Source organism: Thalia democratica, chromosome 4, assembly GCF_965202585.1.
Source record: "Thalia democratica chromosome 4, ktThaDemo2.hap1.1, whole genome shotgun sequence".
NCBI classification, from domain to species: domain Eukaryota; kingdom Metazoa; phylum Chordata; class Thaliacea; order Salpida; family Salpidae; genus Thalia; species Thalia democratica.
In genome coordinates, this window is record NC_139168.1 from 52,834,671 (window position 1) to 52,970,706 (window position 136,036).

General features: G+C 28.1%; 1 protein-coding gene across 6 annotated transcripts; it reads left to right on the forward strand.

Moving 5' to 3' along the window:
* The first annotated feature begins 12,381 nt into the window (after positions 1–12,381).
* Positions 12,382–98,725, forward strand: LOC145833885 (centrosome and spindle pole-associated protein 1-like). 6 transcript variants are annotated; one of them, XM_082941125.1, is made up of 28 exons: positions 12,382–12,613; positions 19,272–19,448; positions 22,111–22,206; positions 22,302–22,523; positions 22,936–23,333; positions 34,326–34,488; positions 41,521–41,704; positions 46,209–46,317; positions 46,420–46,474; positions 49,857–49,897; positions 55,022–55,117; positions 55,524–55,705; positions 56,990–57,047; positions 63,350–63,434; positions 64,112–64,259; positions 68,077–68,225; positions 69,078–69,191; positions 72,323–72,472; positions 76,665–76,808; positions 77,265–77,401; positions 86,662–86,807; positions 87,794–87,899; positions 90,132–90,413; positions 96,778–96,856; positions 97,422–97,504; positions 97,673–97,697; positions 97,884–97,995; positions 98,311–98,725. In XM_082941125.1, the coding sequence occupies exons 1-28, from the start codon at positions 12,482–12,484 to the stop codon at positions 98,511–98,513; spliced, it is 3,876 nt and encodes a 1,291-aa protein (XP_082797251.1). In that variant the 5' UTR covers positions 12,382–12,481; the 3' UTR covers positions 98,514–98,725. The 6 variants fall into 6 exon arrangements, with proteins under 6 accessions (XP_082797251.1, XP_082797253.1, XP_082797252.1 ...); XM_082941127.1 differs by having other exon boundaries at positions 97,902–97,995; XM_082941126.1 differs by having other exon boundaries at positions 55,025–55,117.
* Positions 98,726–136,036: the final 37,311 nt, after the last annotated feature.

A 136,036-nucleotide genomic window follows, 5' to 3' on the forward strand; every position in this document is an offset into this window, starting at 1 on the left:
ACATTTTTGGTTATCTTGTAACAAGAGTTATTATATTTAAAGTACTATTTTTACGGTTTTGGCTAAAGATTTTTATTAATACCTTCTTTATTTTTAAAATAAATTTTTGAATAACTATTAATTTAATGTATTTAGTTTCTGAACTATTTTTTTTTATTTCGTTAGTTAGAGTAGTACGGTAGCTCAGGGGCGTGTTTAGGCTATTTTTAGTGGCAGCAGATTTTTTTATTAAATAATAAAGTATTTTCTATAACACCTTTTAATTAAACCACTTTAAACAAACGTAAGCATCAAAAGTAAATTAGAATAATTATGCAGTATGTATAAAATAATTTTACAAAATAATGATAAAACTTTCTTAGTCGATATCAAGCAAGCTGTCAAATACGGCGTCAAAAACACTCCAATTTCGATATTTCTCACCTAATTTTACTTGGGAGGGCTATTTTTATTCAAAAAAGTTATAAGTTTCCAAACAAGCTCTAATAAGCTATAAATTTATAATGAAATCATAAAAAGAAATTAATTTAATTTTGTCTTAGCCATTTCTAAGTAGCATGCATACCACACAGTACAAAACAAAACTTCTTTAATTTTATTTTAAATGTTTACATGTTTTTTTAGCAGTTACAACATTATTTTTTATTTATTTATACATAAAAAGTTTAGTAAAAAGTTAAATGTACTAAAATAAGAGAAAATTATCATTTTAAAAGGTATTTTTTTTTTCTTTTCTAACGTTTTTCAATGGTCACAAACAGTGACCTACCAAGTCTAAAAATTTTTGACTTGGCCGAATCCGAATAATTTTATAATTGGAATCAGAAAAGTTTAATCTGCTTGTTATGTAAATACACTATTTGTTTATAAACAATAATTACGTATTATATCATTGCCTATTTCGTAAAAAAAATTAAACAATATTTTTAATGTGTTAATAAAAAAACACGTTTTTATTTTAGAATAATTTATTTTTAAAGCGAACAAAAAACGAATCTCTTGCTGGAAAAAAAATAATTTTTTAAAATCTCAATATTTTGATGGTCATGTAAGCACCATTAACAACTAAGTTGTACTTTTTTTATGCAGAATAATTAATTTTTAGACTTTACTAAATACTTAAAGCAGAAAACAAATCACAAAAAAAGTTAAAACATTTTACGTTTGACTTAAGAGTTAGTTCTTATTGTGACCATAAACGAATTAGAACATAAATTTTTGCAAGTGTTCATATTTATAAAACAAAGTGCTATTGAAAAAACATGGAGCCGTAATAAATTGAAATATAATACCAACTTTAGTAAAGGCCTAAAAAAGATAGATATTATATCTGTAATAAAACGTGTTTATATTCCACTTAGGATTACACTTTTACCATAACAAAAAAGAAATATAGATTAACTTAAGCAACTGTTTCAACGTATAAAACGAACTACAATCGCAAAAGATGTCTCTGTTATACTAAAAAGGACTATTCTTAATTTTTCAAGTTGTGGTTGAAAAATAAAAGTTTTTCGACGGTCTTTGGAAACAATCGATTGCGCTTTTTATCGTACAAATTCCCAGCTTCGGAAAAAAAATTTCAGGATACAAAGAAGATGATGGTGAAGCACGATATTTCTGGATAACTGGCAAGATGTGGATATTTTGAACTTGTTAAAGTTCCACTAGTTTAAGACTATATCCTCTTCAGTTTCTGCATTCAAATTTTCTGTAGTAAAAAAGCCCTTTATTTCTGCTTCAATTTGTTCATCAACAGAATCCTATTGCTCGTCCTCCTGTATAGCTGTGTTTGATTCTATTTTATACAAAGAATAGTAAGTTCAAAACTTCTTCGGATCAAAATTTACAGAGGGTTGTGGTTTTGGTTTCTCTGATGGCAATATAGGAGAACCACCACCTCGAATTAACCTCGAAACATTTATGCTTTTTAATATTTAATTTTAGCTGCTCTTTAACATCATTTTTGAGGTAAGAAGGGAAAGCGGAAAGTCGATATCGTGGATCAACAGTTGTTGTGACTAACAGTAGTTTTTTGATATTCAGGTTTAAGTTGTTGTTATTGGTATAGAACCTTCTTTCGCAAGCCTCTTCTATATTTTTTGGCTAAAGTTTTACAAATATTTGATACCTCTTCGGAATTTTCATAAAAGTTAACAAACTTTGTCAGTGATACTGCATGCGGGATCACGCTTGGGAGCAATACATTGTTTTTACTACACTCCTATGTTACAAAAAAAAGGTTTGATCAGTAGAATAATGTCATTAACCAGCTGCCATTCTTCAGGTGTAATATTCGAATCTTGTTCGTTTTTATAGTTAGCCACATAGTTACGGACACTTGATTTTAGTTTTTTTAGTCTCTCTAGCATAAGATATGTTGAGTTCCACCTTGCATCCACATCATGAACAAGAAGCAAGGCTTTTTCTTTTGTTTATGTGTGGTCAAATCTAGCTTACTCATAAATAAACTACCAACAACATTTACAGAATTCAGAATTGCTATTCTTTAAGTTAAAAAACCTGCCCTTAGTGACCTTAAGCTGTCCTGATCACTTCGAGATTTTTCAAATCCTTAAAAAAAATTAAAACCTCTTTGACATCAATAAAAATCAAGTTTTAACAATATTGGTTATAAAACGAAGTAAAAAAAACATTGAAAACCTACTATTAAGCTACTTTAAAAGTGTTATGTAATAAAAAAAATTTGTGATGATGACAAAAATATTTATCTATATGATAGATTTCATTGTGTCAAATCAAAGTTTTACTACTTAAGATGTAAAAATTGTTTAGAATTCCAGTTTTTTTAGTGATTTTTGTTCAAAATTCCAGGTTTTTTAAAATTTCTCATTTTCCAGATTCTTCCAGGTTTTTAGTCTAAATTGACAAATTTTATGGTTCCAGGTTTGGCAACCCTTTAAAGAGAATGGTATAAGTTCAACTATTTTAAGATTTTGTTTTCATAACAATCTTTTACTCAAAAAATGGAAAATATAATAAAATATAAACTTATAAAAAAATTTGTAAGCTATAAATGTTGGTGGGCCAACGTCCAAAGTCTCAGTTGGGTGTGGTTAACTGTCTGTGGGTAGATTGTCAACCTGACCTTTTTGCCCATACTTTTCCTGCAGACGATTTGACTTTCTAACACGTTTGTGCTTAGGACCCTTTGCGGGCAGCTTAGTATTTAAATTGGACATAATAAATTTAAAACGCGTTTATACTATCTTATCATAATGTATCAATGAGTTTTATCTATCCATACTAAAGACTATTCTAGACTATTTAATAAAAATTAGACAAAATAGTTTAGATGATAAATCTTTTATACAAAAGAACCAAAAAAATATTATAAAAGTTTCTTACTCAAAAAATATAAGCTGCTTTTTTAACTTTTATAAATTACTAGGGAAAATTTTTTTGATGAAATGTTGTAATATTGATTTAAGCCTTATTTCTCATAACAGCAAATAGCTCTAAACATTCTCTTGATATTCAGAGTTTAACAATGAATAATGAAAGTAGTTGCAGCAGTTTATTACAAATTAGTTAAGATTTTATTAATAAGAGATTTTATTTTCTATAGAACATCGTTTTTAAAATAAAATATTAAAGTGTTTGAAGTTATAACATACATGTCATAATTTAAAATTATCAATTAAAAATATGATAATATATTAACAAAAAGTATATAGCTAAAAGTATGCAAGCATCTGCTTTAATGTTACATATTTAAGCATTTTTTTCTTTCTTTCAGCAGTTCATTACATAGAGCAAACATAAAAAACGAGTGTGAAGTTAGCTTGGTAACGTTTTTCCAAACTTTATACCCAATCATTTTCCTTATCTTAATAGCGAAATAAAAACTTTTTTTTTCATTCTATAGAACGGTTCTTTTTCTTTAAATTAAAAGATCCATTGGATTGGGGTTTGACTTTTAGTGTGGGGCCCCTTAGAAAAAAATGAGTTTTGCTACCATTTTTTACTAAGCTCTAATTTGTTAAAAAGAATAAAGATTTTTTTTTAATCATATTGATTAGTGAATAAATGCTGTACAACAATTTTATTTTTCCAACTGTCAATATCTTGTACTATTTGGCCTTATTCTAGAATTCCTAATTACGGGATCAAATAGAACGACATATGAGTTTTGTTATCAATTTTTATTGAGCTCAAATTAAAAAAAAAAAGACGTTAAACTATTTTTTTTTTAAATCTATATGCGAATAAATGTCACACTGTTTTTTTTTTCAATTGTTAATATTTCGTTTTAATTAGCCTTATTCCGGAATTATGAATTCTAGAATAAGGCCAAATAGTACAAAATGTTGACAGTTGGAAAAATAAAATTGTTGTACAGCATTTATTCACTTACATATATGAACATTACAAAAAAAAAAGTTCTTTATTTTTTTATTAAATTCGAGCTTAGTAAAAATTGATAACAAAACTCATTTTTATCTAAGGGGCCCCACACTAAAAGTCAAACCCCAATCTCATGAGTTTTTTAAACTAAAGAAAAAGAACCGTTCATTAGAAAAAAAAATTATTTTGCTATTAAGATAAGGAAAATAATTAGGTCTAGAGTTTGGACATTTTTCAAAAATTCTTGAAAAACGTTACCAAGCTAACTTCACACTCGTACATAAAAAACTAAACATATGATGAATAAATAAGAGCGGTTATCCAAAAGGCTGAGATAAAACGCCTTAACTATGTACTTAGTTTTATTTGAGAGTCTAACAAAAACAATTTGTCATAGTTTTTATACTGTGTGCAAAACTCTAAATCAAAATTGATAAGACTTTTATAAAAGTGAAAAACCATTGTCTATCCACTCAAGTGTGAAATTATTAAATAGTTTTACATTTCATTTAATTTTTGACAAACAATTAAGTAAAATTAAAAAAGTTTAAAGCGTTCCACCGAACGAGCGTTACCTTGGCTGGAATAGAATTTGTAAAATATTTTTTTAAACCAAACTTTAAAATCAAATAATTCCAATTTATTTAATGCTAACTTGGAACTTTTTTTTATTCTAAAAAACGTTCTTTTGCTTTGCTTTTCACAATAATTTCCATCGAATTGGGGTTTTACTTTTGTAGTGGGGCCCCTTTAAAAATTTAACATTTTTCTGCATTTTTTTGCTTTACAACGTTTTTCCCGAAAAATAATTATTGTTTTTCAAAAGATTTTTTAATATACTTATTGAATTAAGTTTTAAAACGTCATTATATTATTTAATTTTTTTTCTTTTATAACAATTGCCTAAATAAATTTTTCAGAAAAATTCCAAATTTGCACGGTTTTCCTTTATCTCTTACATGGTTTTATAGCAAAAATGTAATATTTTTATGATAAATTTTATTTTTAACGGACTTATATATTTATGTTTTTTGACGTTAATACATTTATATTCAGTTTTTTTTTCTTTTAATATGACATATACAAGTTTTACCTAATTTTTTTGTTTACGTAATTTGAGGGATTTCTTGCTCAAGTGCCAAGAATTTAGGTAAAACTTTAATGGGTCATATATTAAAAAAAATAAGTTGGGAAAAAATTTTCTATTCAAGACAAAGTAACGCTTGTGTCTACCGAAACCAAAGTTTTGGGTTCGGCCGAATCCGAGTCTTATTTTTAAATTTGGCTTCCGCCGAATCCGAGTCCAAAAAGGCCAGATTTGTCTAAATCCGAGTCCGAATCTTGGATTCGGTAGATCATTAGTCATAAAGGCTCTAAGAAACCAGTCTAAATACGGCCTTACTGTACCCCATAGAAAAATCTGCTAAACTTTCCACAAATGTGTAGTTAATTTGATGTAAACTTTTTTACGTTACAGATTACAGAGCATAAAACTTTTAATATACTGTTTTTTGAACGATAAAATAAGCGCTCAAAATGTTTGGTCTAAGGACCTGTCACCTGGTGTATGAAGGAACGTTTCGGTTATCGAGTCTTAAACCTTAAATTTATCAAAATAGCAGTAAATAAAAATACATTTAAAGTAATTTTTTTTCAAAAATAATAATACTTTTTATTTATATTAACTTCTTCTGTGTCCTAAACAAGACGTTGAACTGTATCCCAGTGGTGTGCGACTCGATAACCGAAAGATTTTTTTATACACCAGGTCATAGGGGTAATTATTTTGAGCACTTTTTTTTTGTTGTTCAATAAACATTAGTTTAAAAAATGTTTTTGGAACTCAAAACAAAACTTTTCTAAAAAAGCTTCATTTAGTAACCAGTAAAACAGCACATTTTTCTACTACATATTAGGACTAAGGATTTTTTTCTCCTTTTACATCTAATTTACCTAAAGATAAAGTAGGAACAACAAAAATAACAAGTCAAAAATTAAATAATTTTAAATTATTGTATTATAAACTAAGTAAGATTTTGAAAATTTTACTGTTTGCTAGAAAAACGCTATTATAAGTTTGTATCAATTGACAAATCTTCATATATAAATATTTTTATGTTACAAAATAATTTAAAAAAAGAAGAAGAAGAATCTTTGAAGAATGTTTTAATTTAAGAAAAGCAAAACAAAAAGTTATAAAGTAGTCTGATTTGCCTTAGGAGTTGATTTTTTATTCTTCTCGTTGATACAATAACGCACAAACTATGTGAAATAAAGTATAAGTTAAAAAAGTTTAAAAATTTTTTAATTTCATTTAACATCAAAACTTGAATTCAGACATATTTAGTGGTGGGGATGTCATATCAGTCAAAATTTTATAGAAAATAAACAACATTATACCCCCGGTAATTAGTAAACTAATTAAACTAAGCACTTTTTAAGGTAAGTTTTCAAAAAGCATCAAACTAGAAAAGGTAATACCAATATTTAAATTAGGATCAAAAGCATTATCAGAAAACTATAAACCAATATCAGTCTTATATAATTGTCTTAAACACAACTATAGAAAAAATTATTTATAATCGTATACGTAAGTTTTTTACATAATACAATACCTTACACAATTCCTTATATTGTTTCAAAAAAAAGATATTCTACTGCCTTAGCTTTGTCTGTTATTGTTGAAGAAGTTCTATTTTCATTTGATAAGGGTGAAGCTTTGTGTGCCGTATTACTAGGTCTAAGTAAACTTTTGATCGTGTGGATAGAGAATTCTTGTTAAACAAATTACAATGTTGTAGTATTAGGGGAATGTAAATTTGTTACTAAGACCAGACCATAACTAACTGAAAGGAAACAGTTTGTGATTTTATGAGGATTTACTTCAATTTTTGAAAAAAAATGATGTTCGAGTGCTACAAAGACTACTATTGTTCTTATCACAAATTAATGACTTACGGGATAACACCAGCTCAAAATTTATAAATTTTACAGATGACACATTACTATATATGACTTTTAAACAAAAACACATAAGTACAAGACAGTGCCAAGCTTAATTAGTGCCAATTAGTATTAAACTTATAAGTATTTGTGATTGTATATGAAAATGTTGTGAAATAATTAAGTGCATAAGTAGACAGAGTTTTTTAAAGTAGAATCGAAGGTTGTGGGGACTACTTTTGATAACTCTGTCTACTTGTGCACTTATTTATTTCACAACATTTTCATATACAATCACAAACACTTATAAGTTTAATACTAATTGTTTTTAGGCTGCATAAATTATTGATTAATTTGTTAAATTTACTATGACGTAACATTTCTGTACAACTTAGTTTGATTTTCATTTTAAAAACTTGCCTATTTTTAGAGCTTTTTTGAGGTTAGTATATGCTTTTATTGAATTTGTAATTTTTGTGGACAATTTAATTTTTCTATGCTTTTCCAATTATCCAAACTTTGTTTTTAAACCATAAAGTTGGTTTATAGTTACTACTTACATAAACTTTATACATAAATATACATGCATTTTTTCTAATGTGTATTAATATTTTATAGAATAGACTCCGTAGATCTGTTCTTAAATTTATTTGAGAGCAGTGAAACGCCGTTAATCGGAATAAAGTTTTGACACAAAAACATATGTTTTGTGGTATATATTCCGATAAGCTTAGCTTATCAGGATCTCCAAGATTTAACGCCTTTTAACGTTACAACTTATCGTTTATATATATATATATAAAATTAAAATACACAAAATAAACTTTTGCTTGGGACAGCTGTTTCTGCGTTTAATACGCGTCTTCAGCCAAGTTTTATTCAATGAAAAGCAAACTTGTAAAGCAATAAAATTATACAAAATTAGGTATTACGTAATAATAGATAGTTAATTTTAGACAAAATTATTAACATAGTTTTTAGATAAATTGTTTACGATAATGTATGCAGCCAGTTTGTAATTCGTTTCTTTTGTTTAGAGATTCTGATTTATTAACTTTTAAAATTTCGATTTTTTCCGCATTACACAATTTAAATCCGTTTTTAAACTATATTTATTTTTCGTTCTTGTTAATATTTCCCACTGAATTTTAAAATCAATTTCGTTGTTTTTTAGTTTCCAAATGTACTGCGATAAAGTTGTCGTATTTTTATGTTTTTCGTGTTTGAAGCTGTAGCTGTGCTTTGTGTAGCGATTCTTGAACGATAGTCCAGTCGAGCCAACATAAAAATTGGTCTGGTTTTCAGTTATGACTGTAGCTTAAAATATAACATTTTCCATTAAGCAACTTCCATTTACCGGGCATTCTTGTTTTTTGCAGTCACACATTCGCCTCTCTTTGTCCTGCGTGTCTAACATCTTTCGATTGTGTGCCATTATAAATTGTTTCATGTTTGGCATGCAGGAGCCTATCATTATATATATATATATATATATATATATATATATATATGTATATATATATATTGATAGGCTTTTCTGAATAAACTTTCATACTGTGTTTAATTTTCTTAAACATGTTTTTTGCTCTTCTTAAATACTTTATTTTTGTAAATTAACAAACTCTTAACGCAAAAAGTATTTTGTTTTAAATATAAAATATTTTTATATCTAGTTTAAATGATAATCTATTGATATTGTGTACTTAATTTGTAGTATTTATAAATTTTTAGATGTATCCTATTTTGGTTATTATTTTATGACAATAAACGTTATAAAATAAGTTCAATTCAATCTAATGTTTTATGAAATGATATAAATCATAATTATGAGGTTTCAAACAGCTTGAAATAAGTAATAAAACTGTCAGTTGTTTCCCAAGCTATACAAAAGACAACAAGTATTTTTAAATAGTGTAGTAAAAATTAATTTCAGTTACAGTTAAGTAATAAGTTTTTTAGACAGTTAATAATTTATTATTATTCAATAATGTTTATAATCTACATTGCCAGGAACATAACATATCAATATAGTATGTTTAAGTTATTTAAATGTTTTATAATTTTATACATTAGTTACAATAGTTTATTGAACAACACAAAAAGTGCTCTAAAAGTTTTTTCAAGGACCTGGTGTAAAAAAAAACCTTTTGGGTTACCAAGTTGTACACCACAGACACTTTTGTCCAGGACTTATAATTACCTTTAAATTAAGTTTTTAAACACCTGATTCTAACTTAAAATAAATTTACTACTAAAAGTAGTCAAAAAAAGAAGTACTTTTCAAAAAATTTAAAGAGTTGATGCTGTCATTTTCAAAGATATACAGTGCTTATTCACTTATCCGGACATGTTGAGCAAGACTTTTCTGTAAACATGTCTGGATAACCAAAATTCTGGATAAGCATAAAAAATCAATTTTTCATATAATAGTATAACTGCTGCATTTAATGCAATGCATAATAAAAGTGTTATGGTAAAAACAAATACAAATTGATACGAGTAATATATAATGAAATTATAAATAATAAAAGCTTAATTTTAGGTTAATTAGTTTATTTTTTACGTAGAAAAACATCACATATACTAACCCTCTGCAACGATATACATTTTTTGAGGATCAAGCAAGTAAAACTCATCATTTGTAATTTCACCTGCTAAAACTATTAGTTTTAAAGAAAGATTAATTTTTGTTTAAGAGAAAATATAATTCAAATTTTTTATTAAAAAAAAAAATAATATAAACTTATCTCTCTAAAAAAAAAAAAACCTTTTAAACAAAGAAAAAAAACAAGAAAACAGACTTAAATAAAAACAAAAAACGTTGATTAAGTTTAAAGTCAGTTTAATGGAAACATATCACTCCTAAGAAGCTAGTTTTTATTGGAAGTTTTACTAAAATAAGAAACAGTAAGAATATTTTAGTTTTAAGTGTCTCAAATCTTCCCTTGGTTGTGTGTTGTTCTTCGTTATTTTTTGTCTTTATCAAAATTGTTTTAAATAAAAATTTTTTTTTTATTTAACAAAAAAATCTACAAATTTATTAATATTTGTTATATTGCCTAAAGTACTTTCAAATTCTTCTTCAGTAGGCAATTAGAACTGATTAAATCAAAATTTTCTTGCAAATAAAAGTTTTAAAAATAAATTATGACGTAACTATAAATCAAGTTTTAAGGTAAACATTGTTTTAAAAGCCTGTCTTTTCAAAGTTTTTCAAATAGTAAATCTTATTAGTATCTCTAGTTTAAACTTGCAAAAATTAATGAAATAAAACAAAAAATAAAAAATATGAAATAAAATCAAATCAAAGACAAAGGACTAAATGAAATTAAATTGTTAAACTTTGATGTGTTTCATAATACTTTAAAATTTAACATCAAAATAAAAATAGTAATAAAAATAGTAATCAAGCTTATTGTTGGTTGAAGTAAAAAAGTCAAAAATAAATAGAGTAAATAATCATAATAAATAAGTTGATAAAAGTAGTAGTGCGTATTACCTTAACTTGTTAAAATATTTAGAAATGTATAATCAAAAAAATTTATAAACATTAAAACATGTTAAATAATAGTAACCTAGTCAATTATCTGTAAAGTGGTAATATAGTTTTGTTTATATTTATTGTTGCTTCGAGTTTATTGATCCATTTACTTTCTAAAAAATTTAAGTCTGAATAATTATTAGTGGTGTCTACAAAGATAATTGAAAAAGCTTCTTTTAAATCTTTTTTGATTTTTTGTGTCTTTTGGCGCAATGTATTTAAAGTGCTGCTCTATCACTAACATCATCTGTGATTGTACTCTTCCAGATGTGTCTGTGAGAGCACCATCTTTGCAAAAAGGACGTGATTGTCTGGCCGACATAGAACTCTTTGCATTCACTACATTTTGCCGCATATATCCCAAAATTTTTGCAATTTAATTTTTTTTTCAATTTTATTGTTTTTCTGTTTTTTAACTTTACTAAGCTTGTTTTCTTTACCATTGTATCTTTGCAAAGCAAACATTTACCACATTGGGATGAAATTCCTTCTTCATTATTAACTTCATGAGCTAATTTCTTGTAGTTAGTTAGTAAAGTTTCAATAGTCTGCGGTCGTTTGTATGTTATCATCACATTTTGATTCAATTGTTTTCAGCAGAAAAATCACGGAATTTGTTAAGTTGTGATACTTTTTCTGGCGTGGTTTCTGGCTGACACCAATGATAAGCTTAAATATTTGTATCATACAAAAATGTTAGTTTTTAATATTGTAAATTTTTTGAATTTTCTTCTGACCAAAACTGTCTGGATAAGTGAGCGTCCAGATAAGTGAAGTCCGAATAAGTAAATAAGCACCGTATTAACAAATTTTTATCTTTAATATCAAAAACTGTCTGATCCTAATATAAAAAGGCAGACTACCTACATATCATTCATCCTTTCAAAAACTTGGAGAAAATTAAAAAAAAATTAGAAAAACTTAAAAAAACCTGGAAAAAAAAATGGTAATCCTGTATTATTTAAATTAATTAAACTTAATTTTGCTTTATTATTTCTACATTAAAGTAAATTTATTTTCAATAGTTTTAATACAGTTCATACTAACTTTGTATTTAATATTAGTTACTTATGTAATCTAAAAACACTCTGTTTTATCTATCTTAATTACCTAACAACATAGGCTCTGTTAATCAAGTGTCTTTTTCATTTATAGCCAAACATGGTAGCTGATAGTATCAGTGGGTTTAATTAAAAGTTGATACCATACTTTTATATGACTAAAGGCATTAAATTACTATTTTTACAACCTGATTTTATCTTGTAGAGTGTCAACTAAGCTACAAGTTTCTTTTTCTGGATTTAAAAAACTTAAAATAACTTTAAAGATAAAGCTGGTTAAAGTCAGATTACAATATGTTTCCTAAAGGAACTGCAGGAACCTAAGGAAAACTAAAACTGCAAATTAGTAGAAATCACTAAAAATCTGTAAAACTTAAACTTGTATGAGTTACTTAAAGTTTAAATCTTTATCTGTTCATTTTATTATACTTTGAATTTTTTCAATGACTATTTGTTTTTGCAGAAAAAGAAAAAACATTTGATAAACAAAATTACTTAACTTGTATGATCTTGCTTTAGTCAACCAAAACCATTTACCAGTAATAAATAAATTATAAATCTTAAGATAATGACTAATGATAATGTTGACATTTTTGTTGAGCAACAAAAAGCTATCATTGCTAAAGAAAAAGAAATATTCAATAATAAGGTTTCAGTTCCAAGAGAAAAAAATATTGAGAGAGACTTATACAAGCAGAAGGTATGTTTAATTTGTCTGACAAATTATATCACTTTTTTTAATGATTTTTTATTTACAATTTGTTTAAATGCAGACCAAGTTTAGTAAATGTCAATTTATGATTATAATTTTAAAATAAAAGTTAGCGTAAAGAATTACTGAAGAAAAAGTACATCTTGAAGTGTATTGTTTTTAAGTATTTTAGATGTATTCTTTCTGATTAAAATAGTATCAAATATTAAACAAATATAATAAGAATTGCTTTTGTATCATTATAATTATTATTCTTTATTGTGCAATTTTGGACTCAGGCATTAAAACCTGAGCAACTTAAACTGGACACACAATGAGAAAAATTAAAATAGAAACATTTATGTTCAACAAAAAATAGACATAAGCAAAACATCAAACATAGTTATAATTTTAAAAACTCATTGATACTTATTTGATTGATATAAAAGACATTAACTTAAGACTTACAAACCTATTTGTACAAAATTTATAAAATGAAATTAACATTCTGTCAAGGGGAGGCGTAGGGAAATAAAACTAATTAAAATTACAAGTAGAAAAATGAAGAAATTGGTAGCTAATTTAGATGAGATAAATATTATACAAACCTATATTTATTTGTTTTTCTGTTTTGTTTTTGTGAAAAGTTACTGATATTTATACTATTTAAATTAATTCTTTTTATTTATATACCATTTGCATTTTAATATCAATGGATTATTTATTTTGCTTTATATTTTATTACACAAAGGTTTTCAAAACTATACAAGTTTCATTCTCAAGTGATAAATTTTAAATGAAATTAGAAAAAATTTTTGGTAGCTCAAAAAATTTTTTTTAATTATGACGTATGAATAAATTCAAAATTTAGAGATTTAGCTAGTAAAACTAAAGTAAATGTATGTTTATTAATGGATTGTTAATAATTCTGTTTTTCCATTTAATGCTACTTGCGTATTTAAATTAGGTCGCTCTTCCTCAATCAATATTGATTCCAGGCTGCAGAGTTCGCTTTGCTTACATTGTTTCAAAACTTTAAAGTTTTTAACCATGTCAGAGTTTTGACAGGGTGTACAACTAAAAAGATGTTCAAATATTGCGCTGTTTTTATCTGTTCCGTAGTGGTCTGTAATTTGTCAGAATATTTGCTGTGATGTTTCTCCAATGTAAGAGATGCTCTGATCTGCAGAGCAGGTGTATTTATATATAACATTTGCGTCAAATACTTCAGAGCATTTACTTTTGTTGCTGAAGTAGTCAGAAACTATTTTGCTGGTGTAGGCCTGTTTTATATGTTGTGTTTTTGAAATATGGATGTTATTTGCTTTTGGAATCTTATTGAACAACTACCTACATAAACTGCTGTAAAGTAAGAGTAGTTTTCAGTTTCTGTTTTCTTTTCATTTTTTGTGTTAATATTTTCATTTTGTTTAAATGTTAAATTGTTGATTTTGTGAGCTCCAAGAAATTTGTTAATTTTTGACTCTATAAGGCTTTTGGAAACTGATTGTTGAGTAATAAGTTTTTAATTTTTGTAAGTTCATCTTGAAAAATGGTATAATTTGAGCATATATTAAGTGCTCTGTTTAGATTGAAGTTTATTAAACCAAGTTTCCAAGATTTAGGACAAATACTAGTATATTGCATTATTAGACTTGTGTCTGTTGGATTTCTGTACACATTTGTGTGTAGTTGGTTTAATATTTGTTTTACTTCAGTATCAAGAAACAGTAGTTTTCTGTCAACGGATCTTTCTAAAATGAATTCTAAGTTTGGGTGTAGAGTATTCATTTCATGATAGAAGTTTGTTAGTTCAGTTTGGTTTTGTGTGACTACAAATATATCATTTACATACCTTGTGTAGAATAGAGGTTTTGTTTTTAAATTTGTTTGTGATTGGTAATTTTCTTTTGATGCTACAAACCAATTGGCTAGGATTGGGGCCAATAAGCTGCCCAATTTCTTTAATTAATTCTTTTTAGTTTCAAGCAAAAATGTTCTATCCTCTCACACAACACGATACTACAGCCTGTGGTAATTTGTTCCCGATAGTCTTTGATCTTTAAAAATGAACCTTGCCACTGACTGTTGTTAAAATTATTTTTACATTTTATATTTTATAATTTCCTCATTGATTGTGGGAAAAACAAAAAAAAAAGACTGAAAAAAGCCTTATATTTGCCGTTAATAATTTCATAAAGCATAAATAAATCAAATTTCTATCTTCTATACTCTAGAGACCCCAATACAAGTTTAACCAATCTATCATTGTATGATATGTTACAACAACAACATATCAACCAGGTAAAATTTCCCTGCAAAAGTTAACAAAATTGTGCAACACGTTTCTACCATATATATTGTTTGTCAATCTTAATTGTATGTTATTTCTACTATTTATTTAAAAAAAAAGTATAACAGCACACAGTTAATTATTAAATATTTAAAATTAAGCACTTTCAACTAAAACTTAACAAATTTATATTTAAGACAAAATGTTAAAAAGTTTATTAAGTATAAAATGACCGAGTTTAAAATAAAAACTTAGAAATTATAAATTTTAATGCTGAAGAAACATTGCTGTTTATTGCTAAAAATTATAAGATTTAAAGTTATACTAAAACAAACCAATGATAAAAACTTACAATACTAAAATTATGCTTTTAGAATATTTAAGAAAATGATTACTATAAAACTACTTAAAGAGCATAAGGAAGGGGGGTTTTCTTACAAGTTGGTCTTATCTTGTACAATTTATCTTAGCTATCGGACATTTTTAACTGCTTATTAAAATTTAAAGTAACTAATGATATATAAGTAATCAAAGTTGGCAAGCTTAAGGTTGTAGGGGGGAGGGTAAATCACTTTTTTCACAATTTGATGTTATTGTATAGAGTTTTTAATAATCTACAGGTTGCTTTTTACTGATTTTAAAAGTTCAAAATAGTTTTTGAGATATAGCAGGTCAAAGTTGGAGGCAACAATAGGTTCCTTATGGGAGGCCCAAACTAAAACGGCAAAAAAAGATTATTTCACTAAAAATCTATCTTTTCCTACGTTTTTTAAGACAAATACATACCTCAAACTTTCAGGAAATGTTCCTTGCAATATTTAAAAAGTTCAGTTAAAACTTGTTTTTTTTTGTTTCTTTCTCATAAAATTTTATTTTTTAATTTTAAAAAATTCTGTTTAGACAGAATTTTCTAAATATTGCAAGGAACATACCCTAAAAGTTAGAGGTAGTTATCTCAAAAAACATAGGAGAAGATAGATTTTTAATGGTTTCTAGTTATTTGCTGTTTAAGTTTGCCTCTCCCATAAGGAACCTATTGAAGTCTCTGACTTCTACCAACTATATCTTGAAAACTATTTTGAGTTTGAAAAAATTGTAAAAAGCAACATGTAGCTTTATTAAAACTCAATAAAATAAGACTAAATTATTAAAAAGGTGTAACCCTCTTATACCCTTAATAGGTACCTTAGGAAAGGCACAAACCAAAAATGAAATAAAAAAGATAATTTAACTAAAAATCTATTTTATCCTTCATTTTTTAACCAATCTTCTTCAGGTATTTACAGTATAAGTCCATTACTGATATTTGAGTTTTTAATGCCCAACTTTTTTAATTTTAGAAAGTCAAAAATAACTAAAAAAAATGCACCAATTGTATATATAAACTAAAATATACTGTTAAAAATTCTTTTTCTATTTCGTTTAATATTTAAAACATTTTAAAGCTAATAATGCATTTATTTTGTTTTTTTTGTGAAAAGTTTTTTCACAAAAGTACCTTAAACTTTTGCAGAAACATTATACAACCTAGAAAAATCAGTTGTTAATCAAACAGTTATAGTTATTTAATAAAGTGATCACTTTAAAGTAGAGTTCTGTTTGAATAATATTTTTATTATTTGATTGATAACATAGCAATGGGGTCTCTTTTATCTAAAACAGGGGTTGACAGCCTTTTATAAGTAATGCGCTAACTTTACTAGATAAAGTTGCTTGCGAGCAGTACTTTATAGAGTAATGAGTATTCTGCTGGCTCCAGTTTCTTAAAATAATTGTAGAAGTCAGTAAAAAAATACAGTTTTAAAACACAAATGTAATAAAACAAGCAATAATAAAGCACTAGTAGTTACTGATTATCAAATTAAACGTTTATTCAGGGCCACAGATTTTTTAGTCTCTAAGATTGGCAACTTCCTTAACTCATTTAAGTAAGAATTTTTATAATTGCCAAGTATCGAAGTATGAAGAAATGCATGATAAGGAAAGTATTAAAAGGTTCTCAGCTCTGTTGCCATCTGTCTCTCCTTTGGACACATCTGCTTCTGAGTCTTGGTCTAGGATACAAAAATGTATTTACCAGAATGCCTTGAAATCTTTTGGAAAGAACAAACATACCAACAAAGACTGGTTTGAAGAAAAAATCAATGCGTTACTTCCTCTATTAAAGATAAAGCAATATCTTATGTTGATTATCAACATGACCCAAGTTTCATGGGTTAAAAAAGACTTTGTAAAGCTTTAAAAAACTTTTGAAGAACAGCTAGGAAGTGCGCTACTGAGTTTTGGTTAAAAGCTAGTGCTTGTATTCAAGATGCTGCTGACAGAGGAGATATCAAATCAGTTTAATGAGGAATAAGAAAAGCAGTTAGACCAACAAATAAGACATCACCTCAAAAACAGTAGAAATCTTACACAATAGGAATGAACAATTGGGAATATGGGTTCAATACTTTTCCCTTCTATATTCTCCTTAGAATATTATTACTGATGATGCACTTAACAGCATGGATGACCTGGATTGCAAACCAACTAATGAAGAGTTCAGTAAAGCCATTGGTATGATGGCTCTTTAGAATGCTCCAGGCAGTGACGGCATACTAGAGGTCTTGGTTCACAGTTGTAAGTCATGCTTATAACCTCACCTACTATGAATTTCAGTTAAAAATTGGAGGAAGGTATGGTGCCACAAGACATGCATGATGCTAAGGTCATAACCTTATATAAGAAAAAAAGTTCAAGATCGGACTGCATAGTTACAGGAGTTTTCTCTTTTTGCGATTGCTGGTAAATATTTTGCAAGAGTAACTCTTCTTTGACTCTTGCTAGCTGAAAGAGTATATCCTGAGTCTCAATATGGATTTAGGTCTAAATAATCTAGCACTGACATGATATTTTCTGTACGCCAGTTACAAGAGAAATGTAATGAACAGAACATACTTTTATACATTGCTTTTATTGACCTTACTAAATCCTTTGACTTAGTGAGTAGAGAAGGACTATTTGCTATACTGCTGAAGATTAGATGTACTCCAAATTTATTTAGCATTGTGAAGTCTTTTCACACAAACACAAGGACATTCATCCAATATGATGGTTGTGTTTCTGTTTCATTTAAAATCAAAAGTGGGGTAATGCAAGGCTGCGTACTTGCTCCAACTCTGTTTGGAATTATCTTTTCAATGCTACTAAAGCATGCTTTTGGTTTATCAACAACTGGTATCAAGTTTCATACAAGAACTGATGGACGACTTTTCAATCTTGCAAGTCTAACAGCAAAGCAAATCTGAAGATTTTCACAATACGTGATCTTCTCTTTGCTGATAATGTTGAAATCGTGGCTTACTCTTCCCAATACCTGCATACACTACTGAGTTTGTTTGCATTGGCATGCTCAGATTCTGGCCTTACTATAAGTCTTAAGAAGACTAAAGTTCTAAGTCAAGGAACATATACTTTACCATCAATCAAAATCAATGGAATGGATATTAAAAATGTAAAAAACTTTGTATACCTTGGCTTAAATGTTGTACCAAGCGCATCATTGGACACAGAAATAAATAGTCGCATTGGTAAAGCCTTAGACACTTTTGTTAGTTTGACTGCAAGAGTTTAGGATAACCAAAAGTTAAGCATTTGCTCAAAGGCTAACGTTTATCGTTCTTGTGTATGCAGTACTCTGCTATACAGTAGTGAAACAGTGACGTTGTCTAGCTTGCAGGAGAAGAAAACTAATACCTTTCACCTACAATGCTTTTATTGCATCCTTAGAATTGCATGGTAACAAAAGAACACCAACGAGATAGTTTTGAGACATACTAGTCTCACCACCATGTACTTTACCCTCAGTCAGCGCAGGCTTTGCTGGCTTGGTCATGTTCTGAAGACAGATGCTGAGCTCAGTAAAGCGAATTCTAAAATCTCTATTGTATAGCAAGTTGGTTGTTGGCAAACGCAACCAAGGTTGTCCAAAACTACTTTTTAAGGACGTATGCAAGCGTGACCTAAAAAGCTTGAATATAAGATCTGATGAACTAGAGTTGCTTGCAAATGACCGCACCAAATGGAGATCTATTGTACATAAAAGAATGGAAGAAATGGAAAAAGAATACTTTAAGAAAACAGAGAAGATGAAGAAATGAGAAGCAGAATAGATTTTATTCATTTTTTATTTTTATTTGTTTTTACTTTTTATTTATTATCTGTTTGTTATGTTTATTGATCACTGTGCTTTTTAATTTATTATTATCATTTGTTTTTATTCTTTGTGCACAATTACTCATAGCCAATCTTGACTGATAGCCGGCCTTTTATTATTAATATAAATGAAGTATAGCAACACAAAATTCTCTAATAGCAACTTTCTTTTTTTATCAGGATGATGACTTAGTTTACAAAAATACATCCTCTAAAGCATTTGTGGACACAAATCCAGTTCATGCAATAAAACGTCCGTCAACTCCCAAGCTATTAAAGCTAGGTGAAGATTACAAGAATTTTAGAAATGATTTGAATAGAGAACGTCATAAAGATTACATTAAATCACTCAATAAAGTGAGTTATAATTATTAGTATTTTTATTTAATTTGTAATATGTATTTAAACTTAAAATAGTTTTCAAAAAACATATATTTTCGTAGTAAAACTTTGACATTTATGAATTATGCAGGGTTGCCACAATAACTGTTTCTTGGGACTTCCCCAGTATTAATTTTTTTTGCTTCAATTTTCCTTTGTTGTACTTTAATGTCACAAATATTCTTGCATTAGGTTTTCAATATCCAGAAGCAACTTTTTTAAAATTTTGTTCTTCAACTCTCTGGGGCCAGATGCAAATGAGAAATTTTGTTAATTTATTACCTTTTATTAACCTCTGTCTCCCACTTTTCACTTCATTTTTTAAGGATAAGCCACTCACTGTTGACCATTCTGGTTTTTGCTTAAAAAATCTGCTAAATTAATTATTGTTATTGCACAAAAAATTATTTTAAAGTTTCATAGCACTTTTTGTTTCCTTCAGTAATGGCCTGATAGTTTTTTATATCCTTTGCTGGCTAGACTGCAGTAAGAATTTTGTAATTGTCATTTATATTAAAATTTTATTGAATTTCCAATACTCCTCAAAAAAAAAGTTCGTCTCTTTGCTTTCATCTGTCTTCAAATTGTTCTCTAATTCAGCAATCCTTTGATTCATAATGTAACTATATGAGGCCACTTGACAATAAACTGGTGGATGAATAAAATTTGATTGATCATAACTTTTTGAACAATCATTATGTTGCATGCCAGTACTGTTTAACTTACTACTGTAGTTATTTCCCATTCCTAGTGCAATGTCGCTGATTTTGCTATTGATTTTTGTAAAATAATTGTCTTGCCAGAATTACTTATTTAATACAGCTAACTGGTCTTCACTCTTGAAACTAGCCCATCAAGTGATATTACCTTAATTTTGTAAAAGTTTTTTTTTGAAAAAAAAGCATTATTTTTAATTTTTGTGATAAATTTTTTATTTTTTTACATTATTAAAATTCTAATGTGACGTTTTTTTCTGTTAATATAAGAAACATTTCCTGAAAATTTGAAGAAAATTGCTTGAAAAATGAAGGAGGAGATAGATTTTAATGAATTTTTAAATTTCCAAGAAAATTGACCCCAAAAAACTTGCGGTCCATACGTTTGTATCGGAAACTTTGTATTAAAGTTCCAATATCTCAAAAGTTAAATGATATTTTTAAATTCTACAATAACAGGCTTGTAGTTTGTATTTAAAGCTTTCATATAAAAGCCAAAGTTAATTTTTGTAAAAAAAAATGTAGGACCCCCCTATGGCCTTAATTTATTACAACAAAAAGCTTTTAGAATAATAAAAATTGTATTGATATAAAAATGAATTGGCAATACACTAAAAAAGCTTTAACCGAAACTGTTTAGCAATTAAAATTAAGCTTATTGAAAGCAAAACTATCAAATTGCCTGTACAATATCCAAAGCAGTGGACATTCAAATTCCAAATCTATTTGAAACCAAAGCAGAACTGTCAAATTGTCTGTACAAAATCAAAAACAGTTGACAGTTCACAAATTCAAAATCTGTATCAAACTGAAGCAAAACTGTCAAATTCAGATAAACCTGTGAGTTAAATTAGCTCATTTCTTTTCTGTTTCTACTTAATTAATTGTCAACTGACTGCTGCTTATATTAGTTTGCAACAACTAATGATTGATGATGATGATTTGTGTTTAAAAAGTGCAATTTGTTCTTTCATGTCTTTTTTTGACAATTCACTTTTTATGGTAATACTCATTAGGTAGGGACTCATTACAATGATATGTGTGTTGTTATATTTTTTGAATAAGTTATGCATCGGAAAAAAGCTGTTTAACAATTTATTTAATATAGTTTGTTAAAACTACTTTATGTTTAAATCTTGCATACTAACAAAGTTTAAAAGTATTTATTTTTTCAGTTATGTTTTAATAAAAAAATCTACAATTATTTTTAATTACCTAGTATAGTATTTTTTATACATTTTATCAGGTAAAAAAATTGATAGTTTTTAATGTTCCTGATTAAAACAATGGAATAATGTTTTATTTTGTTTATATTGTAAATTGTAAATGATATTATTTACAAATATTCTGAATTCCAAGCTGATCGTTTGTTAATAAAGATCCCAGCAAAGCAAGTTTGCTGGAATGATTAATAAAAAACAATTTTCGCAGTACTTTTTCTTTATTGAAATGACATATTTTTCTGTGTTTTAAACGAGTTAACACACTCAACGGAGTTCTTTAAAAAATATAAATACTGCAAGCAAAGAATAGAAAGCCAAGTAGGTGAGTATGTGTATATATTAAATTTAAGCATGATCACTATAGATTACAGTTACTATTAGATACAATATTAATATATAATCTAACTGTTATAAATTTAGAAAAAATATAATTAATAAATTTATAAATTTAACACATTTCATCTACTTTACCTTCTACTATTTCCTTGCACTATTTATATTTTATACAGAACTCCGTTAAAGTGTGTTAACTCGTTTGACACACATAAACATGTATAAGTTCAATAAAGAAAAAGTACTGCGCAGTTTGATTGTTATAGTTTATATCTATTTTATTTCATGTGTTTTAATCAAGACACAAATTAAATTTTCATTTTGATATTGAATTTTTATTTTTAGTCAAATATTTTTAATTCTCAGAACAAAGTAATGAGTTCATTACAGAAAAGTATACTTGCTACTCAAACTTCAGATCTTGGTATGAGTTTGCCAATAAGAGATCACAAAAGTGCTCAGGTTTCATGATTTTGTACTTTAAATAATTTTTATAATTGTTTTTTATATATTTTTTATGTTGCTTAGTCTATGTGTACAAACGTTTTCTGTTTTAGGAAAAACTAAGAAAGGAAAGAAATCGTGAATACAAAGAATATTTGATGAAAGATAACGAAAAAAATACAGAAAACCCGTACTACGAATATCACAAGTCTGAAAATCGTTTGAAGTTAAAAACCATTTCAAAAGTAGCATCACCAAATATTATACATTCCGAAAATTCTTTAAACATAAAGGAACCTGCACTTAAAAATGAATTATTTAACAATAACGAACAAGTAAGACTTAAGTACATTTTGAGATTTTACCATGATTTCTTTGCATTTTTAATAATTCCTAAAAAACTATTTATGTAAAGTTTTTTCTGTTTTTTAAATACCCTTTTTTTAAAGTTTATTATTTAATATGTAATACTAAAAAATTTAAGTCAGTTAATACTATTTTAAACGGCAATAGACAATAAACTTCACCCCACTTGTTTAATTTTTTTTTCCATAGAACTTTTTGTTATAAAATTAATGTGATTGTTTTTGAAATGTATAGTTTTTTTTGAATAGTTTATTTTAATTTGTTTTAAATAATTGGATTTGGTTCCTTTTTTTATAGTATCCGGACGGATTCGTATCTTGGATCTAGTAGATCACTATTTAAAAAAGTAATTAAGAGTTAATTGTTTATGCTATTTTGTAGGGAAAAGAAATAAGCCAGAATCAATTGAAAGGCGACGACAATCATCTTTTACCACCTAACGTACCTGACAAAAATCATGAAGCTCAAAGTATTATAACCAATTTTAATAAGGTCGATGACTATGTGTTACTTAAGCAGCGAGAATTAGACGTTTACGCTTCAAAGCTACAGGGAAAAATTGAAGCGGATGCTTATGCGCTGAGAACGCGACAGGAAGCTGACGATTACTCTAGGAAGAAGAAAAATATGATTGATGAGACTTATCAAGAACTACTTGAGAAAAAAAGGAGAGAAGAACACAAATACAGAAGCTCTGTAAATAGTTTTTATCCTCGTGCAAGGGTAAAGGAAAAAGATGAAAGTTACTATCCTGCTTTAAGAATAGTTCCCAGAGTTAGGTTTTATGAATTTTAACTTTTTTAGCAAGCTTTTTATTTATAACATTTTATTATATATTCATACTATTTTTTTAACGAAGAAATTAATGGTTGCTGATAGATCTAAATCCAATGATTAAATTTCTCTGGTGTACTATCTGATGTCAGATTGTCCCCAGACTTTTTACTAGTTGTTTCTGCTGCAAACGAGCTGTTTGTCTTTGGGGTAGCTGTTGAAGTTGTAAATCAGTCTAGTTTTATTGTCATGGCTTATATAACTCATAGGTTACCACACATAGGCATAGTAGGAGGACTAACATTTTCTTTACAAAAACTAAAATTGGCTTAAAAAGCTATTTATAAAGTATAAGTCAGTTTTTAACACATATAAAATAAAATTAGTTTTTAAATATAATAATAACAAATTTAAACATAACTCTTTCTTTATTTAACTGAAACATGTTTATGTGTGTTAACAAGTTAACATACTTCAACGAAGCTCTGTAAAAAAATAAATACTGTGAGGAAAGAATAGAAAACAAAGTAGGTGTGTATATTTGTTTATAAAAAATAAGAATAAATACTATAGATTATTGTAGAATAATGGTTGATAATAGGTACAATATATAATGTTATATCCGACTCTTTTAAAACTATATAATATTTGTAATTAATAAATTTAAGTTATGATAAAGTAAAACACCAAATAAAATTACAAATCAAAATATAAAGCACACACATGAAAGTTGTAGAAATACTATTTCATAAGATTAAATCGTCGTTAAACATTCAAAAAAATATTTAATAATTATGTAACAATAATATGTTCCAATACATTACATTAAGAAATTCATTTACCTTCCATTGCAAGGTAGATAAATTATTCTTTGTGTTTGGAAAAAAGCAGTCATGCACTTAAATTAATTTTTTTTACAATTGTTTTACATACATAATAAGTAATATACTGTAAATAAAAAGGAGTAAAACAACTAACATTATTTACTGAATCAATAAATTAATTAATAAATCTAAGCTGAAGTGCCGCGAAATAATTTAATTATAGTTGAAGGTAATTAAAGCTATAGAAATTTGGGTAATACATATTTCTAAGATGTTTATAATGGTTAAATCTGAATTTAAAAAAAGTAAAGTTAGATACAACTTAAAATAATAAATTTAAGTTTTAAAACTTAAGCATTTTACACGCAGACCCGAAATGCACCAAAGCACAAAAGCTAAAATTGTTATTAAGCAATAAAAATCCTGACCAATATTTAAGTTATTGCACTATACATAAAAACACTTTGACTTAAACTGCATAAACATTACATATGAAGTAAAATAATTAATTATTACTTCAGAAAAGAGCAGTCGGTTGTTTAAATTAAACATCTTTTACAGAAGCTTTAAATATAAATTACGAATTTGTGTTTAATATGAATGTAAAAATTTAGAATAACAAGGTGTTTATGTGCCAAGTATAAACCTGCAGTAAAAAAATCCTCTCATCAATCAATCTATTGGGCGTAGTTGGTAAAACAGCACGATTTATCTGTGATTTTAATACAGGCTTCCAATTAAACTTGGAACTTAACACACAAACGAACATGAAAAATATATAGTTGAGTAAGAGCAAAAAACCATGTTGGAAAATAAAAAGTAACATGTATAAAAGTAAATATATAAAAAAATAAATGAATAGAAAATATGTTTTAACTTAAGATATACAATTATATTAATACATATGAAGTAAGTGTTTGTGTGTTCATGTGAAAGAAAAGTTAACGTGAAAGGTGAGAAAGCGGCAAGATATTATTTGATAAAGAACCGTCAGTCGTGTACACAACTAGAAATGGAATGGAGCATCTTTCACCACGCCAACAATAATATCGGTGGTGCGAGTAAGATCTGTAAAATATGCAACCTTGAACGAATAGCAATATTAGCAGAAGATAGTAAACAATTACTAAACAAAACACGTGATATTTCAAACAGCTGTGTACACAACCGGTGGTTTTTCTTCAAATAAAATAATCTTTACTTTTAATAATAACAAATAATATATAGTTTTAAAACAGTCGGATTTAACATTGTATATTGTATCTATTAATATCTATTAATCTAAAATAATCTATAGCATTTGTTCTTATTTTTAATAAACAAATATACATACCTACTTTATACAGTAATCTTCCTTTATTCTACCAACATATTTCTGTGTGTCAACGAATCAACACACTTCAACTGGGTTCTGTAAAAAATAATTACTGTAATGAGAGAATAGAAGCATAGAATAATGTAGGTGTATACATGTTTTCATTAAAATAAGATATTTTCTACAGATAATAGTTATTAATAGGTGAAATACTTAATATTAAATCCGACTGATATTTATATGATATTTATGATTATAAAGTCTGAAATAAGTAAAAATAAGTAAAGTAAGCTAAATTACACAACAAATTTACTGTAAACATAATATAATATAAACAAACAACTCACGTTAATAGGAAAGATAACTAAATCAAAATTTACTGTCGTTAACTAACGAAAAAATTACATTTGTTACAACTAATAATTACGTCACAATTAGTGATGTACCGGACCCGGATCCGGACTTTTTTTTCAAAATAGAATCCGGCCGGAACCGGATCCGGATTTTTTTTTTCAAATTAGAATCCGGCAGGAACCGGATCCGGACTTTTTTTTTCAAATTAGAATCCGGCCGGATCCGGATATCAGACAAAAATGGCAATATCCGGCCGGACCCGGATAGTGAGTCCGGTACATCACTAGAATAAACTAGCCTGAGTCAGAATGAGGTTTTTAAAAACTGAAAAAAAAGAACTTTAATCTAATAATAAGTAGAACAGCTAGCCACAAGGTTTACAAGTTTAGTTGTTATTTCCAATTAAAAATCTGAAATCAAGTTCTTGAACAAAATACACTAGAAAATTACAAAATATTGAAAACTGGATCAGCTCAAACTCATTCAAAATCTAAAAGCGAACTAGTCTGAGTTTTTATAAAAAACTAAACTAGCCTGAGGCAGTCCAAAATTTTCTAAAATTCCCAAAAATTTTCAAACTAGCAGGGTTGCCACTGTTTAAGTCAATAAAACTAGCTAGAGTGAGTATAAACAAGCCTGAGTCAGAATGAGGTTTTTAAAAACTGAAAACATTACTTTAATCTAATAATCAGTAGAACAGCTAGCAAAGGTTGACAATTTTGTAGTAAAGTTGTGGACTGATTGTGGTACACTTAACTTATTAGTACTACTCATCATAATTAAATCCTACCTTATTTAATTAATATCTAACAAGTACTAAATTCTAACTGAGACTACTTTCTATAATCAGACACGACAGTTTTGAGTGATGAATCTTTTATATAAAACACAGCAAGAAATACTAGCATATACAAAATTATTAATTACTTTAGTAGCACTTTAAAAACTTGAAGCTATTTAAATCTATATCAAAAGACTTAAAACAAAAAACTAAAAATTAAATAAAACTTTTAGTAAACAAGAAACTGTAAAATTTTTAATAAACTATAAACCTGGATTAAATATTTAAACAATTGAACACCTGTTGAAATATTCACTTTTAAAACAAAACACTACTTACAATAATAATAAGGCCCGCTATCAGCCGAGATCGGCGATGCGTGTTGTGCACAGAGAAGAAAAAAAAAAAAAAATTACATGTTTAAAAAAAAAAAAAACAATTAAATTCATTCTGCTTCTTATTTCTTCATCTTCTTCTTCGTTTTTCTAAAATATTCCTTTTCTCTTTCTTGCAGTCTTTTGTGTATAGTTGATCTCCATTTGGCACGGTCATTTGCAAGCAACTCCCAATCATCAGTTCCAATGTTCAAGCTTTTTAGGTCGCGCTTGCATACATCCTTAAAACGTAATTTTGGACGTCCTCGGTTTCGTTTGCCAACGACCAACTCGCCATACAATAGAAACTTTTGGATCCGCTCAGTATTCATTCTCAGGATATGACCGAGCCAGCGAAGCCTGCGCTGACTGAGGGTAAAGTACATAGTGGTAAGACCAGTACGTCTCAATACTTCCTCATTGGTGATCTTTTGCTGCCATGTAATTCCAAGGATGCGACGAAGGCATCGTAGGTGGAAGGTATTGATTTTCTTCTCCTGTACGCTAGGTAACGTCCATGTCTCGCTACCGTAAAGCAGAGTACTGCAGACACAGGAACGGTAAACGTTAGCCTTTGTTCGAATGCTTAGCTTTTGGTTATCCCAAACTCTTGCAGTCTAGCGAGCGAAAGTGCCTGATGCTTTGCCAATGCGACTATTTATTTCTTTGTCCAATGATGCGTTTGACGAAACATTTGAGCCAAGGTATACAAAATTATCTACATTCTCGATATCCTTACAATTGATCTTGATTGATGGTAAAATATTTGTTCCTTGACTTAGAATTTTAGTCTTCTTAAGGCTTATAGTAAGGCTGAAATCCGAGCATGCCGAAGAAAACTGATTCAGCAGTGTCTGCAGGTCTTGGGCAGAGTGAGCCACGAGTGCAGCATCGTCAGCAAATAAAAGATCACGTATGGTGACTTTCTTCAGATTTCGCTTAGCTCTTAGATTTGAAGGGTTGAAAAGGTGTCCGTCAGTTCTTGAATGAAGCTTGATTCCAGTAGTTAATGAATTAAAAGCATGCTTTAATAGCATCGAAAAGAAGATTCCAAACAAAGTTGGAGCAAGTACGCAGCCTTGCTTTACCCCACTTTTGATTTCAAATGAATCAGATACACTACCATCATATTGAATGGTTGCCCTTGTGTTTGTATGAAAAGACTTCACAATATTGAATAATTTTGGAGGACATCCAATTTTCAGCAGTATAGCATATAGTCCTTCTCTACTTACCAAGTCAAAGGCTTTAGTGAGGTCAATGAAAGCGATGTACAAAGACATGTTCTGCTCATTACATTTCTCTTGTAACTGACGTACAGAAAAAATCATGTCGGTTGTAGATCTTTTAGATCTAAATCCACATTGAGACTCAGGATATACTCTTTCAGCCAGCTTCTGAATACGAGGAAGAACCACTCTTGCAAAAACTTTACCAGCAATCGCAAGAAGAGAGATTCCCCTGTAACTATTGCAGTCCGATCATTCACCCAATGAGGAAGGTAAACTGTGGCGGAACAACACCTTATTGGCTGAGGGCTGCTCAGCTTAAGGCAGGCGGTGGTTGTTCAGTGGAACTAAAAAAATCCTCCTACCGACGAATACGACCCCTGGCGCCCATCCTTTCGCTAAACAGGATTAGGCTTATCACCGGTAACTGCCGTATTCCGTGTTGTGTCTTCGCAAAAAACCTGCGAAGCTGGAGTACACAAAGCACAAAGCCAGGGCATAACATTGAGATTCCAGCTGTTGCCCATGCAGCAGGATCTCACTCTCCACAGTGAGAAGAGCTCAGCGAAACAGCAAAGCTGATACAGCCAAGATTCATCATTGTCGCAGGAGCTGCCGGAATGACATTGAATACAAAGTCAGACCGCCTACGTGGCTCCGACTACGGCTTTTTGATCAGAGTTTTGTATCTCCTAGAGGAATAGAAGTACAGTTCTTCGGAGTTTCCTCTACCCCCGTGTTTAAGACTTTACCATGTCTGATTTTTCCTCAGGGTTTACTCCCGAAGCCTTTGCTTAGCCAAAAGCAACCACAAGGCAGTGGTGGTCGGCAAAGGTTTTACAGAGCTGATGCTAAATCAGCTCCAATCCCAAGGGGAGATCATGAAAGTTCTTCAGGGATCTTCTGTGTCATCTTTGTGATCTTCTGTGTCATCTTTGTGATCATCATTTGTTTAAAAACAATCAGTAATAAACTTTACTAATTTTTGATCACAAACTTGTTTTTAATGATGTCATGATTGTTTTTAGCTTATGTACAGTCTTTTTAAGATTTAAGTTTTTGATTAACATCCATTAAATTACCGTAAAAATATAGTAATAAAACGTTGGTGTCTATCAAAAACTCCATTTTTATTATACTTACAATAAGCATTCACAAAAACGTTCAAAATATTTTGTTGCTTCAAGCTACACACCAAACTAACTAACTGCTTACATATAAACTGCCTGTCATGTTCTGATGTTTTGTTGCATCAGTATTTAGTTTGAAACATTTCGTCATATGATTCTCATTGGCTCGTGCATTCAACCGTTTTAACTCTAAATATTCTCTGAGCTCAACTTTAAACAGTAAATAATGCAAGTATTCATTCCAAAGTTTTCAACTTTACAACATATGTAAAGAGTTTTATTTCATAGTTTAAATGTAAACAAATGTAAATTAGTCACGTGTACAAAATGAGCCAATCACGGTAGGTGTTAATTTTAACTGACGAAAATGAATCTTATTAATTTACTCAGGGTTTGTTTTTGAAAAAATAATTTTCAGTATGCTCTTTTTTACTAACTAGATCCGGGTACGGCCGGATCTCTGTTAGGATCCGGCCGGACCCGGATCTGAACTTTTATTTCAAATTAGAATCCGGCCGGAACCGGACCTGGACTTTTTTTTCAAATAAGAATCCGGCCGGAACCGGATCCGGACTTTTTTTTCAAATTAGAATCCGGCCGGATCCGGATATCAGACAAAAATGGCAATATCCGGCCGGACCCGGACCCGGATAGTGAGTCCGGTACATCACTAGTCACAATGTAAATGAGGTTATTTAAACTATTTAATTTGTATTGTAAAGAACATTAATTTTGTTTTTATGTAATCAATTTTGAACAAAAATAAAACATTAAGCATTAGTTAGTGAATCAATAAAATCCAACAAAACTCAACGACGCTGAAGGCAACAAAAGCCACAGAAACTCGATGTAACATGAATATTATATATTGAATGTTTGTAATGATTGGATCAAAGTTATATAGAATTAGGAAGCAGATTTAGTTCAAATGTAAAAATCAAAAATGAAAAAATTAAACTTTAAGGAAAAAACAAAGCACAAAAAACATAATTGTTATTGGGCTTACAATGTACTGACCGATAATTAATTTACAGCGACATACATAAAATCATAATGACCTAAATTAAATATATATTGTATTTTATTATTAATAAAATAATTAATTGGTAAAGTAGGAGTCGGCTGTTTAATTTAAATATCCCATACAGATATTTTATATATTTAATAAGTAAATTGTGTTATATTTGAAAGTTAAAATGTAAAACATCAAGGTAGTCATATGCTAAGTATAAACCTGCAGCAAAAAAACCTACTAGCTCTCTTGGGTTTAATAGGTAAAAAAGCACGGTTTATCTGTGATTTGAATACAGGCTTCCAATTAAACTTGGAACTTAACATATAAAGGTGTGAAGAATTATAGTCGGAGGGTAAAGCGAATATATGAAATTTCAGAGGATAGAAAGTGACTTGTGTGAAATAGATATAAATAATAAATGAAATTCTATATGTTACTTAGGATATATAATTATATTAATATATGTTAAGTGAATGTATGTGTGTATGTGGAAGGTGAATAAAAAAGAGAGCTAGTAGGTATTTTACTGCAGGTTTATACTAAGCATATGACTACCTTGATGTTTTACATTTTAACTTTCATATATAATACAATTTACTTATTAAATATATAAAATATCTGTATGGGATATTTAAATTAAACAGCCGACTCCTACTTTACCAATTAATTATTTTATTAATTATAAAATACCATATATATTTAATTTAGGTCATTATGATTTTATATATGTCGCTGTAAATTAATTATCAGTCAGTACATTGTAAGCCCAATAACAATTATGTTTTTTGTGGTTTGTTTTTTCCTTAAAGTTTAATTTTTTCATTTTTGATTTTTACATTTGAACTAAATCTGCTTCCTAATTCTATATAACTTTGATCCAGTCATTACAAACATTCAATTTTAGCCAGTATTTATTTCGGCCATCATCAACAAAGTTGAGATATTTTATGCAATCGATAATAAACAATGAACTTTACCGCAAGATCAACAACAACAGCATCCGAGACAATCCTACGACCGGTTTCGTCCTTATTAGGACTTATCAGGCAGGAATAGTCGCGAGAAACCGCTATTGTGATCTTAAACAAGCGGGCTTAAGTACGAAGTACTGAAGCGACCGTTTGTGGGTAAAGTTGAAAAAATGACACAGCTAAATCATTCACAGCCCAACGTCTCAGACATTGTCAGCTTGTTGTGAGATTGTAGTCTGCGCTCGTTTGATCAGTTTTAGCCAGTATTTATTTCGGCAAACATCTCAACTTCACCTCAGTTGGTTGACACATAAACAAAAAATATAAATGTCTAAGTATAAACACAACATTATTAAAAAACAACAAAACACAAAAGCTTCACACAACATTATTATATACCATAAACTAAGTAAATTAAAACTTTATTGATTATATTTGACATTTTTTAAGTAAAATTTTACTTAGTAGTTCAAAAACAGTACTTATTAAAAGGTTATTTAAACTAAGTAACAACTTATAATAGGAACTAAGAGCATCTTAGTAAAACGTTTCCTAGAAAAAAATGCTACTTTAAAACTTTTACCCATTCTGACGTCACGATTAAAATTTTATTTAAAATCTATTTCAGCTGGGCAAAAACGAGCATTTTTTGTTAAGGAAACTTTTTAATCTTTCAGTGTTATAAATTCAACATTCATTATTCAAAGTTTATCAAACAACCAAAACAAAGTCAATAAACAACGTTTTTTGTGATATTTTAAGAATCTTTTTTTCTTTTTTCTTTTCTTTTTTTTCAAGGGGTTCACAGGAAACAAGAAACCAGTCAAAACACACCCCTGTTCAAAGTGCGTACCTAAGCGGCAGTTTACTGTAATCAGTTTTACATCAGTTTGTATCAGTTGAATACGTCACCGCATTTGATTGGCTCAGATTGTACACGTACTGACTTAATCTTCAACAGTCAACGTTTAAACATTTAATACTCGACATCCAAACAATGAAATAAACGGGTAGGTGTCAAAAATGCACGAAGGGACATTTTTGCACGGGTTGAACTTTATTTTATTGTATCTTTATCTTTTCATTAATTTGTATATACTACCTTTGTTACTTTTAACCTTTACCCTTGGTCGGTAACTTTTTTTTTATTAAATTTTTATTTATTTATTTTTCTTTTATTGTTATTATTTTTTCTAACTGTCACTGTAACCTCTAACCCTAACCCTTGGTCTGTAACTTTTTTTCTTCTTGTTATTATTTTATTTAATTTTTTACCATTTTTCTGTTATCACTGTTATCCTTGGTCCATCATTTTATTTTTTAAGTTAATTTATTATTTACTATCACTGCTAACTCTTACCCTAACTCTTACCCTTGGTCAGTAATTTTATTTTATCTTTTTTATTTTATTGTTAATGTATTCTTATATCAATTTTTTACTCTCATGCAAAATTGACTATTCGTGCCAAACTGTCTTTGTGAAAAATAGACTCTTCGTGCATTTTTGACCTGTTCTCGAAATAAAAATATAAAGGGTGCATTTTTATTACACTTGGTGAAAAACTAATAAGCATTAAATATTTTTGATAGTAATGCTTTAAGTTTTGGTTTATTTTAAAACACAGCTTCTCTGAGGTGCATTAAACATCGAGTTTGAAACTTGTGTAATGGTTGTTTTATCTAATATATGTATTTAAAACACTTTATTTTGCGACATAGTTTAGTACATTTCTGCAAATCTGCATTCTTTTTAAAGCGATGCTTTTGCTTTAGTTTCTAGCTAAATACTTTTAATTTTTGTCTCTTTTGCTTACAAACTTACCAGTTCTATTATAGTATTCTAAATAAAAACGTCCGTTGTTATTCTTTAGCATCAAAGTACTGAGTTTTTTCGCAATATTTAACACTCATAATTATTTAAATTGTTGGACTCAGTAGATTTAAACATGTAATATAAAGTAAAATTTGTGTTAATGAAAAATAATTCAGCAGCAAGAACCTTATAAAAAAGAAAGCAAGTAGAAGAGCTTATAAAATATATCAAGGTTAAAGCTTATACCAATTTAAGCATTAGACTAAATAAATTATTCCAACCTTATTTCGTATGTGAACCTTAGATTTTATTGTTCATAAAGATTTGTTTTGTAATGTACACTTTATAATCTAAGAAGTTGTTTTCATTTATATATGTCTCTTTTTTAACACAATATATTTAAAGATTTTAAAATGTTTTGATTACGAAATCTAACAAAGTGTATATGCAGACAAAACAAGTTTAGATACAATAAGATTCGTGACAAAGAATGGTCATTTTATGTTTTTTAACTACATTTAAAACACATCTTAAACAATCATATATGTTTTTTACTGCGTTTATGTTAATAAAGAACTGGTGTAGAAAGTTTTTAGTCACAAAGTTTATATTTTAAACAGTTTTTTGATTTTCAAAAGTTTAAACGTTTTTAAAGCTTGACGCCTAAAAAATTAATTATATAATGTTTATGGTTTTATTGAGTGCAAGTAGTTTATTCTATATTGTTTGATACATTTAAAAAAATTGTACATTGTGTTTGCTAGCATGTCATTCTCAACAGGCCTTAAAGTTATATTGCTTATATAATAGTTCTTTAAAAAAATAGTTTTATAATATTTCATTATAAAAATGTTTTCAATTTATTAATAACTTACATTCAAGTGTATATCAAATAATTATTGTGATTGTAGATAGTGACATTGTAAAATATTCGTGCTGTGCAATCATATGAAACAAATATGCTCCCTCTAACTAATATTACTTTTTTTCATCAAAATTTGTCAGTAATAGTCTATGCATATTCTATTTAAAGTTATCATCATGATATCGTATTCTTTAAGGATATTTTGTTATATATTTATTTTCTTATAAAATAAAAAAAAAAAGTATACATAGTTTTGTAACACTACGTAATGTCTATTATAACTGCAGTAATATAGGTTAAGTACTCAAAAAAAATTATAATACCAGATACAAAGACCATATTGATCACTCTTATGATGATGATTATTTGGAAATTTCAGATGATGAACTTTACCAAAGATTAAAACGAGACAGAAGAAGAAATTTTGAAAAGATCGATGATGACAGCAGTATAAACACTACTGATGGAGTTAGAAGAAAGGGAAGTAGGGTTTGTTTGTGTTTTATAGTACTAATAATATTTTTTGTACGAGTTGAAAAGTATACAACTTCGATGTAATAAAACTTTAAATCCTAAAGTTCAAGAAAAAAAGTTTCTAGAAAAAATAAAGCAGCAGTAGTTTTAATACTGGATTTTTAAAGACTCCGTAAAACTTTACTTTTTTGATAGACAAAGAAACAAACGCATTTAGTAAAATAAATATTTACACACTAAAAACAGCTGTCTTTGGTTTGTATATAAAAGTTTAAAAAGCTGCTAACGCTCAAGTTTGTTTTCGTTAGTTGTTAAAATATTTCATAAGATTTTAGTTGTTCAAGTGAGAAAGAAGCATTTTTGTTTAGAAACAACTTTATTTTTATTAATAAAATAAATCGAATTGAATAAAATAATAAATAAACAAAATAAAGTGACAGAACTTAGTCTGAAAAGACCAGTTAAATAGTTTACTTTTTTTAAATTTAAATTTAGACAAAATTGAATAGTTTTACTTATAATAATATTTAAATCAGATGTTATATAAATTTAGCTTTAGCTTAATTTTTGTTTGACTTCTAATTAGGTTTTAATAATTATACTTCATCTTTAATTTTGTTCAAATTTAGATTTTGAATAATTTTAATCTTATTTTTGTAAAGTATATTTTAATTATACTTTAATTTAATTTTAAGCTTGACTTTTTTAACTTTTAAACTGTAACTTTTAAAAATACAATTTTTTAGCTTCACACAAATTAAACCCGCTAAATTTACACTGTGCAAAAATGACGCTGCGTGCATAATTAACAACAGGTGCAAAAGTGGAATACCTTGCAAAAAAAAAACGACTTGTGCAAAATTGAACTCGTGTAAAAGTGTCACCGTTGCAAAAGTTAGGACTCGTGTAAAAGTGACGCTCTGTGCATATTTGACATCTACTCTTTTGTAAAAATTTAAGATAATGTCGATTAGTTTACCCTTGATGTTTTGCTAAGAGCTTGTGTCTTTTCTGTTAATTTTTCAAATAAATTTAGTTTAAATGTTTTTAAAAAAATAAAAATTTATTAACAAAAAACGTGATTCTTACTTTTTCCGATTGGACTTTCATCTTTTTTTGAAAAAAAGATCCGGCCGTATCTGGTACTTTGTAAAAAGATTCGAACCTCTGGATTTAAAAGATCACCAGTTGTCATGAAAGGTTTAAGTAAATTGAATAACAATTGTCAGGAGTTTTAAGGTGCCACAAAACTTTTATTACAATTTAAGGAAGTTAATTTGTGATCCACTTTAAACTTAATTTAACTTCTTTAATTCTTTCCGCACGATGAACACGATATAAGAACTAGTTCAACTACTGTTTACACCACCTTGTAGATAAGATGTGTTTACTATCTGAAAGTAAAGACTATAAAACTACTAGACTAAAAAGTGATTATATTAGTTTATGTTTAACAAAAACATTGGCGAAAGTGTACAGAGCCGAAGTCGGGACTTCCGTATGTTGTGAGAATAACTCAAGTTAACAAAAGGTTTGATCATACCAATTCGATTATCAGATCGTAAGCCTTCGGTAGACGGAGACCGGTTTTGTATTGATTAGGATTTATCAATCAGTTTGTAGGATAATTAGACTATAGCTCATTTTAGTGATTATGTTTATACTTGTTTTCGTTTCAGATTTTACATTGTTAATAAATTATTAAACTAAATTGACAAGGAGTTATTCTTCATGTAAAATCTTATCAACAATCTGAGAAAATTAAAATGGTTGTAGTAAAGTGCCCAATCCGTGGATGCGAGTTCCAGACGCCAGATCTATCCGGTGATGTTGTGAGTAGCCTTCTTAACCTCCACAAAGTGGAGTATCAGCAAAATTCTGAGTTATCCAATAATGGTGTAATGCCAAATACACCTCAATTGATTCGACCAAGGGTTGACCGGGAGATCAGCCAAGAGACATGGCTTGCTTTCATTCGGAGGTGGGAGGCATTCAAGATTAGTTCGAATATAAGCAACCAAAATGCAAGCATACAGCTTTTTCAGTGTACGCAGGACAAGCTTGGCGATCTTATGTTAGCAAGTGATCCTCGACTGATGGCCAAATCAGAAAGTTACGTTGCTAAACTGATGGAGTCGATTGCAGTCATAAAAGTTGCTATTGGTGTAAAGAGAGCAGAACTTATTAACCTACATCATGACCATGATGAACCGTTTAGAACATTTGCCACACGTGTACGAAGCAAAGCAGAAACCTGCGATTTCACTACAGTCAGTGAGTGTGACTGTGGGAAAAGCAATGTGACGAGCTACACAGAAGAAGCAATAAAAGACGTGATGCTCGCTGGCGTTGAGGATGATGACATAAGAAGAGAAGTTCTCAGTACTGAAGATATCTTATCCAGGTCATCATTTGATATAAATTCCTTTATTGAAAGTAAAGAAATGGGACGCCATGCAACTGAGAATTCGCGGACCATATCTGCAGTCTCTTCCTTTCAACGTCAGAAGAAGGGACGTGTCAATATAGGAGATAAGTCCCAACATGTTCCGTGCCAGAACTGTAAAAGGCTTTTCTATCCTTTCAACGAAAAAGGTAACCAAAATAAAAAGCCTTTCAGATATTGTTTTTCTTGTTGGCGTAGTCGATCAAAAAGGGTTAATGCTGTTCAAATCCAAGCTGATCGTTCTGATTTTATGCAACAAGATACCCAAATAATGTCACTACACGCAAGTAAAAGAATCGTGTTGAATAACACTATATTCAGCAAGAAGTCCTTGCGTAAAGCCAAGGCAACAACTGATCATCCTCGTGCATCAGTCAAGATTGCTAGACATGGCACAAACAAGTTTGCATGGGTAAGTGCTTTAGCTGATACTGGAGCACAGTCGAACCTTTGGGGGCGGAAAAACTTTCAGGAGACTGGTTTTTGTAAGAAGGATTTAATGCATGTATCCATCACAATTCGGGCAGCTAATAAAATTCCTATTAACATTCTAGGGGCTTTTAAAGCGACTTTAAGCGGAATGTCTCCAAAGAAGGAGGTTATCAGATGGGATGGAATTGTTTATGTAAGCGATTCAGTGACCGGATTCTTTCTCTCCTATTAAACCATGGTTGACCTCCTGATTATTAATAAGGATTTTCCCACCATTGGATCTCAACTGCCTCATTAGCATTCTGAAGTTGCTGTAAGTTCAAATGAAAATGATCCGAATAGACTGGACTCGCATAAAGATGTGACCTGTGATTGCCCGCCAAGGAGTAGAGTGCCAGACCGACCAAACAAACTTCCGTTTGAGGCAACAAATACAAACGTGAGCAAAATGCGTGATTAGCTCTTACAAAGGTACGCAGCTTCAACGTTTAATGTATGTCCACATAAATTACTCCAGCAAATGAGTGGGCCTCCACTTGAGATATATTTGGAGAATGATGCTAAACCATGTGCTTGTCATACACCAGCTCACGTGCCAATTCATTGGCAGAAACAGGTTGAAGCAGATCTCATTCGAGATGTGAGGTTGGGTGTCTTAGAACGTGTCCCATTTGGTGAACCTGTAAGCTGGTGTCACCGCATGGTGGTCACCAGGAAACAGGATGGGTCACACCTAGGAGGAAAGTAGATCTCTCACCACTTAACAAGTATTGCAAGAGGGAGACGTGCGCTACAGATACTCCGTTTAAACTAGCGCGCATAATTCCAAAGGGAACATTCAAGACTGTAACAGATGCATGGAACGGGTATCATGGAGTTCCACTGAGAGAAAGTGATAAACACCTTACTACATTTATCACTCCGTTTGGCAGGTTCCGATATACTAGAGCACCTCAAGGCTTTGTATCATCTGGTGATGGTTACAATCGACGATTTGCAGCTATTTTATCTGATTTTGAAAGAAAGGAGAGGTGTGTTGATGACACCATATTTTTTGATTCAGAATTAGAGTGTCACTGGTGGCGAACAATAGATTTTCTGTCAAAAATTGGCAATGCAGGCAACATTCTAAATCCCAACAAGTTCCAGTTTTGTCAAAAGTCCGTTGATTTTGCTGGATTTAGAATTTCTGATGAACATATAGAACCTTTGCCCAAATATCTGGATTCCATTCGCAATTTCCCAACCCTAAAGTCTGCCACAGATATACGCAGCTGGTTTGGTCTGATAAATCAAGTCGCAAATTATGCCAAACTTTGTAAAGTCATGGCACCGTTTAGAGATTTTCTCAGTCCAAAATGTAAGTTTATGTGGACAGAAAAATTAAACCAATCATTTAATGAATCAAAAGAGATAATCATTGACGCAATAAAGAGCGGTGTTCAAATTTTTGATCTTGATAAACTGACTTGTCTTAGACCAGACTGGTCAAAGCAAGGATTGGGCTACTTCCTTATGCAAAAATACTGCAAATGCAATAGCTGGTTACCAGATTGCTGCACCACCGGCTGGAAAGTGACGCTTGCAGGTTCAAGGTTTCTAAATGGGGCAGAAAAGAATTATGCTGCCATAGAAGGGAAGTCGCTTGCTATTGCTTGGTCATTAGAACAGACAAAGTATTTCACTAAGGGCTGCAAAGATCGTGTGGTTGTTACGGATCATAAACCACTGGTAAAGATTTTTGGTGATCGCACCTTAAACGAAATTCACAACACGCGCATTTTTAGGCTCAAACAACGTACTTTGCCATGGCTTTTTCAAGTGCATTACATGCCAGGTAAAACTAATCTAGCGGCAGATGCTGCATCGCGTTATCCAAGCTCGATTAATGAAGTTAATTCACATGATAATGATTTGACTGACGAATCACTTCTAATTGCTTCATTGAGTAATGAAGTATGCCATTCAATGGCAATCACTTTGGGGGAAATTGTAGAAGAGACACTAAATGACAAAGTTCTTTCAAGAGTATCCAGGTGTATTGAGGAAGGTCGAAGCTTGAAACATGATGAATCTTTGTCAGCGTATTTTAGATACGATGATGCATTGTACTTAAGTGATGGGGCTATACTTAAAAAGGACAGAGTAGTAATCCCCGTCAGTTTACGATATCGGGTCCTCAACAAGTTACACTCGGCGCAGCAAGGAGTCACATCAATGCATAGTCGTGCCCAACAGATTGTCTTCTGGCCTGGTATTACACAAGACATTGAAGCAATTCGGGCCAATTGTCAAAGCTGCAACCGCAATTCACCTTCTCAACCATTATTGCCACAAGAAGCATCTGATCCTCCTACAAACCCTTTTGAAAAAATATTCGCAGATTTTTTCCAGTTTGTCGGAAACAGTTTTTTGGTAGTTGGTGACAGGTTGTCGCGTTGGCCGGAAATATTTTCCACACCCAGCGGAACCTCTCAGGAAGGTTCGCGTGGGTTGATTAAGTGCCTCCGAGTTTTGTTTTCCAGGTTTGGAGTACCCGAGGAAATATCGAGTGATGGTGGACCGGAATTTACGTCCAGTGCAACAAAGGAATTCCTTAAAACCTGGGATGTCACGCATCGAATATCTTCAGCTTACTATCCAAGATCAAACGGCAGAGCGGAAGTAGCCGTCAAACAGGTAAAAAGGTTGCTAAGATCAAATGTTGACGCTTCAGGAAGTCTGGACAATGACAAGTTTTTAAGTGCGTTGCTCCATCTGAGAAATACTCCTGATAGCGATTGTCAAGTGTCTCTAGCCGAGATCATATATGGACGTCAGCTGCAAGATAGTTTCTCATTCTTGAACAAACTTGACAAATTCTCCAATCCTAATGTGCGACCCATGTGGAGAAAAGCATGGAAGCTTAAAGAAGAGGCGCTCCGTACAAGATTTGTTAAGAATTCTGAAGTACTTAACCAAAGAGCCAGGGACTTGCAACCTCTCTATGTTGGCAGTAGGTGTCTACTACAGAACCAGAGTGGCACTCATCCACGTAAATGGGACAGAAGCGGAGTGATAATGGAGGTGCTTCCACATGATCAGTATGTAGTCAGAGTTGATGGTTCACGGAGACTTACTCGGAGGAACCGAAAATTTTTAAGGATGTACAACCCAGCCTCAACAAGCATTGAAGCAAAAACTTCCCATGGTTGGAGCAGTAATCTACCAAGCTCACATGAGTGCAATGTTGGTCCTCAACGTCCTGATTCTTCTGTAAAGATTACAGAGGATTCCAACAGTGTCAATAGTGGTAAAACCAGTGAGGTTGAAGCGGATCATTAAGAGGTTGAGGAAGAGTACATTCCTGCTCCTATAGTTCCGAAAAAAATAAGGTGCCGCTTGCTTTGCGTACTTTGAAAGACTTCAATGCGCCAGGGAGGCTTGAGAGTGGAGTACTCCAAAGTAGAAATCACCGTAAGTGAAGTCTGTTTGTTCCTGTTTATACAAAAGTTTGTGCTGAGTGTTCAATTGATGATGATAGTGATGACTGCTGAGCCAGGAAATCATGAATTTGAATTGTTTTGGATTTATCTAGTGCGTTTTATTGCAGTTTTGTTTTTCTTCAAATAAATCCCTTGTTTAAATATTTTTTATTTAAGTCAATTGAGTTTTTTTTAATGCATAAAATTTAGTTTCATCTTAGTAAAGTATTTTTGTTACTTGTTTAAATCCCCTCTTGACGAGCTATGTCATTGCCTTAAACTTGTTATTATCTTTTATGAGCTGGAGGGGATGTAGGATAATTAGTCTATAGCTCATTTTAGTGTTTATGTTTATACTTGTTTTCGTTTCAGATTTTACATTGTTAATAAATTATTAAACTAAATTGACAAGGAGTTATTCTTCACAGTTAAAATTGAAATACTTGCAGTTAACAATTTACAAACGGTTTATAATGTAAGACATGAATCAACCGTTTTTGCTAGCATTGATCAGTGACGTCAGCACTGTCTTTTGCCGTGCAACATTCAATACATTGTCCACTAGGCAAGCCAGCTGGTACGCACGTATTGAAGTAAAATCAACAAAAACATCGGCAAAAGCATAAAGAGCTGAAGCTATTAGTTCATGTGTTATTATTTTGTTTAATATTTAGTAGTTTTCAAGTATAAAATACTTTCTTTCAGGAAGGACCATACTCAAATATTCAAAGTTTGGAAGACAATAAATCTGACAATAGAAAAGCATCGTCAGCCAACATCAGAAATAGAAACCAGCAAAAGTTAACAACTTTTGATGCAAACACTTATGACACTCCTGGTGAAGTCAGATCTAAATCTGCTCCTCCGGACCAAGATGCCAATTTTACTGGTTTTAACTTATTTTTAACTTAGTGAGCACTCTAGAGCAGTAGTCTTCAAGCTTTTCAAAAGCTGTACACAGTAAATCATTGAAAATAAAGTTAGTCTTTTCTAGACGATAAAAGATAAAAAATATTATTCAAAGAAAGTTTTTCATTAATGCTATGAGTATTTTAAGACATATATAACGTTTTAAAAACTCTTGATTTATGTGATAATTTATTAATAAAAAAGGACAAAAATGCGTTTAAAAAATATTTTTTTATTTTATTAAATAGCTTTGCACAGTAAAGTAATTTCTATGCAAATTACTGAGCAAGATGCAGATTGTGAAGACCACTGCTCTAGAGAGTTTCTAAATATTTACCTACATTAGAAAAATGCAAAAAAAAATGTGTACAAAAGATTTTAAATTATCAGTTTCTACTATAAATATAAATTGACTACTATACACAGTATATATATACAAAATATATCTGAATTGTAAACTAAATATATTTTATTTATTTAAAGTTTAACTTAAGAAAACAATGAAGTTTTTAATTTGAACATCAAGGTATAGTTAATTTTTAACTTAAGTAACAAATTCACAAAACTACAAATACTATCATGAAAAGCATTGAACCAAAAACTTACAAATTCCAAAGTAAGCAACTTTGTTCCTGTTAAAAGTTTTGTGATATGAGTGGTTTGTATCAAAGTGGTGGTTTACTAAATTTAAGAATTATTTGTCGATTTTGGTGGCTACAGTTAAGGAAAAAGGCGGTTTAAAATAAATATTTATCTGTTTTCTTTGTGTTTAAGATTTGTTTGTTTGTATTTTGTATGTTTTGTTTGTTTAGGTATAATAAACTGAATTTGTAATTAGCGGATTTGAGGGCTGTTTGGTAGTCTTGTTTCATACGCTTAAATGATTTTTAATTGCTTGATAAATTCGTTAATCCTAATAGGTAATTGTTTTAAAACTTGCTTAGGGTAGTTTGATTGATTGCTAACATAAAGAATATCTGAATTTAGTTTTTTTCAAGGGGTATATGTTTTATTGATTAGGTTTAGCTGTATGTCTTAAAAATCAGTTTGAATTAAGCCTGCGTCTACCGTTATTTTAAAACAACATTAATTTGAAAAATTATGTAACGCTTTTGCTGTAATTTTTTTTTTGGTGATTTTGGTTGTATTTATCATCTCTTTAAATCCCAAGCTCCCTGATATTAAATACATTAGATGTTTTGATTTCGGTTAGCAAAAAAGAGTCCTACCATGTCGCATACTTTAGCTCCATTGTAGGATCCCATGCTAACGTTAAATAGGTCAGATGTAAAGATTTTTTCTCCTTTCATTTTCATAAACAAATGTTAATTTGCATGAATGCAATTTCTTGGTCATTGTCTGTAATCAGTGCGAATTTTTCTGCAAATTTTATTTTGTTGATTAAAGTTTCTCTTGTTACAGATGGGTGAAGTTTAGTGATATCGAGTTTTATAAATAACTTTTTTTTTATTGCAGTAAGAGTTAGTTTATTAAACCAGGTTATAACCTTATTTGTGATTTTCTATTGGTTTAGTTTGGAGCTTATTGATGTTCTTTTGATTATTGTGTCTAGCAGGGTTGCCACATGGTCAGGAAAAGTCAGGAAATCAGGAAAAGTCAGGAAAATATTGGGGGTTTTGAAAAAAGTCAGGAAAAGTCAGAAAGTTTGAGACAATTAAAAAAAAGGTCAGATTTGTCAGTTTAAATTTACAAATTTCCTTATTTTCCAAAGCCTTCAAATGGTAAAAATTAATTAAAAATCCTTTACAGTCAGAAAATATTCCAAAATTTTCCTAGAAGTATACAAAATTATTTAATTTCCAATTCCTTTATCTGGTATAGATTAATAAAATATCCTTTATAAAACTGCAAAATTTTTTTATTAACATATTGAACTAGTACCCTACTTGAACAAGCAAATTTTGTAAGCTTTTTACTATTGATGATCTGTAGCAAAGACTCTTCCATAGTGAAACTATGATATAACACTAAAGTTTAAATGAAAGTGGTGTTCATGTACTCTGTCACTGTCTATATGGAAAGAAAAGCACTCACTGTACATATGACTGGAGCTGGACATAGAAATAAAAGGCCAGGAGTTCACAGAATCCAATAATTTTTCTATAATGCTGGATCAAGCTCCAGTGGTGTAAGTGGTGAGAGCAGCGGTAGAGTAGCAAGTTGTGAGAGCAGTGGTGTAAGCCCATCATTATGTTTGGTAAGTAGGTCACAAACCACAACCGCTAAAATTTTATGGGCATTACACACTGTCAAGCACAATTACTCAGCCAGTTCGTGTAACAAACTGGCGGAGCTGAACAAACAAATGTTTCCTTACAGTGCAATAGCACAGTCATGTCAGATGGCCCGAACAAAATTATCATACATGATAAATTTCGGCCTTGAACCCATTTCGAAAACATATTGCTGGAATAATAATGGACAAGCTGTGTTTATAAGGTAATAATATAAGTATTTTGCTGATAGAGCTGTTTATTGCAAGTACATCAGTCATACACAGATGGTTCGAGTGATGTAATGGAAATTTGATGATTAAGTTCAGCAAAAAACTGTTGCTTTAACCTGTATTAAAATTAGATTGAAAGCTTTATATAGTTTTAAGTGTTAGACAATTTATCTTAAAAAAAGTTTTAATTAAGAGTTTGATTTAGAAAAGTCAGGAAAGTTTTGGTAAAAAGTCAGGAAAAAGTCAGGAAATTTTTCTCAGCTTGATCTGTGGCAACCATGCTAGTTTTGCTATGGTGAGTTTTTTAAAAAGGAATTTAGAGGATTTAAACGTCTTCAGTTTAGTTTATATTAAAAACATTTTTAATGTTCTTTAATGATGATAAATGCGGTTTTTATTCTATTTTTTGATTTTGCTTCTTACATTGTTTTTATAAATTTGGTAAGTTTAGTTTATTACATAACACAATCTATCTTTTTGATGTAGGACAGGAATCGTTTATGGGTGCAGAGTTATGCAAACTGGTAGGAATTTTCTTGTTTGACGGGTTGAAAAAAATGTTTAAGAATTAGAAATAGTTGGGTTATACAGGAACTATGGTCTATCTCTATTGCCTAATTCTTCTTCTAATTTTATCATATTATTACACGATAACTAATTTTAATGCAGTTTTGTAGTTAGCTTATAGTTTGATTTTTATTTAATAATAACCTTGTTGACGAACGCGTATTAAATGCTAAAGCAGTTGTCTAAGTTAAAAGTTTATTTTTGTTTACTAAAATATCAAGTTTTGTAGTCACTCATTTGTAGCTTTGTACTTGTAGTTGTATACTTCGAACAAAGTTGATTTTTTGCACAAATTGTGGTCTGTACAAAGTTTCATAACTACGTCATTATGTTTTTAGTTTGTGTAATTTGTGTACTAATCTTATTCATTTCGAAATCTAAACGGCTTGAAATAAACAATAAGTTATGTACTGTACATATATCGATAAAACACCAAGTTTTTACTGATATATAAAAACTAAGTCCTTTATATTTATATAAATGTATATAACAAGAATAATATACATATAGCTTTATTTTAAAGTTTTGGTCAATATACTTCGAAAAATAAAATTTAAGTTAAATATTTAATTATACAATTAACCACAGTTTTTTACAATTGTTTCATATATGAGATATTTTATCTCATTTAATCATCAGAAGTACTTTACTTTGTTTCAACTGTTTTACAGATTTTAAAAATCTAGAAGTGTTATAAAAAATGATAAAAACAAATAAAGCAAATAAGACTAAATCACTAAACAAGAAATTGAAACGCAAAATATATGTACACATTACCAAAAGTTCTTTATTAGCAAAGTTTAACCCATTTGAATTGAAATCAAAGTAAAATTAAGCCGCGCACACGAAGAATTTAAAACATTTTTCTAATATCAGTTTTCCCTTCTGTATTTTACAAAATCTTTTATAGCAATTACTAAACATTTTTCAAAACAAACCATATTTTTAAATTAATAACAAAACGAAAAGTTGTGTATATTTAAACTCAACTTACTGTATAACAATCTTAAACATCATTACTACGTCACAACATTTATAACAATTCTAAATTTTAAAATTTAGTATAACAATCGAAATATAGTAAACTATTTTAGGTTATTGTATGAAATAGAAATATTACAATTGAAAAAAAATACTGTGGTTTATTGTATAATTTAATAAAATAATAATATATAAGTACGATTTGTTTGCAGAGTATGTAAAAAGTGAAGTAAAAATAATATATTTTCATAACTTTAATAACAAAAAATAAACTAATTTAAATTTAAAATATAATTATCATCACTTTTAGTTGTAAAGAAAAAATATCAGATTTTATTTCATATTAGTTACGTATATGAAAAATATTAAAGTTAGAGGATACTGAAGTCAGAAATTTTAGATTAAGTTATTATTATAATTCATGTTTGTATTTTTGCCATATACAAGCATTATATATTTATAATTTCAGGTTTACCAATAGGTGAGCGTGAGCATATCAAGTCAGCTAATAAAGAAAAACAGAAATACAGAAAAGAATTACAAGATCAAATCGCTAAAAACTTAATCAAAAAGCAAAGGTTTAAATTTTTAAACCTAATTTAGTGTCTTATAAGCTTTATATAAGTATATTGAATGTTTCGTCTTCTCTTTAAAAAGGCTAAATAATATCATAATTATAGAGATAAAAGTCAAGAAAGAACATTGATGACTGAAAAAGGTATAAACGAAAAAAATGTCAGTTGAAAAGTTTTAGATTATTTGCACTAAAATAACTAAAGCATATACAACTAATTGATATGTTTATATGTAGGTTTAAATACTAAAATTTTAAAGTAATTAGCGATTGACAACAGATTATTAAGAGTTTGAAAAAAGTTATAATAAGACTGTAAAATTGAGAATTTTTAAAGGAGAATGATATATTAATTAAACTTTGTAATTTCGAAACTTGTAAAAAATACTTTATGGCAATTCAACCAGGTTTTTTTAAAGAAAAAATAAGCAAGCAAAATAGTATTAAATATCAGAAGTATTTTATTAAAATTCTGATTATAAAGAGGGAATCAGATGCAATAGACAAAACGGGTGCACGACTATTCAAATTCGGGAATTTTAAATTCTGACTCAACAAGTTTATAAAAAAAATTGAAACAGCCACAAATAAAAAAATAGTGTATATTTCTGAAATACAAAAAATACATATGTAGGTCATACCACAGATGTTCTTGTGCTAAAACTTTATTTCAACTAACGGCGTTTCACTGCTCTCAAAAAAATTTAAGAACAGATCTACGGAGTCTATAAAATATTAACACACATTAGAAAAAAAGCAGAAAAAGCATGCATAATTATGTATAGTGTTTATGTAGGTAGTAACTATAAATGGACTTTATGGTTTAAAAACAAAGTTTGGGATAAAAACATAAAATTATAAAATTGTCTACAAAAAATACAAATTTAATAAAAGTTTTTGTCAAAAGCTCTAAGCTCAAAAAGCTCTAAGAATGCTCTGTAGGTCATATTAATGTCTACAAGCCATTTTTTTTCTTCTTGCGAAACATTAAATATTTTTTGAGATTTAGGTTAAGTAAAGTAAAAAAATAACTGTTTTTAGTAATTTTAAAGCATCTTGAAAAGTATTTTAGATTTTGAAAAAAAAAGTTGCTTGTAGATATTAATAATATCTACATACGTATTTTTTATTTTTTTCAAATTTGTATTACTTATTGAGATAGTCTTTTAAATATTTTTTTAAGAATTTGAATTGTCGGAATTTGAGTTGTCCGAATTTGAATTGTCATGTAACCAGACAAAGCCTTTCATGCATTGGCGAAAATACTTTTAAAAAACTTTATAAAAGATTTTAAACATAAATTTTTGAAAAAAAAACGAGTAATATTGAAACCAGCGCCATAAATATCTCACAATAGAATTGACAGCATATTTGTAAATGTCAATAAAAGTTATTTCTCAAATTACTTTGTTTTACACAAAATGTTTTGACTAAATACTAAAACGATAAGCTAATACGTTGCGGGCCGTCGTTTTCCGATTACGGATTTCTGTTTTACAGGCTAGTGTTGTATATTAGCTTTTTTTAGATACTAGCTAATTACTTTAGAAATGAAAGAGAATATATATTTAAGTAAATGTTTCAAATATCATGATAAATTTGCAATGAAAAGTTTCTTTTTTCTAAACTGAGTATATCTCAAAAGTTTAGAATTTTTCTGTACATAAAAATTGTTTTATAGTATGTAATTATTGCTTTCAAAAAAGAACCAGTCTAAATTTTTGTACAAAGAATGTTAGATCCAATGTGGTTTCAAATGCTTTTACAATTTTATTTATTTAAATCTATTTAAAATTTTAGATGATCAACTGCAAATCCGAAATGTTTTCTCACCATCACAAGTAGCACTAAACTTAACTGCACAAATATCAACAATAACTGTCGTGATGGTCGTGCGGTTCTGTTTAGTACAACTTTTATTGAAAAATATATTTTATTTTATTAAGAGTGTTTAATCGAAAATTATTAAGATAAATGTTTATACTATACACAACTACTTCCATGCTACATTTATATATATTTTTCTTAATACCACAGATGTTCTTGTGCTAAAACTTTATTTCAACTAACTACGTTTCACTGCTCTCAAAAAAATTTAAGAACAGATCTACGGAGTCTATAAAATATTAACACACATTAGAAAAAAAGCAGAAAAAGCATGTATAATTATGTATAGTTCATTTATAGTTACTACCTACATAAACACTATACATAATTATACATGCTTTTTCTGCTTTTTTTCTAATGTGTGTTAATATTTTATAGACTCCGTAGATCTCTTCTTAAATTTATTTGAGAGCAGTGAAACGCCGTTAGTTGAAATAAAGTTTTAGCACAAGAACATCTGTGGTATATATTCCGATAAGCTTAGCTTATCAGGATCTCCAGGATTTAACGCCTTTTAACGTTACATCTTATATTTTTCTTAATATATATTGTTTTTTAAAATTGTTTAAACTAATTTTTAAATAAACATTTTAAATTAGGGGTGGGAAAACTAAGACCCATAGACCAAATCCGTCCCATCAAGCGGAAATCTCTGGCCCGCGACAGATTTTTAGCTTAAAACAATTTGTGCTAAATTAGCATTTAGCAAACGTGACCCGCTATGACTACTTAGCAACTAAGGCCTGCTAAAGAATTTTCTTGTTAAATCTGGCCTGCCAACTAAAAAAATTGCCTACCTTTATTAAAAAATCACCTGTTTAGGCTTAATCTTAATACTTGTTATGTTATATGTTTTGATTTTTAGAAAACAAATAAATAGATCTCAACTATTAGAGGAGAAATATTTTATTTATTCTTTCAAGACTTTATTATGCAAACTAAGTTTCGGTCGAAGACCTCGTCAGTGCTTAAATAAAAAATCTAAAAAGATATACAACAGTTATAGAAAATAGTATTTAAACAATAAAATAAAAAAAATTTTTACGTAAAGTTTTTACTTAAAAACAAAACAAATTAAATTTTAATCTTAAGGTTTAATTTATGGTTAAGTTAAACTTTTAATTTAGTTTCAAAATCAGTATAAAAATAAAAATAATAATAATACTTTGTTATGTATAAAGAAAATCGAGTTGTTCATTGAAAAGTTCTACAAATTTCTGTTGCACGTTCAAGTTCAAAACATTTTGAGCTTGAGTGTGTAAATAAATTTTGTAGATTTTTTTCAAATAATCATTTGATTTATTTGTCAATTTGATGCCGTGAAAAAACTCACAAACAAACGTGCGTTCTGGACAGATTTGAGTGTTATATTCGATAAATAAAGCATAATGTATTTAAAAAACTAGTTTTGATTTTTAATTACGTAAACGTTATCTTAAATAGATCATTTTCTTCTCTAAAAATACTTTAAAGTTTTGCAGATTCCGTAGAAACGTATATTTAGTTTTACATAAAAAAAAACGTTTATGAGCTAAATATTTGTTATGATTTAAATTCTAACATTTGAGTATTTAACAACTTAAAATAATTTTCAAGAATATTTTATTGAGTTTGTATTTAATGCAGTAACACATCAACCAATCAATTTTTTTACAGAAACCTAAAAAAGTAACTTATGCTGACGAAAAATATCAACGGTAAGATGTTATTTGAGTTTAACTTAAGATCTTTAAAACTATACTTACAGGTATAATCTGTTTTATAAATGTTGACAGAGTAGTCATATTGTGTTGGAGTGTTTAACTTTTCTATTGAGCGGATTTACCAAAAAAGTCTTCCTCAGTCTAAGTTTTAAAATGATTTACAAACTTAAAAAATCTTTAAAAGTAAAAAGTCAATAAAGGTATTGTTTAATAAGCACTACTGTGTACTCCAATTTCAAATCAAAGCTGTACGAGGCCCACCCCTACATATCTTTAATTTTTTTTAATGAATTTTATAGTTTGCAGGTAGTCTGCTTTTTTTAAAAAAAGAATCGGACAGCTTGTGATCTTTGAAAATAAAAATTGAGTAAAAAATCATTGAACAAAAAAAACTCTCTTTATTTTTTTAACAAAAACACTTAAAAAGAGAAAGATCATTGTTTATTAAAACTTTTTCAATTCTGAGAAAAAGTACATACAGTGACCTCTTGCATCTTTACGCACTCGTGACGTTACGCACTCTCGTTTAGTTACGCATTTTAGAACTCTAAAAAATTCAAAAAATAAAAATATTTTTTTTAATATTGCACCAATTAGGTTTATTGTATATTTTTAATTTATAACATGTTTTTAAATGCCAGCTCACCTCTTTATATCTTTAGACTTTGTAAAATTATGTTCCTTGACTAATTGATAAAGATTTAGTTATATATCAGTATATCAGATATTTTGTTAACAACAAAACATTAAATTAAGATTCTGAAAGAAATATGGCTGTGTTAAATAATGAAAGTATAATGAAATAATTGGAGTTTAAAACATAAATAAATAATACAGCACTCTTACTCTATATATGAGTAAACATCTAAAAAAGAAATCTAATGAAACTTTCTAGCAAAAAGTAGCAGTGATACTTAATAAATATAGAGCTTACACTTAACACAAATCTTAATTGTTTTTTTAGTAAACATATCACTAATTTTTATTTGACGTTTTTTTTTAGTTTAAGTTTTCTTCTGTAACACTTGCTTTGCACAGCAAGCGTTAAAATTTTTCGCACGTTGCCTTCAATTCTTCGTATTGCTCACCAACACCAGTTACAGCTTTAGAAGAACACAACTGCGCGTTTAAACTGATGGTCTTTATTAAATTGGTTTAAAACCATCGAATTCAAATTCTTCTTCTTGTTCTGAAAAATATTCTTCATCAGTTTCAAGATGATCCTTTGAATTTACAGGCATGTTTCCGCTTCAACTTCCTCTAAAATACTTTCAGAGTATTCTTCAGTTGTTTCATTGTCAATTGTAACAAAATTTTTTATATCTTTTTCCTCTAAATCAATGTTAATTTTTGAAAAACATTTTATCAGCTCATCAAATAAAAGTGGTTCTTCTACATCAGTCACTAGAATTCACAAGTCTGCTTTTAACTAGAAACAATATCAAAAAACAGCCATTATAGTAAGTGTATTTAGTACCTCTCGTATCTTTACGGATTTTTTCTGTGGACACAATGTGCGTAAATAAGCGAGAGGTTACTGTACTTATAGAAAAATATATTTAAATTTAAGTTTAGATATGTCTAAAAAAGGAATGAAATTCAAATGTAATAAACAAGTCCAATTAAATTTGGCTAATTAATTACAAGCTGTAACTTAAGGCTTATTAGTATATTTAGTGATATCCTAAGTTTTTAAAAAAGATCCAAATCCGGATTTGGCCAGATCCTAGATTTGGCCGATTTGCAATCAGCTTTTTTGATGAAAATATATTTCAAAGATTTCTGTAAATAAAATTAAGAAAGTATATTATTAAGATTATTATTAATAATTAAGAAGTTTAAAATTTTGTAAAAGTAACTTTAATTACTGATTTTATTAAAAATAAATTAAAGAATAAAGTTTTCAACATTTAAGTAAATGTATTTATTGAAATTTGATTTGGCAAAAGCGTACCACGCTTTATTACTGTAAAGTATAATTAATTATTTTTGTCTGTTTTTCAGTATTAATAATTAACAAAAGAGTTAATCATATACTCTAAATGTCATGTTATAAATTGACATCTTTTTTATTTGAATACAAGAAATATATAGAAATAATATTTAGTTGAATTAGTTTTAATATTTTTTTAATAACCAATTTTGTTAAAAGACTTGATTTTGAATAGTTTTGAAAAGTTATTATTTTTTGATTTGATAAAACTCAGGATTACTCATTCAGTTTTTTTAAACGAAAAGAGTGGCAGCTCTGTAGAAATAAGAGACTAATTGTACGATTTTTTATTTTGTAATTTTGTAGCAGCACATAGTTTTTTTCTCACTATTTAATAATGTCATTAGTCTAGATTTTTTTGATATAAGTGTGAAAGATTCTTCTTATGCAGTTTGTAGCCTTTGCAATGCACTCATCAAAAGATTTGTTAGTGTTAAAGCGTACATCACCTCTCCTTAATAAAATATTTGAAAATAAAACATCAAAAGCAACATCCTGAAGCTAAAAAAGTATCATCAAGCTAGGATGCAGTCAACAGTAGTTTGCCTCAAATCCAAAAAAAAGGAAATAACCAGCTATGAAGCAATCTAGAATTGACGATTATGGCCCTGTAAAAGTTTAGGACAGAAATTATGCAAAAGCAATAATAATTTAAAAAAGAACATGAATGCTATGGACCTTTATCTATGTTAATGATCAATGATTCATAGACCTGTTGGCTGTTTGTTTTAGAGCAAAGATACTAGGTTTCGAGTATTACTTCACTAATACAATGCTTTCAACAGACTTATAAAACTTTAAAGATAGAAATAAGAACTAAGTTATCACAAGCTCCGTTTTTGTCATTAACAAGTTACATACGGATAGATTTCAAGACAAATGAATTATATCTTCCTTTAACAGCGTATTGGTAAAATGAAAGCTTTGAACACAAACATCGACCTTTACACTCTGAGAAAATAGAAAGTTCCTACACTGGCTTTAATGTTTGTGCAAACATAAAGGAGATGCTTGAAAACTGGGGTATTTCTATGGATTGCATTCACGTGTTTCTGTGCGACAATGCGTTTAACATAAAGGCTTGTTGTTAGAAGCATCTTTAGTACCCTTTTATATCCACAAACTTGAACTGATAATTAAAATTTCCATTTCCAATGACAATAACATATCATTGGAAAGAACATAAAACTGTTGGTCACTTTAGATATTCTTCTACAGCGTCAAGAAACTAAAAAAAAAATCCAGATAGGATTAGATTCAACACTGACAATGCAAAAAAACCTGGCTACTTGTGCAAGATGTTTAAAGAGGGTAGAACTTAATCTACCTTGTACTGAATAGACTAGTAAAGTTAAAAGAAAGAGTCCAATACTACGTGGAAAAAAATATTTTTTTTCCCAATAATATTATTACAACTGAAGAACGGCAAGTTGCTAGCCACATTAATAAATTGCTTGAACGTTTTTACATATTAACGCAGCAGTGTAGTAGAAACAACGCATTGCTGTTAAGTGTATTCCCGCATGTAGATGTACTAAAAACGTTTTTAATCATAAAGCGAGTAGTCCACCAGGTCAAAATAGTCCTACAACCTTAGCAACCTAGGCAGAAAATGTAGAAGAGGTTTTTTAAAGACGGTTTTATACTTTAAATAATAGCACACGCTAAAATCTTTATAATAACGACTTGTTTTACTCACAATAGCTGTTTATTTACCTTATCAACTTTACTTTTTCCCTTTTAACCTCAAACACAAAGTTGAAGGATTGCTGAAAAGAAAATAGAAGTAAAAAAGGATAGTTGTCGTTAAACTGGTCAAAAAGTTCAAGTTTATCTAATACCGCTTAAAGCTGAACTACCTACAAGTAATGTTCTAAAAGATTTTTTTGTTCTACTTCACATTTAAAACAAAAACAAGTACAGACACTCACGAAAGTGAGCAACAAGATTCACTTGGGACAAAAATTAAGGGTTTTTTTGCTGATGGAATTTACCTAAACAAGTTAAGGAGTCTGAAGTTTTGTTTTGGTCGAACTTAAACAAGACAATCACATCTCGCCAGGTTTGCAAGAAAGTATCTTTCGTACCACCATCCTTTTTTTTCTATTCTGAAAGGTTATTTTCTTAAGCTAGTAAACTGTAAAATTACAAAATTCAAGTTTAGTCTTATAAGTAGCTTGAAATAATATCTCTACATTTAAACAGAATTTTCGTATAGATAGATTATTTTGTCTTTTTATATAATGTTTTTTTGCTTAGTGTTCAAATAAGATATTTAGAAAATGACAATGTGGTTTTTTAACAAGATGTTTGTATTTAACATTTTTACTAATTAGTGGTATTATAATAATAAATTTTATAAAGTTTGTTCTCTATCGACACTACATAACACTTAAATTATTTAGGATTCTAACTACTGGATCCGGTAGATTACTAGTAAATATTAAAACATATTATAATCTAAGTAAACAAACTGTTACTATTTTTTTTGTAGCTTGTTGTAACTAAGGGTAGCCATATATAATACTTAAAACAAAAAAAAAACCTTAAACACAACTTGATAATGAATTTTTTATGTCATATTATAACTTTTTGTTTAAACTATTGTTTGAACACATAATTTAGTTATTTTTGGTTTAGTTAGTTTTTTTAATTCAACACTGTTCTGTAGATTTTAAATTATTCCTTACTGGTTTTTCTAAAAATTGTACTTTGTATGTATCTCCTTATTTTGGTATATTTGCTTTATTAAACTTTTTATAGTGAATAACTATTGCAAATTGATCTTTTAGATCATGATTTGATTTAATTATGTTATGTTTCCAAATGTTTCTGTGTGAACATCTTTTTGCAAAACTTTTTGTTGTTTGCCTAATGTTAATTTATTATATACAGTAATCTTCCGGTTTGGTACGCCTTTTTTGAGTATGTACTGCCGGTTAAGTAAGAATCATAGACATAAACGCTGTTTTAAAAATGCAATTTATTTTTATATCGAAAAAAAAAAAATCGAATGTTGTAATACAAAATCAGCATATTTTGATATGAATTTGCTTCTAAATAAATAAAACAAAAACTTTAATTAATTGATATATACATTTTAAATTATAACCTTGTAAATTCAGCAGAAAATTACAAGCTAAAGTACAGCCAGTAAATGGTTTGAATAAATTTCCATCAAAATCGATGCTAAACCAAACAGGTATACCATACTCTAGCAGGTGAGCTCTTAAGAAATTTATATATGTTATTTAAAAAAAAGTTCTAATTTGATAGTTTAAAAATCTTTATTTTTATATGTATATTAAAAATAAAGCTTCTATTTTGTGAAAGTGTTGTTTCTAGCTTTTATCACATTAAACTTTACCGTTTTTAGCAGAAATACTAAAAAAATATATATTTATAACTGAATAATAGCTGAAAACATTTTGGCAATATCCATCAAAATTCTATTAGTTCTGTTTAACGAAAAGTTCCGATGTTGTTTTTTAAATTTGTTTTTTTTTCATGTTACACATAATACAATTGTGTAAATGTATATAATATGTTGGTTCACCTAAACAGTTTCTATAATTAAGTTGTATTAAATGTTTTTGTTTTGGTTAAGTAACATTAATTTCAATGTAGGTCTATAGTGCATTCTTCCACTCATCAACTCCCGCCAAAAGAGATTATAACTCCCGAGGATCAGGCTTACTTTTATTACGCCAACAAAAACCCACTTGATCCTGCTTTTAATGAATCACTACAAAATGCTATTCTTCCCAGAGTACCTTTATTAAACAATTACACTTATATTGATAATGAAGGTTTGTTCTTTTTAATTCAAATGTTTATTTTTGTACTTGTTAGAATAGGATTGGGCAACTTACGGCCCGCGGCCGGATTCGGCCCGCCTACCATACATTTTAACTTAAAAATACTTATACAAATCAAATAAAATAGATCTTGATTAATAAATATTTAAAAATTTGTTTTTGATTTGGTTTTAATTAACGTATTAGTGTTTATTAAAACCATCAGAAACTTTTTGCAATAATGACAATAATGCAGACTTAAATAAAGTTTTTAAATTCTATTTACTACTGCTTTGTAGTTTATACTTGAAGTATTGTTTGTTTTTTAGCTTATAATTAAAAAAACCTCGGAATAATTTTTACGAGCTTTGAGATTCTTATTTTTAATATTTTTCAGTACGTTTTATTGCAACAATAAAAAATATTATTCTTACTAAATCTTTAGTTTTTAATTTTTTGCGATAAAACTTTTTAATTAAAAAAGTCGTATACAGCTATATTTTTGTTATCTAAACAATATATTTTAAGAGGCTTGAACGTTATATTCTAATTCTAGTCGTCCAATGATTAAAATAAGAACTAAATGCAAAATTGATCAAATATTTCTACTTTTCATAGTGACAAGAAAGTAAGATGAGAATTTTTCAATTAAAGCAGCTAAAATCGTTTTGTTTTCATTATAACAAAATCACTTAAGTACCAAATCTGAGAAATTTGAACAAAACAAAGAAGTTATACAAAAGCTACAAACACTTGCTAAGAATTAACCATATCTTGACGAAAATACAGCTTTTAGATATTTAAAATAAGCTAATGAAGTTTATATGCTAAAATAATTTTGCTTTAATAGTAAAAAGTACCCCAAACTATATTTTACACACATACCATGTAAAAAGAGGCAGCAAGCAATGCATATAAACGTATGCTTATTTTAGTATAATTTTGCAAGTCAGAAAAAAATTCAGGACATTGTTCCACAGAAAAAAATCTTTGCTTAAAGTAGTAATAGGTTAATATGATTTTACGCACTTAAAGTTGAAGTCAGTGTTTGAAATATTTTTATACTTAATTGATTTGTACTGCCTGCAAACGCAGTGCGAACAAAATATCTATTAGCTTCTACGTGTAGAAATAAAAATGATACTTTACATTTTAAATGAATTTAGGATAGGTAATTTGATTTGAGAAAAGTATTTAAAGTTATTAGTAAAGTTTTACGTATACTTCAAATGCTTCTATTTATTATATTGACATTACTCATTACCCGCTTTAGTTTACTAATGTATATTTTTTTAGATAAAGAAAAATCAGTTATTCCTGAAGCTGTAATACCTGCAAGTTTGTCTGATAAAAAGTTTGTTTTATTTTTTTGAGTTTATGGATCATTTGTATGATTTTAGTATTGTCCATAAAAATACTGTAATTAAAGGTGTTTTGATAAAAATTTAAAATTTTTAAGTTTTTAAAAGTTTAGTTAAAACTATTAAAATATTTTTATATTAAATGATAGAGTGAGGTAAACTAAAAGTATGTAAGTTTATAAGTAAAATCTATAAAAGTTTATAATTTTTTCTTCTAAAAATAATTATTTTTAAAGTTCATGAGCTATAGGTAGTTTTGTGTAAATTTTTAGTTTTAATTTTATTAAATAAAAATTTTCCAGTAATCAGTTGATATGATTTTAAATTTTATAGATACATATTGTCCAAAGTTTTAAGATAAACTTTGAGTAATTTTAAACGTATGAAATATAGTTTTAATACATACACTTAAAAGTATTTTTGTTGCTAGTATAATGTACCTTTTTAAAAAATTATATTATATTATATACAAGATTAGGTAGCAGTAATACTTACAATAAATATAAAGACATGTAATACAAAATGTTTTATTTATTTATATTTAGTTTACGCACAAACCATATGCCTTAAGTTTTATATTCTAATTTATATTAGTTGACTTCCAGCTAATTGAAATACAAGTACATTAAACTGCTAAAAAATTCTGTGCATCTCAAGATTGTAAAGTAAGCTGCTAGTTATAGGAACACGCTAGTTATAGTAAGCTGCTAGTTATAGGTCTTATACAAAAAACACCTCCCAGTCCCTACTTAAACTCAGTACTATTAATAACGTTATTAGAAAACAACTATGTAGCAATTTAAACTTAATGATTTTTAATATGGTGATAGAAAGTGGTTTTTTATCTTTATTTAATAAATATATAGTCCTCTGCTATTACAGTGTTGTCTGATATCGCCTTGTGCAGGATCGAGACTGTGTTTAACTCAGGATTATTTTTACGAGCATGCCTATTAGTACTTGTAAGCCATTTGTAAGCCAAGTATTCTAAGCCATTTGTGCACGCGTAGCGTGCTTAGTAACTAGTTTCGAGAGGCTAGAGCTAGAGGCTCATAAGTTCCTAGCTTTCTTACTATTAAAACTAATAGCTTACTTAGAGTTAAATATATTGTAAACGGTTAAACTAGATACTAATTATTTAAACTTAATCTATAATGATGTTATACAAGGCTTTATGTATCATATATATATAAACTAAATACTAGTTATTTAAACTTAGTTTATGGTAATCCTTAAATTGAGTATTTTAAGATATACTAGTATAATCCTCAGCTCTTAATACTAACATATTTGGTTCGTCTGACAATTTATTGGGGCGGTCAGATATGTAAGTCAGCTCAGGATTACGTGCTTGACAAATGACCATGTTTACTAGCATCTCTTACTTGACTATGTAACTATTACTATTAATATTATATTTCTAGCATGCTTTACTATGTTTACTAGCCTAAGCTTGCGGCTGAAAAAGGTATGGATTTCTTGCTGCTAGTCCTTATAGTCACTTTTACAGTTACAGTTACTTTATAAAAACTTACTATAGCCTACTCAACTGTCGTTAGTAAACAAATGCAAATTAGCACTTACATTTTTTTACAATGTAAACAACCTACGATCTAAGAAAAGAACGCTTTAAAAAGAAAATAAAAGTTTTGTTGAACGAAAATCAGTAATGCACGCTTATCGACGTAAAGTTGAAAAGTGCTCTGCTAAAAAACCCAAAAGTACGGGAGGTCAAAAATCTCAATAACCAACTACGCTACTTTCGTGGTGTTATAACGTTTCTGCGTTTTTCGAGTGTTTAATAAATCTCTTCAAAACAAGACAAAGCAGATATGCTTACGCTACTAAAATTATAATCTTTACTTACGTTCGTTAAACCAATAAAACAAAAAAGTTAGCTATTCAGCACTTAAAGTTTATTTTAGAACTTAATAAATAAAGCGATTAGAAAAAAAAAACATTCACACTCTAGCAAGCCAGAGCTCGAAGGTTTGCTTGGACGATACTTTTAACTAGATGTATTAGCAATTGCTCTAATTTATCAGTGACTCTTACTAAAGTCAGAGCAAAGCTAAGATTTTAAGCGTATCAAACGTCTAAAAGTCCGCTTTGGTTTATGTAGAATAGAAGTTTTTGTATGACTCTTATTGAAGTCAGAGCAAAACTAGCACTTTAGAAAATACCATCTAAAAACTACGGTAGTTGATCTACAAAATATATCTCTATGTCGCTCTTATTGAAATCAGAGCAAGGTTAGCACTTCAAGCGTATCAAACGTCTAAAAGTCCGCTTTGGTTTATCTACAATATAAACCCAATACTTAAGAAACAGTTGTTAAGAAAACAACGAAATGTGAAAAGCATATAGTAAACAAAATATAATCTAGGTGACTTTGAGAAACTAAAGTAAAACAACGTTCTTAAAAACATTTTCTAGATCTCGTTTGTTATTAAAAGTAAACAAATACACGATTCTAACAAAGTGAAATTTCGTTCACAGAAAGATTGTTTAAGTGCATGTTAAAACCAAAGTTCGCTTGCTTAATCGTAGCGTAGCTTAATCACTTATAACTTTGATAAAGTACATCTGCAAGTGCAACGCGTACTCGCTTAGCGATCTTAAACTTCGCTGAAAATTTAGAAATTATACTACCTTTCCTCGCGATGCTTGGCTTTAAATAGTGTTACGCAACAGTAAAAGCTCTTCTTTTTTATGAATCACTCAGGCGAACAAGCAGCTGATGCTTACAAAGATATTGAAACAAAAAAAAAGACACAAAAAGCATTAAAAACAGTTAGATACGTTGAAAGCACTGTATCCTTTGGTGAACCTTGAACAACATTTCTTGGTGTCTAGATTTGTGAACTTAATACTGAATTGATGTTTCTGATTGCATATAGTAATATTAGGTGTGAAAAGTATTGCTTTTTGAAAACTAAAAAGTTTTAAACGAATTAAAATATCTTAGTTTAAAATTTTTTTTTTCTAAGTTCAGAATTAAATAAATTAAATTATTTAAATTAGCTCTTAACATTTCAGTAAAACGAGCAATCTTTTTTAGTTAAGAAAACAAACTGTATAAGTTCATAATTAAAAATAGCAATTTGGTTTATAATTTGTTAAGAGAAGTACATGCTTTTATATACTTCTAATATTTTTTTAATTGCATAAAAAATTCTAAGATTAATACCTAGATGTAGAAAATTTATGCTTTAATTTTAGGTTAGAGTAATTTTGTTACAATTTCTAGAAAAATATAATTAAGCACATTTGAAATAAAATATTGGTTTTGGGCTGGTATATTATAGTAAAATTAAATACCTTGCTGTGTCTATGATAAGAAAATTACAATTTTTTATTATGTATAGATCAATACTTAATCATTACGATTAAAGTGTAAGATAAAAGACCCTAATTTTCATTTATAAAGTTTTTTAACTTGCAAAAAATCATTTGAAGATAAGTCACTTTTAATATCATATTGATATACTAGCATTTGAAGTATATTAAACTTATACTACGGTTGCAACTGTTTAAAGCATAGAATTCCATAAATTGAAATAAATTAAGAGCCACCAACTAAAATTAAATACTGTTAATAAAGTTTGTATACCTATTGTAGTTATGAAAACTGACTTAATATAAAAAAAAATAAAAGATAAATTGTTGCGTATAAAATGAAGACAGGAATTTAAGAAAAATGTTTAAACTAACCTGAGTTAATATAATTACATAATAAAGTTATCACTTAAGTACACTAAATAAACATTAATAATTCTCTTCTGTAGAAATGTATAGATTAAGTAAAAATTGAATGAGCAGTATAAAATAAAAAAATAAGATTCTCAGGACATTATAAATTGATTTAAAAAAATAAAATTTTAAGTTTTAATGTTCAAAAGTTAGAAATTTAAAGTAAAACTTGTTTTATTAAAATTTTATGATAATTTTTTAAAATCTTTTGAAAGTGCATAAAATTAACAACTAAGATTCCTGGTTGCTACTTAACATTGAATTTGAAGGAACTTCTGCTTTTTTATAAGGAATAAAATAATCAGAGTTGCCTTTTTAAAAACCAAAAAATGTCAGCCTGAGTGACCAAAAACTGATTCATCTTGAGAGTCTTAAAAACAAAACAATTTTGAAAGCCAAAATCTGAAAATATAATATGAGTAGTTAATCAATCCGGAGTACCTAAAAATAGCATTATGATATTAAAAGGAATATAGGTCTAAAACATAAAAAAAACAATCTAAAGAAAAAAAGTTCTAAAATTATAGAAACTAGCCTGAAGTTTGATAAAAAATATACCAAAATAACATGAGTTTTGCAAAATAACTATAAACAAGCCTGAGTCAGCCTAAGTTTTAGAAAATTTTTATCAGAGTGTGTGGTAACTAGCCTGAGTGTGTGATAATTGAAAAAAAAACAAGACTTTTCTAACATTTTTTATGTACTGTTGAAATTCAGAATTAAGTTGTTCATAAATGTATAAAGAAAATCTTTAATAACTGTCTTCTTTATAAAAGTTAAGGGCATACGGGGGACCGACATTTTTTTGTTTACTAAAAATAACATTGGATCTTAGATGAAAGCTTAAAGTACAAACTACAAGCCACTTTTTATAGAATTAAAGAATGTAATTTAAATTTTGAGATATTGTAATTTTTATATAAAATTTTCGATACAAACGTATAGAATGTAAAATTTTCGTGGTCAATTTTCTCGGAAATTTGAAAAGTTACTAAAAACCTATCTTCTCCTTCATTTTTTGAGCTAGACACCTCAAACTTTCAGGAAACGTTTCTTTTATAATTTAGAAGACTTTGAATGTTGGAATTTGAAAAGTATTAAAAAATAAAAATTTTAGTTAAAAAAAACAAAAAAATAGGTGATTTTTTTTTATAAAAAATTTATTTTTCAAAATTAAAAAAATTCCTGCATTCAATCTTTTTTAAATTTAATAATACACATTCTGTGAAAATTTGAAGAAAATTGCTTAAAAAATGAAGGAGGAGATAGATTTTTAGTGAAATGGTCTTTTTTCGGGTTTTTAGTTTGCGCCTCCCATTAGGAACCTATTGAGATCACCGACTTTGACCGCTCATATTTCAAAACAACTTTAATTTTTTTCAAGCGGTTAAAATTGTCTGATAGCTCAGATAAAACTTTATAAAATAAGATCAACTTGTAAAAACCCCCCTATGCCCTTAAGTTAAAGAAAAAAATTAAACAATATCAATAAATTCAAAATTATTTAACTTGGAAAATTTAAATATGTATTTACAGAAATGTGTTAATAAATTAGTTTAATATAAGTTTTTAGATTCACAATAAGTACGCAATTATACCTGTAAGTATAAAATAATAACTTTAAAATTCAATTTTTACTAAAATAACACTGAAAGTATATTATGATAAGTATGCTACGTAAAATAAATTAATATAAATATAATTTTAAAAGTGTGTAGTATGATTTTATTTTCACGAAAAAGGAATTTGTTTTTTCAAACATAATATTGTTACTAGAACATATTAACGTTTCAAATTTTAAACCTATTGTATTTAGTAATAATAGAGTCTATTAAATGGATATTTTTTTTCAGAATTTAGTTGAACTCATTCATAAATACAGTAGTTTAAAATTTAACAACATCTTCAACACGAAAAATAAGATAAGGGAAGTAAAACTGTAAACTTAAAATTTCCATATGAATTTTAGGGTACCCTTATTTTCCATGGTTGTTTATTGTTCTTAACTCATAAAAAACTCTTACATTAGGTTGATGAAAGTTATAAGAAAAATACCAAAACGATCGAATGGGTACCAAGTGTTTAAAAGAAAGAAAAAGCAAAACAAATTACCATTGCAATTTTACCTTTAATTTCGAAGTTTATCGCTTGAAATTAATAAGTAGATAAAAAGAACTTTTTTTTTTTGCACAGCAAATAATCGGTGCACATATTCGAGTACCCTAAAATTCTTTAAAACACTGACTTTTACGTAAAAAATTTTATCATTAAAATCAGATATGTAGATAAATTACCATTTTTTTTAGCATGACTATTTAAAATATATAAATAGTTCATTAAAAACTTAAAACTTAATAGTTTTGCACCAAAAAAGCAGTTTTAGTTGTGTAAACAGTATATATGTTATCTAGTTTAAAGCCTACAAAACATACTTTTAGTCAGACCCTCAATGATTTTATACTTTAAAATTAAGTGATTTTTGGTAAAAAGTATATTAAAACTTGGAAAATTTTAATTTTAATATTTAAAATACTTAATCTAGAGATGGTTTATTTTCATTCCACGACACCATAAGTCCAAGCAAGCAGCAAAAAGCTTTAACTTATCAGGAAGAACTTAAAAAACAGGTTTGTAAAATATCAAACTTATAAGTCAATGTTGTATGATTTCGGGTATCAACGTTTTTATTATATTTACTTATATAAAAATGTAATCAATTGAACTTTAAGTATTTAGTTTTCTTAAAGTAAGTAAGTAAGTACGTTTAAAACTAAATTAATTTATTTTTAGAATACAAGGGAAAAACCCATTAAAAAACCATTTGTCACTTAGTAAAAATGAGTTTTTACTTACTTTTTTTTGCAACAAAAAAAAATCTAATTGATTATGTTTACATTTCAAAAGTTTACAATTTATTAAGAACAATTTTATTCATTACTAGGTGCCACTACCTCTTAATGAAAATAATATATATGTTTTGGAATATTAGTATTTATTTTATACTTTTGCAAGCTAAATAATGGTTTTTATAAGCTCTTCAATTTACAGTTTATATTAGACAGTGAATTTTGATTAATAGCTATGAAGTTATTTATTAATTTTTGTAATTCATATGTTAGCTTATTAGAATTTTTTTATAGAAACGAAATAGTTGCCTAGTGTACGAAATTTTTACTAAATTAATATTTTTTGGAAATTAAAGAAAATTTAAAAAATAATACTTAATCCTAGTTTCATGACTTAAACTAAAACTAATAAAATAAACGTTTCAATTGGTGTAAGGTTTTTAAATTATTAATTAAAGATGGAAGAAAAAAAGCGTGCTAAGGAACTTAAAGAACAGGAAGAAGAAAGGTACAATCGTAAAATAGAGATGGAAATGAGAGAATATAATCCCTGGGGTAAGGGAGGAGGTGGAGCTCCTATGAAGGATGAAGGTGGAAAGACCATATGTATGTTTAGTTTTTTATTATGTTATATATATTTCTTCTATTAAAACCTAATCTTATGCAAACGCTACTTTTTAGATCATGTTTTGTTGAAAAACTGATATCAATTTTTGTTTTATGGGATGAGTAATAATTGTTAACATAAATACCCAACCAGTTATTAAAAAAATAGTAGTCATAAATCATTTATTTCAGCTCATTATAAGTCTAAAGGTATGTAGAACTGTAAAGAAGTTTAAAATTTGTTATATATAAGTTTTTATTAACTGGTTGGGGATATATTTCGTTCATTTCTAACTTGCTACGTATCTAACTTTTACTTTTATACATTTCTAACTTTAATTTTTCTCACTGAAAACGATTTAATTTTTAAAAATCTTACGTTTAGTTTGAACTTAACTTAATGTTGGTTTTAAAATAATTTAAGTTTATTTTTTAATTAGTTCACTTATTTTTAAAGTAACTTTTATTTAACTTTAGTTTAGTTTTAATTTTATTTAAATTTAGTTTTAACTTGACTTTACTTAAATTTCTTTTTAAAAATTAACTTTAATTTTACTTTAATTGTAATGTAGATTTAATTTTTTTGAAATATAAATTTAAACAGGATTGAAATATTATATTTAACTTTAATTTAATTTTAAATTAAGTTTAATTATGATTATTTAAATAAGTTATAGCTTAGATTAAATTGATTTAAATTTAACTTTAATTTTAATTTATCAACGCTTAGAACACTGGTATGTTCTTTTTAAATATTTCTTCAGCTTAGTTTAAATATATATCAAAGTATAAAAGTAACAAATAACATATAATAAAATAACAAATATAACATATATAGTTACAAAATATATAAGTAACAAAAACTTTTGAAGTTAAGTATAAGAAATTACGTAATAAGGCAATCAAACAATCATAGATATCCAAAGATACAGCGGTCATTGAAAAAAAGAGCACTTTTTACATGTAGATTTTATTTTATGGATGTTCAACTATATAAAAGTTGCGTTTTACCGTTTCTTAAAAAAAAATAGTTTTTGAGGTATTACGGGATAAAAGCGAAGAGTTCATTAGGATCCTTATGGAGGGGCAAAGTTAAAACGGCAAAAAAAAAACTGTTTATTTAAAAATTTATCTTCTCCTACAGTTTTTTGCAACCATTCTCAAACTATTCTGTTAATCTAAAATTTTAAGTGATAATTGAAAATTAAGTTAAAAAATAACAAAAGAAAGAGATACAATTATAAACAATCCTTTGTAAAAATTAAAGAATTTTTAAGTATGAATAAGAAAAAAGTGATTATTTTCTTCTTTTATGTGATAAAATTTAATTTTTTTTTAGATTGATGCAATAGGATATTTTTTAACTAGCAAGAAATATTTCTTAAAAATTTGAGGTCAATAGCTTAAAAAATGAAGAAAGAGATAGAATTTTAATTAATTTCTAAATTTACTAGAAAATCGGCCTCGAAAATTTTATTTCAATTCAGTTGTACCAGATTTTTTTAGGAAACTTGATTAATATCAAAAGCTAAATTATTTTTTTTATAAAAAGTTTAGTGCTTATTAGAGCTTTCAAATAAGAGTTAATGTTGATTAAAAAAATGTTGGATTCCCGCTGTGCCCTTAATTTATGTAAGTTAATTGTACATTTTTGAATAACATCTTTGATTTTACTATTATAAATCTGTTGTCTATAATTCTAAATATATTACTACTGATAGAAACCTTAACTTTTGAAGTAGATTTCAATATATATTTTATGTGTATATAATGTTAGATATATATGTGTGTATAAATTATTTTGTTTTTTTTGATATATATATAGTCTTTTTTTGAAAAATATTTAACGTTGTAAAGTTTAATAGTCTCATTTTTCATAGAGTTTTTCTTTATAGAATTTAAATTTTAAATGTAATTTTTTTATTTTATTTGTAGCTAATTATAATTGTGATTAAGTTGGGTATGCAACTCGATGACCGAGAGGTCTTTTTGGATATCCAAGTCCTTGAACCAAAAATTTTAAGCAATTTTTTGTTTTTGTTCAATAAACCATATTATAACTTATGCAAAATTTTTTTATAAGCTTTTTTTCAATACGTAAATATATTTGAAAAGCCGAGAAACTTTAAGTTATAAAAAAGGAACTTGGTATTTGTTATTAGATACTATGAACTTAAACTTTTAAGTACTTAAAAAGATTGAATCAAATTATAACCCTCAGCTCTTGATACCAACATTTTACTTGTATCTTCTGACATCAATTTTCGTCGGTCTGATATGTTAGTCGGCTCAGGTTTACTTGTTGGTATGTGGTTACTAGCATCAAAACCTTTTCAGCGGCTTGAGCACGCGTTGCGTGCTCGGTAATTTACCTCGAGCGGTCATAGGCTGACAAAGGTATGGATTACTTGCTGCTAGCACTCATACTCATATTTCAGTGATTAGTGCTACTAATCGTGTAAATGAAAGTATGTTACAATTAAACCTACTCTATAAGAGGCCTAATATAACTAGCCTATAAATAAGTGGTAGAAATATAACTTTAGCTCAACTCGGTTAAAATCTACTTAGTAAAAAAATGCGATTTAACACTCAATATTTATTTTACAATGTAACAATCTACGATCTTAGAAAAGAAACTAAGTAACTCGCTAAATGAAAATTAGTGATGTGGTCAAAAATATCAATCAATGCCAAATAACAAATAATACTTAGTAAGCGACTCAAAAATATGTCTCAAACATAATTAAAAGTAGTGCTCGAAAACATACGCCTAAACCTACGCTAGACTTTACGAAACCCTTAACTTTATACAAGTGAATAATAACTTGAATTAAAAAAACTGTTTAACTATCTAAATTCAGTAAACTAGTTACTTGTTAAAAAAATCTAATTATTTTGTTATAATATCTAGTTATATATGCTGATTAAACTTTGCTATATACAGGGTTGCCACTTTACCTTGAATCCTGGAAAAACCTGGAATTTGACAATTTAGGCAAAAATAACCTGGAAAAACCTGGAACTTAAAAAATTTTGAAAAAAACCTTGAAAAACCTTGGATTTTGAACAAAAAACCTGGAAAAACCTGGAATTTTTAAGAATTTTAACATGTTCAGTAGTAAAATTTCTGTTTGACTCAAAAAATTTATCATATAGATAAAAAAGTTTTATCATCACCAAAAATTTTTTTATGAAAAAACACGTTTTTAGTAGCTTTACAGTACCTTTTTAATTTTTCTATACTATTTAACACAGTTTCTTACCTTAAATTTAACTTTAAACTAAAAATAGATTCAAGAATGTGTACTTTGAAAAACCTGGAAATTTTTTTGAAAAAACGAGTGGCAACCCTGTATATATACTTTTACACCGTTGTCGAAAATTTTTAGTACTATATTTTAAAAAATATTAAAATAATTGTGAAATATTTTATTGATTTACGACGTTTCGCTGCTCATAAAATTTGAACAGATTTACAGAATAAAATTAAATTCAAAAATTATTCACTTTGTAAAGCTGTTCATATTTTATGAGCAGCGAAATGTCGTAAATAGATTAACTATTTGTTTACAAATACAGTTGTTTTAAAATTTATAGCCCACAAGAAATTGAATCTAAAGGGGAAGTTTTATTTTAATCAAGCTACATCATAAAATTGTCTTACTCATAATTAGTTCTGGTCTGTTGTCTGGTACTCGTACGTTAAACGTACATTTTAAACTAACATGGTCATTAAATTCTATGTTTACTTGTTATTATTTTTGATTTTTTGTAAAATTCCCTTTACCATTTATAAATTAGTGGCAAAAAACAGCGGATTTACGTCAAATGAAACAGATAAATGATGAAGTATCGAATAATCCAGCAAAATTACGTCAAAAAGTTCTTTCTAACATATCTCCCCAACCACCTGATAGAATACAACATCAGGCTTCTTTTATATCACCCATGGATGATGCTATTGTTGGTTTTATGTTTTAAAAACATTTTATGTTTTTAAACTATTTTTTTGTTAATTTTATAATTAATATAATCTTTAAAACTTTCATTATACATTTTTAATGATCTTTCATGTTAATATTGTTTATTAAAAACTATGAGATAGGTTTTTTTGCCATTAAAATGTATACATTTATTTTATAATAATAACAAATTTAAACAGTTCTCTTTCTTTATTAAACTAACACATGTTTCTGTGTGTTAACAAGTTAACACACTTCAACGAAGCTCTGTAAAAAAAATACTTAAAGGGAAGAATATTATAGTATTCTTTCCTTACAGTGTTTATTTTTTATTAGCAAACGATTGACTTTAAATTTTGAATATTTATGTTTATTGCATATTAAGTAATTTAGAAATTGATAGCTAAATCATAAACTGGAATTTCTGATAGAATTTAAATTTGATCATTTTTTGGCTATTTTGAAATAAAATTCTTATAAGTAAATTGATAAAAATTATAATTGTCTTTTATGTCTATTAAGATTTTTATTCTTTTTATTATATATTTTTAGGTCTAGATCAGCCGATCGGCAAACTGCTGCATGCGGCCCGCGAATATTTTAATTTTTGAAATTTGGCCCATGTAACCACTGAATTCTTGCTGACTCCTGGTCTAGATATACATTTACGATTTTAAAAATTGACATTTTAAAAATTGAAAGATACTTTTTTTTTGCTAAAGTGCATAGTTTTGTTATTGAGTTTGAACTGTCGGAATTTGAAATTTTATATAACAAAGAAGTTGAATGCACAACGTTAATACAAAATATTTTAAAATTAAGAACACTTTAATTATTTTAGCATTAATGGCAGGATACGTTACAAGCGACACCTCGAAACTTTGGTAGAAGTAATCCATTTGAAAATAAGCAATCGCATTCACAAAAGTCACAAAAAGATGTTTATAAAGAAGAACTTCAAAAACAAGTTTATAGTACTTTTAACGTTTTCATATTTTTACCAATGTTGTCTTAGATTTTTTACACTATTTATTGGAAACGGGTCAAAGTTGCACGAAAAAAAAAATTGCACAAGGTTACTAAATTGTGCGAGGGGACTAAATTGCACGAAGGCAAAGTTGCACGGGGGCACAAAATTGCACGAAGACAGTTTTGCACCAAGGGTCAATTTTGCACGAGTTACAATTTTGCACGGAGGGTCATTTTTGTCCGAGAGTATAAAAAAAAAAATTAAATTAAATTAAAAGATAAATTAATAAAAAAACAAAAAAAAAGACCGATAGTAAGGGTTAGAGGTAACAGTGATAGTAAAAAAAAACTCTTAAAAAATAATAATAGTCTAAAAAAAAAGTATTAATAAGAATAAAATAAGTAACTGACCGAAGGTAAGGGTTAGGGGTAACAGTGATAGTAAAAAAAAACAAAATTAAAAAAAATTCAACCCGTCAAAAAAGTCTCCGTGCAAAATTGCCTGCTCGTGCAAAAGTGTCTTCGTGCAAAAGTGTCTTCGTGTAAAAGTGATCCTTCGTGCAAAAGTATCTTTGTGTAATTTTGTCCCCTCGTGCAATTTTGTACGCTCGTTCAAGTTTTACAGCTACCTCTATTTATTTTATACTTTAGAGTTTCTGAAATGTTTTTTTATAAATCTGTTTGAAAAAAAAACTTTTTTTTGATAAATTTAAGCTTCCTTACATTTGAAGCATATGACGAAAAACTGACTATTTAGTTAATAATGAGCCCAATCGCGCTGAACTGAAAGTAAACTAAAGTTTTGTATAAAATCGATATTTGTAAATTTTAACAAATACAAAAATTTTCGTACAGGTACTATACGAATTAATTTCTAAGCTAAGTAATAAAATTTGTTTTAAAGTATTAACAAACTTTCACTAACTTAAAATAGTAACTTTCTGTTTATTTGTTATGCGTTTTTTAATCAAAAATAGGTTTATTTTAAACTTCAAAAAACCAAGTTAAACTCATACTTTACTTTATATTTTAACTTTAATTATGTTTTGAAAAAGCTTGTAGATACTTTATGGGTAGCTGTCAAATTTGCACGAGCGTACCAAATTGTACGCGGGGACAAAATTGCACGAAGGGTAACTTTTGCACGAGTAAAAAATTTGCACGAAGACATTTTTGCAAGAGTTTATTTTTTTTTAACCTTTACATTAATTTTAAATTATTTTATTTTATATTAGTCTTTTTTTACATCCACTATTGCCCCTGACCCTTACCCTCGGTCGGTAACTTATTATTCTTTTTTATTAATTAATTTGTTTCTTTTTTTTTTAATTAATCTTTTTTTTTTCTATCACTGTTACCCCTAACCCTTACCCTCGGTCGGTAGCATTTTTTTCTTTTAAATTAATTTGTTTTTATTTGTTCATTTATATTATTTATTAGTTATTTTTTTGTTTTTACTATCACCCCTAACCCTCGGTCAGTAATTTTTTTTTCTTTTTGTTATTTTGTAAATTTTTTTTTAAGTTTTTTTTTTGTTTCTTTTGTACATATTTTGGTTTTTTCTTTTACTCTTGTGCAAAAATGACCCTCCGTTCAAAATTGTAACTCGTGCAAAATTGAACCTTGGTGCAAAATTGTCTTCGTGAAATTTTGAGCCCTTGTGCAATTTTGACCCGTTCCCTTCTTAATAGTTATATTATAATATATGCCCGCTATCAGCCCAGTCGACTATGCGTGTTGTGCTCAAAAACGTACTTATGGATAGAAAAAAAAGTAAAATAAAAAATTACAAATACGGTGATGCAACAAAATATAAAGTAAATAAAAGTAAATAAAACAGAATTCGTTTTGATTTTGAGTGCTTCGTCTGCTTTGGTTTCTTAAAGTAAATTCTTTTTTTTTTGTGTAGAATAACGCCGTTCGTCATGTAGCCAGCTCTTTCAATTCATCAGTGTTGACATTCAAGCCCTTTAGGTCGCGCTTGCAACGTTCTTAAAGCATAAGGTTTGGCGACCGCGGTTTTGTTTGCCAACTCGCTAACAACAGAGACTATTTGCTCTACCCCATCCAAAAAAACACCAATCCACTTAAACCTGCGCCGACTGAAGATTAAGTACTTAGTTGTGATACCAGTACGTCTCAATAGTTCGTCGTTGGTGATCTTTTGTTGCTTATCAGTTATAACAATACGACGGAGTCATCGTAGATGAAATGTGTTTACTTCTTCTCCTGTACGCCCGACAAGGTTTACGCTCTGCTACCGTATAGCAGAGTAATGCGTACACAGACTTTATAAATAGTTTATGTTGATTAGTAAATATGAAATATAAATATTTAATTTAAAAAGATTTATATTACACTTAACCTCTATAAAATATTAAAAAAAATATTTTATTTTATGTATTACTCTAACATTGAAAAACCACTACTTAAAAAAATAAATTTGGATACTTTATGTTAATTATAAAGTCAAAATTAGTTTAAATTGAGAATTGACAGGCTAAATTTGTAAAAAATCACAACACTGTAATAACAAATTAGCGTGGTGAAATAAAAAGTTATATCCAATATGTACTTATCGAGTAAAATTAACTATATTAAGGATATTGTAGCCTAAGTTTAAGTATTGAAGAACCTATTGGTTTCTCTAACTTTAACTCGTTACATATCGAGAGCTACTTAGAGTTTTAACAAACGGTAAAAAGAAACTTGTAGCTTGATTAAAAATCTAAAAAGTTGAAGAAAAACCCATACTACCTTCCATGTTCTTAAACTTCGTTCTGTCATACTGGTTGGATCCGTTTAATTTTTCTATAAGATGACAGTTTATAGTGTTTAAAAAAAGAAGCGTTGAACTATTTACTACTAAATTTACTAACAATGTATTTAAAACCTAAAGTAAAAGTTACAAAAGTCTTTCAGTCACGAAGACTTAAATTATTTTAAAACATTTTCTTTTGCTCATCATTTTCTTTAGTATACTAAGTTCATGGACGTCATGTCATATTATACATAAATAAATTGAGTCTTAAAAGTCGAGTCTGAAAGCCATCATTTTTGCGAAAAAATTTTTGCATATCATAATATTGTTTTAGTGACATAAATAACTTTTAAGTATTTTTACAATAGATTGACGAAAAGAAACGAGTTGAAGCAGAAAAGAGAGAAAAATTACGAATTGAAGAAGAAAAAGAAGAAAGAAGACTTGAAGAGCAAAATAGAAAAATGCAGGAAGAGTTTGAAGCAGAAAAGCAAAAAAAGCAGGAAAAAATTGATCAAGTTAGTATTATCTTAAGACTTAGTGTATCCTAAGACTAAGATAGGCGCTACGTGCTATGTTCTAAAAGATTTAGTTGACTTTAATTGCAATTAAATGAAAAAAAAAAAAGAAAAATATAATAAATTTTGTACTTCAAATTTTGTGAAAAATGTTTATATGTATTAAGGCATAAATCGGCTAAATCCTGCTTTTAATGTTTAATTTTAGTGTATATTTAAAATATCAAGTTTCTTAAAAATTAACTTTACAGAATTCATTTACACTTATGATTTAATATTTAGAATCTAATTAGTGTAGGCTTCATAACATTCAAAAACTTAAGAAAATTTATATTATATTTTTATAAGATTTAGTGTTTCGTACTTTATACTTTAAAGGTGGCAATCAAAGTTCTCAACTTAAATAAAAGGAGAATGATCATTAATAAATTTTAAATTTTATTAACAATACAATGTTTCACTCGTTTGAAAACGATATCTTCAGTTCTTTAAAATCTGTAAAAATTTATATAATAACATGTAGGAAGACATTATGCTAAACTTGAAATAAAAGAAAAAAAAAGTATATAGCAAAAAACTGAATAAAATCTAAGTAAAATTTATAGCTTAAAGTTACTAGTATATGAAGATTATAATGTTGTTAGGTTAGATTTAGAAAAATTTTAGTTACTTAATAATTATATAATCTTAAAACTTAAACATACAAATTAAGCAAGGCTACTAAATGTTAGTATAATTATTTATATATTTGTTTAAGTTTTAAGATTATATAATTATTGAGTAACTTACATTTTTCTAAATCTAACCTAACAACATTATAATCTTCATATACTAGTAACTTTAAGCTATAAGTTTTACTTAGATTTTATTCAGTTTTTTGTTATATACTTTTTTTTTTTTTCTTTTATTTCAAGTCTAGCATAATGTTATTCCTACATGATATTATATAATTTTTTACAGATTTTAAAGAACTGAAGATATCGTTATCAAACGAGTGAAACATTGTATTGTTAATAAAAATTGAAATTTATTATAGATTTAGTGTTTAACTAATTTTATTATACTAAGTTAAAACTTTAAGGCTTAGAACATTATAAAAATAATTATACACAACTGCAAATGCTGTAAGCATTATCTGTTTGTTCCAAGAGACTTAAAAAAAGAGAAGTGTTTTTTACTCTAGCTTAACACTATATTAAGCCGAATGCGGCTTGAAAGTGGAGTTTTGCTGTTTTATGAATATTCTTGCGTGAAGTTTTAAACTTACAGCGCAGTTTTTGAATATTGTTGAGCAGAATGTTAAAACTCCCGTTTAGTTAAGCGTCGCAGCTTTTTGTTTAAAGCAAGTGCGCTTTGCATCTGCAAGTTCATTCACTTTTCGTTCGGGCTGACTACCATTGTTTGCAAGAATAGTTACGATTAGTTACAATTAAACCAAACGCTCTTTTATTTAGCAGGCACATTTTAGATTCTTTGTGAATAAAATTTCATTGTTTTTTTAGAAACGTGTATTGTTTGACTTAGTAACATACAAGACCTAGAGAAACGTTTAACAGAACGTGTTTCGTTCTAGTTCTGAACGTCACCTAGATTGTATTTTAGCTACTATATGCGTTCAGCTTTCGTTGTTTTTGGCGACTTTTACTCAGCACTGCACTTATATTGTAGTCCACTGACTTCAGTAAACCGCTAGGAAATGAAAGCAAGTGTAATTCAATACATTTTTAGGCTTTCGTTGATCGCTTACAACCGTTTTTTTTTTTTGAGCAGTACACTTCTACGGTGGGTCAATCGACCCCTGTAAAAAAGGAAAACTAAAGCAAGTATATATTGATTTGTATCTATTTTCAGCTTTCGTTGTTTTTTTGACAACTGTTTCTCAAGTAGAAACTTCTATTGTAGTTTAACCAAAGCGGACGTTTAGACGTTTTTACGCTTCAGGTCCTAGCTTGGCTCTGACTTCAGTAAGAATTGCTGAGTACTGAAAACAAACGCTAATACATCTAGTAAAAGTTGCTGTGCAAACAAATCAGTGAGCTCTGACTTGCACGTGTGTTAGTCTTATTTTATCGCTTTATTGTTAAAATTGTAAAATAAGTTTAGGGTGCTTAATCTATATTTTTAGTATTATCGGTAGAGCGTAGATAAGTAAATTTTGTATAGTTAGTATAATTGTACCGTATATTATTCTATATTAAGATTATGTAGTAACTATAGAAAATTCACTAAATCTGAAATAAAGTGTTTCTTTCTAGTCTATATTAAAATCATATATCAGGTTATATATTAGAATAATTATAGACGAAGTTAAATAAGTATTATATAGCTCATATCAAAAGGGGTAGCCTCAGATTTCCACTACTTTTTTGAATTGCTTGAAAATCATGCAAATAATTTGCATATTTGCTGAGTCAGCAATTTTAAAAACTTTTATTTCAATAACAAAATTTTATTTTTTGATTTATATTTTTATGTTTGGGTAAGGTTGGTTAGGGATAAGGGTATAAATATCAAAAAAAAGCTAAAAAAAATATTTAGCTGGTTCAGTCAATATGCATGATTTTCAACCTATTCTAACACATTAGTGGAAATTTGAAGCTACCCTGTTAAAAGTCATATTATGCGTTACATTAAATTATTTCATAAAACCACTAGTTAAATTTAGATAACTACTGTCTAGTTTAGTCACTAATAATATATTTAACTTTTATTAAGATATGAGTACTACCAGTATATAACTTAAGACGCTCTCGGCCTCTAGCCTTACAAAGCTAGTTTCTAAGCACGCTACGCAATCCCTATTCCCTGAAAAGATGTCAGGTACTAGTAGGCATACTCGTAAAAGTAATCCTTAGCTTAATACAGTTCCTGACCAACACAATGTGTTATCAGACAATACTATAATAGCAGAGGGTTATAGTGCAATAAAATTACTTTTTGGTTTTTATAATGAATACATGTAGATTTTAAAATAAATTTGTATGGTATTAAGTTGTTATATTTTACTTAATTACATGACTTAATGAAAACTTTTCTAGTTTTTTCATAATTTTTTAAATAGAATCGAGTAATTTTTCAAGCGAACCTAAATCTAAGCTGGTATTTGTTTATACATTAAAGTTTATAATAAGATCAGGGTGTCTAAAAGTCTGAAATCCTGGAAAAGCCTGGAATTTCAAAATTTAGGTTAAAAAAAACCTGGTAAAACCTGGAATTTAAGTAATTTTTACATGTTAAGTAGTCAAATTTCGATTTTACGCAAAAATCTGTCATATAGACAAAAAGTTTGTGTCATCATCAAAAATTATTTTTATTAAAAAGCACATTTAAAGTAGCTTTACAGTTGTTTTTATACTATTTCACACAGTTTTCTACTTTAAGCTTAATTTTAAACCAAAAATAGACCTTAAAAGGTGTACTTTTAAAAACTTGGAACAAATTCAGTAAACCTGAAAGAAATTTCTTAACGACTAGTGGCCACCCTGTAAAAAAATCAATGAATAGATGTGCAATACATCGTGGATCAGTGGCGACGCTTGATGAGTTGCAGGGGAGAGCGCTTAGCAACATAAACTTCTTCCAATATAATTGTCTCACATACTTATAAATTCTACTTATTTTTGCATTTTTAACATAACTGCATAATTACATCTAAAATACAATAACATTTGTGGTAGTTTGAATTTCTCTGTAACCCCTATAACGTCATAATGCGTAGCCTCTGGTTTATATGTTTTCTAAAAAAAAATAAAGCTTTGTAACTTTTCTGAGTAATATCATTGCGGTATATAATTGATATTTATTGTAGTAATTTTGAGTTGGTAATTTTTTTTTTCAGAATTCCGTAGAACTGTTTTATTAGTTTAATATAAAGAAACGACGTTAGTTTTAAATAAGCAAGGTCATAAAAATTTGTAGTTGTTTTACTTGAACAAACTTTTTGTTCGGATCCTTATTAGAGTTAAAATTTTTGAACATATTAGTCAAGTCAATCTTTTATTGATTTAACACTAGTGTAGTTTCAAATTCTTGGTTTCAAATCCATGCAAAATAAAAATAGTTTTTGCAAAACTAAGTTTATTTTTTCCTGAAAAGGAAAGAAACACTTGTCTTTGATGGAGTTCTTTACAGTTATTAGTCTAAAAAAGAGTCTAATTTTTGTAATCTAAGTATAAAATAAAAATTTTCTCAGCAACGTCGCAAACACGAAGAACTTCATTTACAAACCGAGGAAAAGAAGAGAGTAGAAAAAAAACATAAAAACGAATCTGAAATGATTAGGGAAAAAGAAAATAAAAGTAAAAAGCAAAATGAGATTCATGGAAGCCCTCAACAAGTTTAATATTTAATTTGAACCTTCAAAAAACTAGTTTTATTATAAAAGTTCAATATTTTTACTTAGTAATTTTTGTTACAATTTTTATTGTAGTATTCTTTGAAAGATTTTAACAGTTGTAAGTAGAAATGTTTTTTTTTAAATAATTTTAAGTTAAAACGATATATAAAACTATTTAGAAATTCAAAATTTAGAACTACATGTAATTCAAATTAGTTACTTTTAAAATAATTTCTAAAAAGTTGATTTTATAACTAAAATGGTATTTACAGTTTAATAAGTGCTGTAATTTTTTTGCTCTAATATCTGGTTTTGTTACAGTAAGAAATGTTTTTCATGCGTTTGTTAGTTGTAATCTTTGTATTTAATTAAAAATGTTTTATTATCCTCATTAGTTTGAGTTTATTTTGAAAAAAAAAAAAAAATTACTTTAGTGTTTATTCAGTCTATTATCAGACAGCAAGATTAAAAAAAATACAACCAGTAATTGCTGACGGTGAAAAAATTCCAAGAACTCCTGTGGTTCCGTTCCGAAAAACCTTACCAACTTCAACAAACAAGTCTGATGATGTTAAATTTAGTAACTTTAACAAGTATGTGTTTATATATCGATAATTTTTTAATATGATTCTTTACTTAATAGACTGTTTTTATTATTTTTACCTCAAAACATCATTTTAATTTAAAAAGTCTACAAATTTCCGAGCACTAAAAGTTTGAAGCGCTTTCAAAAGTTTGATTATTATTATCAATAAACTTAAACAAACTAAACTTTCAAATTTTTTTCAAGCAGTTTTATTAAAAATACTAATATATATATATATATATAGTTTATTGCAAATATTTGAATTTGAAAAGGACAGTACATATGTTTCATAAAAACAATAAATTTGTTTAATTCTCAGCTGTAGTTCGAATTGAATTGTTCTGTTTTTTAGATTAATCCAAAATTTGCACAAAAAAGCAAAAAACACTAGGAAGTAATTATTAAATTTTGTCGAGGACAAATTTCAGTGCAAAAATTATTCTTCCTTTTATCCTAAACAAACAACTAAAATTTACAAAGCTACAAATAAGTGACCATAACATTAAACGTTTAAAAGTTTGGCTCTAATTTTTTTTCGTCGTGCCTTATTGACCGAAACCTTTAAAAAACTTTAACTAATTATATGAATAAGCAAATTATAAGCACAAAAATGTATAAAACTCGATATAATATCAAAATATACCTGAGTTCAAAATCCACCCGATCAAAATCTACCCACGTTCAAAATCCACCCGATTTTTTTTATATTTTCTTAATTAATTAATTTTATATATTTTTTGAATTTTTTTATTTAATTTTTATTTAATTTTCACTATCACTGTTACCCCTAACCCTTACCTTCGAATTTGACCGGGTGGATATTGAACGCGGGTGGATTTTGAACGTGTCCCATAAAACTCAATGTTACCTTATAGTAGTATAAACGCATATTTTACAACATTCTATATACAGTTTCCAAATAAATTGCTTACAGTAAAGTAAACAACTACTTTTTAGCTCGTTTCTTTTGTTTAGAGATTTAGATATTTTTAATTTTAGATCTTATATCTTTTCTGTGCTACATAATTTGCGCCTCTTTTTTAGACTGTATTTTTTTAGTTTGTACTAATGTTTCCAAAATAGTTTTAAATTTGGTTTTATTGTTTTTAAGCATCCACATGTAAAGTTGTAGCATTGTCGTGATTTTAATTTTTGAAACTGTATTTGTGTTTTTGTAGCGATTTCTGAATGACAGTCTGGTCGTGCCAATATAAGAATTTGTATCATTTCATATTTTACGGTAGCCTTGTAAATTAAGTTTACTGCTAAGCAGTTGCTATCAGATTATGGTTTTTTGCATATCTGAAAGTATACGATTGTGTGTCATTATTAATTACTACATGTTTTGCATACAGAAATAAGACAGTTATAGTGTATTCCTTTTGAAAATTTTACTGTATGAATGGTCTTCAGTAAATTTTTATCTTTAATCTCTAGAAAGCATCTCCCAACCCGGTACGCTACGCTTTTACAGAAATGAGCGTTGTTAAGAGAAATGGGGGGTAAAACACTTTTTCCGAAATTTAGTCTTGTTTTTTACATATTTTATTATGCTACCAGTTATTTTTTACCGCTTGTTGAATTTCGAAGTCATTTAAAAATAAAAGCGATCAAAGTTAGAGGGTTCAATAGGTTCTTTATAGTAGGTAAAAACTAAAAAGGCGAAATTAGACTATTTCACTAAAAATCTATCTCCACCTTCAGGTTTTTAGCAATTGTTTTAAAAGTTTCTCAGAGTAATTTTTATTAAGTTTTGAACTACTTGTGAGAATAAGATTTTTGAGTTTTAGTTAAGAAATATTTTTATAAAATCGTGTAAGTTTTAGTTATTATATTTTTTTAAATTGTTTTTTCAAAAATCTGCTTCCTACAAGTATTGTTATACCAAAAATAAATTTCTTGAAAATTTTGAATAAATTGTTTTAAAAATGAAGAAGAAGGTAGATTTTTAGTGAATTTTTCTAAGTCCCGAAAAAATTGGTCTTACAATTTTTTGATTTCATATGGTTGTATCGGATTTTTTATAGAAAACTGGATATATCTGAAATGTTAATTAAATTTTTTCGTGTTCTATAAAAAGTATCTTATAGTATAACTGTAAGCTTTCAAATAAGAGCCAATATTAGTTTTTGTAAAGAAATGTTGGACTACTCCTATGCCCTCAATCTTATTTAAATTAGTTTTAGCTAGTGATCTACCGAATTCGGTTCCGGATCTACTATTTCAAATTAAGATCCGATCGGATCCGGATCTATTTTTAATTTAAGATCCGACCGGATCCTAAATGTTTTAAGTTTAATGTAGTTTAATAGAGAACAAACTTATAAAATTTAATTTTTATACTACCATTAGTTAGTAAAAATTGTTTAATACAAATGTTTTGTTAAAAAAACACAATATTATTGTCTAAATACTTTATTTGAACACTAGGAAAAAGAACGTTGTAAAAAAAAACAAAAAATCTACTAATAAAAAATCTCAAAACCAGTTTAAATGTTAAATTTAAAGCTACTTATACGACTAAACTTGAATTTTGTACCTTGTATGAAGTAAAAAAATAGATTAAATTTTACATGGTTTTAAAAAATAACGAACTTTATTAATTTTTTTATGATAAGCTTTTCATTATACTTTTATTTATTAAAGTTTGAACTATAAGATGAACAATAACGTCTTTAGCAACTGTTTACATATATAAAAGTAAGCAATTTAGTAAATAACGTTTACCCATATCAACGCCATTAAGCTACAAAGAAATATATTCTTATTTTTTTAAGTTGTGATGAAGAAGTAAAAGTTTTTCGCTGGTTTTTAAAAACAATTAATTTCACTTTTGTTCGTACAAGTTACCAGCTTGTGAAAATAACCTTTCAGAATAAACAAAAGATGGTGGTGCCGAAAGATACTTTCTTGCAAACCTGGAAAGATGTATGTATTTTTTCTTGTTTGAGTTCCATCAAGACAAGACTTCAGCTTCTTTTACTTCTTCAGGAGATACATTTTCTTTTGCCAAAACACATTTCTGTCTCCATATCTTGATCAACTGAAACTGAATCTTGTTGCTCACTTTTGTGAGTGTTTGCACTTCTTTCCGATATAAATGTAGAATAGAACGACATAAAAAAAGATTGTGAACATAATTTTCAGGTAGTTAAGCTTTAAGTTTATTAGGTGGTACTAGACAAGCTTGTCCACTTTGACCAGTCTCACAAAAATTACTTCTGATTTCAGTAGCCTCACAACCTTCTGTTTGAGATTAGAAGGGAAAAAGTCAAGTTGATACCGTGGATCAACAGCTGTTGTGAGAAAAAATAATTCGTTGTCATGAAGGTTTATTCCTGTGCTGTTATTAATAGTATAAAACCTTCTTTCGAAAGCCTTTTCTATACTTTTTGCCAAGGTTTCTAAGGTTGTAGAACTACTTTGACCTGGTGGACTATTAGCTTTATGATTAAAAAATTTTTTAGTACTGCAGCATGCGGGATTACACTTGACACCAATGCGTTGTTTTTACTACACTGCTGCGTTACTATGTAAAAAGGTTAGTGCAGTTGATAAAGGAGGTTAACAAGTATCGATTCATCAGCTGTAAGAACATTTTTGGGTTTAAATTTGTTGTTAGCCACTTAGTTCTGGACACTTGTTTTTAGTTTTTCAAGTCTTTTCAGCATAAGGTAGCTTGAGTTCTACCTTGTTTCAACATCTTGCACAAGTAGAAAGGCTTTTTGCATTGACACTGATGAACCTGAAGTGACCTGGATTTTTTTTAGTTTCTTGACGCTGTAGAAGAATCTAATCTTAAAGAAACTTTTTAACAGTTCGCTATTTTAATTCTAATGGATGTATTTACCTGTATGTTTATAACAGATGATTGAATTAACAGGGTTGCCACTTTACATGGAATCCCAAAAAAACATGGAGTTTGACAATTTAGGCAAAACAACCTCGAATTTGGTAAATTTTGAAAAAAAACCTGGAAAAACCTGGAACTTTGAAGAAAAATCACTAAAAAAGCTGGAGTTTTAACAATTTTCACATGTTCAGTAGTAAAATTTCAATTTGACTCAAAAAATATATCATATATATAATAATTTTTTGTCATCATCAAAAAAAAAACATCAAAAGTATCTTTTCAATGTTTTTATACTATTTAAACAGTTTTTTACCTAAAACTTAACTTTGTACTAAAAATAGACCCAAAAATGTGTACTTTTAAAAACCTGGAAGACAATTGGAAAACCTGGAAAAAAATCTGAAAAAACGAGAGGCAACCCTGAATTAACTAAACTTTAATCAGACTATAATCCTCTGCTGTTACAGTTGGGTCTGATAACACATCGTGTTGATCAAGAACTGCATCAAGCTCGGGATTACCTTTATGAGTTTGCCTACTAGTACCTGATGCATTCTCGGCCGGTTGGGCACGCGTAGCGTGCTTATTAACTAGCTTTGTAAGGCTATTGGCCGAGAGCGCCTTGGGTTTTTTACTGGTAGTACTCATAGCTTACTATAAATAGAATAACTTATTTGTGACCAACTAGATTGTATCTACGTTTAACTAGTTGTCTTGAGATATTTTTAATGAAACGTTTTATACAACTTTTAATATTAACTATCGTACTTATTTAACTTAGTCTACGAAGATTCTAATATTTACTTAATATATAATCTTAAATTAGACTATAAAGTAAATCCTTAATTTAATCTTAGTGATTTCAACGTATACTTCGCTATATAGTTTTAATAGAGAACCAAAAAACGATACATTAATTAGATTAATATTACACTTACTTGATTACTTTTTACTCTTAATACTAAAAGTATAGATTCGGCACTCTAAATTTATTTTACAATGTTTAAGAACAAGCGATAAAAAATAACACTCACACACATGCAAGTCAGAGCTCGATGGTTTGTTTGCAAGGCAACTTTTATTAAATGTATAAGCCTTTGTTTAGTCCTCAGCTATTCTTACTTAAGTCAGAGTCAAGCTAGGACTTGAGGCGTATGAAACGTCTAAAAGTTCGCTTTAATTGAACTACAATAGAAGTTTCTACTAGGAAAACGGTTGTTAAAAAAACAACGAGCTGAAAATCAATACAGGTCGAAATATACACTTGCTTCCGTTTTTCGGCGATTCTTACAGGAATATAATTCACTGTAGAAGTGTAGAGCTCAAAAAACGGTTGTAGCGAACTACGTAAGCTGGAAAGTGTAATGAACTACGTTTGCTTTAGTTTTTCGGCTATTCTTACAGGAAAATAATTCACTGAAGAAGTGTTAAGCTCGAAAAGCGGTTGTAGCGATCAACGAAAGCTGGGAAGTAAAATGAATTACACTTGCTTTCGTTTCTCAGCGATGTTTATTGAAGTCAAAGGACTACAAAATAAAGTGCAATGCTGAGCAATAGTCGCTAAAAAACAACGAAAGCTGAATGTATATATTCGCTAAAATACAACTTAAGTGATATTAAATGTGATTCTAACAAAAAATAATGAAAGCTAGTTCACTAAGAATCTAAAAAATGCCTGCTAAAAACAAAAGAGCGTTTGCTTTGATTGTAGCGTATTATAACTATGCTTGCCAACAATGTTAGCTAGCCGAAACAAAAGCGATAACGAATGACCCTGTATAACCCTCACCTCTTACAATATCTTCTCTTATCTTAATTGGCTCAGGGTTTATAGTTGGTTTGTGATAACCAGCGTCCATACCTTCCTCAGCATCAGTAACTAACCTCGAGCGGTTGTATACTGACACAGGTATGGATTTCTTGCTGCTAGTGCTCATACTCAAATTAGTGCTACTAATCGTGTTAGTGAGAGTATGTTACAATTAAACGTATTCTACAGAAGGTCTAATATAATCTAGCCTATAAATAAATGCTAGATATATAAGTTAAGATTAACTAGGTTAAATTCTAGTTAGTAAATGAATATGAATTAACACTCAACGTTTATTGTACAATGTAAAATTCTACGATCTTGGAAAAGAAACTAAATGACTCGCTAAATGAGAATTAAGAATATTAGCAAGAGTATGAATCAATGCCCAATAACAAAATAATGCTTAGTAAACGACTCAAAAGTACGTCTTAAACATAATCAAAATAGTGCTCGAAAAATAAACACATACGCCTACCCCTACGAGAACATAAATTAATGCCAACTAATATTAATGCTAACGCAACCACGTTACGGCCATCACGACTACAACGACTCAACTACCACGCTTGATCTCTCTCGCGGTGATTTTTATACCGTTTTCGCGTTTTTTTTGCGTTTTTTATACTCTCTTCAGAACAATATGTGCAGCTATCGTTACACCTGCAAATGCAACTCGCTTTAAACAAAAAGCTGCGACGCTTAACTACGACAGAAGTTTTAACATTTTACTCAAGAATATTTAAAAACTGTAAAAAAGTCTCCCCTTTTGAGCCGCGCTCGCTTTATATAGTGTTAAGCTACAGTAAAAAGCTCCTTTCTTTTTTTCAAGTCTCTCGAAACTAGTGATGTACCGGACTCACTATCCGGGTCCGGATCCGGCCGGATATTGCCATTTTTGTCTGATATCCGGATCCGGCCGGATTCTAATTTGAAAAAAAAGTCCGGATCCGGTTCCGGCCGGATTCTAATTTGAAAAAAAAGTCCGGGTCCGGTTCCGGCCGGATTCTAATTTGAAAAAAAAGTCCGGATCCGGGTCCGGCCGGATCCTAACAGAGATCCGGCCGGACCCGGATCTAGTTAGTAAAAAAGAGCATACTGAAAAGTATTTTTCAAAAACAAACCCTGTGTAAATTAATAAGAGTTATTTTCGTCAGTTAAAATTAAACACCTACCGTGATTGGCTCATTTTCTAAACGTGACTAATTTACATTTGTTTACATTTAAACTATGAAATAAACATTTCATGAAATGCAACTCTTTACATATGTTATAAAATTGAAAACTTTGGAATACTTGCATTATTTATTGTTAGTTAAGTTAAGTATAAGTTGAGCTCAGAGAATATTTAGAGTTAATACGGTTGAATGTACGAGCCAATGAGAATCATATGACGAAATGTTTCAAACTAAATACTGATGCAACAAAACATCAGAACATGACAGGCAGTTTATATGTAAGCAGATAGTTAGTTTGGCGTGTAGCTTGAAGCAAGAAAATATCTTGAACGTTTTTTTGAATGCTTATTGTAAGTAGTGTTTTGTTTTAAAAAAGAATATTTCAACAGGTGTTTAATTGTTTAAATATTTAATCCAGGTTTATAGTTTAATAGTTTATTAAAAATTTTACAGTTTCTTGTTTACGAATAGTTTTATTTAATTTTTATTTTTTTGTTTTAAGTCTTTTGATATAGATTTAAATAGCTTCCAGTTTTTAAAGTGTTACCAAAGTAATTAATAATTTTCTTTATGCTAGTATTTCTTGTTGTGTTTTATATAAAAGATTCATCACTCAAAACTGTCGTGTCTGATTATAGAAAGTAGTCTCAGTTAGAATTTAGTGTTTGTTAGATATTAATTAGATAAGGTAAGATTTAACTATGATGGGTAGTATAATAAGTTAAGTGTACCACAATCAGTCCACAACTTTGCTACCAAATTGTCAACCTTTGCTAGCTGTTCTACTGATTATTAGATTAAAGTAATTTTTTCAGTTTTTAAAAACCTCATTCTTACTCAGGCTTGTTTATACCCACTCTAGCTAGTTTTATTGACTTAAACAGTGGCAACCCTACTAGTTTAAAAATTTTTGGGAATTTTAGAAAATCTTGGACTGCCTCAGGCTAGTTTAGTTTTATATAAAAACTCAGGCTAGTTTTCTTTTAGATTTTGAATAAGTTTGAGCTGATCCAGTTTTAATATTTTGTAATTTTCTAGTGTATTTTGTTCAAGAACTTGATTTCAGATTTTTAATTGTAAATAACACCTAAATTTGTAAACTTTGGGGCTAGCTGTTCTACTTATTATTAGATTAAAGTTCTTTTTTTTTCAGTTTCTAAAAACCTCATTCTGACTCAGGCTAGTTTATTCTAGTAATGCACCGCACTCACTATCCGGGTCCGGCCGGATATTGCCATTTTTGTCTGATATCCGGATCCGGCCGGATTCTAATTTGAAAAAAAAGTCCGGATCCGGTTCCGGCCGGACTCTAATTTGAAAAAAAAGTCCGGATCCGGTTCCGGCCGGATTCTAGTTTGAAAAAAAAGTCCGGATCCGGTTCCGGCCGGATTCTAGTTTGAAAAAAAAGTCCGGATCCGGGTCCGGCCGGATTCTAATTTGAAAAAAAAGTCCGGATCCGGGTCCGGCCGGACCCGAAATTGTGGGTCCGGTACATCACTACAGTCGAAACAAGCAGGTAATGCTTACAAGACTAATTTTATATATGTTAAGTATAAAACACAATAATCTAAGTATATAAAACTAAAGGAAGCTGATGGCGGAAAACAAAATTTTTCCAAACTAACTAGATCCGGATCTTTTAAAAAAAGTTTAGGATCTGGCCGAATCCGGATCTTGGATCCGGTTCATCTATAGTTTTACCAAGCTTACTGATGAAAGTTTTTGCAGTAATAAATTTTCTACAGCTTAGTTTGTTAGAGAAGTCTGGTTTGTGATCTTCTAAAGCAGAGTTTTTAATTCCAAATGAATGCAAACTTTTTTATTCTTTGTAAAACCAAAGAAAACACGAGGCTTATCTAATAAGCTAAGTCAAGAGCTGTCTTGTACTAAGATCGTTTTCGAACTTTACTTGGATGGGAGCATTTAAAAAATATCTGTTAAAAACCAGAAAAAAAAGTACAATAACTATAATTACAGGTACTATTAATTTAATAAAAAATTTTTTACCTTAAATTTATTTCTATACTACAAATGGACCAAAAGACTTGTTTTTTAAATCCTGGAAGAAATTCAGAAAACCTGGAAGATATTAACAAAAAACTTTTGGTAACCCTGATTGTTTGTGTATTGTATGGTAACGCTAAAATGAGTTTTTATGTATTTTTTTATTTTATTATTTTACTACTATATGTTTTTAATTATTTCATAAGTTTATACTATAACATAACCTTTTAGTTTTATAACTTTCTTCTTTGAGTGCTTTTTGATGTTTTTTTGATTCCGTAGAACTGTACTAAAATGCACAGAGAATGTTAAAAGTTTAATAAAATAAGTACTTAAATTCACTATTATATTCCAAAAAATTTTTGGTATGTTTTAATTAATAAATTTGATATATGTATATATTTATCTTTTTTTAATTACAGTTTTACATCTAAGAAGGAAATATCAGATGAAAACAACTTAAATAAAGTACCTACTATAAACAATAATCACCGAACTTTGAAAAAAATTTCAAATAATCAACCAACTGACAAAAAAGAATTAGCTCCGAGATACCTCTACTCTAGAGGTTAGGTTTATAGAGTGTTATTTCTACATAAATAAGTTTTGACAGTATCTTCGCCAAGGGTACGCGTGATGACATCATTAGGGCGCGGAGAAACTTCACCTACCAAAAATGTTATTATTCTTAGTTTCCATAATTGAAATTTTTTAGTAGTTTACTAAAATTGCAAAAACATTTAAGTATAAGAGACAAACTATATTGAATGTAGTTTATGTTTCTCTGATTTTTTAAAACTTCATTACGTGTCGCCTCTAGTTGCCACATGATCCTTGAATAAAAAATTATTTAAAAATTATAAGACTGTGCTTAGCAAAAGCGATTATTAAATACTTAGTATCATGCATTTAACATTTTGAATAACACACGTAAGCTCAGCTAATGTATCAGCTAGACACTATAAATAAGGTTTGGTACAAGTTTTCATAATTACTCTTGGAAGTAGAATATTACTTAAAGTTGTGTTGCTTTTTTATGCATTAATTAACATTAAACAAGAGCAGTAACGGTTTCTACTTGAATATCTGGAATTACTAAATATTATTTTAGAAATAAAACTGTTTTAAAGTTATTTAATTTTCTATGTTTTAAGTATAAATTTAGATATTCAGGGAAGTTATTATATTAATAACTCTGGAATTATGTCAAAAGTCTTTGAATGAATATCTAAAGTTTAAACATAAAAAAATTCTGTTTTTTGAAAGTTTTAAAGCGGTTTTGTATGTCATACAGTTTTTTATTTAGAATTCAAGAAAATAATGCTTAGATAATAAATATATATCTTAAGTAAATTAATTTGTTTTAAATATAGATAGTTAGCTAACTAAAATTCATAGCTATATAAAATTTGTTTCAGCGTATACTTTCTTGTTAATTCTAGTCTTACTACAAGTTTTCATTCTGATTATAAACTTTACAAGTATTAGTATCTTATAAGTCTATACCTATAACTTTAGCTAAGTAAGTCGGAACTCTGTTATACTTTCTATTAGATTCAACCCGCATATCCCGTGAACTCTCTGCATTGAGAAAACACTTAGTTGAAGAGCAAAAAAGAATTGAAAATCAACTAAAAACTGAAGACAGCGATCTTACATTGTTTGTTTCTTCTAGTCATATTATAATTAAACTAATATGCATTTTAGATTTAAAAACATTTACTTTTTATTGTCACAAAGTTTTGAAAGATAAAGCGTAAGTAGAAAAAAAATTTATAACTGGAAGGTGTTTACGAGAGCTAAGATACCTAAAACTATTTTATTGATATACTTGAATCCTGTCCTTAATAGTAAAATAGAAATTAAATCCAAGGTTAAATAGTTACTATGTACTTAGTGGTTTACTCGTTAATAAAATCCGTATCAATTTCCATCCATATGAATTACAGTAATAACTTATTATAAATACAATATATTTTAATCATATACAGTGTTAGATTACAAAAGTTAGCTGATAACTTTCAATTGCAGCACTATAATAAGAGTGTATATCGGTTATGTATTACAACTTAAAACAATAACTTTTGTTTAAAACGATTTATGTTAGGAATAGTTTAAAAAAGATTATTAAAAACAAAGGTAAAAGAAAAACAACTAACTTTTATGAAATTTTTTAAGTACTAAAAATTAAAACTAGTTTCATAGTAATAATATTTTAAGTAAAGTTATATTATAGTAATATTTTGTTTAAAATTATGTTGTAATTCTAATTAAATAAAATAGTTATAAACAATCTTAGAATTGTATTAAAAAGACTTTTGAAATGTTTTAAATGCCTAAAATTTTTACAATTATTGTGAATGTAAAGTAACAAGACAAATACCATGTTTAATTTTAAGTTTTATTACATAAGTTCTATAGATTTTTTACTGTGCTATAGTTGAAGCTTCGTTTGTATGTTAGTAATGTGTATGATTAGTACATAATATGATTATTATTATTTGTTAACTTGTTTACTTAAACTTATTTAACACTACTTATGATTAAAAACATAAAAAGAGCTTTCTTAGTTTTAAATGAAAACACTTAAAAAATTTCTTTTGTTTATTACAATATTATTAATTGTTATGAAAAAGAGATAATTATAGAAAATATACAAAATAGTTTTAACTTTATTCAATTCCTCGTTAAACATATTAAAGTTGTTAGTATATAAATAAGAATTTTTTAGCATAATTGTTAATGTTGTAACAACGAAGTATTTCTTTCTATGTGCTTTATTTTAAGAATTAAGACAACATAACCATAACTAGTTTTAAAGGGCTTTAAGGTCTACCTTTTTATTTTACAAATTGATCTTATTTTGTACAGTTTTATTTGAGCTACCAGATATTTTTAACGGCTAAAAAATTTCAAGGTAACTTTTGAGATATAAGCAATTAAAGTCGGTGTGCTCATTTAGTTACAAGAAGGCGAAAAACCAAAAACGCGAAAAAAAATATTTACTATTTTTTTTCTGCAAAATCTACGCCCTTAATTGAATTTTTACAAGCTGTAAAATTTTTTCTTAAAAATAGGTAGACTAACAACTTACCTTTCATTATTATAATTTAAATTTTGGAGAATGTACACATTTTATGTGCTTTTTTTTTGAATTTGCGGAATAATGTTATTATGAACTTGGTATCAATATTCAAACTAATAGAAACCGCAGAATATTTCTAATGTGGTATAAAGCGGGTTTAAGTAGATAAGCACTGAAGCGACCGTTTATGGGTAAAAAAAACCCTATATCTACTTTAACTCCTTTTATATTACAGTAACTTATTCCATGTTTACAGTGATGGTCCGCGTAATGTTTTTAATTGTAGACTTTTTATAGATTTGAAAAGTTTTTTAAGCCAGTATAAACATGTTGATACACTAACTTATAAGCTTTTGTATAAAATATGTGTAATGTATTTTGTAGTAACTTTCGTGGTATTTGTAATTTATATATAATTAAAATTTATTGCTTACATTTCTTCACACACTTTTAGAATTTTGGTTCGTTGATGTTTGTATGTTTTTGTTAAAAATAGATTTATAGTTTATATATTAATTTTTATCACTTACACTAAAATAGTTTTTACCTAATGTAGGTTATTATCATTAAATTATACTGTTGTTCTTGAATAAAACCTTTAACTAAAATATTGTTATGTGTTATACTACTCAATCAACAGCTTCAAGGATTTTATAGCTAACTATTTTACTGCTTTTATTTCTCAGAGAAAGGTGCTAATTTTAGATCACAGTTTCACATCAATAATGATTTTACCTAATTTACAAATAAAGTAATCTATTTGTAATAAAAATTTAAACATGACTGATATTTAGAATTTTTTTATAGAAACTCTCATATAGTAGACTTGTCAAATCTGAAACAAAAACCGGTACAAGTCCAAAGGCTACCAAAACCACCAGTTGTTTTTAATAAAATACAAGATAATATGCTGGCAGATGAGACTGCACTGCACGAGTTCAATAATTACAAGTATAAAAATGGTGAAGGAAAAGAAGCAATTAAAATTTTGAAAACCAAATTTCCAGAGCAGCCTGTTGATGCTGAAACATTAGAGAGACAGCAGCAGGAACTTATTGCAAATCAAATCAGAAATCTTGAAAATATTAGGTTTCATTTTAATTTATTCATTTTCACACTGTGTAAACTTTTTTAGTATGATTTTTTTTTTTTGATTTAGAAAGTTTATAGAAGTGTTTAAATTTTCTAAATGATTAAAAAGTTTAATGCATTTTTTGATAAACATTGTCAATTCATAGAAACTTAAATACACATAAAACTAGACTTTATAGTCAGGAGAATAATATTTTCGCGTACACGCTTTAATAAATATAGCAGGAAGACCTTTAACCCGAAGTCATTGCTAACTTTATTTTTACTTTAAGGTATGTTTAAAGCAAACAAGCAGTTTACCTCGCAAAATATCATTTTGCTGACAAAAAAGTAAACCCTCTCGCTTTTTTTGTTCAATTCAAAGCACAATATGTTTTTATCCTACAATAGCAAATAGATAAGAAATATAAAATTTAACTTTTTTATCAGAGTAGTCGCTTATATTTATTCTAACACGTTATTACTAATTTTAATGCCAATAAACTAATAATGTAATTTACTATTCAGGTTTGCCACCAACTGAGGCTAACTCCATTATTGTTTTTATTAGTATTTAGTAAAAGTACTTTTTTGAAACTTAAGTTAAGTTGACATTTTTTTTTGAACTAAGGTTAGATTTTATTTTAATTTTAGTCAATCTTTTGCTAAAGTTAATGATTAAGTTTCTGAAATATATAAAATATTGTAGGTGATTTAGAGTAGTGATACTTTGCTTTTAGTCGAATATTCTACGTTGAAGCTAACACACTTATAATGCTCATTTATAACATTTTTTTATGTTGTACGTCTTAGGTTAATTCAATTTAACATGTTGCTTTTAACTACAACCGGTTATTTTTAGTTTGCTTTTTATATTATAGTCAAAAATAAGTTATAGTTATCTATTACAAACATGTTTTATAAGACATGTGTTGTTATATAAGGTTGACTAACAAACATGCTTACTCACGTAACCTAAAATTAAATATGTTTAAAAGTCTCCCTTATAGAGTTTGTCAAGTTTTTTTACACTGTAACACTACTGTGCACTCGCTAGAGAAAAAATAATAAGTATTTAGCTAATGTTGCTAAACAGTACTTAAGAATAATTGCAGCGAAAGCAGCGCGTATTCTAAGATTTTTTTAGTAAACGTAGTTAAGTGGGCTACCTAGCCTGGAATTTTAAAATATAAGCAAAAATCTTTAAATTTGATACTATAAAAAAAAAACTCTAAACACAAATATTAAAAAAATACTTATTAATTTTTACGAGTAAAATAAAAAAAATAGATTAGATAAAAAATAAATATTTTTTACAATAATTTTAAAAAATAGTACTTTGATTTCTTACCTATACAACTCGTTAAAAGTAGCATTCCAGTATCTTTTCTTAATTTTTATACTACATAAAACATTTATTTTAGCCTAAATTAAAATAAATACTACAAATCAGCGATTTTAAACCTAGGGGTAGATTTTTTTTATTACAAGTTTTATAAATTACTGTTTATTAATTGTCTTTTTAATTTATAAGTTAGTATTTAAGTGTAATTTTTTAAAAGTGGGTTTTAGCTACCTGTAAACAATGCTGGATAAAGTCCCGGAAAAAAGTTTATCAAAGTGACAACAAATGTGATGATGAGACAAATGCACTTCTGATTTGTGGATTTTATAAACAAAATTTTGATAAGGCAGTTAATGCTTATCAATGTAGTTAAACTTAATCACTACGTCTTTGATTTTTTGAGTGGTTGGAAATAATCAGTATCACTGAAACATCCTACAATTCAATCAAAAGCTTCTATTGATAAACAAGCATACACCCAAATGAATATAAAATGCCCTACACAAAATTATTGCGAAATCAACATTGTTACAGATACGGGTGCGCAGTCATGCCTATGGGAGCTTGATAGCTACCTGAAACATGGTTTTAGAAGTCATATCTCCTACCAGTCAAAAGAAATATAGTAGCGGCCAACAGAGAAGAAATAAAAATAACTGGGGCTATCTTTATGGAATTGATGGCTAAAGATGAAAAAGGTAAATTTCATATAGCAAAAGAAATGATACATATCAGCCTAGTCACTAACAAGATTTTTCTTTCAAGAAATGCCTGCATAAAATTGGGTAAAATAAGTCGTGATTTTTCTCGCATTGGTGCGTCCATTGAATCCTGTACTATCCGTGAAAAATTGAAAACTTGTGATTGTGTACCTAGAACTCCTCCTCCTGATAGGTCAAAGGAATTTCCTTTTGCTTGCATTCCTGCAAACAATCAAAAGATGAGAGAGTGGCTTTCGAATAGGTACGCATCATTTACGTTTAATAAATGTACTCACCAATTGCTTCCAGAAATGACAGGTCCACTATTGAAAATTCATATTGAACTAGATGCCATTCCTAAAGCAATATCAACAGTTTTCCTAATTCTAAAACATTGGGAAAATGAGGTAAAAGAAACTTAGGATAAGGATACTCGATTAAATGTACTTGGTAAGACTACAGTTGGTGTTCCGTCTACTTCGGTACATCATATGGTTGTGGTTGCTAAAGCTGATGGTAGCTGTAGAAGAATTGTTGACCTCTCACTTTTGATTAAGTATTGTGTACGAGAAACACTTGTAAAAGTGTGACTGATGCATGGAATGGGTTTCATTCAGTACTACTTCGACCCGAAGATCATCATCTTACAACATTCCTTACTCCATGGGGAAGCTACTACAACAAAGAGGCACCACAAGATTATATAGCTATTAGAGATACATATACGCGCAGGTAAGATGTAATTATAATTGACATACCTAGAAAGACAAAATGTGTTGATGACACTGTTTTAAAGGATGAGAAGGTAGCTGATCATTGGTGGCGATATGATTGACCATTAGAGTTGATGGGGAAAAAATGGAGTTGTACTCAATCCCGAAAAATTCCAGTTTGCACAAAAAGAAATTGACTTTGCTGGAATTACCATTACTAAATCTGAAATTAAGCCACAAGAAAAGTTTATAAAAGCTATAAGGGATTTTTCTATACCCAAGTCAATAACAGATGTCCGATCTTGGTTTATCAAACATCACATTATAACCAATTGAAATATTTGATGACTAAGTTGAAAACGTTTTAAGTCCCAAAACAGGGTTATACTGGAGTTATGAGCTAGAACAGTGGTTGGCACGGTGTACACTGGTGCACACTGGTGCACACTTAAGTACATGAATTTCTTTTAGGGTGCACGAGACTTTTGGGGTGCATGAAACTTATTTTGGGGTACATGAATTTTTTTTTTTGTGCAGAAACTAAGTTAAAGTTTTTTTTTGAATCTTTCTATATTTAAGACATATTAAACCTTGATATCTAATTGCTCATTTTGTTGTTAATATAACGACCAGTTTTGTATTCTCCTAGTTCTATTCTGTTACATTATGTAAAAATTCTTCCACCCTTAGCCGCCCAAAGAAAAACCGAAGTGAGCAAATCTCATAGATTCTTAAAACAAAATAAAACGGTTAGTATTCTATTAATGTTTAATTCTATTAACTCTTATTGTTTAAAAGCGTTTTGTTACATTAAAAATTACTATATTAAACAGCATAATCAACTGATATTTGACAAAAAATTAGTTAGGCCAAAAAAATTCAATTATGTTTTACTTGTAAAAAAATTAAAATATAGAAAGGGTCAATAACATCAGGGCTGTCACATACTTAGCTCTCTAAGAATAATTAAGTCTAGTTTTAAATCATGAAAAGCCTAGACCAACTGAGGCTAGTTTTAGTATATTTACAAAAACTCAGCTTGACTGAGACTAGTTATAAATTTAATGAAAATCTTGGGTTTATTTTGATATCTTTTAAAAATATTCAACTGTTGCTTTACTTGAATTTTTTAAACTTGTAATTAATTATTATTATTAATACCGAATGATTAGTAAAAAAAGGATTAAAAGTGTTTAAATATTCTTAAACACTAGCGGTGCTAAAGAATGCAAATTGGAGTGCACAGAATTTTAATTTTGAGATTTAGGGTTCACGGATTCGAAGTAGCGTGCCGGCCACTGAGCTAGATGATACATTCTACTAATCAAAAGAAACTATAGTTGTAGCCATAACAAAGGGAATACAAATTTTCGATTTGGTAAAGCCCACTTGTATTTAACCAGACTGGTCCACAACTAGTATTGGTTAATTTTTATCGCAAAAACACTTGCTGTTATAGCTCTGCTGTGCCAGGATGTTGTCAAGCTGGATAGCGTATTGTTTTGGCAGGCTCTCGTTTTCTTAGAACTCCAGAATCATGTTATGCTGCGGTAGAGGGAGAAAGCCTTGCAATTGTTTGGGCACTTGAGCATCACGGTATTTTTCACAAGGATGTAATAATTTGATGATTCTGACTGATCACAAACCACTGGTAAAATTGTTTGGAGACAAAACACTTGATGAGATTGCAAATCCCCGCCTTTTCCGGTTGAAGCGGAGAAGTCTTTTGTGGCGATTCAAGATGCTACATAAACCTTGAAAATTACACTTTACCTCAGATGCAATGTCACGTCATCTAGTGGAAACCATTTATCAAACAACATATGAAGTTGAGATAAGTGAGTGTATCATTGCAAGTCATCAAGTAGGTGATAATTTTCAAACTGTGACTTTTGACCGAATTAAAGAAGAAATTTTAAAAAATAAACAAATAATGAAGCTTTTTCATTATATTAAAACTGGTTTTCTGGAGACCGAAGACCACCTACCATTAGAATTGCATGAGTTTTTGATAATTCGCTATTCTTTATTTATGATGGATGGCGTCATCATGTGTGGCGATCGTAAAAGAAAACTGGATCATAATAAGCTTCTACCATCTAGCAGTATATTTCAGGATGATGTGAGTAGAATAGTTATTCCTCCATCATTAAGAAAAGAGGTTCTTAGAGTGCTGCATTCTGCTTATCAAGGGTTCACTGCAATAAACGAGCGAGCAAACGCGATTGTTTACTGGTCGGAAATAACAAATGACATTTAAGGTGTTCGGGAAAATTGCAATAGTTGTAACTTAATTGCACCAAGCAATCCTCGTCTACCCCCAAATGAACCATTAATTCCAAAACTTCTTTTTGGGATCAATTGTCTGTGATTATTTTCATTTCAAAGGGTGCTATTATTTTGTAGCTGCTAAAAGACGGTCTGGCTGGACAAAGAATTAAATTAGGTACAAATGAGTCTGGTTCAAAAGGGCTATGTAAAGCTTTGCGTCGTGTTTTTGTCACTTTTCGTGTTTCAGTTAAAATATCTTCAGATGGTGGTCGAGAGTTTTCTTCAAAACTTACCAAAATTTTCTAAAACGATGGGGTATACACCATCGTATTTCATCTGCATATCATCCTATGTCAAACGGTAGGGCGGAACTAGCAGTAAAGGCCACTAAGCGATTGTTAATGAAAAACGTTGGTCCAAATGGTGAACTAAATAACGACAGAGTTGTACAAGCTTAATGTAATCACACAAATCTCAAATATGTGGCGTAACACATGGAGTAGAAAGGAAGAGGCTCTCAGGTCTCGCTATGTTAAGTTTTTGAAAATTTAAGTGAGCACACAAAATCATTGCCACCACTGAATTGCGGTGATCATGTCATGACACAAAACTAAACAGGTAACTTTCCTAACAAGTGGGGGAAAATGGATTAGTAGTGGAACTAAAAGACTATCACAAATATGATGCTAAGGTTAGTGGATCTGGTCGCTTAACTTTTCGAAATCGTAAGTTTCTAAGGAAATTTTGGCCACCTGGTTGGAAATCTCTAAGCAGTATGTATTCCTTATCTGAAAAAAGCAAACACACCACTGCAGAAGTTTGTCTTTTCTGGTAATTATGAGAAAAATGATTTTCATGTCAATTTTGATTTTCTGCGCTCTCAGAAGGTAACTATAGCAAGATTTGCAATGCGAAACCTTCGCAGAAATTCGCAAAAAATTCCTTTCACCTGAAGACTCAGATTGCATGGGTGCAAGCCAATCCTCTACGAAGCAGAGAAATAGTGTATTGTCTCGTTTGGATCCTAATAATAAACCTGGGTTTTCTGAAGGAGATTTTGTTGACGATGGTGTGTCACCAAAGAATGAACTGCATCGTTCCAGTATAAAGATATACGCTTCTGAAAGTAGTACCTATGTACCTGTTTAAACTGCAGTTTATATAAATAATTTTATTTAAGTTTAAAATAAGTTAACTGTAACAATTAAATTTTTTAAGTTTTATTTCGTTAACTTCATCTAAGCTAGTTCTTTTTTTAAAACGAGTGGCAATCTTAATTATTTAGACAACTTTTACTTTGTTTCAATTTTTGAAGTTTTTCATCATTAACAAAAAAATTTGCTTTCATAAAGAAGTCCAATTCAAACTTCTTTAAGGACTCGAAGAAATTCTAGAAATCCAAATAAGGAAGCTGCATTCTTAGCTGAGCCGGTGAATTTTTTTATTTGCTTATATTAGGGTTGCTATAAAACCTTTAATTTGTCAATTGTGACAAAAATTGCCTTAAATTTTAAAAACATGAACTTTGTACAAAAACCTAAAGAAAATTTTGAATTATAAACAGTTTATACATGTAAATTAATGATGTTTCGATCAGATACGAAAAACCTATCATATTCAATTTTTTTGTATCATGTAGAATTTTATTTATAATGTACACATTTAAAGTAGCACTACTAGTAAAGATTTTTATACTATTTAAACAATTTTTTTATATAAAAAAAAATTCTTTCAGAAAACTGGAAATGTTTATAACTAAACCTATGGCAACCCTGTTATATTTAGTTTCTTAAACTTTTTTATAAGTAACTATTTTTCTTTACTTTAAAAGTTTCGATATTTTACACCGAAAAGAACTTCATCAAACAAAAATGATTAGTCTTGTTTCGTTATTTTTTTTACTTTTAGTAAATATTCTTCAAAATAATCTATTAAGATTTGTTGAAAATGACTTTAATTAATTTATTTTACATATATTTTTTAAAACACACAACAGCCAAAAACAGCCAATTCACTATTAGAAACTGAAACTACATACATACCAATAAGCGATGATTTTCCCCATACGCCAAAAAAATTGTAAGTTAAATCTACAATAGAGTATATTAGGCTTAATAAATCTAAGCTTTGTTTTAAAAAACTTATCTTTTCTTTTTAAAGTAATTTTACAAACTCATAGCTTTTATAACCTTACGATTTATGGAGATTAAAGCATACTGTCTAGGTAAACTAATTTTTTTTTTACAGAGTTCGTACTATAAGCAGTCGAAAAGTAAGTTTAAAATTAGTTTTGATAAAAGCAGCAAAATGTATATTAACTTATTTTTGTTGTAATAACAACTAGTTTTTTATATATTAAAGTAATGAATTCAAATTATAAAAGTTTAATTTGTTTTTAATTTTCTGTATTAAAATATTGTACTCCTATTGTTTTGTTACTAGCTTTAAAAAAATTAAGCAACGTCTACTTACAAAGCCTTCAACACCCGATCTATTGTCACTAAGTGATTTAAAGCTGCTAAGTGAAAAGAACAAAAACAGACTACATAATCTAGACTTTTCGACTAAAGGTTAATTTTGTAAAACTTTTGATAATATTTATGTAAGACTTTTTTTTGAAGCACCATGGCTTTTGATAATCAGAAGTGTAAATGATGAGTTAAATTGCTACTTTTGTATAAAACACAACTAATTATTTTAACATGTTGAAATAAGTCACGAACACTTTAAGCTAAAACTTATGCTTTTAAGTATATTTATTTCATATCTTGAAATCTCCATTTAAAAGATCAGCTTATATTTTGATAAAAAGTATATTTATTTTGTTATAAGAATTTCGTTTTAAATTTTTGAGTTCTACACTAATTAAAAATATCTTCAAACAGATTCTATTTCAGTAAGTGATGCGGATGAAATTTTGAGTCAGTTCGTTAGCAAAAAGAGCCCGAGATCAAGAAAAAACTCAAATGCGTCTAATATAATATTTCTGAACAACGATGTTGAAGACGCTCTCACAAAAAATAAAAGATCTCCTTCGTTGACTACGTTAGAATCCGAACCTTGGTTAAGGCCTTCTTCTATAGTTTAAAATATTGTTTTATTTATTTAAAAAAGATTTTCCTTTCCTATTCTGTGTTTAATTTAGTATATTATATTATAAGTTTATTATTTAATAAGTTCCATGAGGTACACTCGGTTACATTGAAAAGCTTAAGAATGCATCAAATTTAAACAAAAAAGTGTTCACTTATATTTAGTATAAGCAATAAAACAAGTTTTTATTAGAAAATTTAAGCTATGATACTTAATAAATATTTCAATTTTTTTATCTAAAGTCATTTTGTATTTTATAATTACGATCTTTTAAAGGTAAATAATTAATTTATAATACTTTCAAACACTTTATGTAAACTGTAAATTTACTTTTTTTTTAAGATTTTTAAAGTTTAACCTTTAAGTTTGAATAAAAAAATGTTGAAGTAGATATAATGTGTTGGTATTAAAGTATCAATTATAGTATTTGTTTTAACTGTATTTTTTATAGTTACATATCAATCATCGTCAAAAAAAAAATTACAATCTCCTGGTACTATATTTTTGAATGATGATTAGTTTAACATTTTTTTTAAATCTAAAACCAGCTTTTATAGTGTATAACCTAAGTTAGGTGAAATAAAACACTGTCATTTATTGTAGATAAATTTTGTTATATGTTAAATATTTCTTATTGGTAAAAAAAGTAATACAGAGTTTTTATACATAATGTATTAATATTTAAATTTTTACAGCATGAAAAAAAACATGTTAATCCTGTCAAAAACTATTCTTTTTCATCTTGTTCACTTTTTTACCATTTTGAAATTGTTAGAGTTCTTCTGAGTTTTGATAGGTCTGGTTCAAAAAGAGGAAAATATTAAAATCTATAGTATATAATAAATTGATCTCATAACTTACCTTTTTTTACTTCATGACTGGTCATTTTAATAGTTAGTTCACATGTATTTTAGATTTTAGCGCCGTGTAACTTTTAAGTTTATAAAAGTTTATCTAAACAAATTTAAAATACAAAAATTAATGCGAGAAAATGTTTTTCTGAGGCTATAAAAAAATATTTTATTTTGTAGAACATAGATAGTCAACTATATATAAGTAAAAAGTCCTTTAAAACAAACAAAAACTTAGGGACAAGGGGAGGTCAATAAAAAAGGTTTAAAACAAAACTAACATTTATCTAAAATATGAAGCAATAGTTATATTCTTTGAATTATTTAAATATACCAAAGAAATATTTAGTTTTTTAATACAAGTAATAATGTAAAACAAAATCATGTTGAATAAACAAGTTTTGTCAATTACTCGGAAATGCAAATTTTTATTAACTGCTCATCTATTTTAGCTTTTTTAGTAAGGAGCTAAGCTTTTAGAGAACGTAAACTACGTTATGGTAAATACTTAGTTTAAACTCAGGTTTATTTTAAAACACTTAAAACAAACATAATAATTGAAAGGTTAACAAAAAAACGAGATAGGAAATATTTTGTAAAGTATTATATAGTTTACATCAGTGGTCGGTACGCTACTTCGAATCAGTAAACCCTAAATCATAAAATTTAAATTCTGTGCACCCCAATTTTCATTCTTTAGCGCCGCTAGTGTTAGATATATGTCAACACATTTAATCGTTTTTTTTTACTAATAATTCGGTAACACCCAGTTAATTTTTACAGGCTAACTTTAAATTTACCAGTTTACCCTATCCATTACAATAAACTTTTAATATTGATGATCTAATTTTTACAAAAATACTTTATTTGTTTTACCCAGGTCTAAAATACTAACTAGAATTTTTACATAATGTAACAGAATAGAACTAGGAGAGTACAAAAATGGTCATTTTATTGACAACAAAATGGTCAATTAGATATCAAGGTTGAATATGTCTTAAATGTAAAAAGATTTTAAAAAAATTCATGCACCCTAAAATAAGTTTCATGTACCCCTAAAGTCTTGTGCACCCTAAAAGAAATTTCATGTACACCGTGCCGACCACTGGTTTACATCATTCTAGACCGCATTATAAAGCTGTATGTCGGAACATATTTGAAAGCTAAAGTTAAAACTTACAAAACTAAGCTTTAAAAACAGGAGTTGTTCATTATAACTTTTAGTTGTATACCTTAGTACGTATCCTATTTTTCTAACTGAAATCAATTCTATTTTAACTTCATACGTTTATAACATATTTTTTCATCATTCAAATTACTACGTTTAAACCGCTAAAGTAAGCTTGTGGCATTATAATGAAGTTTTGAAAAGAATAAATTAATTAAAAATTAGCATTAAATCGTAAAGACATAAACAAAAAAAAAAAAACTTGTTTCAGTTGGCAGTGAATTAAAACTAAATTTTCAAATTAAAATTTCACATATAAAAAATAATACAATATTCTTTTTGTAAATTAAAAGTACCGAAATAATTTAAGTTAGAAACGCATCAACTAAAATTAAGTTTAGTATGAACCTTCAAAGTAATCAGTTATAGTAAACCGGAAACACAATTTAAGAATCTAAACTTTAAATACTTCCTTACATTACACAGATGCATAAGGTTTAATGCATTGAACTACATATATGCTGTATTAAAACTAGGACATTATTTATATAATTTTTTGATTTTGTAACATTGCTTTAAGTAGTCTAAATATTTACCTAATTCCAAATGTTTATCTTAAAAAGTTTTTTTTATTATAACGATTTTAATAATATAGAAAAAGAACGAATTTTTCTAACAGTTATTTTTATTCTATTTATTCTAAAGCTCACTTAAAAAGCAATAAAAACCGTGCTGCACTGAAATAAATGATGAGTATTCGTAATAATACCTTTTAGACTAATTAGGTTTACATTGTAATTCCCAGTTGCTTATCTAAGTTTCCTAAAATCGTATTTTTGATTTTGTTACCCAAAAAACTACATTCAAACCACAAAAATGTATAAATTACTTTTATAACTTAATTTGGATTAAAAGAGATAAATTAAACGAAATATCCAGCAGTGATGCATTTGGTAACCTTATTTTCGACTGAATTTGTACCTAAAATGAACGTTAAAATGAGGTTTTTTAACTATACAATAACGATAGTTTATACATGTATTTTACCTTTTAGTTAAAAACAGTGTAAATTTTAAATCATTTTGATCTAAAAGCTATCAAAAAAACTAGAGCAGTTTTGTAGGGTGATAGAAATAAAACGATTATGATCTAAACTTGAACAACTCTAGACTTTACTCTATATCGACCTAAAACTTCAGCTACATTGCCACCTATGGTGTAGACAAGTTAAAGATTTAAAATCGACTCAACCAAATTTTAATGTTGCTTCTGCATTCTTCACTTGAGATAGTTTAAAATACTGACGTGGTTACTAACTTCAAGTGAGTACATTAGGTGTTAATGACGTAGACCTAGTCCTTAAGATATCCCACAGATAAAATTCTGTCTAATACAGCTACTTATACGAGTCACACGGACAGCTGATCATTCTCACATGAAAAGGCAGCTGTGATCATACCGATGTTATTTTCTGACGCGGAAGGAAACCATCCTTCGGGAACAACTAGAAGTTTTATTCACTTATGTCATTCTGAGACATAATTTTCAGGTTGATTATGGCCTGTTTTTTCAAGAGTTGTTGTTTTAAAGCTTAAGTGAAAGGAAACATAAAAATTGAATATACTTTGCTCAGTAGTTCAAAGCATCTCGAAAGATCAAATCTACTAAACTCTTAGAGATTAGAATTGTTTGTAAATTTGAGTTTTTTTTTTTCATTTGAAACACTTTTTAACTTTATGTGATGGTAAGTTTTTCATTATGTAACTTAAAGTGATATATTTAAACTACCTTGCAAAAAAGTTTAACTAGCTCTTTTTTTAAAGCCTCAAACTGAACAAATACATACAAAAAAAATTAACACGTTTTGTAATAAATTTAAACATTGTTATAAATCTAAATGTAATATATTGTATAATACATAGTTTTAAATGCGAAAGCATTTTTGCATACATAAGTCGAATATTGTTATTCTTTATAAAAGTTTAAATAATTTACTTGTTCATACTAGCAGATGTTTTTCTTTTACGGGTACCTTTACTAAACATATTTCCCCACTCCTCGACTGCTTCAGCTATTTTTAGTGGATTAGCTCCTAATAAATAAGCTAGTTAACTTTCAATGATCGGAAACATTTTTTTAGCTAGATTTAAACCACTTATATTTTGTAGCACTTAAAATAAAAATTTTTAGCATTTTTATACAGATTTAACTTTACTTGGATTTTGAAGTGTATTTCAGGAGAAAAATTATGAGAAAATACCTTATACTGTAAATTAACTTTTTTGTTCACATCTCAAAAATTATTGTGAAAATAAAAACTTTTATAGGACTATATGTTTATAAGCTTTTCGATAAATACTGTGACAAACTTTTGACAAGTTTCAGATATTCTCTTGGTTTTTGCAATGAAAAAATGCATTCATCTATTTCTAGCTTATTTTGCGTAAAGTTTGTTTCGTCATTATCATCATGATATATTTTTCTCAAATCATTTTTGTTCCAAGCTGCAAGTACTTTTATTGCCGTATCTATTGTAAACTCGCAATCGGTGTATATATCTGTGTTCTAAATAAATTACAAATAAATCTAAATGCACTTTTTGTAACTTAATTAGAATTTTAAAACTTTTAAGGTATGACTAATCTATTTCTTATCAGGTAATGTGTTTAAAAAAAAAGAATAACATTTAACTAATATAACATTTATTTTATTTTATTTCAAAAAATCAACAAAGTTTTTACTTTAAACTTATTAGTATCAACCAAATTAATCATATTAAAATTTAAATATTGTTGGTTTTTCTGAAGTATAATATTTTTGTACATAGTAAACAAGATAAAAACATAAATTACAAACAACGATTGACATACCAGAATAACGATTTGAGAAACTTTAATATTAAAGTATTATTACTGTAATTTAAAACTTTGTTTACTATATACTTGAACATATCCAAAAATTTCCTCAGCAAGAACTTTTTCTCTATCATCTACAACTTTAGCAAGTAACTCGAACAATTGACCTAATTGCTTTACCCCAATCATTTCAGGTCCAAGCTCCGGCCTATATATGCGTTCCTTAAAATTTCAGAGTTTTGTAGTTAAATGATTAAATGTATTATAACAAACTATGTACATAATTACTTTTTTTAAAACAGTGAGTTATAATCAAAACAAATTTACTTTACTTATGTAACGTACAAAGTTTATAAAACTTACAGCGCATGATTTCATCGATTTGCATTTAGCTTGTCTTAAGCATGATTTCTGTAAAAAAATTCTATATAAGCAACATCATTTAGTCAATTAGAAAACTCTAAGATAAGTTTAAAGACTTTTTTTTATTCAACTGCAATTAATTAATTAAGAGTAAACATCATGCAATAATCTCAAGTTAATAACTTAAGTTTTGGTGTATGTGTCGAGTGCTGGTTTTAAATCTACAACTTCAAATTTTAAGTATTTTATGTCATTAGGACCCCATCGCCACCACATCACAATTCGAAAAAGTTTTATCAATAGTAGAAAAAAAAGCTAATAAATTTTTGATTTGTTGATTTGATTATAACTGAGTATTAGCATAAGTTTTTTAGTTTACTGTGTTTAAATAAGTAAAAACTTACTTTATTACTTTTTCAACAAATACTAATTCTACTTGTTAGAAAAGAGGTTTTTATTAGGCGAAAATATTTTATAATAGTTGTATAAATTCTTTGTAGTTAATAATATTTAGTACTCTTAAAGCTAATTTTGATGGTATATTTATATTCTCTGGCTGCTTTATGAATAAACAAACCAACAAGTATAAATTTAAATAAATGTTACATAAAAAATATTTGTCATACCAAAAAGAAAACTATATTTACATAAAATTTGTTGTTTTCCTACTGTGGACCTGTTTGCCAGTATTTACTAAGAAAACTCAACTTACTATGCATTTTTACTAAAACTAAAAAAATATGTTAGTATATTTAAAATAAGTATGTTTTGTACTGCCTCAAAAACTTATAATACACACCTTTACTTAAATAAAGTACTGAAAATTGCAAAAAACCCATAGCTGGTTTCTTAAAGTTAAATGCTCAAAAGAATAATTAAAAAATATATAGTTGTCTTATAATTCTCTACTATTACAGTATCGTCTAACCAACACACTGTGTTGGTCAGGAACTTTGTAATCTTAGGATTACTTTCACGAGTATGCCTACTAGTACCTGACGTTTTTTAGCTGATTAGGCACGCGTAGCATGCTTAGAAATTAGCTTTGTAAGGCTAGAGGCCGAAAGCGTCTTAAGTTTTTTACTAGTAGTACTCATAGCTTAATATAAATTAAATATCTCATTAGCGACTAAACAAGACATCAGTTATCTAATTTAACTAGTGGTCTTAAGATATAATTCAATGTAACGTTTAATATAAGCTATATATTACTTATTTCACTTAGTCTACAGCAGTGGCGTAGCGTGGTATTTTGGTCAGGGGTGTGCAAATTTTTTTCTCAAAAAATATCCTAAATTTAAACTTATGTAATTAGCTTTAAAAAGATCTTTTTATAAGTGTTATGATTGAAATAAATTCATTAAGTGAAATAAGTTCAAAGTAGATGTTTTAAAAAATATTTATATATTATAAAGTTAAACAATTATAAAAAAAAGTATAAATTTCATTAGAATTACTTATACTTGCACAAATGTAAACTTACTAAATAAAAATAGTTTTTACTACTTTCAGTAAACTTTATATCTTTTAAAATGAATATATTCAATAAAAAGAAAGTATCTGTTTTATTTAGGAAAAGAATATCAATCTCTTTAATATACAATACAACAGTGATAACAACACCTCATTGCACATAATTTAAATAAAGTTACACAGAAGTTAAAATAGACCAACTTTATAACTGTTATTACAATTTATTACAACTTTGTAAAATAGTTAAAAGTATACTTTTTAAATTTGATTCATCTGAATGTATCTCTTAAAATAAAAATCACAAACAAAGTATATTTCTCATAGGCCGACACGCTTTTTCCTGTATGTTTACAAAAAAAAAAGATCAGAAAACTAGCAGTAGTCTTAACACTTATTGTTGCATAAAAAAAAACTTGTAAAATCGTTTAACATTCCTTTAAACGTGACGTATTTTTGTAAACTTTTTGTAGAAAAATCTGTCATAAGGATATACTACTGCGGTGCACTAATTAGTTGCGTTCTTTTTGAGTCAAAATTCTTATGAAGTTAATGAAGTTATAAAATTTTTCCTTATTGAGTTTTTAATCAACATCGGTGCGTACTTTCGCTTGCGCACCGAATCAGTATATTGGGTATTTTCCCTAACTTGTCACTAACTGGTATTCAAAATTTCATTTAACTTTTTGAATACTAGATAAACATAGTTGAAAAAAGGCAAGTTAAGCAGAAAAATTAAACAATAAAGAATAAACAAATTACATTATTTTTTTTTACTTCTTTCTTTTTTTGGGTGGCACGCATGCGCCAGTGTCCCTCCTCACGCTACGCCCCTGATATCGTATGTAATATATTGAACTGTAGTAACTTCTCGATTAACTAATCAACCTCGTAAGTAACGTTCTTTCACAAGTGTTAAAACACACGGCAATCAAGCAAGTAAAATACAACCGGCATCACCATATTAGGATCCAAAAAATTATCTAATACACAGCAATCACGCAGAGCGTGAATTAGGTCATTTACCTCAGTATCACCTGCGATCAACACTCTGTTGATCTAGTACTTGAGCATTGCCTTCATTTGACAAAACTAAAGAACTCCAACAGAAAACTTCTTTACTGAGTCGATTTAAACTATAATTATGCTGAATAAGCCCAAATACGATAAATTTTGGTTGAATCTCCAGCAACAAACTCTTATTTAAGTCAATTCTACAATTGTTTCTTGCTGAAAAAGCCCACGCATACGGTAGCATCAAATTTAGCTACGTATTACAACAACAAATTGTCTTAAAAGTTTAATCAATTGTCAGAATACTTTTATCTTTCAGTTGTATATTTGAAGATCGTAATTTTATTTCTCGCCGCGCTCTGCATCCTGTGTCTTTGAAGAAGCATAAGTGACAACGTCCTGAACCAGTAAATTGTATGAAAATCATCTGTTGCAGCACAACTAGAAGTCGTGAACTGCAAGAAATATTCTAAAGTAGATAATTGTAAGCTTGCGAACACCATTTTATTGTGTCTGTAGTTTTATTCTATAATGAAGTATATAAATACCTGTTCGTCTGTATTTGATTTAAAATTATTAAAATAGTGTCTCTAAAAGAAACATTGAAGCCTATAATAACGGTATAAATATTTAAAACACTCAGCACTCGGTATCAGATCGAAAAATTAAGTAAGAATCGAAATTGCCCTGATACTGGCTCCTGAAGAGATTGCCGAACCTGTTACAGAGGTGGTTTCACCGGAAACAGGAGACGCAAATAGTTCGGAAAGCAAAAATGGTAAGGCAATATTTTACAAGCTTTTCTTATTTTTAAGATTTTATTTTCAAATTTTTCAATAATCGGTTTTAATTTTTCTCAATCTGATTTACTTTAATAAAAAAAAGACTTCTTATTACTTTTTAATTGTTCTTTAATTTATAATATTAAAATTCAAAAAAAAATATTTAGAACTTTTTATATACTACGATGTAAAATTATTTCCGAAATATGCAAGAAGTTTTTTTTTAAACTTAAAGTCCCAATCTTGAAAGTCTTTATAAAAAATACTTTATATTTTAAATTATTAAACTTCATAAAAAGTTGACAAAGTAGAAACTTGTTTTTTATAAATTAAGTATCAAATTAAGTGTATTTCAAGTCAATGCAAAGCATAATTACAAGATTTTAATTAGCTAAAAGCCACGTATTTAACATAAATACATGTGAAAACTCAAAAGTTCCAGCAACTCTGCTGCAAAGTATTATACTCTTTTAAAGTAAAGTTATCTTTACACTTACAACTTAAATGTAATAACAAATGTAGTTTTTGTAAAAAATCCAAGAAACCCTATCACATTATAGTAAAAAGAGAGTAGTTGTCATTGACAACTACACAACTTGTCAATAAACAAATGACAATTTTGTTAAGCTATAAAAATTTAAAAATTACTACAAATTTTTAAACCACCTCTCTACCGCTTTCACTATTCCAAGTGGGCCTAATCGGAGTTTCTATCACTTCATATTTACTTCTATTCTTATAGCTGTGCCCGACCTTTATTTTATAAACTTTTAAAGTAAATTGTTATTATATTAGATATAAGCATTAGATTTAATGAGGTAGTTTTAAAAACATAAAAACTTCAGTATCCAGACAAGCAAGAGTATCCGAAAAATCAAACTAGCTGTTTCGTTACGTAAATATCTTCTTTAAATCATGAAATTTATTTGTCTTTTAAAAACAAACTGTTCAAGAGAGTTATACAAAAATCCAGAATCGGACTTTTTAAGATTTCGTAGAACTGTTCGTTTCCATTGGCAAGAAATACCATATTAGTCAGATAAAGTATTTAAGAACTTAAAACCATTATTTTTATAAAAAGCAACACTTTTACAAGCTAAAAATTTTATTTAGTTGCTTCGTTACTTAAGCTTATAATTAGTTTCGTTCATGTAAATTAGCTAGCAAATATGTTTTTTAGTTGGTGAAAATATTATGAGCAATGATCATTTTTATGGTAATTAAGCTAAACACAACAGCCTAGTTTATATTGTACAACATAAAAAGTTATTATAAATATTTTATCCAACTAATTAGTTTCTTACAATCATGTTCTTAAGTCCGTTTTGCATTGTTTTGTAGATATATTTTTGTGGATCTGGGTTCACTACTTCTAGTCTGTAGGAAAAAACAGCTTAATAATAACTATTTTTATTATTATATTTAATAATTGTAAATTTTTTAAAACTAAAATTTCAAGGTTAGACCTTTTTCTAAAGCACATTAACTTAACTATTAAAGATTTCTTTATACATAACTATTAAATATGTATGATGTAAAAACTCAGTTTAAAAATTTGTCGCACCTTTTATCGTTTATACACTTAACTTCGCATATAGGATTGCACAAACTATTTCTATTTTTCTTTGCCCCTAAAATTATAAGTTTGTTAATATTTATACTTTTTAACTTACAAAATCATAACATAATATAGCATTTTTCGAATTTAATTTATAAAAGTAATTATCTAAACTTTAATTTTATACTTAAACTGATTAAGTTTATTTACTTGCGTAAATATTTATTAAATTTACTATTTTTGTTCTTTTCTAGTCAGGATGCAAATAGTGTTAAGTTACTACAAAATAAAAGTTTCACCATAATTTTTAAATTACAGCTTATAAAAAATAGATTAAACAAAACTATTGTAACAATATATTGCTCTAAATAAATTATATAACTGACATAACTTATAATTTCTAACTTACTTGTTTAGCTTTATAGTATCTTCCATGTTTTGTTTATTTTATATTTTTCAGATTTAAATTGTAACTGAAGATCTCTTAAAGGGTGAAACTTAGTTTTGCAAATAAAAATCTCGAATAATTAATTTTGTATATTTGTCTCCTTATTTTTAAATAAGTTGAGAACTATTTTTGTTCAATTTAGAACCTCAAATATAAACTTATAAACTTTATATGCTTGAAAATATTAAAAAAAATAATTCTCTAACTATAAAATTATATATATTATATTAGGAATATGCGATTTGAAAAATTCCAGAACATATGTCTCATAAAGACAAAAAAGGATTGTCTTTAATCTTCAGCTGGGTAAATTTGAAATAAATAGCACTTTGGTAAACAGAGGTGCAAAAGTTATACAAAAAACAAAAAAACAATATGACGTAAGAATTAATTATTGTACAATACAAATATTCGGTGGAAAAATTGATCTTCCATCTAACTCAGGGGTCGGCAAACTGCGGCCCGCGGGCCAATTGCGGCCCGCGAAGGGTAAATCTGCGGCCCGCGAGAACGTTATTTTTGAATGGAATGCGGCCCGCAAAAGAAAATTTTGTGGCCCGCGAGCATGTAAATGTGGCCCGCTGAACAAAAATATATTTCAAGTTAAATTCTTTCGGTAATTCGATTGAATTTAATCAGTTTGGTTTTAAGTCTCTGTAAAACATTTTTAAATAATAAGAAGAAATTACTGCTTTAGTTTAAAAATTTTAAAAAGACAGATTAGCATTCTAACATGATTTTTTCTTAGTTTCATAATAACTTCTTTTTTACAACAGCAAATAGTTTTCTGAAAAAAGAGTGTAAAGTGTGCTTAAATTTAATAAGTTAATTACATAATACCTATTTATTTATTAAATAAACTAAATGTAAATGTTTTCCATTTTGTACAAAAGTAATGTACAGTAATTAACTCAAGAGTCATTTGTTTATAGCTTAGATATTCTTTTTGAATATTTTTTATACCTAAGTTTCTTTTATATATTTTTTTTTGTAAATGATAAATTTTAGTTTAAAAGCATTTAAAATAACATTGTAATAAGAAATAATAAGAAATAAGGTTTATTTGATTTTTGTTTTGACACATTTTAATTTTTTAGAAGTTTTTTTTGCACTTTAAATTAATTTCTATGCACACCAACTTAAAAAGATGCTCATATTTTAAACCACTTTTTATTTAATATTTTAGTTAGTTTAAGTTTAGTTTATGCATAATTTTCTAACATTTATTTTACTACATGTAATATCTAAATTTGTACGGACACACTCAAAACAACATATATGACATAAATTAATATAATTTTTGTTAGGTATACACTTTCATTTTTCAAACATTGTTTTTGTCAAACTAAGTTTTTTTTTTATCTTTTGCATATCAATGCACACAATTGCTGTTTTTTGGAGCTACCTATTTAATATAAACTAGATTTAGGGATGGTAAGTTTATTAAGTTTGTATATTGTTATTCAAAATAGTTCAAATTTAAGCAAATGAACAACTAAATATTGCCAAACACTCAGACTATCTATATTTGAAGACTTTAAATCTCAGGGCAACTAAGTCATCTTATAAGTTTTTGGCTAGAATTGCTTTTTGTTTACAAAAACATCAGGAATGTTTTTGTTGACTTAGGCTGGATTTTTTGCTTGAAAGAGTTGCATATTAAACTTATGATGTATGTTTTGCTCAATCCACACTGTGGATTCCACATTTTTAGTTTGAGTTATAAAATATATTAAATTTTAAGTCTTGCAGTTGATATAATTCAAAATATTATTTATATTATTGTGCACATTTAAGTGTGAACAATCAGTGTTGCCAAAAAACTTGAATCCCTGAAAATCTTTGAATTTGAAAATTTATGATTAAAAATTCTGGAAAAAAACTTGAATTTGAGAATTTTTGAAAAAACCTGGAATTTCAAACAATTTTTACATATAAAATTTCGATTTGAAACAAAAAAGTTAGCAAATAAACATTTGTTTATTAAAAAAAAAATTAAAGTAGCTTAACAGTATTTTTCAAAATTGATATACTTTTTAAGACATTTTTTTTAAACGTTAATTAAACTTTATACTAAAAATAAAAGAAGGAATTGTACTTCCAAAAACTTTGTATTGGGGCATTGCACCTCAACTTGTAAAATTTCACCAATGGTTGTGCTTCGCGTTGGAACTAAACCAAGAAATTCTACTAAAATGTCAAAGTTATTAAAAACATATCTTATAAAAATTCTAAGATGAGCAATAGTTTTTCTATTAGTGCGATCATGTTAACAGATTGATTAAAGTACTAATTTGATTCATGCAAATTTATAACCTTAATGCATTTCCTAAACACGACTACTTGTTGTCATAGAAGAAATAAACAAAAGTTTTTCATTACCACTAACATAAATTATTTAAAAAAGTTTTCAATTATAAACGGAATCTCATTTTAAGTAATAGATTTTGCTACTTTATAACTTGCCTTGACAATTTTTTTCTGATCATTTGTAGTTACTGAAGATAATCATGTGCTTTGTTGGAACTGACTTTGGTAATTTGTTTTTTTATCGTTTCTCGCAATAACTCCTAACTAACGTTTTTTTATTTTTGCTTAATAAAAAATAAGTTTTTCTACTTCGGTAATGACTCAATAAAGTTTTATACTTTTGCTAAAATTGTTAAACAAAATTAATTATCCATTCCAGCTGACTTATATATTTTTTGGCTTGTAATTTATTTAATGTTAATAACCTTCGTTATTTCTTTATGTTATTTTAACTGGGTTGCTACACAAACAGGCTACTTTAAAAGCTTGAAAACTCAGGTATGTGTGAGAAACTTTTATTTCAAACACTTTAAAGAAATCTTTTAATTCTCAGAATACTTTTTATGACTGATCTGTAATTTCTTCTTGTTTTCTTAAACTTTGTGTACTTTTAGATAAAGATGATATTTTTACTAGGTATTTAAGCTTGATTAACAACTATTTATTAATTTTTCCAATTTTTAATAAACTTAGGCTGGTTTGATACAACTCAGACATTTTTGATTTCTAAGTGGCAACCATGTACAAGACTAAATACTAATAAAATACTTTATTAAAGTATTCGAAAATTATTTATTTTCAAAAATTTGTTCTAGTTTTTTGGAATACAAACAGGAATTTTATTAAGTTAACTAATTACTAAATTTTTTAATGAATGTAAACTATTTAACACGCAAAAACTTTTTTGAAAGTAAATATTCTTAAAAATATTAAAAAAGGGTTGATAACATAACAAATATATAAAAGTAACCCATAAATTATCTTTCAAGTTTGGTTTTTATAGAGAGTCAGGTTGTAACTAAAATTACAAAAGTATTAACTTATTAAGTGATTATGAAAGTACATAGTTTATTAACACTCAAGTATATTAGTCAATGTAAATTCTATTCTAATACGTATTAATTTAAATAAGCATTCTATTTATAGCTAAAAGTGATTTAAAATAATAAGGTGGATAAAAGTAAACTTTTCTTTAATATGACTAAAACTAAAATCAAAAGATTATTGAAGTGTCACTAAAACTAAAACTGCGGCCCGCCTAGACTTTTTAAATTTGAAATTTGGCCCGCGACCACTAATTGCCTGCCGACCCCTGATCTAACTAAACAAACAACTAAAATTCACAAAAACTTCAGTTAAATGTTTATAAAATACTTTAAAGTTTATTTTATTTCAAGAGTAGATTTTTCATATGTCTACAAGACGATATGAATTCATTCCTCTTATTAAAACAATCTTCCTTTTTCAACGCATACGCAACGGCTGTTGATTTTTTAAGCACAGCTTACAAACAGGGTTATTACTATCTGCAATTGGCTGTGGGTTATCACATTATATGTGGCATATGCCAATAGCAGATAGTAATAACCCTGTTTGTAAGCTGTGCTTAAAAGAATCAACAGCCGTTGTGTATGCTTTGAAAAAGGAAGTTTGTTTAAATAAGATAAGTGAATTCATATCGTATTGTGACATATGAAAAAGCTCCTCTTGAAATAAAATAAATTATAAAGTATTTTATAGTCACTTAACTGTAGTTTTTGTGAATTTTAGTTGTTTTATAACCCTCTGCTGTTATATTCCTCTCATCTATTTTATAAGGTTCTGTTGTTGTTGGATTGTTTGTTGACATATTAGAGTCTGTATTCAGCTCGGGGTTACTTTGTTGGGCGCGTCTACTAAAACTTACCGCCTTATCGGCCGAAAGTGCACGCTTCGCGTGCTTATTAACCAGATTAATGAGGTTGGTTGTCGAAAGGATTTTGGGTTTCTTACTAGTGGTACTCATTGTTCGAGGTGTTGACCAAACTTAGAGATTCCGCAATGGAATTCACCGCAATTAACCGAGGCTGGTATCAGTAATGCGGACTGGAAATGAGGTGTGATGAACCGAATTTGGTCTTGGTGATGAGAATTAGAATACACCGCAATTAACCGAGGCTGGTATCAGTAATGCAGACTGGAAATAAGGTGTGATAAACCGAGGCTGGTCTTGGTATTACGTTGATGACTTACCGTAGTCGAATTAAAGTAGTATATAACTTATTTAATCAAACGTTATTTTTAGTAATTAAAAGGTTAGCTTACAATATACTAATTTTAATAACTGAATTTACTTAACTATATCTTACTGTTATTAGACAGCAACTTAGCACTCAAAATTTAATCTACAATTAAAAATACAACACAATATAAAAAAGAAACACTCACACACGTTCAGGTCAGAACTCGAATGGTTTGTTTGTCAGTACTTAACTAGATGGAATCGAATTTGGTTTTCCTTAAAACGTTTCGAACCAACTGAATGAATCAAGGAAATGAAACTAAGTCAAAAGAGCCGAATCGAATGACTAGGTCGAAACTGTCACAATCCAATGATAACTTCAAAATGGCCGCCTTCGTCTAAATGCCTGCGTTGAATGTCTTCTAAAATGCACAAGTCACTGAATGCTTAAGTCGAATGTCTACATTAAAAGCCTCAAATTACAATGCCTACGCCCTTCTCGCGGCGCTTGATTTTTTGCTACACGCAAAAAAAGACTCCTCTTTTCTCTCGGAAAGCAGGCGCAATGCTTACAGTTCGTTTAGTTAGATGGAAGATCAATTTTTCCACCGAATATTTGTAATGTACAATATTCAATTCTTACGTCATATTGTTTTTTTTGATTTTTGTATAACATTTGCACCTCTGTTCACCAAAGTGCTATTTATTTTAAATTGAACAACCTTTTTTTGTCTTTATGAAACATATGTTCTGGAATTTTAAAGATTGCATTTTCCTAATCAACTATCTAAAAGCCCTTCAAGTGGGCTCTATAGAAAGTGATTAAATTTAATAATCACCTTATTTTCTATATATATAAATAAAAAAATAGGGTTCAGCTTGTATTTTATTTTACAAAGGTATAACTTACTTTATTTAAAATGTAACATGATTAATCATACGTGTTTTATCAAAGATTAACTTACAGTTTTCGTCGCTATCTTCTTTTATCATTTCTGTCTGTAATATGTTAAACTCATAAGAAAGTATACAAACAAAGTTCAAAAGGCGAGATAAACTTTTTGTTGTGAATGACTACACTTTAAAGTATGTTTAGATAATGATAGATTCAAGTTTTGTAGGCTAACAAAGACAACTCAATTATTTACTCTATAAATTAATAAAAATAATTACTTTTAAATATGTATGTTTTTAGTAGCAAATTGAAACATCCAGACAGATAAAATAACAAAAAACGCCTTTTAAATAAATTTTTCAATAGCACACAATGTTATATTTTAAAGTTAAGTAAAATATCAATGGATGTCGTTTTAGGAAATAAGTTTGTTTAAACTAGTTTTCGATTTGTATGTTCTAACTACGTTTAAAATTGTATAACTAATTTTTAAGATAAGTAAAAAAAAATTATCTTGTTTCGTTGTTAATTTATATACATTATATCATAAACTCTTTAACAAACTTTATTATATCTATATAAATGAAGCATGAGCGGTTTTAGGGTGGTTTCGTGGAGCATATGCTATCCATCAAATAAAAAAAAAAGTTTAAGTCATTCAATGAAACTTGGTTTAATAAGAAATTTTGCTTATATTAGTAGATTCTCTAATACTTTCTTATTAAATATTACTTGACCAGTGAGCACAGAGCAACTTTCTCCAAAGTAAACAAGAAAAAACCTAGTAACTATACTCAACTACTTATGGGACCTGTACAAAGAAAACTTCAAAACATTGTTGAATGTAATATGATAAACAAATCAGAGGCAAACTCGAGCTGCAATATATGTTGATTAGGGTGCACTCGATACCCCGACATTGGAGTTAAGCTTAAACTTCCAGCGTGGAACATAATATAAAAAAAGAACAAAAAAAGTTAGCTTCCTAGCTGTTTTTCAATCTGAGCCAAAAAAAAAAAAAAAAATGTTTTTTATCGGCATTTTGAAAAGGTTAAGGCGAGGGAGGGTCATACTTTTTTGTAGAACTTTATCCTAGCTATGTGTTGCTTTTTATAGTTATTTAAAAATAAGCGTATTTTTCCAATATATGAACAATCAATGTTAGATAATACATTTTTTTTTAATGAAGCAAATTAAAACAGCAATAAAGAATTAGTTAAAATTTATTTTATCCTAGGATCTATAAGATGCCCTTATAAACTATAAATACTGAAAAGAAAAAAAGCTTGAAAAACCTTTTCTATCTCAAGAAGCAAAAAACATTACAAAAACTGACTTGCAGTATCTGCATAGCCATGACAACTGACACAGTAACTTCATTCCTTATTAAATCAATTTCACTCTTGAGCAAATAAATGACTGAATAAAATTACAGATGTACTAATTGCTATGAATTAAAATCTCAGGAAATAAGACTGACGAGCTTAAACTTCTTGTTTGTACAACTGAAAAAAGTGATCTTTCAGACTTTTTTTAAAGTAATAATATGCTTTTTTGAATTCTAGACTGCAGTCGTTTTTTAACGAAACCTACAGTCAGAACAATGGATTAGCAAAAATGATTACTCATAGGCAAAAGAAATAGTAAATGACATGAGTGTTGCTAACGACGTTGCCAAACTAAATGTCAAGTGCAGCGTTTTTATAACTTCATCAAAAAACGAAGACACGTTTTAAGAGAACTATCAAGTGATTGAGAAGGACATGAAGGAAGTGCCAAACATCAAAATAAAGCAGAACTCAAGAATTTAACTAAAGTAAATTACTTTGTTAATGGCGGTCACTGGTCATTTGCTCCTACAAACTTCTTGTTATTTTTTAATTTTAATTTTGTTTTAAATCAAAACCTATTCAATAGGTTTTACAAGGGCTCTATTATGACCATTCCTAAAAGTCCCTAATTATAACAAGTAAACTTTAACTATCTTATCAGAGACAAAAACTTTATATATAGATGTTTACTAAAATGGCAAAAACTAATATAGTAAATTGAAAACGTATAACTATTTTTTTAAATTTTGTATTTAATAAACCAAAAAATCTGTTTATTAACCTATTTCTATTATGTTTTTACAGTTTAAGTAATAAAAAATTTACTTACGTTTTTTTCAATTTTTATTTTATTTTTCAAATATTATTATTTGTTATAATCTAATTTCTTAGTAGCATTTTATGTTAAGCTTTCTTTTTTTGTTGTTTTACGTTAATGTAATTATTTTTGGCAAAGAATGGCTAACGTGGCAAAATTTTAGTAAACATTTACATTTGAAGTTTTTGTCCCTGATTTTTATACTAACTTAGTTAATATTTGCAACTATGGCAAATATGGAAAATTTTGGTAAACATATAATTTTGAATTTTTTCTCTTTGATACGGTAGTCTAAACTGATTATTTATGTTAGGAGCTTTTTGGAATAGTCATAAAATGGCTTGACTCAAACGTTGAGCGACCATTGTTTTCAATTAAGTTCTGAAATGTGAAAGAAAAGACTAGAAACAATGAGCATAGAACTAACGCCCAGGTTGAAGAGTGGCACAAAAGATTCGAGTCTGTGTAATCATGTAGTAGTTCTGTTTTTTTTTTACTTGTGTTTAAGCATTAAAAAGAGAACTGATGAACACCAATAACAAAGTCAACAGACTTAAAGCTGGCTTTTCTGTAAAAAAAGAAAAAGAATTATATTGCCAGATAAACTGTCATAAAAATAGTTGACGAAAGGGAAGAAAGAACTGTGATTAAGTTTAACAAAAAAAAAACTTCATAATTTTTCTAAAAAAAAAATCCCTTTTTTCGTTGTTGTTCTGTTAGTGCTTTCATTGATTGTATTTAAAAATTACATTTTTTATTCATTTGCCTTTAAAACATTCAAGTTGAGTAAATCACAAGAAGGTGTAACTTAAAATTTTTAAAGTTTACTTTACGAAGTCATACAAAGCAATATTAAAAAACATTGAAAAACTGTTTAATAAACCGTATATAATCAGAATAAAATAAAAAAGGTTCGATTTAGGCAGATTGATTAAAAGAATAAAATATAAAATAATAATAAAAATAGAAATTATGTAGGTTAAATTAAATTATCATGAAAAATATGCTTTAGGTAAAACTATAAAAAAAAGATTTTGTTGAGACAAAATAAATTAACTTTTATGAGGAGAACAATTTTGTTTATGTTTTTATAACAAGGTCTTATTAAAAAATTTAAAAAAAAACAAATTTATACTTATCGAATTAACTATGTTCGGGCTAGAAATTATCGGGTTAGAAATGATCGGGTAAGAAATGATCGGGTTATATATGATCGGGTTAGAAATGATGACGTTAGAAATAATCGGGTTATAAGTGATCAGGTTAGAAATGAACTGGTTAAAATTGATCGGGTTAGAAATGATCGCAGGTTAGAAATTATATTAAACCTATTTATGAACAGTAATCTTCTGTTTAGAACGCATTTTTAGCTTAAAAATTGTGTTTAAAATGACAATTTTCTTTTTAAACTATTCTTATATTTATAACTTTCTAGTGCCAATTATTATCAAAACTTAATTTTTTTTTTCTACGTATTGGGAGCCGATCATTTCTAACCCGCTATTATTTCTAACCCGATCACTTCTAACCCGATCTTTTCTAACCCGATAACTTCTAACTCGATCTTTTCTAACTCGATCACATCTAACCCGAACATTTTTAACCCTATCATTTCTGACCCGATAACTTCTTACCCGATCATTTCTAACCCAATCAGTAAAAATATGTTAATGTTCTTTTTTAGTCCGCGATTTAATTCAAAAACAAACTAGTCTTACAAAGTTGTTAAATATAATAAAGTAGTTTTAATATTTATTTTAAAACATAAGGATTTTATTGTGTCACGTAAAATATGATTTTAGCGTTATTTAGTATTAACTTAACATAATTTTAATCCATTTTTATTATTTCATAATTTTTTTTCAATTTACTTTAATTCGCATTATTCTTAAATTATATACAATTTACTAAATCGTTCGACAATGTTTCGAACTTTCATTAGTAGGATTCTTAAAGTAAACAATTGTAATAGTATTTAAGTTGAATCTTCTTGTAACTTACGTAGCTAGAATAATTTTAGCAAAAGTAAGTTTTTAATAAGTTAAACCTTTACACATATAATATTGAGATACAAAAATCTTTATATTACGGTCTATAAACTACATTGTAAGTCTGGCGTAAACGTTGTATTATTGTTGACTAATCTTTTACTGTTTTTTAGTCCGTTGATTTTCAGTTACATCTTAAAAACTTATACAAACTGTTCTACAACTTCCATAGGTCTATTAAGATAATGGAATTTAAACAAACGATAGAAGAAATTAAATAACTTTGTTATATAAAGTGGAAAATCATAGTTTTTAGATATAACCTAGATAATAAAACAGTTATGTCATGTAACAAACCGCAAAAGTGTGTTACGTCAATTGACCGTCTTGAATTTAATTAATAATTAATAAATTCCTACTTAGTCCTAGGTAAAAAAAAAGTCACTATAACTTTAACAGACTTGTTTATCTGTTTCACAAGTTCGAGGGTAATTAAATCTCGTTTAGTTAATCTTATATAATACTTTTCCTTAAATTTATATAATATCCGAAATGTTTTAATTACGACTTAAATTAGTACTTTAGCTGATAATACAAATTTTACAGTAATCTTCCTTTATTGTACCAACATGTTTCTGTGTGTTAACGAATCAACACACTTCAACTGGGTTCTGTAAAAAATAATTACTGTAATGAAAGAAAAGAAGCATAGAATAAAGTAGGTGTATACATGTTTTCATTAAAATAAAATATTTTCTACAGATAATAGTTAATAATAGGTAAAATACTTAATATTAAATCCGACTGTTATAAAACTGTATAATATTTATAATTATTAAATCTAAAACAAGTAATGTAATCTAAAATACACAACAAAACAACAAATCATAATATAAACAAAGCACTCACGTTAAATGGGAAAGTCAACTGATTCAAATTTACTGTTGTTAATCAATGAGCGAAATACATTCATTACATCTAATAATTACGTCACAATATAAATGGGGTTATTTCAACTGTATAATAGTTTGTTAATTTAGTTTTTATGTTTGTAATCTATTTTGAACAAAAATAAAACATCAACCATTAGTTAGTGAATCAATAAAATTTAATTAAACTTAACAACGGCGAAGACAATAAAAGTCACGGAAACTCGATGTAACATGATATTATATATCAAAAGCTTGTAAAGATTTAATCAAAGTTATATACAATTAGGAAGCAGATTTATTTCAAATTTAAAAATCAAAAATGAATAGAATTAAAAAAATTAAAATTTAAGAAATCAAAACACAAAAAGAATTAAGAAATCAAAACACAAAACTTATTATTAAGCTTACAAAGTACTGACCGATAATTAAGTTGCAGCGACATACATAAAATCACAATGACTTAAATTACAAATATACTGTGTTTAATAATTATGAAAATATGAAAAAATAATTGATTGATAAAGTAGCAGTCGGGTGTTTAAATTAAATATCCCATACAGACATTTTAAATATTTAATAAGTAAACTGTGTTAAATTTGAAAGTTAAAATGTAAAATAACCAGGTGGTCATATGCTAAGTATAAACCTGCAGTAAAAAACCTACTACCTCTCTTGGGCGTAGTAGCTAAAAAAGCACGGTTTATCTGTGATTTGAATACAGGCTTCCAATTAAACTTGGAACTTAACACATAAAGGTATATAATAAAACTGTATATTACTTAGGATATATAATTAGGTACTACATTTCTTTAGCTGATATATATATTATTTTATCTACTTTAGTAAGAAAAGTCGAAATAACGTAAGTAAAAACGAAATAAGAACTGAACAAAAAACATTAAAAAATTAAGTATAGCTAAATTAATATCTTAAGGAGAAGCTCATAAAAACTCTATTGAAGTTTTTATGCATGTTTTCTTAGCAGTAAGTCTACTAGAGTAATTTGTACGCATATCAAAAAGCTTTTGATTCGATCTTTTATTTTTACTTTATTAAAACTATTTCGCAATACAAAATTTATAATAGTCTTATAAGTTGGTTCACAGAATTTCTTCATGATAGAAACCAAAAAGAAGTATTTGGTAACATAATGTTAGAGTTGTTACCTATTACAGTGGAGTGCCTAAAGGAAGGGTTATTGACTACTCTTATTTATATTTTTTTCAAACGATATGATCATAAATGAAGTTGATGTTAGTAGCAAAATTAATCTCTTTGCAGACAACATAAAAATTTTAGTCATTCTAATTTAATTTAAAAAGTGTTAAGATATAATTTACCATCGGCTAAAAGAAAGAAAATTGAATTTAAGTCCTAGTAAATGACAGGTTCTAAATATTTAATATATACACCTACCCCTACTTTTGAAATTCATTAAACAATATAAGCTTTTGTTTAAAGATCTTATAATTTTAGTGATAAAAATTTAAAATGAAACAATCATACTAATTATGTTTACCAAATTTTATTAACTATACAATTAAAGTTTTATATCTACTGATATTATCATTCTTGAGAAATTGTTTTTCGTATATATTCGTCCTAAGTTTAAATACAACAAGTCAATCATGTTTCCCTACTTAAATAATATATATTAACTAGAACCTTTTCAAAAAAAAAACAGAATAGTCTCTAGCTGCTGCAATATTTTTTGTATTTCTTGAATTGAAAACTAACAAAACTTATAATTTATTCGTTAGAATACAAAAGACTTAGATTTTTTTAAAACCTTTTAAAACTAACTATCTACCATTAACTTATAATATATATTTAACTTTATATAACTAAAATAATATAACATTTAAGAAGAAAAATTATATTTTTGACCTTTATCAAAAAAAATAATTACTAATAAATAAAAACAAAAAATGCATGCCGACATAAATACAATGATGTTTGGCAAATAACTATTTATTTATTGTTCAGTGTAAATGTAAATGTCCAAACAAAACTAATCTTTGCGAAAAAGTTGAATAACTTTGAATTAAATTAACTTAATTAAAATAAAAGTTGCATTAGCAGAAATTATCAGTAATTTAACCAGTTTTTTACCTATAAACACTTGATTTTATATTTAGGATTATGTTAATTTTATAGTTAGCAGCGCCTTTCTTCTGTGATTGTTAAACCATACTTAATGTTTTCGATAGATATTTATTTGATCTGTACTGTTAAATGTGCTTTGGACTTTAGGTTTTAAATTTTGTGGTTAGTCAATGTATTTGAATTTCTGTAATTTAATTCTGATAATGTTCATTTAATTGTATCAATCATGCTTTGGAAAAGCAATAAATAAAAAAAAAAACAATGAAATACCAAACAGTTGCACAAATGTGCAGAATCTAACTCTAAAACTGAGGATGTGTATATCGGGTTGATGTTTGAACAAGAAGAAAATTCGATGAAATTTTGTTGTTGGTTTTAATTTTGACATTCTAGTATGTTCTAAATAAATTTAATCAAAGCGACCCAGAACCCTATTTTTATGTAGAAAGACGTGATTCAGACTACTTTGCTGATTATGCATTAAAATAATCGAAAAAACTTACTAAATCGTCTCAGTATGTTTAGCTGAATTTTGCAGAGAAGTTTTTTGTTGGTAAGAAGCTGGAAGTTGATTCTAAAATCAAAGGTTGTGCAACTATCTTTAGCGTAGGACAGCAAACTTTCAACAATAATAAATATTAAAAATTTCATTTAAAGTATAACTATCTAAACATCAAGTTTTGTTTTAGACAAACTCTAAACTAAATTTCAATAAAAGAATAATATTTTTAATATAAGTTAAACTTTTATTTTAAAAAATCTATGAATGAACTAATATATACAGATCGAGTTAATAATGATTGGGTTAGAAATGATCAGGTTAGAAATAATCGAGATAGATTGGGTTAGAAATGATCAAATTAGAAATAATCAGGTTAGACATGATCGGGGTAGAAATGATCGGGTTAGAAATGATCAGGTTGAAAGTGATTGGTTTAGATATGATCGGGTTAGAAATGATCGGGTTAGAACTGATCGGGTTAGAAATGATAGGGTTAGAAGTGATCGGGTTAAAAGTGATCGGTTTAGATGTTATCGGGATAGAAGCGATCGGGTTAAAAGTGATCGAGTTAGAAATGATCGCGGGTAAGAAATGATAGTAAACTTAGGTATCATACTTATTTATTTTTTGTTTTTACTGCTTAGTTTTTGTCAGTAAATGTATTTTAGCGAAACGGCACACTTAAACAAAGTTAAACTAAAGTAGGTTAATATCGTTAATCTCTAAATTTTGACTTATAATTAAGATATAATAATACTAACTTTTAAGTTTTTATTAATAAGTTTCAAAGAAGTTTTCTGAAATAAAAAGAATCATGATGTACTATGATTACGAGATCAATGTCATTAAGCAAAGAGATGAACCAGAAACCACAAAACCACTTATGATCTTAGAACAAACATATTAAAGAGAAATTACTGCTTTTTTATCTTTCTAGTCCAAAAGAATACTCAAGAAACTTTTTACCTCAAAATCAACGCGATTTGTACGCTTTTGACCAGTGTTTATCAAAGTGTGCACCCGTGTTTCATGAACAGAAATTTACTTTTGTGCATCGAAACTTTGAAAAGGAACTAATTTTTCTTTTAGGGTTTTTTTGTCATTTTTTGTTTTCTAAATTTAGTTTGACAATTTTAATAACTTACAACATTTTAGCCAGTAACAAATTGAATTTAAACATAAAGAGTAGTTAAAAATGTCTTATTTTCTTAGTAGTCTAGTTTTCAAAAAAAAAAAACTTTTTTAGTGATCCTTCAAAACTGTTGTTGAAAAGTTTAGGATCCACTGCCTTACATGGTAAAACTAAAGTCATTTTTTTTTTCCAAAAGTATAATCATGAAAAATATTTTCTCTTTTAAATTAGATAAGCATATAAAGCAACTATTTGTCTTAGAATTTTAAGAACTATTATTTTTAAATCTTCTAAAATACTTTTTTTACATGAGCTAAAATGAAGTAATAGTTGAGCTTTATTGCGCGGTAAGGACAAATTCAAAGATTACTAAGCTCTTGAACATGGCTAAATCCACAGTTTACCATGCAGTGAGAAGATTTAATAAGCTTAGTACATCCGAAAGTACTCCTATGAGTGGAAGAAAACGCTTTGTTCTATAAAAAAGGCGATTTAAGCTGTAAGAAAGGGAAGAAGAATCCGAAGAAATCTGCAAGACATATGCCAACAGATATGAACGTTAGTGTGATCTCAATTAAAAGAATCATTAAACATTATTTCGAGGTACTTCATTACAAATGAGAAGAAGTTAATACCTCACACATGTCCAAAATCTAAAATGACTTCGTAGACAAAATATTCTTGAAAAATTTGAAGGCTGGCACGGCAGAATGAGATAACGTTTTTTTTTTTTGCAAAAAAAATTCTAAAAATCAAAGTTTCTATTAACAATGAGGTTAGTAAATTGTAAGCAAAGTGTCCAGCCACCATTGGGAGTCCTTGACAACTATCAACCACTTACAAATAGTGCTTTCAATCATGATGTGGGCTGCAGTCTCATAATCTTGTTAGTCACCTCTGTTTTTCGTCATAGGTTTAACTCAACACAGGTCTCTACATTGGTATTATTCAACTGTTTCAAAAACAAATTTCCAACAAAATGTACCATCCCACACTTAAAAAACATCAAAACTGGTAAATAAACCGTTTTTTAAAACTTTCGAGTAAGGAGATGTTACCTCCCGCATCTCCTGTTTTTAATCTTATAATGTTTTTATTTTTTTGCTATTAAATTATTTTTGAACTATTCCAAGATCTTGATTGAACTAATAAGTTACAAAAATATTATTTACGCTTAAATTATCTTTTTAAGCTACTACTAACAAATAAAATGTTTCCGATTGTATTATTTAGTCATATAAAAAAATAGTGGCAGATTTAATGTTTTCAATTCTAAACTAAGAATTTGTGAGAATTATTTTAAGTCTAAAGAAAAAATATTGACTAACTCGGGATTCAAAATATAAAAAACAGGGTATGTTTTTAGTGTTAATAGTTGGTGCTTATAGTTTTTAATATATGAAAATACTTTTGAATTTTTATTAGTTGCCTAAATTATTAGAGATATATTTTTTTTTACATATTTTATTTAAATTTTTAATTGTGTTCAAAAAGAAAAACCTGTATCAGTGCATTAAAACTAATGGACTTTAATTATTAAAAAAACAAAGTAATTTTCAGATTAGTAATTTACCTTTAAGTTTTTACTAAGAAATAAACTTTTGTTATGCCAACAAGCCATAGTTCTTCAAGCGTAAAACAAGAGTAAACTAACTATTTTTAAATCTGGGAGAGTTTCAGGCTCGTGGTTTTCGGATAATTCGTGATCACTGTCGTTGACCTTCATCATAGCTGCCTTTGATTCTGCTATTTTAGCTGCTCTTTCAGCCTGAGCTTCTGCTATTGGATCTCTTTTTTTTTTTGGTTTCATACACTTTTGCATATATTTTTTAAGAACGTCGGCATTCTTTAAAATATTTTTTTGTTATTTATAGGTTTGAAAAGTTAAAAGTATCATGCTATATGAATAATGATCTTCACCAAACGACCGTCAACAACAGCATTCGAGACAGCCTACGACCGGTTCCATCCTTATTAAGACTCATCTGACAGGCATTGTCGCGAGAAACCGCTGTTGAGATCTAACCAAGCGGGCTTATTTTCATATGCACTGAAGCTACCGTTTGTAGGTAAAGTCCAAAAAATTGACGCAGCCAAATGGTTCACAGCTCAACGTCTAAGATATTGCCAGCTTACTGTGAGATTTTAGTCTACGCACTTATTGATCAATTTAACAAGTATTTATTCAGCTATTATCAACAAAGTTGAGATTTTTTCTGCTATCAAATATAAATAATGAACTTAAACACACGACCACCGACAAACCGGTAGTATGTTGTCTCGGATCCTGTTGTTGGTGTTCGTGTGGTGAATTTCAATATTTATAACTGATGGCATAAAAAATCTCAGTTTTGTTGATGATGGCTGAAATAGTACTGGTTAAAACTGATCAAAACGAGCGTAGACTAAAATCTCACAATAAGCTGACAATGCCTTAAACGTTGGGCTGTGAACCACTTGGCTGCTTTAATTTTTCGTACTTTACCCATAATCGATAGCTTTAGTCCATATGAATTTAAGCCCGCTTGGTTAAATCTCAACAGCGGTTTCTCGCGCTTCAGCTGCAAATCAAAGGCGTTTCTGATTGGCTAATGTTTTACTAACTTTTTTTTTAAAGTTTTAAGTACAATTTTTTTCCGCTTGTTGTTTAATATTTTTGGGTAAGGAGGATAAGGGTACAGATGTTCTTAATGTAGTGCTAATCATCACTTTAACTCATTTGCATAATGTTATGAAAGAAAAAAAATCCAAAACTTTACAACTGCAGCCAACTCGTTTCTCTCGATTATGCCTGCCTGATGAGTTTAAATAAAGACGAAGTCGGTCGTAGGTTGTTCAGGATGCTGTTGTTGATGTTCGTGTGGTAAAGTTTATAATTGATGGTAGAAAACACCTCAACTTTGTTGATGATGGCCGAAATATACAATGTTTTAACTGAAACACTTTTTTTTGTTGGGTTTGAGTAATAAAAAAAATGGTATATATACTTTGTTATGTTACTTTGAATAATATTTTATACTAGCTAAGTTTATCATTTTATAAGTTTTACGTATCAAAATACAATTAAAAAACCATGTAAGGTAAGTTTTCTTCTACCAGATTTAGTACTTCCTCCATCTGAAAATATTTAATTTACTTTAAATTAGATAACCAAGTGGCTTTTTAACTTTCCTAAAACTATACAAACTAAAATAGCTAACAGCTAAATAAAAAAAAAACTTGCGCATGAATTCAAAAAGGTATTAATATATATTTTTTTTAGGTAGTTTTTTAAAATAGTCTTTATCAGTTTAAGAAAGCTAAGTATTTTTTTCATAAATAAAACCTTATGTTAACTGAATTCTCATAAAAGAAACTAGTTTTAATTATGGTACTTAAAAAATATATCTTTGCGATAATGATTTTATAGATACTAAGTTAAAATATCTACTATAGACACTTTCTAAGTTAGCTTAATATACAAATTGGTAGTGTAAAAACAAACAATAACATTGTGTAACTTACTTTTAATGCTATTTTGTGAGTTTCACAAAGATCGTCCTGTTTAAAATATATTTTGGTTAATTGAACAAAAAAAACTCATTTTTTTAATGTTACATAATTGAAATGCTTAAATATTTAAACTTTTGTTTTTAATAAATTCCAAAAAAAAAATTAAATCAATCAAAATATGCATTTAATGTGTATTAAAAAATAATAGAAATTTAAACAAATTTATCAAACTTATAACTTACCGACGCACTATACTTATCCATTGATTTTGTTATAAACAAGAATTATAAAGAGTCAATAAAAAAAGCTTATATAGACATAACACAAACAGACACAAGGAAAAGACTAAATCTGCATGATTGTATATGCTTCAAAATTTGTTAATACTTGTGTTACGTAATAATAAAATTTAAAATACTTAAATTTTGCACTGATATTTTAAACTTTAAATTTAACGAATTGGATCGTACTCTTCTATCAACGTTTTAAGTAGCCAAAAACATTCTAGTAGCTTTTGCACTGAATTATTAGTAATTGATTATATTAACTTTTTTATATGTTAATACACTAACCTGTAGAGTTAAAATAAAATTAATATTTGTTTTTTGATTTATACATACTATAGACTTTTTTTGAATGATCAACTCTACAAAGTTTTCGAAGAAATAAAACAATTGAAGTACACTGTATAGCACAACTTATATCAGTAAACAAATTAGTTGAGAACAATACTACATTGTCAAAATAGCTTTAGCATTAGTTTATTTAAAAGCGAACTCAACCAAGTAAATGTGGAAAAAAAAGCATTACCATACGAATCAAAATGCCTTGGCACATGTTTTTTATAAGTATTTTTTATATGATAAATAGTTTACAAAAAAAAATATTAAAGTATATATTTAAGCGTTTTATATCTTTTATTTTCTTCAAAATTTAGGTTCAAATATTAGTTTAATGCTAAGCTTGGCGGTACTAAAATACATACACACCCATTTAACAAAAGGGGATATAAGGTCATAACTTAAAACTTATTATATATTCTGGAGTTGATGATGAAGAGCAATAAGGAAAGAAAGAGGTATTAGGCGTTTTTAGTAGTAGTTTTTTGAAAAATCTTGTCAGAGGGGCCCATAACTTTTTTAATTTCTTTAAAGGGGGCCTTTTGAAAAAAGTTTGGGAAACTTTGATTTAGTGCTTGTAGGTCGCTTAAATGGGTGTGTATGTATTTAAGTTACTTTCGTTTCTCTATATATCATTCATAAAACGATGTTAAGATTCGAGAAAAACAATCAATTCACTTATAACGACTTACGATTGCATGAGTTAAACAACAGAAGTTTAGTATATTGAGCAGATGGAAAATGAATTTAAACGAGTTGGATCGTTCTCTTCTATCAATGTTCTAAGTAGCCAAATAAATTCTAGTAACTTAAATAAAAGAAAACAAAACAAGGTAAAAAAGTGAAGTTTCTAAAGTAAAAACTCAAAATGTAAACGAAGTCAAAAAGCTCCTTTGGTATAGAAATATTGAACTAACACCTTTCAAGCCATGCTCGCCTATTGGAATGTTGATTGACTGTAAAAATCATCTTTTTTCTCTAATTCTATCAGACAAAATCAAACAGAGGCTTACACTGCCTCTTACTTGTCTTCAGAAAACAATTTTGAAACTATGCGACAATAAGCTCTATCCTGCCTCGTGTTTTCTCTCCTCTCCATTTTCCAATTGTGAACCTAACACTGTTATCATGTCTTTTTGACATACTACTATCGAGCTTTTTGGGTCCAGGTATTTAATACCTAGACCCAAAAGCTCGATAAAAAAATAAATACATCAAACGTCTGCATCAAAAAGATATACAAAATGTTTAAGTGCAGCACCTTTATATTTTAATGCTTAAATAATTCATATAAATGAAATAAGTCTTGTAAACAGTGATGAATAATGCACCTGTCTGAGTAAAAAAAAAATAAGAAGTTGTATAAAGTTGAGTGTAAACAATGCACAAATCATTTACTTAAAACTTTTATTGTAAAAAGTAAACCACTGATAGTGATCTACCGGATCCAACATCCGGAACCGGATACCTTATGCTTAGAATCGGATCCTAATTTAAAAGAATATCCGAAACCGGATCCAGTCGGATCCTAAGTAAAACTTGGCCGGGTCCGGATCCAGTTAGTTTAGAAAGACTTTGTTTTCCGCGATAAGCTTCTTTCAGTTTTATATATTTAGATTATTGTGGTTTGAATATTCAATATATATAAAACTAGTGAAGTGAAACAGACTAATTAAGCTTTTCTAAATCAATCATTTGTTGTAAAAATGCAAGTACATACAGTAGTTTAACAAAAACTTATTAAGTTATCATCTTAATAGTGGGCATTATTTAATCTACTTTTAATGCAAATTTGAAACAGTTTTGAAGAAGAAAATATTTTTTAGTTGCATTATAATAAATTTAGGGAGATATGATTTGGTTCTTCTTTTAAATAATAATTAGAAACAGGGTTTACCCACGGTCTGGATAATTCAGGATAATTTTGTAAATTTAAGAGTTTTTAAATTTTCATAGAATATATTTTCTAGGTTTTAATCTAAGTAAAATTTAGTTGAATTCAATTTCTTATAATTCAATTTTTTATAACCATATTTTTTGATAAAAACTTGAATTTTGAAAAATCAGAAATTTTTTTTAAAGCATTTGATAAAACTCAAGATGACTCAGTACAGTTTCATAAGCAAAAAGAGTGGCAGTCCTGAAGAAGTATAAGACTAAACATATTATTTCTAATATAAATAATTTATAACAGTAACATAGTTTACTTTTCCTTTACTTTAATAGTCAATTAAGTGGAAAAAAATTGAACGTAAGTGAGGAAAACCCTTGTTATTCAATTTGCAGTCTTAGGAATAAACTCATTTAAAGAGGTGATGCTAATTCGTACAGAACTTTTTGTTTACTTTAGCATTAGAATTGAAAATATCAAAGATAAATTTCAGAGGCTTGAAAATCATCTAATCAAGTCAGCGGTATTTCGTCCCCAACTCCAACACAAAGGAAGCTAACAGCAATTAACAGAGCTAGTATTGAGACTTATCGCCCTGTTAAACAATGGAATATGAACGATCAAAATTCATAAAAAAAAATGAACATGATTGCTATGGACAACCAACCATTTTCAATCATTAGCGATCAAGATCCATAGACCTGTTGGCTGCTTTAGAGCCAGGTTACTTGATTCCGAGCACTAATTACTTTACTGATACCATGATTCCTCAGACTTATGAAATTATGAATATAGGCAAATTCGAAAACAATGACATCATACTTTTCTTTAACAGCGCATTGATTAAATGAAAGTTTTGAGTACAAACACCGAGCTTTGCACTGTAAGGAAATAGAAGGTTCTAACACTGGCCTTGATATTTGTGAAAACATAAAGGAGATGCTTGAAAATTGGTGTATTAATATGAATCTCGTTTACGTTTTTCTGCGCGACAATGCATTTAACACGAAGGCTGGTATGTTGATCTTAGAATCCTCTTCAGCATCCTGTTTCATTTACCTACTTTAACTGATAATTAAAGTTTTGCTGTTTTCAGGAAGTAACATCAGTGTTTTAATAGCCAAAGCCCGTCAAACTATTGGCCACTTTAACCATTCTTCTACAACGTGCGAAAAACTAAAAAAATCCAGGCCACTTTAGGTTCATCAGTGTCAATGCAAAAAGCCTTGTTACTTGTGCAAGATGCTGAAACAAGGTGGTACCTAACCTATCTATGCTGTTAAGATTAGAAAAATTAAAAAAAAGTGTCTAGAACAGGGGTGGGTAACACGTAGCCCGCGGGCCGCATGCGGCCCTCGAAAAGTAAGTCAGCGGCCCGCGAACATTTTTTAATGGGATGCGGCCTTCAAAATTAAATTTTGTGACCCGCGAGCATGTTGATCTGACACACTAAAAACTTAATTATAAGTTGATTTTTTTGGTTAAAGTTCTATTTCTTGAATTATTCTATATTTTGTCCTTTATATAAAATACTCTATTATTTTTACCGAGTAACCAAAAAAAAGCGTCATTTTTACCGCTTAAACCTAACAAGTTAAGAAGACAGATTGTACATTTATGAGATTTTCACAGTAGAAACATTAGGGTCTTTCCTGCTACTATTGATCTAAAGTTTCTATCAAAATACTTTTCATCATGCTTGGGCTACTTTTTTCTTTTGTAAGTTATTAAATTAGTACTTATTGAATATTTTTTATTAATGCACATTTTAGTAGTTTCCAATGTAATCTTAACCTTTGCACAGTATTTAAATAAAAAGGTACTTCTTTAATCACCTTAAATATTATGTTGAACAATTAATTTATTTGTAGTTTTTCATTAAATAACTTTGTCACTGCATTTAATAATTGATTTTTAAAGAAAAATTAAATACATCATTATAAATAAATAATAATAAACAATCAATTACTTTACTTTTTTCAAGTATAAAAAAGTATAAAAAAATGTTTTATTAATTGTCACGTATATTAAGGCCATAGGGGGGAAGCACTTTTTTTACATGTTGATCTTATTTTACAGATCTTTAACTTAGGTAGCTGTCAAACTTACACGAGCGTACAAAATTGCACGTGTTGACAAAATTGCACGAGTGCACAAAATTGCACGAAGACACGTTTGCACGAGGGGATAAAATTTTACGAAGATAAAATTGCCCAAAGACACTTTTGCACGCAGGGTCAATTTTGCACGGAAACATTTTTGCACGGGTTATTTTTATTTTTTATTTTTTTGAATTTTAACTTTCTTTTTTTTTACTATCACTGTTACCCCTAAGCCCTAACCCTTATCTTCGGTCGGTAGCGTTTTTTTTAATATTTTTTTTTTTCTACTTTTATTAAATTTTTATTTTCTTTTATTCTATCACTGTTACCCTTTACCCTCGGTCGGTAGCTTTTTATTTAATTATTTTTTTATAATAATTTTTACTATTTTTTTTTTAACTTTTACTATCACTGTTACCCCTTACCCTCGGTCAGTAGCTTTTTTTTATTGAATTATTTTTAGTTTTTTTTTTTTTTTTTTCTGCATTTTTACACTCTCGTGCAAAATTGACCCTTGGTGCAAAATCGTCTTCGTTCTTTTTTGTTCCCTCATGCAATATTGTGGCCACGTGCAAAATTGACTTTGTGAAAATTTGGCTTCGTTCAATTTTGTGCACTCGTGCAATTTTGTTCTCATGCATTTTAATCTCCTCGTGCAATTTTATTTTCGTGCAATTTAGACCCGTTCCCCTTTAATTACCCAACAGTTACTTTTAACCGTTTTGTTAAATTCAAATTAGTTTTTGACATATCAGGGTACTACGTCGGAGAGTTCATAGGTTTCTTATAGCAAATTTTTAGTTTAAACTATTAATTTTTAGCAAATTTATTAAGTACTAAGGTACAGCTTAAGTTTTTGTATATTAGATTTCTAACTATATAAAAAATTATGTTTTTAAATTATCAATTTTTGCTATTAAGTAAATTTAAATTATTTTAGTGCTATTTAAAAAGCTTTTAATATTTATTTAACACAGATGCAGAACCAGTAAATCAATACCAAATTAAAAGTCATTTCTTTTGCATTGCTTCTCAAATTTTGGTACTCATCACTTGGTCTGAGACCTTCATCTTTTTCTTTCTTTGACAAAATTCTTTGGACAAAGTTTTGATTGAAAATGTATTAAATTTTTTTTGTACTTGTTCTATCCATACTTCAAATAGTTGTCAAATACTTAGGTTAGAGCTTTTAAAACTTAAAATATTGTTTTTTCTTTACTTTTAAATCATTAGCTATTAGTTTTTTATTAGTTTATTTTATAGCTTATTTAGAGTTAATACTTAGTTATGTTTTAATTTATTGAAATTAATTATTTTTTTTACATTTTCATTCTTAGAATTAAATTAATATATTATTAGTAAACTTTATTAGTTGTATGTTATTCTATATTAAATTTTTATTGTACTAGTTCTATCTATACTTCCATATATCTATACTTAATATGGTTAATTATTTAGATTAAGGTTTTTGAAACTTTAAATATTTTTTTTTTTTGTTTTCTTGTACTTTTATTAGCTATTAGTTTTTATGTTAGTTTACTTTTATACCTTATTTAAAGTTAATAGTTAGTTTTATTTTAGTTAAGTGGGAATAATTTTTATTTTACATTTTGGTTCTGTAAAATTGATTTAATTCATTGTTATTAAACTTCATTTATTGTATTATATTATTAAATTTTGTTCTAGCTTTATACTACATAGGGTTGTCAAAAATTTAAGATAGTTTAACTTTTTCAAAGAGCTAGTATACTTCAAACTAGTTGTTTTTTTTTTAAATATATCTAGCTTAAAACTTTTATATTGCAAATCTAAAGCTAGTTTAGATAATAGTCACAAGTTTAACAAAGTTGAAGGTGATAGTTTAGTAGTTAAATTACTGAGTATGAAACTAATAGTTAATTAGACAGATAGTGAGTTCTTTGAGACAAAAATCGTAATTTAATCTTTTAATAAGCCCTATATGCATATATAACTTAGACACAAGTATTAGACTGATTAATATAAAACTAAATAATTTTAAATGCATGACTAAAACTAAAACTGCGGCCCCGAACAAGTTTCAAATTCGATATTGGGCCCCCGAGTACCTCCAGCCTGCCGACCCCTGGTCTAGAACAACGTGGCTAACAAAAAATTTAAAATACTCTTACAGCTGATGAATTGAAATTTGTTAGCCTCCTTAATGAACTGTTTAAACCTTTTTATATAGTAACGCAGAAGTGTAGTAAAAACAAAGAATTGTAGTCAAGTGTAATCCCGCATGCAGCAGTACTAATAAAGTTTTTTAATCATAAAGCTAGTAGTCCACCAGGTCTAGATTAAAGTAGTTCTACAACCCTAGCAACCTTGGCAGAAAACATAGAAAAGGCTTCGGAAAGAAGGTTTTATACTACTAATAACAGCAAACGAATAAACCTTGATGATAGCGAATTGTTTTTACTCACAAAAGCTGTTGATCCACGGTATCGACTTAAATTTTTTCCTGCTAATCTCAAACAGAAGGTTGTAACTCAATGCTTATACCGGAGATCTCAAGTATTATTATCTCAAACATGAAATCTCTCAACCTAGAAAACGGAGGAAGGAGTTTGTGGTTTAATGTTAATGTTAGTAAATAATATTAAAAACTGTTTACCATAAAACTTTAATATTCAATTTCGTTAAACATCTCAAACACTTAAAATTAAATAAATATATTTAACATGTTAACAGATAATTCGTGGATACTTCTTATTGTTTTTAAATACAATCAAGACAAAGAAATTAAAGTTTGTCTCTAATTTAAAAACTTCCTCTTTTTATGAGGGAAAGGAAGTTTAAAAATGTTTTTTACAAGCTGTAATTTCTTACGTTTTCTATTTATTTAACTCAATTAATACAAGTTTTAATCTGAAAAATTTTTAGATTTCAAACAATGATATCATCAGTTTCGCACATTGGAAATCATTGGATTGGAGTAGTGAGAATTTGACATTTTTATTTTAAAGTTAGTTAAACATTCATGAAAATATGTAGATTTATATCATAAAACAGTATTCTTAAGCAGTTGTTGTCTTTATTGTTAATATTAACTATATTGTCATTTTGTATATTGATTTATACAATAGTTGTTATACATATTTAATATTTAGTTGATGTCAAGTATAGTAAATTTACACATTTTTGCAATTTATTTAACTCATTACTAGGTTGAGTAATTTTGAGCTGTTATCTAAACAAAACTAATTTAGAATTTTTTAGATTTTTTGAACGATATCGAAAACAAATCATGAAAAATTTAGTTAAATTATAGGATTCACGTTATAAAAAATACGACAGATTTTTTTGATTAGAACTTAATAACTTTAGTGTTTATATTAAAAGTTTATAATACAACGAAACATATATGTGTTCGACCCTCAGAAAGACGAAGCTGGAGAGATGCTTGATGGAGAAACATTTAAAGGACACGTTATGTAAATATTTCATCGTGACAATTAATTTTTATTTTAAACTTATAAACATTAATCTAATTATATTTTGCAGACGAGAGAGAGCTAGATTAAACATGTCAACAGAAAATGTTAAGAAACTTAAGGTTGTAAGCATTAGGCATAATCCACAAATTGATGGTGTAAACTGTGGGTTACATGTTATTGAGGTATAAATAAACTGTTTTATTTTTATTAAATTCGCTTAGTCTAAGTTATACCAAAAAAATAAAGCAAGAGTTTAAACATGTAGGCTGGAGAACAAATCATTCAGCATTACCCCAATTTACCAGATACGATTACTCTAACAACTAAAAGTAAGAAAAGTATAGTACAAAAGCGTACAGAAATAGGTGAGTGACTTCTCCATGAAGGATGTAAGTTATAAAAATGACTTAACAGATAATCTTATATTTGTATATAGTTTGTTTCTAAATATGTATATTATTTCAGTTATTGATGTCAATCTTTGTAACGTTTGTTTTCGCCATTATGTGAGTTCAAGACAATTAAATGGTTCCTGGTCCAGTGCGATGTGTAAAAAAAGATAACATTTTTTTCGAACGAAATATAGGAGTTTATACTTCTGTATTAATCTCAGTGACAACTTTCGTACTTATAAATTTTATTTTTTAAAGATTCGATGTGACATTTGCAGCATTTGGTTTCATGAATGTTGCCTACAGTATACAAGAGTAGAATTTGATATTTAAAAAAATGGAACCTACTATTGCAATTTGTGCGAATAAGTTCAAAGTCTTCTTGAAGATTCTTCATGCTGTTAACAGATAAATTTATTGTTTTTTTTACAAGTTTTATTTTATGCACCGTTGCACATGATTATTTAAAATCTTGTTGCAAAACCTATTATTTTTTTTTAGTTCATTTTACATTGAAACTTATTTCAAATATATATTTTCTTATTTTATTTCAAAGTTAATTTTATACAGAAAATTGTTAAAATCCTTATTTTAAACATATATTTTTATACCAATGCTTCTTTAGCGTAATCATAGAGTTATTTATTCGTGTGCATTAATATTAGTTTTTTCAAATTCGTTATGCATTACTACATATTGCAAATTTAAATGTTCTTACTTTTTTGAAAGTTAATTTTATACTAAAGTTGTAAAAAAACTTATTGAAAAATCTTCAAACATATATTTTTGTACCAATGCTTTTTCAGCGTAATCATACAGT

What these genes read in the sequence shown, in the direction of transcription:
- LOC145833885 (XM_082941125.1), top strand. Translation starts at nt 12,482, where the DNA reads ATGACTAATGATAATGTTGACATTTTTGTTGAGCAACAAAAAGCTATC. An exon ending in GAGATCACAAAAGTGCTCAG is followed by an intron (nt 22,207 to 22,301) that starts GTTTCATGATTT and finishes TTTCTGTTTTAG; the next exon opens with GAAAAACTAAGAAAGGAAAG. An exon ending in GAGATACCTCTACTCTAGAG is followed by an intron (nt 86,808 to 87,793) that starts GTTAGGTTTATA and finishes ACTTTCTATTAG; the next exon opens with ATTCAACCCGCATATCCCGT.